This window comes from Euleptes europaea, chromosome 5 (assembly GCF_029931775.1).
Source record: "Euleptes europaea isolate rEulEur1 chromosome 5, rEulEur1.hap1, whole genome shotgun sequence".
Taxonomy (NCBI): Eukaryota; Metazoa; Chordata; class Lepidosauria; order Squamata; family Sphaerodactylidae; genus Euleptes; species Euleptes europaea.
The window spans coordinates 113,761,628-113,903,865 of record NC_079316.1 but is presented as its reverse complement, the minus strand read 5'-3'; the positions used below and the strand labels follow the sequence as shown (position 1 = coordinate 113,903,865).

The following is a 142,238-nucleotide window of genomic DNA, read 5'->3' as shown; positions in this document are numbered from 1 at the left end:
CATGACTCACTTTCCCCCGCAGCTCTAACAGCTGGTTTGCCTGCTTGTCTGTTCTTGTTCGAGCCAGAATGAGGCTGTTTCTGGGAAGCCCTCGATTCGGGAGTGTGGGAGCTTCCAGTGTGCAATGGAGCAGGACCAGCACATCCCCGCAGGTGTGCTTTTCTTTTTGCATAATAAAGAACATTTGGAAAGGAAGGTGTACCTCTTCTGGAGTGGTTGTGTGTGTTGGGGGGTTGGGAGAGAAAATGTTCTTCCATGTGGTATCAGGGCTGATCTGCAATCATTTTTGAGGTTTGCTTTTCCCATCTAGACTCCCATTTTTTTTTCTTGTACCTGTTCAGATCCAGGATGTTTATGGGGGCTCCTTGATTGTCTCCTTCGGTGATTATTTGGCCAGGGGGTGCAGACAATCTGGCGGTAATCCTGCATGCTGCTACTAGCGCTATTCATTTCATCAGGTAGATAGGAGAACATGAGAAGGGCCCTGCTGGATCAGACCTGTGTGGTCTAGCATCCTGGCTCACACAGTGGCCAACCAGTGGACCTGGAGGACCAAATGGGGGGTAGAGGCCAAGGCTTTCCCCTGATGTTTCATCCCCACACTGGTATTCTGTGCATTGGTAATGAGACAGGAATCCCAGGTCCCTATTCAATCCAGTTCTCTTACAAAGGGCGATTAGAAAGAGAGACTGCTGAATTACAACTAATAATGACACTCAAGACAGTGCATTCTCCGGGACTGAATAGAGACCTGGGATTCCTGTCTCATTACCAAGGCTGATTTCTCCACGCCTACCACACCTCTGCATATCACACCTGATCCAATCACGCCTACTGATGTAATTCACCTGGTATTGATATTTACATGCTATTACCATTGGCAAGAGTGTGAATTCACTCTTCTCCACATAAGGACAGATGGACTCACATTCTAGCTGTATCTCAAGAAGTGAACTGCAACTGACAAAAGTTCATACCCTTTAGAAAATAGGAATTCAGAGGGCAGAAGGTGATGCTTAACCCTTCCCCCCCCCCACCACCACTATTTTCCCATTTCAAAGTTTCTCACACATATTTTCCTCCGAAACACACAAGAGACTTTCCTGGACAATTTGAAACAACCATGGATGGCGGAGCAAAAGTTAGCTGCCCACCCGCTTCTGTTTGGGGGGGGGGAGGTGTCTAAATTCTCCTCTTCCAAAGCTATTTTTCCGTTTTAAAAATGTTGGGGGTCCCCTTAACGTGTGCTATGCCCTGCTAGGCAACAGGTGTCTTTCATGTGAATCTGCTTCTGTTTCTCTTCAAGCAGTCAAGTGTGCCCATCTAGTACAGGTGGGTGAGGAAATCTCTTAGTGATTTTTTTGGTGAGGTGTGTGTGTGGTGTCAAATGCCATCAAGTCACAGCCAACTTATGGTGGGGTTTTCAAGGCGAGATGAGCAGAGGTGATTTGCCATTGCCCCCTTCTGCATAGCAACCCTGGACTTCCTTGGAGGTCTCCCATCCAAACACTAACCAGGCCTGACCCCTGCTTAGCTTCCAAGATCTGATGAGATCAGGCTAGCCTGGGCCATCCAGGTCAGGGCATTAATTTGTTTGGGTTTTTTGCCATCAAGTCACATCTGACATGGCGACCCCGTATGGTTTTCAAGGCAAGATACAGTCAGAGGTGGTAGACCATTGCCTGCCTCCGCGTCACAACCCTGGTATTCCTTGCAAGTCTCCCATCCAAATACTAGGCAGGGTTGGGGCTGAGAGCGTGTGACTGGCCTAAGGTCACCCAGCAAGCTTCCATTACGTGAGCAGGGATTCGAACCTGGGTTGCCCAGATCCTACTTCGACACTAACCGCCACACCATGCCGACAGGACCAGGCTAGCCTGGGCCATCCAGGGTATACGTACAGGAATTTCACTTCCTTGCTTTAGGCTGCAATACACCCGCAAACAATAAGAAAGCAGACACCTCGCTGTTTTCATTAAGCATCTTACGTGTACTTTAATATACAGTTATGGTATGGATTATATAAATATATTTATGAAAACAACGTAAAAAAAAGAGGCAAGGCCATTTTATAAAACTATGCATATATAAAAGTTAATGTTTTATCCGCTGACATGGCTATGAGACTATTTTTTGCAAGTCAAATGCTGTGTTGTGACTCGGTGTGCCGTCTCAGCCACTTCCTCAAGGTAGCAAAGTGCCCGGGGTTGGTCTCGGAGGAGACCGAGACTCCAGATTGTGCCAAGGAAGCTGTCCAGGGAGGACTGCAGAAGCCCGACCTAATGCCGCAGAAGCCGCTCCCCAGCTCGCCACGACATTCAGAGAAGCTGGGTAGGCTGGAGGCCAGCTAGCAGCCAACCCCCAAGGGTAGGGTTGCCAACCTCCAGGTGGTGGCTGGATATCTCCCGCTATTACAACTGAGCTCCAGGCGACAGAGATCAGTTCCCCCTGGAGAAAATGGCTGCTTTGGCAATTGTTACTCTGTGGCATCATACTCCATTAAAGTCCATCCCCGACCCAAACCTCACCCTCCTCGGGCTTCGCCCCCAAAATCTCCAGGAATTTCCCAACCTGGAGCTGGTAACGCTATGCCCGGTTGAGAGGGAATCCAAAGTTGAGCCAATACCGAATTTGGAACGTGTCCTGGGCAAACTCCTGCTCAAAATATTGTTCCTATCTAGGAACGGAGCTGAAGAATATGTGCCGCTTGGCAGTAGGGTTGCCAGGTCCCCCCCGGCCACCGGCGGGGGTTGGGGGGTAGGGTTGTCCTATTCAGGTTAGGAAACTCCTGGAGATCTGGGGGTGGAGAAAGTATAATACCTCAGCGAGGTATAATGCCACAGAGTCCACCCTCCAAACCATCCATTTCCTCCAGGGGAACGGGTCTCCGTAGTCTGGAGATGAGCTGTAATTCCAGGGAATCCCCAGGTCCCACCTGGAGATTCCAGGGAATCCCCAGGTCCCACCTGGAGGCCGGTATCCCCACTTAGCAGGGGTAAGTAGACGGCTGCTCCAGCTCTCCTGGAACGTTCCAGGAGTTTCCTTGGTGCCGTCATCTGGGCAAGGCAGAAGAGCCAGGACTCACGCCCTGATCTAGAATGACCAGTGCCCCTCTATTCATGACGCCCTCAAGTCCCTGTGAGATCAGATCAGCCCTGACTAGACCCAGATCCTTAATCTGGAGATCTTTCTTTTTAATTTCAGATTTCAGTCAGAAATCTCTGCAGCGCAGAAGGGTTTTACTCAGAATTCTTTTCTGCAAATATTTTTAGCCTTTGGCAACTTCAGCTGAGAAAAAGAGGAGCAAAATTCCTGTTTGATACATCAAACTTTGATCCTTATAGGGGGTTTTTTTGTTTGTTTTTTGTATTCAGTGAATTACTGGGATTGCAAGCTGAGACTTCCCTTATAGCTTCAGAGGATGTCCTTTATGTCCTCTGTGATGTCACTCCTTGTCTGCAGTTTGGGGCTTCCCCCCACCCCCAAAAAAAGTTTTACTGTCCAGAACAAGCAACTTCCCTTCTCTAGTGCTTAAGCATTCACAGTGCCAGAAAACGTGAATAAAAGCAGCTCCTCTCATAAGAACATAAGGAAAGCCCTGCTGGATCAGACCCAGGCCCACCAAGTCCAGCAGTCTGCTCACACGGTGGCCAACCAGGTGCCTCCAGGAAGCCCCCAAGCAAGACAACTGCAGCAGCACCGTCCTGCCTGTGTTCCACCGCACCCAATATAATAGGCATGCTCCTCCGATCCTGGAGAGAATAGGCATGCATCATGACTAGTATCCATTTTTACTAGTAACCATGAATAGCCCTTTCCTCCATGAACATGTCCCCTCCCCTCTTAAAGCCTTCCAAATTGGCAGCCATCACCACATCCTGGGGCAGGGAGTTCCACAATTTAACTATGCGCAGTGTGAAGAAATACTTCCTTTCATCTGTTTTTAATTTCTCACCCTCCAGCTTCAGCAGATGACCCCCCAGTCTGGTATTAGGTATCTAGTATCTCCTGCAGCAGTGCTTGCCATCTCAGAACCTTGTCTTCCTACAGCTCTCTCTCACTTTCTCTTTCTCTCTCTCTCTCTCTCCCTCCCTTCATCTCTGCTCAGTGCAATTCGAAATTTTGATTCTACCACCGATACACCAACAAGTTTCTTCCCTTTATCATTATGTCTCAACCACCGTTATGTTACCGCTGCAGGATCAGAGCCGGTGTGAAGGGAGCACTGTATGAAAACTATTACTTTTGCTCTGAAGAAAAGGACATAAATTCAAGCCCTGAGAGATTAATGCGGGTAAGTTAACAATGCTGAGTTTGTACCCATGCATGCATGTATACACTCATGCGCACCTGTCCATTCAGGTGACACTTCATTCATCTGACACTGTGGCCTCTAGTTCACAAAAGCACAAGCCACAATAATCTTGCAGGTATTTCAGGCGTAAACAGGATCCTCGTCAGATTTTGCTATAGCGGCCTAACTCTGATCTGCTTCTGAGGCTGCTCGGCAGGTAACCTTCGTCAACCGACTCTGTGTCTTGACACATGCACTTTAAAGTCACCTCTCACAGGGTTCTCCGCATTTCTTTGCCTCCCTCTGCCAATTATAAGCAGAATCGTCCCTAACAGGATTTCACATCCCAATCTTCCAGAACTGAACATAATGCAGAGATACTAGGAAATGTTTTCTGGTTTGCAATTTCATCGCCAGCATTTTTTAGCAGATCGTAAAAGAAATATCCCATTTAAGTGAGCCACCACATAAGACCAGGTGGGGTCAAACTCGATTGTTCCGAGGGCCGGATATGGCATAAATGTCATTTGGTTGAGCCGGACCAGGCCTCGCCAGCCCAGCTCGAGGGGAGCGGGGGTGGCTGCCTCGGCTGGCGCCCGGGCCAGATGAGAGCCCTCAAGGGGCCAGATCCGGCCCGCAGGCGTTGCATTTGACACCCCTGGTGCAGACTATCTCCTCAGTTTGACAGATGAAAACAGTTTGACGTAAAGACTGCTTCTGAGCTGAGAAATCCTGTTTCTCTCCTTCCCTTTTCCACTCTAGACAAGAGGTGGTTTCGACGGGCTTCTTCCAGCCGGCCCAGCTCCTCGGTCCATAACATGTCGCTCAGGAGTCCTTGGAGGTTGAGGTCTTCAGCGGGGGGGGGGGGGGGGCTTGCTTTCCTTGCACTTGGGCAGTTGGCACGGACTGCTGCCATCCCAGAAGCAGCCAAAAGGGCAGGGTCAGGTGGTCAGTGTGGCCGGACAGGGGTTTTTTCTCCTCAGGCCCCCCAGGGGTGGTTCGTCTCCCTCCTGCCCTTCCGGTCAGAAAGGCCAAGGGCTTTCGTTCCTCGAGGCTGGTCCCAAAGCGATCATGGAGTTCCTCTCGGCTTTGCTCAGATCCAAAGTCGCAATGTCGGGCCTGAACATATGTTGGGGATGGAGGGGGGAGGAGAAGATGCCGTTAACATTTGGTGGCATTGAAAGCACGCCATGCGTTGAGCTCTGCGGATGCTGAATGGTGCCCGGCTACAACCTGGTATTGTCCACCCCGCCCTTAGACTAACATTCCCAAACAGGTGCTCCCAAATTATTTGTGTCAGCTCTACAGGCTTGAAGTTCATTATTTGAACTTTAAAACAATTTTTAGTTAGGCTCTCACAGCCAAAAGCAATAAAACACGACAGAAAGCAACATTAAATTGCAAGCGGGGGAAAAGCTCGTGGTTTTCCAGGGAATGATGGGAAAGGGCGGATTTATATAATTAGCTGGCTCAGCTCTGCCTTCTCGAATTAGGGCTGCCGGACCCTGCCGGGGCTCCTTGGGGTGGGAAATCCCTGCCCCCTGCCTAGGGATGCCAACCTCCAGGTGGGGCCTGGAGATCTCCCAGAATGACAACTGATACCCAGACTACAGAGACCAGTTCCCCTGGAGAGGTGGACTCTTACAGTGTCAAACCCCTCTGAGATCCCTTTGCTTCCCAAACCCCGTCATCACTAGGGTTGCCAACCTCCAGGTGGTGGCTGGAGATATCCCACTATTACATCTGATCTCCAGGCAACAGAGGTCAGTTCCCCTGGAGAAAATGGCTGCTTTGGAGGGTGGACTCTCTAGGGCATTATACCCTCCTCTCCCCAAGCCCTCCCCTCCTTGGCTCCACCCCCCAAAATCGCCAGGTATTTCCATCCTGGAGCTGGCAGTCCTAACCATCACCAAGCTCCATCCCCAAATCCCCAAAATTTCCCAACCCAGTCGGAAACACTCCCCACCTAAGGTTGCCAACCTCCAGGTGGTAGCTGGAGATCTCTCGCTATTACATCTGATCTCCAGGCGACAGAGGTCAGTTCACCTGGAGAAAATGGCTGCTTTGGAACGTGGACTCTATGGCACTATACCCCACTGAAGCCCCTCCCCAAACTCCACCTTCCTCAGGCTCCACCATCAAAATCTCCAGGTTTTTTCCCAACCTGGAGCTGGCAACCCTACCCCCATCCCTCCGCCACCACACCACTGCTCTGCTGGCCAGTAGGGAGTTTGCTGGTGGTAGGGAGAGACCTAGGCCTCCCCCACCACCAGTAAGCCCCCCACCACCACCAGTTAGAGTTGCCAAGTCCCCCCTGGCCACTAGTGGGAGATGGGGGGGTAGGGTTGCCAGCTCCAGGTAGGGAAACTCCTGGAGATTTGGGGATGGAGCCTGAGGAGGGGAGGGACCTCAGTGGGGTACAAATGCCACAGAGTCCACCCTCCAAAGCACTCATTTTCTCCAGGGGGGCTGATCTCTGCAGTCTGGAGATGAGCTGTAATTCTAGGGGATCCCCAGGTCCCACCTGGAGGTTGGCATTCCTACCACCAATTGCAACCATAATGCCCAGATCACACTCATCGGGGCGAGGGACACATAGCAAGAATCTGAACATGAAAGTGGGGGAGGAAACTCCAAATCTCAGCAAACGGTGGTATCTTCTGTATCTGTCCTCCCCAGCTGTTATTGCTGAGGGGGGCCTCTTTTGATCTCCTGGGGCCTGGCATTTCTTTCAGTTGTGCAAACAATAGCAGGAAGCCAGTCTGGGCTGGCCTAATTTTCTTTTCCAGCTGCAAAACGAATAATAATAATAATAAAAAACCCGGCAACTGCAGCTGGTGCTTCACTGAGTCACACAGGCAGATAGATAGATCTGGCTACTTATGTGCCCGTGGAACAGGGGAGCCATGGCGAGGGTGTGATTCATGGGCTGCTCACCCGATCGGAAACTGATGGGTACCTGCAGCCCTTTCCCGGAATCTACCCGGCACATTCCTCAGCTGAACAAACACAGTGAGGGGCTCACAGTAGTTAAAACCCCCCAACAAAATAAGCGGTTCTCCCACACCCCATCTCCAGAGCCAGAAATTGAAGAAGAGTTGGTTTTTATATGCCAACTTTTTCTACCACTTAAGGGAGAATCAAATTGGCTTACAATCACCTTCCCCTCCCCACAACAGACACCCTGTGAGGTAGGTGGGGCGGAGAGAGCTGTGACTAGCCCAAGGTCACCCGGCTGGCTTCATGCACAGGAGTGGGGAAACAAATCCAGTTCACCAGATTAGCCTCCGACATTCATGTGGAGGAGTGGGGAATCAAGCCTGGTTCTCCAGATCAGAGTCCACCGCTCCAAATCACCGCTCTTAACCACTACACCACGCTGGCTTGAGATTCTGCTCGGTACACAACAGTGCTGGAATAAGTTATCCTGTACTATAGCCTCGAGTCTTGCGGAGGGGAGGAGAGAAAATAAAGCCCTAGAGACCCATCTGTTAGTAACAGATCATCTTTGAACCACAAGCCACACACACACACACACACCCAAAACCAGGCTGCGTTAGCATCACATCTCTAATTATCACTATGGTTCTTATTTCTTTCTTTATTTCTTTATCTCTATTTTCTTTATTGCTGTCCCACCAATCACAGAATCACAGAGTTGGAAGGGATCACCAGGGTCATCTAGTCCAACCCCCTGCACAATGCAAGGAATTCACAACTACCTCCCCCCCACACACCCCCAGTGACCCCTACTCAGTGCCCAACAAAACCCTTCCAGGATCCCTGGCCAATCTGGCCTGGAAGAAAATTGTTTCTTGACCTCAAAGTGGCCATCGGCATTTCCCTGGGCATGTAAGAAAGGGCCACGAGACCCAAACACTGACTCAACCCTTCCTGCCCTCCCTCTCATGATCTGCCCAAGTTCACAGAATCAGCACTGCTGACAGATGGCTTGTCTGGTGGGCACACAAGGCCTTTTTGGTGGCAGCCCCACAATTATGGAACAGCCTCCCCAAGGGAGGTGTGCCTCCCCCCCCCCCTTGATCTTTTGGAAGCAGCTGAAGACAGTTTTATTTAGGGCTGCATCTGACTGATTTATTTTTTATTTATTGGCAGTCCTCATTAGAGATTAATTACCATTCCCCGGCAGTAGCTCAAATTAACTCTCAGAATCTAGAACGCTTACCTGTAGAGCTGAGGGCAGGATCTTTCCAAGGCCGCTGACGACAGACCCAGCCTGTTCTGGTTCCGTCCCCTGGTCCTCCGCACAAGGTCTTTCATTCTTCCCCAGGCATGACTCTCACCCTGCAGAACAGGCACAAAGATAGGGTTCTGGTGCGCCGAAATAAGCAGAACACATGAAGCCGCCTCATACTGAATCAAAGCCTCGGTCCTCGAGGTCAGTATTGTCTACTCGGACTGGCAGCCGCTCTCCAGGGTCTCAGGCAGAGGTCTTTCACATCACCTGGGAGCTTCTGCATGCCAAGCAGATGCTCTGCCGCTGAGCCACGGCTCCTCCCTTAAAGAAGGCATCCCACGCGCATGTGTTCTTCCCAGAGGTACTGCGCTTGCCTGAAAAGTAGCACTCTGCCCTTTCTCACGAAATGTTCAAGGCAGCCTCTTAGCAGCCAGTTTTCTTGAGACAAAGGAGCAATCTTGAGAAGGGAGCGTGACAAGCCCCTCTCAGCTCTGAGAGCCACTTCCAGAGAGCAGATGATTATGGGGAAACGCGACGTGGGAACACTATGCAGTAACTGGGCAAAATCTCAGCAGCAATGATTTTGCCCCTGGCTCAGCAGAAGGAGAACAGCACAAAAGACTGTATTTATGGAGCCTTCCTCTCTCAAAAGAACCGTGATAAAATGAAAGTCCAGTGGCACCTTAAAGATGGGTGGTGGGAAGTGGCGTCAAGTCACAGCTGACTTATGGGCGACCTCGAAGGGTTTTCAAGGCAAGAGACGTTTGGAGGTGGTTTGCCATTGCCGGCCTCTGCGTGGGTTGAGAGAGTTCTGAGAGAACTGTGACTGGCCCAAGGTCACCCAGCAGGCTTCGTATGGAGGAGTGGGGAATTGAACCTAGTTCTCCAGATTAGCCTCTGCCGCTCATGTGGAGGAGTGGGGGATCAAACCTGGTTCTCCAGATTATAGCCTGCCACTCTTAACCACCACCCCACACTGGCTCACCTTAAATACTAACCACATCTATTTCAGTAGGAGTTTTCTTGTGAGTCTTCCCCAGAAGGCTTTTGAAAGCTCATATTTAAATAAATGTGGTTAGTCTATGCCCATGCAGCACAGATGAGATCGAAACAATCAGCCACGTTCTCTTCTGCTGCATGCTTCATTGAGATATCCGAAGAGAGCTGATCCAACCACTCTTAAGAAAGTTACCTGGTCACACAGAGGAATTTTATGTTAAATATCTCCTCTCAGATAAAGACCCAAAAGTCACCAAACTTGCTGCAAAATTCTGTTTCATAGCAACAAGGATAAGACATGCTATGGTGAAAGCAACAAAAGGATGAATATTAATTTTGATTTTATATAAATATTAGATTTTTAAATAATAATTTAATGTAACTTAATTATATATATTATACTGTATTTTGATTTTATTTATTATATTTGCTTCTGAGATGCTATTTTTTATGCTGGTCCTTGACCGTAATAAAGTATAATAATAATAATGATAATTGGGGGGGGGACGTTCAGAGGGAGGGGCAAGGGTAACCAGAGGCAAGAGAGGGGGGCAACTGAGGAGCTCTTCTGTATGAATATATTTAACGCATAATTACTTACTGAGGCACTTCTGCTGATGTCCGAGCCCTAGACATGGCAAAAGGGGGGGAAAACAATTAATATTGGATAGAATGGATATCTGGGATCAGCCAACATTTATTATGCTACACAGGATGCATGCGTTCTTTATTGTTTGCATTTGTTTATTTTCTCCCCAGTTGGGATTCAAAGAGGCTTAGAACATCGTTCTCCCCTCCTCCATTTTCTCACAACAACCTGGTGAGGTAGGCTGGGCTGAGAGTTTGTGATGGCTCCAAGTTCACCCAGTGAGCATCCATGGTAGAAGTGGGGATTCGAACCTGGGTCTCCCGGGATACTAGTCCCACACACTATCCACTATGCCATGCTAGAGTTGCCAATCTCCAGGTACTACCTGGAGATCTCCTGCTATTACAACTGACCTCCAGCCGATTGAGATCAGTTCACCTGGAGAAAATGGCTGCTTTGGCAATTTGGCCAAAGATGACCGTGAGGCCTGCTTGTGTAAACACTGATGACCGGCACGCCAACGGCTCCCCTTTGGGTCCTCAGCCCTTTGGATTGTTGGGTGGTTTTATTTTGAGATATGTTAAATTATCATTCTGTACTTTATTTTTTCTGTGAAAATGTCTGGACATTTCTCGTTTTTATTTCGATGGAGTTATTGTTGTGACGGCTTAGTTACTGATATAATAAGGAGAAAATCTTGTAGAGACAATGAACTTGCCGTGCAGTTTCCGGGGGCTGAAGAAGCGGGTGAAGGGGGGCTGGCTTCCCTGGCAGTTCATGCTCAGTGTGTGTGTATCACTCACCCTCTTCATTGGTGGTTCCTTTGGGAGGTTAGCTGGACCGTCCGTGGCGGTACGACCTTCTCCACGCCCCTCCTCAATACTTCTCCTTCCACTTGGCGACTTTAAGCCCGTCATCATCTGGCTGTGCCTCAGATTCACGTACGTTTCTCCCCCTAAAAGTACAAGCTGAGAGTTAACAGTGAGAAGTAGACCCACGACATCCTCTTAGCCACGCCATCGACTGATACCTTTTGGGGTTACAAAGGATGTTTGGTTGAGGCTCCCACCCGGTGGAACGGCCTGGTGCCCACACTTTCATCATCTTGCAGAATGGAAGAAGAAGCAAAAGCAGCAGCAGCAGCAGAAGAGTTGGTTTTTATACCTTGATTTTCTCTACCTTTTTAAGGAGTCTCAAACCGGCTTACAATCTCCTTCCCTTCCTCTCCCCACAACAGACACCTTGTGATACCTCAAGGGGATGAGAGAGAACTGTGACTGGCCCAAGGCCACCCAGCAGGCTTCATGTGGAGGAGTGGGGAATCAAACCCGGTTCTCCAGAGCAGAGACCACCGCTCATGAGGAGGAGCAGGGAACCAAACCTGGTTCCCCAGATTAGAGTCTGCCGCTCATGTGGAGAAGTGGGGAATTGAACTACTGCTACTACTGCTACTGCTACTACTACTTCCTCCCCTCCCCAAACCCTCCCCTCCTTAGGCCTCATTCCCAAATCTCCAGGAATTTCCCAACCCAAAGTTGGCAACCTAGTTGGGAACCACTGTCCTAGGCAATGTAATCCCAGGGAAGGCAAAGAGATGAGCAGCCAGGCATTGGGGAGCCCGTCCTGGTTTCAGAGTGCAGACAGTCAGGGGAGGGAGAAATTAGGAATGAATGAATGAGATGGAAACAATATCAAACACAAACACCAATTTTTGTAAATAGAACAATTTCACACACCTTCCCTTTACATCAATCTGGTAAGAAATTAATCAAAACTCAGGTTCCCCACAGATTTTAACAGAGGGCTTTATCCCTCCCCCCAAAATATGCAGGCACGATTCTAAGTATATTTGCTCTGAAGAAAGTGTAATTCAATTAAGTGGAATTCATTCTCTTAGAATCATAGAGTTGGAAGGGACCACCAGGGTCATTTAGTCCAACCCCCTGGACAATGCAGGACATTCCCCACTAGCTCCCACACACACACACACACCAGCGACCCCTGCTCCATGCCCAGAAGATGGCAAAAAAAAACAACCCAAAACCCTCCAGGTTCGCTGGCCAATCTGGCCTGGAGGAAAATTGCTTCCTGACCCCAAAGTGGCAATCGGCATTTCTCTGGGCATGCAAGAAAGGCCCACGAGAGCCAAAGACTGGCACGACCCTTCCTGCCCTCCCTCTTGTGATCTGCATAGGTTCACAGCAATAGCATTGCTGATGTTTAAACGGCCATCTATTTTATTATTGCTACCTTGAACCAGCAAAGATTTCTCCAGCTATTCTGCACATGCTTAGAAAGGCTGTCATTTGTGTGAGTGCGCGCACGAAGGGAGATGATTAAAGGCTTATTTTGTAGCAAGTGTATATTTTAAATTAAGGCCACTGGGCCAAAAGGCAGAAATGCACCTTTACAGCTGCCTGGTTTTTCTCTGCTTCCTCCCATTTCTGGAATGCTCGAGAGGTCGGACGTGTTTCCGTTCTGCGCCAAAAGGCTGTGCGGTCGGCTCTTCCCAGCAAATAAATTCTTCACCTCCTGGTACGAGCCGAGCAAGATGCTGGCAGCGCTGCAGGAACAGTGCTGGAGGAAATACTCCTACATCAGAAGGAAGAGGAGAGATGCGGGCGTTTGTCCGGAGAAGAAACTGGCGCCGCGGGTTATCACAGACGAATTGCCAGCATTCCAGGGGAGAGATGGCCAGCTTCATCCCCAAGAACTGTCAGACCAAAATAAACGTGTCTAACATGATCAAGGAATCCAGGGGAAAGAAACTCCACCTCGAAACCTGATGCCTTTTAGGGAGGCCAGCCTCATGAGGCTGCAGATCTCCAGGAATTACAACAAATCTCCAGGCGACAGAGATCAGCTCCCCTGGAGAAAATGACGGCTTTGGAGGGTGGACTCCATGGCATTATACCCCGCTGAGGTCCTTCCCCTCTAGGGTTGCCAGCCTCCAGGTTGCGGCAGGAGATCTCCTGCTATTAACTGATCTCCAGGCAACAGTGATTAGTTCTCCTGGAGAAAATGGCTGCTTTGGAGGGTAGACTCTATGGCATTAAACTTCATTGAAGTCCCTCCCCAAACCCTGCCCTCCTCAGGCTCCACCCCCAAAATCTCCAGGTATTTGCTAACCCGGATCTGGCAACCCTATTCCCCTCCCCAAAACCTTGCCCTCACAATGCTTCACCCCCAAATCTCCAGGAATTTCCCAACTCGGAGTTGGCAACTCTAGGCCTTTTTCATCTCCCTCCACGTTTGCAATAGTATTGCTAGAACTAATGCATCCGGATGACATCATATCAAAAAAAGATTCTCAGGAACCTAAATTCTGCTCCAGATGTCACTTTCCATATGAAATCTTTTTATTAAATCTCTACAGCCCATAAAACACCTTTTCATCCATCTGAACATTTGAAAATTTGCACAAGCAGCCAAATGTTGATTTGTATATCCTCCCTGTTGATAAACTGAAAATGCAAGAATGTTTGTTCCCAAGTACCCAAGGAAGTAATCAGATTGTGAGAGATCCCCTCTCTCTGAGTTTACTTCTCCAAATCAAATGTTCAGACGTTGATAAAGAAACAAAGGATTTATTGAAGACATCAGGAGATGAGACAGGCACAGGTAGCAAGTTGCAAGTGAGGGGCTAATCGGGTTTACAGAATATATTGACTCCAGGGCACTGGGGCACTGGGGTTCACACTTATTGTTATGGGAAGTTACAAGCTTGGCATAATACAAAACATCAGACGAGTCCCAGGAAGTCTGGTGAAGCTATCACACTTCCAAGGCCGCATCGGCCTGAGGGAGTACTGACAGGAAGAACAGCGGGGGGGAAGATACTTGGGGCAATCAGGCCTGGCGCCTGAGACCAGAAGGTGTGAACTGCTTTTACGAGTTCACTGATAGCAGGTGATGGGAAGCAGAGACACATAAACAGAGACCCTCACATTCTGCCCCCCTTAAGGCCCCCCTCCGGGGTCCTCGAGAGGGCGAGGCTTATCGGGATAAGCGAGGTGGAATTCTCAGACTAAGCGAGGGGCCGCCATGTGGGGTGCGGCCACCCACTCGTCGTGAGCGGACCCAAGGTTTTTCCAACGAACAAAGTAAAACAGTTTCCCCTTCTTCCATTTGGAATCTAAAACCTTGGATATTTCCAGATGGGTATCCCCTCCTACCACAGTAGGAATCTCATGGTCGGGAGGGGGGTGGAACTGGGGAGCTGCCACATAAGGTTTGAGGAGACTTATATGAAAGACGGGATGGACTCCCTTGAGGGTCTTTGGGAGTTTCAGTTCCACGGTAACCTCATTGATCACTCTGGTAATGGGGAAAGGTCCCACATAACGGTCGCTCAGTTTTTTGCAGGGACGAAGAGAGCGGAGGTTTTTGGTGGATAGATACACTTGCTCCCCCACCTTTAGCTCCCATCCCGGAGACCGGTGTTTGTCTGCCTGTTCCTTGTACTTGCTTTTTGCCTTCTCAAGATTTTTGAGCAGCCATGGCCAGGTAGATTTAACTGCCTGAATCCACTCCTGAAGATCAGGGGTGGCTTGGAGCTCTGGCGTGACGGGGGCGGAACCGAAAGGACCGAATTCCGTCCCGTATATTACTTGGAAGGGACTAAAGCCGGTAGAGGAATGAGGCGCATTGTTGTACGCATATTCGGCGAATGGCAGCAGGTCGACCCAGTCGTCCTGGTGGAAATTTACATAACAACGCAAATAACATTCTACCACCGCGTTTACTCGTTCCGTTTGACCATCCGTCTGGGGGTGATAGGCGGAAGACAGACCCTGTTCCTCCACCCCCATGAGCTTTAGGAAGGCTCGCCAGAATTTGGCAACAAACTGGACCCCCCGGTCGGAGAGGACCTTCCTCGGGATCGAGTGTAGCCTGAGGACATGTGTAACGAATAGTTTAGCCAAGCCCTGGGCTGAAGGAAGACCTGCACATGGAACGAAATGGACCTGTTTGGAAAAAAGGTCCGTGATTACCCAGAGAACCGTTTTTCCCCGACTAGGAGGTAGGTCGGTGATAAAATCCATGGCTATGACTTCCCAGGGGCGGGAGGGGTTCTCCAGCGGTTTGAGAAGCCCTGGGGGTTTTCCCATCCGTTTCTTAGCTGTGGCGCAAGTGGGGCAGCTGCGCACATACAGCTCCACATCAGCTCTCATACCGGGCCACCAGAACTGCCTCCGTACCAGGTGAAGTGTTTTTATGAAACCAAAATGACCTGCCAACCTGGCACCATGTACAAGTCCCAATACCTCTTTGCGAAGGGAGGATGGGACATACAGTTTTCCCCCTTGCATCCACCAAGTGTTGGTTCGTTCCAGGCCAGTAGGGAGGAGATGGTGCTCCTCCTCCTGTAAGGAAGCGTCCCGGAGCCGCTGTTGGAAGGCTTCCGGGATACCTTTGAGTGTAGGGGGGGTCTCTGGTCGATGGGCTTGGGACCGGGTAGTGACGGCTAAGCTTGGGACCTCCCCACGCTGCTCGGGAGTGAACAGGGAGTCAACAGGGCGATCGAAATCGTTGCGATACTGGGGAAGTCGTGACAAAGCGTCGGCTAGGGCATTTTCCTTGCCCGGGACATGTTTGAGAGTGAACCGGAATTTAGCGAAAAATTGGGCCCACCGAATTTGTTTGGCGTTGAGCTTTCTAGCTCCCTTGAGAGCCTCAAGATTCTTGTGATCGGTACACACTTCAAACGGCAGTTCGGCACCTTCTAAGAAGTGTCTCCATATGGTGAGGGCATGTTTGACCGCCGCCGCCTCCTTCTCCCAAATAGCCCAGTTGATTTCGGACTGGGAAAACTTTTTGGAGAAGTAGGCGCATGGTCTCAACCGCCCCCCTTCATCCCTCTGCAATAGGGCCCCGCCCATGGCCACATCCGAGGCATCCACCTGCACCACGAATGGCTTGGTGCAATCTGGGTGAGCCAAAACGGGTTCGGATGAAAAAAGCTGTTTTAAACGTTCAAAAGCTTGCTGGCACTGGGGGGACCATTGCAAACGGGCTGAGGGTAGCGCGGCGCTGGCCCCCCTGTCCTTGGTACGTAACAGGGCAGTGAGGGGAAGCGCAACCTGGGCAAAGTTAGGAATGAAGTTCCGGTAAAAGTTGGCGAACCCCAAAAACTGCTGAAGCTGGCGGCGAGTAGTGGGGGGTTCCCAATCCCGCACCGCCTGGACCTTTGCGGGGTCCATTTCTAACCCTTGGTGGGAAATCACGTACCCAAGAAAAGTAATGGAAGGTTGGTGGAACTCACATTTGGACACCTTAGCATACAGTTTGTGCTCCCGCAACCGCTGGAGCACTTCTCGCACTAGGCGCACATGTTCTTCCATGGTTTCAGAGTAAATAAGGATGTCATCGAGAAATACCACCACCCCCCGAAACAGCAAATCATGCAAAACCTCATTAATTAATTGCATAAACACACTGGGAGCCCCCGAAAGTCCGAATGGCATGACTAGGTACTCAAACATTCCAAAACAGCTGGAAAAGGCTGTTTTGAATTCGTCTCCTTCTTTAATGCGAATGCGGTGGTATGCTTCCACTAAGTCCAGTTTGGTGAAGATTCGGCCCTCCTTTAATTGTACTAGAAGGTCGGGAATAAGAGGGAGAGGGTAAGCGTTAGACTGGGTAACGGCGTTTAGCCTACGAAAGTCAATACACAGTCTTAAATCTCCCGTCTTTTTCTTCACAAAGAAGGCCGGGGCCGAATAAGGAGCCTTGGAAGGGCGTATGAAACCTCTCGCCAAGTTGGCATCCAGATAGTCCCGTAACACCGCCTTTTCACTAGGGCTCATGGGGTAGACTTTCCCCTTAGACAGTTTGCCTTCCCCCACTATTTCGATGGCACAGTCCGTTTCTCTGTGGGGGGGTAACTCGTCACATTCCCTAACATCAAAGACGTCCGCAAACTGTGAGTATTCGGTGGGTAGTTGAGGAGGAACGGTGGCTGGGGGGGGAAACCCTACTACCGCGGCTGCCGGAGTCCGGACAACCCGTTCCTTATCATGTAACCCACAGGGGCTTTCGGGAAACGAGAGCACCCGTTTAACCCAGTCGATGGAAGGGTTGTGTCCCCGTAGCCAGTTCATCCCTAATACCACAGGGGTAACAATAGGGGCAATGGTAAAATACAAGCGTTCCCAATGTTCTCCCACGGACATAATCACGGCTGCAGTTCTGTGGGTCACCGGGCCCCGTTTAAAATCACTCCCGTCCATTTGGGAAAAGCGGAGGGGTCCCGGAAGCCGCTTGCGCCGGACCCCCAGTTTCTTGGCAGTTTCCTCGCTAATCATGGTGCGGGCACACCCCGAGTCAACCAAGGCGGGGAATTCTAAACTGGGACCCCCTTTCGGTAGGGATAGGTGAACACGCACATACACATTGTCCTCTTGGGCGCTTACCATCGGTGGAGCTCCTTGCACAACGACAGGGGCGGTCTGCTGCGGAGCCCCCTCTACAGCAGACCGACGGCGTTTTTTGCCGGCTGTTCCCACTCCTCCTCCTCGCTGGAAGAGGGGGAAGGAGTGGTGGCGGTTGGGGACCCGTCCGAATCAAAAGTAGTATTTGTAATCCGGGACCCCGTTGGGCCGGTAGAAGTGGAGGCCCCGTCCTGGGGGCGCACATGGAGAGCGGAGGGTGCGCCGGAGCGTCGGCCCGGTGGTCCGCTCCTGCGGCGGGGCTGGTCCTCGGCAGCCGCCTTCTGCGGTTCGGTCGGGGCTTGGCGTGGGGGGTTGGGACGGCCCGCACGAGAGGGGCATTGCGACGCAAAGTGTCCCTTACCTCCGCAGGTCAGGCAGACACCGGTCTCAAATCGCTTGCGGCGTTCAGCGGCTGAGGGAACCCCGCTGCCCCCCAGTCGGAAGTCTCGGCCCCGGTCGCTTCGGGGTCTTGGGTCTCGTCCGATGCGTTGTTTGGACAAGGTCAGGAGTTGTTTGCGATTCTCTATGTCGGCAGCGTGACGAACCCAACCTTCCACGTCCGGGGGGTTCCCTTGCATGAAGGCCCAATGTTGGAGGTCTGGGTTGAGGCCCTCCCTGAAACACTGTACCAAAGTGGCTTCACTCCAGTCTAGGATCCGGCTGGCCAGAGACTGGAACTCACTTGCATACTGCGCCACCGACTTGGTCCCTTGGCGCAGTTGCATCAGGGAGGCTTTAGCCCGCTCACCCAGAGTCGGGTCCTCAAAGCGGTTGCGGAGTGCTATCATAAACTCGTCCAGTGTTCGCAGTACCGGCGAGCGGAGTTCATACTGCAACACCATCCAGGCGGCCGCCTCCCCTTGCAGTAAGGAAGCCACGTACTGCACTCGGGACTCCTCGGAAGTGAAGGTTCGGCCCTGTTCTCGCATAAAAATGTCCACTTGGACCATGAAAAAGGTCAACTGGTCCCCTGAACCGTCATACGTGACTTTCAGGTCCCGACGGGACGGGAGGCTAGGAGGCGCGGGAGGGGCTGCCGGTGCTCCGTCCGGGGGGTTGCCGGCAGGCGGTTGCACTTTCAGCGCGTCCAGGGCCGCTGCCATCTCACCCATCACAAGCCGCATGGACTCCATCTGCTCCTGCATGGCTTGGCGATCCTCCTGCCACTGCCTGCGTTCCTCTTCCATCAGGGCCTCCTTGCGCGCCGGGTCCCCTTCAAGTCCCGTGCTGGGGAAGGCCAAACGGCGATCCTTCGCCGCGGTTCGGGAGAGAGACCAACCCTTGGGGGAGTCCAGCCAATTGTTAAAAAGTCCTCGGGGACGTCCGTCCCGGCCTTGGTCGGGGATGGGATCCCTAGGCTTCTTTGGCTTGGCACCCTCCTCCTTGGGGTCCGGTTTCTCCGGTACCACCGGTCCGTCCGGTGCGTCAGGGGTAGTAGGGGTGTTTTCCTCGTCGCCTGGCATTCTGTCCCAAAAGGTACAGCAGCAGTTCGAGAGGCAAAGACTTGCAACTTAATGTGAGAGATCCCCTCTCTCTGAGTTTACTTCTCCAAATCAAATGTTCAGACGTTGATAAAGAAACAAAGGATTTATTGAAGACATCAGGAGATGAGACAGGCACAGGTAGCAAGTTGCAAGTGAGGGGCTAATCGGGTTTACAGAATATATTGACTCCAGGGCACTGGGGCACTGGGGTTCACACTTATTGTTATGGGAAGTTACAAGCTTGGCATAATACAAAACATCAGACGAGTCCCAGGAAGTCTGGTGAAGCTATCACACTTCCAAGGCCGCATCGGCCTGAGGGAGTACTGACAGGAAGAACAGCGGGGGGGAAGATACTTGGGGCAATCAGGCCTGGCGCCTGAGACCAGAAGGTGTGAACTGCTTTTACGAGTTCACTGATAGGCAGGTGATGGGAAGCAGAGACACATAAACAGAGACCCTCACACAGATTATGGAATGACTCCTGAAAGGAACCCGATACATGTTTTTGTGTGGGCAGCTATTCCATCCCAATCTTGGGTGGAATAAACACAAAAAGAATATGAGAAAGAACTTTTCAACTTGGTAACACTATTACTCCTGCAGAAAACAAGAAAAGACAATGTCATCTTGAATTCTTATTGATGGGATGACAGATTTGAATGGTGGTGTTTTTATTTTTCAGTTTGCCCAAGCAATGTGGCATGAAGAAGAAGAGTTGGCTTTTATGTGCGGACTCTACCACTTAAGGAGGAATCAAACCGGCTTGCAATCAACTTCCCTTCCTCTCCCCACAAAAGACACCTTGTGAGGGAGGGTGGGGCTGAGAGAGTTCAGAGGGAGCTGTGGAGGAGTGGGGTGACCGACCCACTTCACCAGATTAGTGTCCGCCGCTCATGTGGAGGAGGAGTGGGGGTTCAACGGCACCTCGGGCTGTTTGTCCCAGCTTCCTCCAGTGTGGTTTTTATGCCCTAGCAGCCTGTCCCCTTAGTGTGATCATGAAAGGGAAATGTTCACCCCTATGAAAGAGCGGTGGGTGGGCTGTGAAATTATCATTTGGGCCTCGCTACTGTAAAAAAGGAAAGGGAAGCCAACAGAATGCAATGCTTACATGAAAATGTAAAACCTTTGCTATCTCCAGAAAAGCCACGGGGCGCTTTATATCTGTGAGAGTGTGTGATCTCATTCTGGAGCAATTCCCACAAGTTTATACATAAAAACATTTTTGTCTAAATGAGTGTGGCCGTGCACGTGCTCATAGCTGATTGCAAGGGGGGGGCAACATTGTGCTTTGGGGGCTTCTTAAAGCAAGCTCACTGTGTGGCAAACTCATTCCAAAAGCAGAGTGCCAACGATCGGAATTGCGCCCAGAAAAGTCCAAGACCAGATTTACACCAGGGATTTCCCTGTCTTTTTGCCACTTTCCTCCACCCCCTTTCCTAGTATAGTTATCTAAAGACTTGCTAAATTCTTGTCCACTGCCCCGGGTTTATCGAGGAAAGGGTCTTACAGGGATAATTGCATGCCTTTGGGCGAAAACGCATGGTCGCTTTAGCCTCCTTTATTCCCTGTTTCACCCAGGATTCAGCCAGGTTCGAACGCACGTTCAGCGAAAATGAATGCTTTGGATCCTGGCTGAATCCTGGCTGAAACAGGGAATAAAGGAGGCTAAAGCGACCATGTGTTTTCGCCCTTTATCTCCAATTCTGTAGGGGTAATTGTTGCAGTAAAGACAAGAAAGAAAGCCCTGTGCACCTGGAAGGAGAACAGATTTATTGTGGCAGAAACTGGCCACATGTGAAAAGAAATAATGGTAAACAGTCAATCCGAAAGGATATTAGATGCCAGCGTAACCGCCTTTTCGTCCCAGTGGCCGCGTTCCATGGTGAGGTTTCAGAGATTCTAATACCAATTTAATTAAACAATGCAAAGAACATTCCAGAATCCAAGAAAATGTCAAAACGGTTCATTAACAACTCGCATAAATTAGAGTCCTACAGAAGGGGAGAGTCCTACTCGCAACCCACCCTGCACAAGATGCAGGGCACTGAGTCCTTCTGGAAGCTCCAGTCCTTGGGTGGGATCCAAGATGCCCCAGTTGTCCTCTTTGGCAGATGGGAGCTCTTCCCATGAGGACCACAGAAATTGCCCTTTATTACTGCTTCGGTTCCCCTTTCCTACCAGGCAAAGAACTGCAGCAGCTCTTGACTAGGGTAGGGTTGCCAGCTCCGGGTTGGGAATTACCTGGAGATTTTAGGGGTGGAGCCTGAGGATGGCGGGGTTTGGAGAGGGGAAGGACCTCAGCAGGTAGAATGCCATAGAGTCCACCTTCCCAAGGGGCCGTTTTCTCCAGGCGAACTGATCCCTGTTGCCTGGAGATCAGTTGTAATAGCAGGAGATCTCCAGCCACTAGGGTTGCCAGGTCCCTCTTCACCACTGGTGGGAGGTTTTTGGGGCGGGGCCTGAGGAGGGTGGGATTTGGGGAGGGGAGGGACTTCAATGCCAAAGAGTCCAATGGCCAAAGCGGCCATTTTCTCCAGGGGAACTGATCTCTATTGGCTGGAGATCAGTTGTAATAGCGGGAGATCTCCAGCTAGTACCTAGAGGTTCTCAAGAAATGATACGTATGCTGAATAACAATAATTGCAAGTAATAACAGCACCAGCTCACAAAGTGATAGCAAATCCGAGCGTCCCCAGCTGGGGGCTAATTCTCACTAGGGAATATAGTATAAAATATAAAGTATGTATCTCTATACTCAAATAAACAATGCAAAGAAATTTAATAAACAAAGGTGGTTAATTCACTGAATCACAATGCCAGTATAACGATATAACACAAATAGGTTACTTCACCAAGTCCAATTTCTAAATGACCAAATTCATAGCACAGTTCAAGTCCAAAATCCAAGTTTCAAGTTCAGAGTCCAAGTTCCAATCAATTCATTCCATTAGAAAATATAATCCATTCATGGGTAAGTTTCCTTTCAGTCAAAAATTCCTTTCAATCAAAACGCCACCTCCGGATTTGTGTACGTTTCGCAGATATATGCTTCTTCAGTTGATTCCCACGGGTGCATAGACCTCTAAAAAATAAATATGTACACCAAATATCTAGACCATAACACCAGTATATCACACCATCCCATGTAAAAATACCATACATACCGAAGACCAGCTGACCATAAGACTCTTTCTCTCTGAGGGCTGGTAACTACAACTCTGTGAATCCGCATGAAGTATGCCTTCCCAGCTGTGGCTGATTAGCCATGTCGAACAGAAATCTAATGCTGAAGGGAACCCTTCAAAGAAAACTCGTCAGGTCGAATTCATTATTCAAGCCCATAGGGGCCAACGTTTTAAACATGTATATAAGTCTTGTTTCGTGCCTATGTAAAATCTTGGAAATATCCTCCATCTGATATCTACACGGTTCATACTGCCAAAGCGCAAAAAATAATAAATCTGAGTCAGACTGCCCCTTCTCCAGAAAATGGCTGGTGAGAGGCGCCTCCAGGGTCCTAGAGCGTATCCTTGCTTTATGCTCACCAATGCGTAATTTTAATTGGCGGCTTGTTGCACCAATGTACATCAAAAAACATGGGCAGACAATTGCGTACACCACATATTTGGACGCACAGTTGGTGAATTGTTTTAAAGTATATTTGAAATTGGATCCAGATGCACTCACTTCTTTGATCGGCAGGCTCTGCGGGCAAAACGCATTATGATTCAGTGAATTAACTACCTTTGTTTATTAAATTTCTTTGCACTGTTTATTTGAGTATAGAGATACATACTTTATATTTTATACTATATTCCCTAGTGGGAATTAGCCCCCAGGTGGGGACGCTCGGATTTGCTATCACTTTGTGAGCTGGTGCTGTTATTACTTGCAGTACCTAGAGGTTGGCAACCCTAGCTCAACCGGCTAATCAGTCTTACAGAGGGGGCTGGCTTAGGTCAGATTCCATTGACCATAAATATCTGGATGTTTAGGATTTCACCTTGTCTTCACTATTCAGTGGAGATTGGGTAGGGGTTAAGAACATAAGAAAGGCCCTGCTGGATCAGACCAAGGCCCATCAAGTCCGGCAGTCTGTTCACACAGTGGCCAACCAGGTGCCTCTAGGAAGCCACTAACAAGACGAGTGCAGCAGCACCATCCTGCCTGTGTTCCACCGCACCCAAAATAATAGGCATGCTCCTCTGATACTAGAGAGAATAGGTATGCAGCATGACTAATATCCATTCTAACTAACAGCCATGAATACCCCTCTCCTCCATGAATATGTCCACACCCCTCTTAAAGCCCTCCAAGCTGGCAGCCATCACCACATCCTGGGGCAGGGAGTTCTACAATTTAACCACATGTGTTGTGTGAAAAAATACTTCCTTTTATCTGTTTTGAATCTCTCACCCTCCAGCTTTAGCAGATGACCCCGTGTTCTAGTATTATGGGAGAGGGAGAAAAACTTCTCCCTGTCCACTCTCTACAAACCATGCATAATTTTATAGACCTCTATCATGTCTCCCCTTAGCCGCCTTCTTTCCAAGCTAAACAGCCCTAAGCGTCTTAATCGCTCCCCATAGGACAGTTGCTCTATGCCCCAATCATGTTGGTTGCTCTTTTCTACATCTTCTCAAGCTCTGTAATATCCTTTTTTAGGTATGGTGACCAGAACTGTACACAGTATTCCAAGTGTGGTCTCACCATAGGTTTGTACAAGGGCAGTATGATATCAGCAGTTTTATTCTCGATTCCTTGTCTAATTATGGCCAGCATGGAATTTGCCTTTTTTACAGCAGCCGCACACTGGGTTGACATCTTCATTGAGCTATCCACTACCACCCCAAGATCCCTTTCTTGGTCTTTTGCTGCCAGCACAGATCCCATCAGTGTATATGTGAAGTTGGGATTTTTTGTCCCAATATGCATCACTTTACACTTACTCACATTGAATCTCATTTGCCATTTTAATGCCCATTCTACCAGTATGCAGAGATCCTTCTGGAGCACTTCACAGTCCGATTTTGTTTTAACCACCCTAAATAATTGGGTGTCATCTGCCAACTTGGCTACTTCACTGTTTAACCCCAACTCCAGGTCATTGATGAACAGGTTGAAAAGCACCGGTCCCAACACAGATCCCTGAGGCACCCCACTGCTCACATTCCGCCATTGGGAGAACTGACCATTGATTCCTACTCTCTGCTTCCTATTTTTCAGCCAGCTCTCAATCCATAAGAGGACTTGTCCTCTTATCCCATGACGATGAAGTTTGCTTAGAAGTCTTTGGTGGGAGACTTTGTCAAAAGCTTTTTAGAAATCCAAATACACAATATCCACAGGCTCATTCCTGTCCACATGCTTATTGACACTTCCAAAAACTCTAAGAGGTTAGTGAGACAGGACCTACCCTTACAGAAGCCATGTTGGGTTTTGCCCAGCAGACCTTGCCCTTCTATATGCTTGACAATTCTATCTTTAATAATGCTTTCCACTAATTTACCCAGAACAGACGTTAAGCTAACTGGCCTGTAATTTCCTGGGTCCCCCCTGGAACCTTTTTTATAAATGGGTGTTACATTGGCCATTCTCCAGTCCTCTGGTACAGAGGCTGATCGAAGGGACGAATTACATATCTTGGTTAGAAGTTCAGCAATTTCCCATTTGAGTTCTTGAAGAACTCTAGGATGAATACCGTCTGGTCCCTGTGACTTGTTAGTTTGCAGTTTGTCTAGACGTTCTAGGACTTCCTGCCTTGTTACCACTATTTGCCTCGGTTCCTCATTTTCCCCTCTCCAAAATCTCTGTTCAGGAGAAGGAATCTGCCCTGTATCTTCAACAGTGAAGACAGATGAGAAGAATTCATTTAGTTTTTCAGCAATCGCTTTATCCTCCCTTACAGTTCCTTTACTCCCATTGTCATCCAATGGTCCAACAGCTTCCCTAGCTGGTTTCCTACTCCTAATATACTTAAAGAATTTCTTATTGTTTGTTTTGATGTGTTTAGCAATATGCCCCTCAAAATCTTTTTTTGCATCTCTAATTATCTGCTTGCATTTCCTTTGTGCAAGTTTGTGTTTGCTTCTGTTAGCCTCGTTTGGGCAAACTTTCCAGTCTCTGAAGGAAGACTTTTTTTCTCTAATTGCTTCCTTTACCTTACCCGTTAGCCATGGTGGTGACCTCTTGGACTTATTACTACCTTTCCTGACCTGCGGTATACAAGCTAGCTGAGCCTCTAGTAATGTGGACTTGAGTAACCCCCAAGCCTTTTCAAGAGATTTAACTCCTAACTGTTCCTTTCAACTTCCTCTTTACCAGTTTTCTCATTTTAGAGAAGTTCCCTCTTTTAAAGTCAAAGGTAATTGTGTGAAATATTGTCGAAGGCTTTCACGGTCAGAGTTCGTTGGTTCTTGTAGGTTATCCGGGCTGTGTAACCGTGGTCTTGGAATTTTCTTTCCTGACGTTTCGCCAGCAGCTATGGCAGGCATCTTCAGAGTAGTAACACTGAAGTAACACTGTTACTCCTCTGAAGATGCCTGCCACAGCTGCTGGCGAAACGTCAGGAAAGAAAATTCCAAGACCACAGTTACACAGCCCGGATAAGCTACAAGAACCAGTAATTGTGTGAGATTTCCCAGTCACTTTCCCACTTACATATAAATTAAATTTGATGACATTGTGATCACTATTGCCAACTGGCTCAGCTACATCCACATCCCGCACTAAATCACCGGCAGCACCACAGAGTATTAAATCCAGGATCACCTCCCCTCTGGTTGGGTCTATGACCAACTGTTCGAGGGCACAGTTATTTAGGATGTCTAAAATTTTTATCTCTTTGGCTTGACTGGAGCATACATTTATCCAATCAATATGAGGAAAGTTGAAGTCTCCCATTATTATTACTTCATTACCTTTACATGCTTCCCTAATTTCATTCTCCATCTCAAGATCACCTTGAGCCATTTGGTCAGGGGGCCGATAGAACATCCCCAGTACTAAATCTCTTGGGGCCCGGAATCGTCACCCATAAGGATTCTGTGGATGAGTCTGCCCTTTTTATGGTCTCTAGCTTATTAGACATTATGCCTTCCTTGATATACATAGCAACACCCCCTCCAATACGCCCTTCCCTGTCATTTCTATACAGTTTGTAACCAGGGATGACTGTATCCCACTGGTTCTCTCCCCTCCACCAGGTTTCTGTAATGCTCACTATATCTATGTTTTCCCTTAAAACCATGCACTCTAATTCCCCCATTTTTGCTTGGAGGCTTCTAGCATTAGCATAGAAACACCTCCACGCTGTTTCTCTCTTTCGACTTGCCTGGCATGTGCCTTTGGGCATCTTTAAGTGGCTATCCATCAATTTCCCCCATTCCTTTTCATGTCCAAGTAATTTCTATGTGGGCAATCTGAAGCAATTTTCCCTTTGTCCGTGTGCACTGAATTTGCCCGAACCGGATGCTTCTCAGCTCCTGTCGGCTTTCCCCCCAGGTTCAGTTTAAAAGCTGCTCTGCCACCTTTTTTATATTACGCCCAGCAGTCTGGTTCCATCCTGGTTCAAGTGGAGCCCATCCCTTTTGTATAGGCCCGGCTTGTCCCAAAATGTTGCCCAGTTCCTTACAAATCTAAAGCCCTCTTCCCTGCATCACCGTCTCATCCACGCATTGAGACTCACCAACTGTGCCTGCCTAGCTGGTCCTGCACGTGGAACAGGTAGCATTTCTGAGAAAGCTACCTTGGAGGTCCTGGCTTTAGTCTCCTGCCTAGCAACCTAAATTTGGATTCCAAACCTCCAGACTACATTTCCCCACGTCGTTGGTGCCAACATGCGCCACAACCACTGGCTCCTCCCCAGCACTCTCTACCAGACTACATGACAGGTAATGTCCGCAACCTTCGCACCAGGCAGGCAAGTCACCATGCGGTCCATGCACCCACCAGACACCCAGCTATTTACATTCCTAAGGATTGAATCCCCCACTACAAGAAGCCCCCCTCCCCTCTGAGGCATATCCTCGGTACGAGAGGATATCTGTTCATCCACCAAGGAAGAGGTCCCTTCTAAGGTACCACATTCCCCTACCTCAGTGAGATGGCCTCCTTCCCCAAGGGCTCCATCATCCGTGACTGGCAGGTTGCCGTCACCTTGGGACTGGGATGTGACTATTTCATCTCTGGAGTCCTTAGTCACCTCTCTCTCTGCCTGCTTCAGCTCCTCCAGTTGAGTTACCTTGGCCTCGAGGAAATGAACTTGCTTCCTGAGAGCCAGGAGCTCCCTGCACCAAGCGCACACCCACGACTTCTGTCCAGCAGGCAGATAATCATACATGTGACACTCCATGCAGTACACTGGATAGCCCCCGACCCCTCCACCAACATCTTGTTACAGGACTCCACCAACATCTTGTTACAGCCCATGATCTGAGGAATCTACTACAGCCTACATAAAGAGAAACAAGCTAAATTAGGCTGACTTTATTCCTTTGTTTGAAAGTCTGTGTGCTGTGAGCTTGTGTGCCCTTCCCCCTGTAATTTGTCCTTTTCCTGCCCCTTTTGGAATCCAGCCAGCTTCTCCCCCCCCCCACACACACACTTTTTTATTATAAACTTTCTTTTTATAAAGACATTCATTTTGATCCATTTCAGTGCAGTATATTTCTCTGGGAAACTTTATCTTAATGTCTTCTCCACATGCTAGATTACATAGATGCTACAGAGTTTTCCACAAGGTATTCTTTGGGGTTTATACCCTGTTATTTCTGTGTGTTTGTGTAAAGTGCTGTCAAGCCACGTCCGACTTACGATGACCCCCTCATGGGGTTTCCAAGGCAAGAGACATTCAGAGGTTGTTTGCCATTGCCTGCCTCTTGCGTAGTGACCCTGGACTTCCTTGGTGGTCTCCAATCCAAATACTAACCAAGGCTGACTCTGCTTAGTCTCCAAGATATGGTGAGATCAGGCTAGCCTGGGCCATCCAGGTCAGTGAATTGGTCTACTACTGTGCTAGAAGGAACCCTTCTTAGTGGGGTCAGTTGAGATGTCCTCAGGGGGAAACTCTGAGAGGTGGCAACCATTACCAGGTTCTTTCCAGGGGAACCCTTAGCCTAAGGGAGTTTCCCAGCAAGGAAAACCACTTTTCCCCTTTCTTTCCATCACAAGCTCCTACAGGAAATAGCCATGATCCCAGCTGAAAGGCAAATATACTACAATATACAGACAATATTGGGGTGGGCGGGAGGCAGAGATTCAGAGAGAGGGACAGGCAGGGAGGGGAGAATTACACAGTAAGGTGCATGGGGGGGTTATCCTTTGGTACCTCTTTAAGCTGGTTCATCTTCTGCTCCTTCTGCAAACCGCAGACTTGTTTCTGTAAGCGCATGTTGTGTTCTTGCAGCTGCCCAATTTTTTCGATGAGTTGGCAAATGTGCTCCAGATAACCCAAGCCTGAGCCGAGGGCCTTGGCGTTCCCTTGGTTCACCTGCAATGAAAAAGCCATCCGGCGGAAATTAGAGGGCAGGGTTGCCAACAGGAGCAGCCATTCTGGTTTTCCTGCTTTGTGTTAGCACTGAGAAGGGACCAGAGCAGGTTCACATGCCCCCGTTAAAGCTAGCACCGGAGAGGTGTCCCGTTTCAATAGACAGCCTCAACTATCTGTTGCAGAAGTTGTGTAGAGAAGTTGTACATAATGTCTGGATTTAAGCCTGACCCGGATGGCCCAGGCTAGCCTGATCTCATCAGATCTTGAAAGCTAAGTAAAGTCGGCCCAGGTTGGTACTTAGGTGGGAGACCACCAAGGAAGTCCAGGGTCGCTCCGCAGAGGCAGGCAATGGCAAACCACCCCTGTATGTCCTTTGCCCTGACCTGGATGGCCCAGGCTAGCATGATTTCATCGGATCTCAGAAGCTAAGTAGGGTCAGCCCTGGTTAGTGCTTGGACGGGAGACCACCAGGGTCTCTATGCAGAGGTGGGCAATAACAAACTGCCTCTGAATGTCTCTTGCCTTGAACATAATAACATAAGAAAGGCCATGTTGTATCAGACCAAGACCCATCAAGTCCAGCAGTCAGTTCACACAGTGGCCAAACAGGTGCCTCTAGGAAGCTCCCAAACAAGGCGACTGCGGCAGCATTATCCTGCCTGTGTCTCACAGCACCTAATATGATAGGCATGCTCCTCTGATCCTGGAGAGAGTAGGTATGCATCATGACTAGTATCCATCTTGACTAGTAACCATGGACAGCCCTCTCCTCCATGAACATGTCCACGCCCCTCTTCAAGCCTTCCAAGTTGGCAGCCATCACCACATCCTGGGGCAGGGAGTTCCACAATTTAACTTGTGGGATCACCATGAGGGGTCATCTTAAGTTGCCTGCAACTTGAGATCACTTTCCACCACCAATGTCTGAATTTAGTGCAGCTGATATAGCTAAGCCTATTGGTACACTTGCTAGCTAGGGAAGAGAAGTCAGCTAGACGCAGGGTTGCCAACCTCCAGGTGGAGGTTAGATTTCTCCCAGAATTGCAACTGATCTCCAGGTGACAGAGATCAGCTCCCCTGGAGAAAATTGATGCTTTGGAGGATGGGCTGGAGATCTCCAGGCGTCACCTGGAAGGTTGGCAACCTGCCCACACCCTTAGCAAGGCCCTTCTCACTGGCTGCCTTTGTCAAGTTGTCTGAGGGACCAAAACCGGTAGGAAAAAACTGTTTCCCCCCCCTTAAATGGCATTGCAATGTGAATGTAAAACTTTCAAAACAAAAGAAATCAGCTCTAAAGATCCTCTTGCCCCAGGACAAAAGCAGGAAGTTCACCCCTGTCTCCCTTCTCACCAGGGTTTGCATTTTTGGGGAAATGCCAACCGGTTGGCTCTTTCCTGTCTTTCTGCTGTGGGGGGGGGAGAGCACTTAACAAATTCAAAAGCTAAATAACACATGAGGATTTAAAGCAAAGCATAAAGACACACCAAGTTAAGATGGCATTTATAAAATCTTTTGTACAATTGAGATGCTTTTCTAATACAAATCTGGATCTCATATTTCTTAGTCAACCAGTCATGTATGTAATTCTTTCCCAATAAGCGGCTGAGGGAGACCGCCAACAAAAAGTTTAAGAGCATTTCTCACTCAAGTAGGAATTACACCTCTTTATGATATCTGTTTTCCAGGAGACAAACAGAGTTGCTGGACCAAATTTGAAAGGACAGACTACAGAACACATGATCTATGTTCTGTGACCAAACTAATTTAGTAATACTGTTACTTACAACAATCTGGGCTGGCTCTACATATTTTGCTATCTGTATTTATTTATTCATTTACGGCATTTATACCCCTCCTTTAGGGTTGCCAACCTCCAGGTGGTGATGCAAATAAAACAGTAGTAGGCAAAATTGAATGAGACAATAGGCAATGGATAGCAGGCAGCAAAACAGCCAAGGCTGTAACTATATTACAAAGAAATAAATGTACAAATGAAGCTAAGCAACAAGGGTTACAAAGCAAGGAAATAACAACGTCAAGAAAAAAATCAGCTGGAGTTGCTGATAATAAGTGCAAAAAAGTTCATGTAAGACATAGAGTCATATTTTAGTCAATATCAATGTCAATGTGTCTTCAGGCAACGGAGATACAGATGGTAACGCGGCTCCGGATGTATTCCAGCGTTTTCACTACAAAAGTAGCTTCATCAGCCAAAAGGCTTAATATTACTATTCCTAGGATTAAAGTGGAGCTCCCTAACAGGCTGCAAGATAGCCATTTTCTCCAGGGGAACTGATCTCTGTAGTCCAGAGACCAGTTGTGATTCCATGAGATCGTCAGGCCGCACCTGGAGGCTGGCAACCCTAAATGATGGGGTCTGAATGAAAGAACTCTTGGGGTTGCGAAAGCAATGACTCAGCCTGTGCCAGTGGCGAAATGAGCAAATTCTATGCCAGGGATTATTTGGAAAGGGGTTGGAATGGCAACAAAATGCGTCAGTATTCAAAATGCCTCTAAAACATGATCTTCCAGTCACCCCATCTCAAAAAAGGAAACTGTAAGCTGGAAAAGGTGCAGAAAAAAGGTCAAGTGACTAAAACAGTTTAGGAGAAGAGGCTAAGGAATTTGGAGCATATAGACAAGGTTGCCAACCTCCAGGTGGTGGCTGGAGATCTCCCGCTATTACATGTGATCTCCAGGCAACCGAGATCAGTTCACCTGGAGAAAATGGCCGCTTTGGCAATTGGACTCTATGGCATTGTGCCCCGTTGAGGTCCCTTCCCTCCCCAAACTCCGCCTTCCTCAGGCGCCACTTCGAAAATCTTTAGGTATTTCTCAATCAGGAGCTGGCAACTCTGCATACAGAGGTTTATAAAATGATGCACAGTGTGGAGAAAGCACTACCCAAGAACGGAATTTGCAAAAACCAACCAACCTGCCCTTTTGTTCAGAAGCACCTGATACGGCCACCTGGCCGAATGTAAGTTCCACCGTCCTCCGGCAGCTTCTGACCCTTGTGATTCCGCCCTCCCCCAAACCCGGAGATGAAGAGGCCCCCTATTCTTCCGCCTTCCGTTCCTTGAGTTGAAATTGTCCTTCCTTCCTGACTACTGTATTCCTTATCATGAGTCAGGCTGGTGTGTGATTTCGTTTTCTACATACCTGAGGCTAAATTTAATTGATGTCGAGGACAGAATGTTTCTCTTGTGTAATCAAACAAGTCCATTCCTAATCACTTTAAATATATTCTTCCAGGAATTCCTCTCCTTGTACTGAAAATGCCAAAGCTACACTCCTCTAGCCTCTTCACCTAAGGGTTGCCAACTCCAGGTTGGGAAATGTCTGTAGATTTGTGGGGGGGGGGTGTCTGTAGATTTGTGTGTGTGTGTGTGTGTGAACATTTTCTCCAGAGGAACAGAGTTGTGTAATTGGAGATGTTGTAATTCTGGGAGATCTCCAGGCCCTGCCTGGAATTTGGCAACCCTGCTTTCCCCCATAAGGTTTGGAATCATCTGTCTTATGATGGGGCCCAGTTGAAACAGAAGTATAGAAGTACTTGAAGTTGGTTATCGTATCCCCTCTCAGTCTTCTCCTCTCCAGGCTAAACATACCCAGCTCCTTCAACCTTTCCTCAAAGGACTTGGTCTCCTGACTTTGGTTGAAAGGATCTTGTGATCTTCTCCTCAGCCTTATGAAACTTTTTGATTTTCACAAATTCACATCTGCCCTCTGGATAGGTCAGTCTTGGTTGTTTGGGCTGCAGCTACCCAAAACGCAGAAGGCTTCTGCCCTCAGAATAGGATGGGATAGAGAAGAGTGCAAATGGAAGTGGCCTGTTTTGCTAAGACCAAAAAACAGGAAAGGCCAGGATTGTTCTGTGCATTTCACTATCTCATCCGGCAGGTTATCTCACACGGTCTCTCATTAACTGCTGTGATTGGGATGTTTCTTCAGCACATGATGCTGACCATGAAGGATTCAGTTGCAACGGCCGTTCTCCTCGTGTGTCAAGGGGGATCTCTGTTTGGCTGATACTGGGAGCCGGGACCAGCACAGCTCATGCCCACGTGAAGCTGCCTTATACTGAACCAGACCAGTGGTCCATCAAGGTCAGTATTGTCTACTCAGACTGGACTTACACATCACCTAGTACCTGATCCTTTTAACTGGAGATGCTGGGGATTGAACCTGGGACCTTCTGCATGCCAAGCAGAGGCTCTTCCACTGAGCCATGGCCTCTCCTGGTAGACTGGGATGCACCACCGACACAGATAGGGTTTGCCAGCTCTGGGTTGGGAAACAAGACCTGCCAATCCAGAAGTTCATTATACAATTCCTTAAGGGAAACCGTTCTTCCTCTGACCTGTCTACCTTTCATATGATGGGGGGGGGGGGGAATAAAGAAAATGCATTTCTGAACCATAGGCTGGGTTGCGGCCAGATCTTTTATGTCTCTGATGACATTTTTTCAAAATTTAGTGAACATGACTAATTGGTATCATATTTAACCCCAGCAGGGAAAAAAATCAAAAGAAAACATAGATTTCACTCTACCCCACAGATCAGACAGCATGTTCTATACTTGTGATATTTAACACCACATAAATTATGTAAGGTCTATGAAGGGCATGAACGCTGAAAACGTGGGAAGAAATCCACAGTTATCTCCATGTGTGGCAATCATGTTTAGTAGTATCCAGATTTTGGTCAAGAGTTTTAAATGAAAGAATGAACAACAGGTATACTGTTACCTAAAAAAACTAAAATAGTGTTGCCAGGATACTTGCAGAAAGCTGTTTCCATCCTTAGATATCAAATGACTGCTGATATGTCAAGTGCCATGAATATGATAACAGTTAAAAATTGGCAGGTCTCTAAGGATCTTTCGTTCATGGAATGGACTTAAAAGGTCCGGCAAACGGTAAAAATGGATACATTAACTGCATGTGTCCATTTCAAAGTAAGGAGGTGATTAAAACCAATGTTTGTTTAAACTTGGAACACTTTCATCAAAGTTTGGAAAAGAACAATCGGTTGGCAGATGAATAAAACTGTTTCCCTCTGTTCAAAACAAAACCTGGTATCATATTCCATCCCAGCAGAAAAAGTCAAAAGACAAACAGATTTCACTCTAAACAAGAGAGATCTCACTGCAGCACTGAGGATTCTCCTCTTCCTGTTTTGGAGACTGGTCCAACCAATATTCAGGCTCTTAAAATTACTTTAACAATTCTGCTCGAATTACCAATAGGTAGCAAACAGGACCACACTAAAGCATATATAAATTTTGCATTCTTTACCATCTCCAATTTATTTGTTATTTTAAAACAAATTCATGAAGGGTGAATGCCTTCTTTCACACGTGAACACACATGAAGCTGCCTTCCACTGAATCAGGCCCTTGGTCCATCAAAGTCAATATTGTCTACACAGGCTGGCAGCCGCTCTCCAGGGTCTCAGGCAGGGGTCTTTCACATCACCTACTTGCCTGGTCCCTTTAACTGGAGATGCCGGGGATTGAACTTGGGACCTTCTGCATGCCAAGGAACACCAGCAGAGAAACGAAACCTAGGGCAGCAACCATTTTCAGACACACAAAGTTAAGTAAGGCAGCTTCTGCACAGAGTTGATTTCGGTGTAGCTCTCTCTGCTGGTCTGAATGAAGACGCATTAATGGTGGCACTGGATTGTCCCCTCAACAATTTCCCCTCCAGTTACCCTGCCTCAGCCCCCCACAGCCACCATTTCCCCACCCCTCCCCCTGAGGATTTTTTTTAACAAAAATAGGAATTATTACATCACTATAACATTATAACAGTTTGTTATAACATTATAACAAAAGTCTACTACCTTTCATTTTTTTAAACTAAGTCTCTATCCCTTTGTTTTGTGAAGTTATATGGGGAAATGTGTGGTCTGCACTTTTCCCCTTATAACTCTGCAATGAAAAGGGTTAGAGGCTTTTTAAAAAACAAAATGAAAGCTGAGAACGAATAGATCATGGCAACAGATTATTACCGTAAATGTTATAGTGATGTACTGTTTTCCAAAGCGCCAAAATAGCCCTCAGGGGTGTGTGTGTGTGTGCGCATGTGTAGGGGGTGGCTACAAAGACGGGGTATGAAGCAAGGACCTGCAAAGCTGTGTTGCTTCAAACAGCATCCACAGAATATACCAGGTTAGATTTGGGAAAGACAAGCAAAATGGAGGAAAGGAAGGAGAACAGAGGCAGGTGCCATATAGATGCCTCCCAAAACAACACTCTTGTAAGAAAGAGCTGTGGGGGGGGGGGGTGGAATCCCATGCAAGGAATCCCAGTCCCCATTCTGAGGGCTTACCTCGCTCAGCCTGCAGCATTCATCCATGTACTCGTCCAAGCTGTCACTTGTGGGATATTTTCTTAGGGGATGATCTTCTAGTGGCACCTCTTGAAGGCAGTCCGAGCTGTCTTTGCTGTGGACCCCAGCAGGCCTTTTCTCTCCCACTGGAGCGATGGAGAGAGGCCCTGCGTTGGCCCCTTCTCTGGGCTGGTCCCCCAAACATTCTCCCTGGATGCCGTCCAAAGACCGGTCAGGATTTCTCCCCACTAAACAATCAGTGACGTTCTCCAGGGAAGCTGGTCTCGCACCCACTTCCCCTCCGTAGAGCTCCGCCGGGTTCTTGCCATCTGAAACGCACAAGCAGGCATCCACGGCATCTTTGCACGTCCTCATGTCCAGGTGAGCGGCCTCCGGAGAGGAAGAAGCGCTCAGAACTCCGGAGTCACAGGAAGAGTCTCTGCTGTGGAGCACAAAACTCTTCTCAGAGCCGGTGGGGGTCGACAGAGAGTTGGGTCCGCTTGGCAACTCCACGCCAGAATCCTCCGATTCAAACTTGGCGAACCTTGGGAGATGGCACTTGGGTTCCACGGGGTCGAGATCAGGGAAGGTGGCACCATGCGCTGTTTCCACTGGAGTGTCCCTTCCAACAGCTACGCTTGCTTTGGGAGATCCAGGATCCTCTAATGAGTCCGTGGTGAGAGGAGGGACTTGGCCAAGTCTTTCCCCTTGGACCATTTCACTGGACAGGATCTTCAGGTTTGTCAGAACGACCTTTCCGTCCGATGGCAGGGTCTTCTTGACAGCTGCTAGGGATGGGGGTGGGGGAAAGGAGGAGGATTACAGAGAAAAGCAAGGGTTGGTTTCCAGCACATTTGGCAGCGTAGCATTGCTGTGCCGCACATTCAGCTCTGAGCTATCTTGTGATAATGTGGTTTGGGGCTTTTGGACTGTCTTTGGGTTCAGTAAGAAACCCTGCTCAGAACTCCCACCTATGTAAATCCTCAGAAAGCAACTATATTTATTTGGCATGTACTTAGAATCAGCCTCCTCTCTTGGCAGCCTAGAGAAATGCAGAAGGGAAACAGGCCTGGCTAATGAATGAAAAGTTCCTCTGGGGTGTTTAATCACTTCAGAACACAGATGGTGGGGGGGGAATCACAAAACTGAATGCTCTTCCTACGTCCTGAAAGGCCTTTTATGCACAGGTTGTTTGCGTTGGATATGCTGCTCTCTCGATGCACAGTATTTGCCGTCAAATTCTCAAATCACTAAGCACGGGGGCTTTTTGCCCCAAATAAATTCCAGGAGTACCTTGTGATCAGTTATGCACCCCCCACGAAAATGCACAGTGTATGAAATAATGGGGGAGTGGTCACTACACGACTTGCCACCCCCTTTTGGGGGGGTTGGTTCATGCATGGGCTCTAGCGATAGATCACTAGATAGCAAATGAAAAAAGGCACCTACTTTGGCACATGCAAGAGTCCTTCCCCCCCGCCCCCTGCAAATATTGCTTTCTAATTGGCTGTAATGTTTCTTTTTAACAAGTCATCATTCCCACGGTGGGATTCTCTCACATCAGGGACAGGGCTGCCAGGTTCCATGTGGAGCACAGAGTTCTCCCAGGACTGCAACTGATCTCCAGGCAACAGTGATCAGTTCCCTGGGAGATAAAGGCTGCTTTGGAGGGTGGACTCTATGGTATTATCCCCCACTGAGGTCCCAACCCTCCCCAAACCCCACTGACCTTAAACCTAGGAGCTGACCTTAAAGCTAGATGTGCCATCGGAGGACATGACATCATGTCCCTGTTGAGTTCCCTCCTCTTCCCCTCACTCTGCCCTTTCCAATGTTTGAGAGCCAGCATGGAGTAGTGGTTAAGACTGGTGGACTCTGATCTGCAGAACCGGGTTTGATTCCCCACTCCTCCATATGAGCGGCGGACTCTAATCTGGAGAACCGGGCTTGATTCCCCACTCCTCCACATGAACAGTGGACTCTAATCTGGTGAACCAGGTTCAATTCCCCTCTCCTCCATATGAGTGGCAGACTCTAATCTGGAGAACCAGGTTTCATTCCCCACTTTTCCACATGAAGCTTGCTGGGTGACCTTGGGCTAGTCACAGTTCGCGCCGAACTCTCTCAGCCCCACCTACCTCAAGGTGCCTGTTGTGGGGAGAGGAAGGGAAGGCGACTGTAACCTGGTTTGATTCTCCTTAAAAGGTAGAGAAAGTCAGCATATCAAAAACAACCCTCCTCCTTTCCGGGCATTGCCCCCAAATAGCCAGGAATGTCCCAAGCCACAGTTGGCAGCCCTGCCGCACTCTTGGGGGAAGGTGAGACACGACTGCATGAGAACAATCTAGGTTGGATGTCAACTCGATGCAGTCTCTGAATGCTGACGGAGAGATGTAGTCAGACAGCAGACTATGAGCCGGCTAAAGGTGAGGCGTATCAGGGCATATTGGTAAATAAAGAAATTGTTCCAAAATATCGTGAGTCTCCAGCGCTTCCTCGCCGAAAGGAAACTGACCCAGGTCGCAGCGTCCGTGGGAATTCCCTTTGACCAGGGAAGCGGGAAGTGCGTCACAACCAGATTATTAGAAGGAGACAAATATATCTTCTGATGGGATTTTTTTTACCACAATGGTTTGGAGAGGGTTGCCAGTTCTGGGTTGGGAAATATCTGGAGGTTTTGGGGGCGGAGCTTGAGGAGGGTGGGGTTTGGGGATGGGAGGGGCTTCAATGCCATAGAGTCCAATTGCCAAAGTGGCCATTTTCTCCAGGGGAACTGATCACTGTCACCTGGAGATCAGTTGTAATAGCAGGAGATCTCCAGCCACCACCTGGAGGTTGGCACCTCCTAGGTTTGAAGCATCAATGTCCTTAGAGGTGCCAGTTTCGTGTTGCCAGCCTCCAGGTGGGGCCTAAAGCTCTCCCAGAATGACACACCTGCTCTCCAGATTACAGAGATAATTTCTGGAGAAAATGGCTGCTTTGCAAGGTGGTCTCTATGGCATTATACCCCAGTGAGATCCCCCTCCCCAAACTCTGCTCTCCCCAGTCTCCACTCTCCAAATCCCCAGGTATTTTCCTACCTGGAGCTGACAACCCTAGCTGCAATAAATATTTGGAAGAATTTATCTACAACAATAAAGCTTTGCCCCGTGGAATAAAATACAGCAAAGTCATAAAAAGCATGTTATGCTCCCAAACACATTTGTGTGTTGCTGTCAGAATTTGCTGGCAACTCAGATATTCAGATAACCGATAGAGCTTTTTAGGCACAGCTTCAGCCAGCGTTAATTTTAAAACCGAAACCCCCTCACTAGGGTTTCCAGGTGTATCCCCCATGCCGCCGGCGGGGGCTCTGCTGGGGCAGGGTGGGAAGTATCTTTCTTGGTTGGTACTGATAGGTACACTTTGTATAGGGTTGCCAGCCTCCAGGGACTAGCTGGAGATCTCCTGCTATTACAACTGATCTCCAGCTGATAGCGATCAGTTCCCCTGGAGAAAATGGCCGCTTTGGCCATTGGACTCTATGGCATTGAAGCCCCTCCCCTCCCCAAATTCCACCCTCCTCAGGCTCCGCCCCCAAAATCTCCAGGTATTTTCCAAGCTGGAGCTGGCAACCCTAACATAAGGACACAAGGACATCAGAAAAGGCCCTGCTGGATCCGGCCGAGGCCCGTCAAGTCCAGCAGTCCGTTCACACAGCGGCCAGCCAGGGGCCTCCAGGAAGCTCCAAGCAAGATGACTGCAGCAGCACCATCCTGCCTTCGTGCTTGAGGGACTTTTTCTCTCATACTCACTCTTACATGCAAACACAGCGTTTTCCCATCACCTTGGTGCTTAAGCTGAATTGTGTCACTCTGGAAGGAAACAACAGCCCCTTCCTTCCTAGGATACCCCCGCCCCCCCCACTGATGCTGGAAGCAGAGTTTGCTCACTCCGCAGTTCACAGGGCCAGGAAGGGTGAGCGCGGATTTGCAGATGCCTTCCCCCTACACTCCACCCCCAGAAACAAGCGCTGGGCAGATGCGCCAGCTAATATTGCTTGGGAAGGTCACAGGAGACGCATCCAGACACCAGACAAGACACCTGGCGTCCGGCTGCATTCTCGCCTTTTCCCACCTCACTCTTTCCTGTCTTGTCTCACAAACCGTGAAAGGGGGGGGAGGAATCAAAGCACTCGCTGGCTACAACCAAGAGGCGAATCTCCAGAGCTTTTGTAAAAGTCGTGCGCGTTCCAAAACAGAAAAGGAAGTGACAAACATTTACTAAACTTGGGGAATGCAAGAGCCAAAGGAAATCCAAAGGGTAAGCAGGTATTGAGGGTGACTAAATTCTTCTCTCTCCGCCATCTCTATAGGAACTGTTAACTGTGCTCCCTGTCAGCAAAAAAAGGGTTCCTAGAAGTGTTTGGAAAACACACTTTTTCCACCGGCAGGTGGAAAAAGTGTGTTTTCCAAACACTTCTAGGAACCCTTTTTTTGCTGACAGGGAGCACAGTCTTAGCTAGGGAGAAACCCACCCCCCCAGAATTACAACCGATCTCCAGATTACAGAGATCGGTTCCCCTGGAGAAAATAGCTGCTTTGGAGAATGGACCGTAGGGCATTATACATTGAGGTCCCTCCCCTCCCAAAACCCCGCCCTCCCCAGGCTTCACCCCCAAATCTCCAGGAATTTCCCAACCCGGAGAAGGCAACCCTATTGCAGCAAGACTGAAGTGGATTTCAAAATCCCCAGGCCCACCCCAAAATCTCCAGGAATTTCCCAGCCCAGAACTGGTGCTTCTGAGGTGCCTTCACTGCAAGATAGATGGGCTTTACTATGATAAGGAGACTAGCGGTCCTGTTCTTTTTCACTGACAGAGGGTTGGGTTTTTTTATCGCATTACAAGGAGCACAGACGTGAACTTGGTATCCTATGGAAGCAACGGTTGCTCTCTCAGCCTTCCCCTGTTAAAACACCGCTGCAAAATATTTGTTTTTAATGGAATGTTCTTGCTGCCTTTGCCAGATTCCTGGCTTGCAAATCATAAAATATTCATCAATAGGATTGTCAGCTCCGGGTTAGGAAATACATGGGGATGGGGCCTGAGGAGGGCAGGGTTTAGGGAAGGGAGGGACTTCAATACCATACAGTTCAATTGCTAAACAGCCTCAAGTAATAACACTCTGGAGTATATTTCTGGCCCATCTGTTAAGTATTGGCCACATACAGATGAGTGCACACATGTGCACACACAGTCTTAGCTAGGGCTGCCAGGTCTCTCTTCGCCGCCGGCGGGAGGTTTTTGAGGTGGAGCCCGAGGAGGGCGGGGTTTGGAGAGAGGAGGGATTTCAATGGCATAGAGTCCAATTGCCAAAGCGGTCATTTTCTCCAGGGGAACTGGTCTCTATCGGCTGGAGATCAATTGTAATAGCGGGAGATCGCCAGCCACCACTTGGAGGTTAGCAACCCTAGTTAAAAGGAATGTTTGGACCTGGGGAAAAAGCTGGACTGTAAGTCCAGCAAGTCTCCAGAGGAGGGCATTCTAAAGGTGAGAAGCCACCACTGAAAAGGCCGTCTCGATCTGTCTCCTGACTCACCCCTGCAGGCGGGGGCGCAGAGAGCAGGGCTTGAGCACCAGATCTTAACTGCCGGGCTGGACAGTACGGAAGGAGAGTCGGGGGCTCCCAGGCCTGCTCCTGGCACTGGTGGGAGCTTGCACGGGTGGGATATCAGGAAGTGGAGCGCTGCGCGATGTGGCAACATCACTTCTGGATGAAGACCCTCAAGTTAAGTCATTGCATTGAGCAATGCTCTAGGAATTTCCCCAGTCTCTTTGATAAATATCATGGAGATTGGAAGGATTACTAAAGAGTTGCTCAACATGGTGATGTCATCCCCCCCATTTCCCCACCCACTGGTCCATTGAGCACCGGCACTGAACACCAGCCATAGAATCCAATGGCCAAAGCGGCCATTTTCTCCAGGGGAACTGGCCTCTATTGGCTGGAGATCAGTTGTAATAGCAGGAGAACTCCAGCCACAACCTGGAGGTTGGCGATCCTACTCATGGATGGAGAGGTATGTTTCAAACAGCCCAGGAGCCAGAAGAGCCAAGCAAGAGGTCACTTGGCTGGGTTTGCTCCATGATGCCCATGGCCCTCTGAGGAAGCACTGTTGGGCTGCCAACTTCCAGGTGGGATCTGGAGATCTCCCACCATTACAACTGATCTCCAAACTACAGAGATCAGTTCCCCTGGAGGAAACGGCTGCTTTGGAAGGTGGACTGAATGGCATTACACCCTGCTGTGGTCTCTCCTGCTCCCCAAACCCTGTCCTCCCCAGGCTCCATCCCCAAATCTCCAGGAATTTCCCAGCCTGGAGTTGGCAACCATAGGCAGCAGCCCACCTGCCCCTTTCCCAAAAAACTGAAGGGCCCGTCTGTCCCTGGGTGTTGCTGTTGTTTGGCAGAAGAGGTCCTGCTACCAGAATGAAACCCCCGGAGTTAGTTACGGGTCCCTGCGCTGAGAATAAGCTTGTTGATCATGGAAGCTGTCAAGAGCTCCCCGTTCCTTTCTCCTTTTCTTGTTTAACTGGTTTCCTCCCTTGACTTGTCAAGAATTCCTTTGTCTGAAATGGGAACAGTGCGATAATTAAAGGATGCTGCTTCTTTCGTTTGCTCAAGAAACTATCAGGCATATTTTATGTTTCAGACAGCTGTGAAAGCCCATGCCCTGACCCGGATGGCCCAGGAGAGCCCGATCTTGGAAACTAAACTGGGTCAGGCCTCGGAAGGGAGACCACCAAGGAAGACCCTGCAGAGGAAGGCCATGGCAAACCACCTCTGCTTAATCACATGCCTTGAAAGCCCCTTGCTGAGGATGGCACAAGTCGGCTGTGACTTGACGGCACTTTACACACACACACACACACACTCACACACACATGAAAGCCAGCGTGGTGTAGTGGTTAAGAGCGGCGGTTTGGAGTGGTAGACTCTAATCTGGAAAACCGGGTTTGATTCCCCACTCCTCCACATGAGCGGCGGACGCTAATCTGGGGAACCAGGTTGCTTTCCCCACTCCTCCACATGAAACCAGCTGGGTGACCTTGGGCTAGTCACACTCTCTCAGCCTCACCTACCTCACAGGGTGTCTGTTGTGGGGAGGGGAAGGGAAGGTGATTGTAAGCAAGTTTGATTCTTCCTTAAGTGGTAGAGAAAGTTGGCATATAAAAACCATGACCTGGCATATAAAAACTATGCCCTGACCTAGATGGCCCAGGCTAGCCTGACCTTGTCAGACCTCAGAAGCTAAGCAGGGTTAGTCCTGGTTAGTACTTGGATGAGAGACCACTGAGCAAGACCAGGGTTGCTGTGCAGAGGCAGGCCATGGCAAAACCACTTCTGCTCAGCTCTTGCCTTGGAAACCCCCCCAAAAAGGGGTCGCCATAAGTCCGCCATAACTCGAGGGCACTTTCTACCACCTGCCCTGACCGGGATGGCTCAGGCCAGCCTTACCTCGTCAAATCTCAGAAGCTAACCAGGGTCAGGCTTGGTTATGTCTTGGATGGGAGACCACCAAGGAAGTCCAGGGTCTCAACACAGAGGCAGGCAATGACAAACCACCTCTGTTCAATCTCTTGCCTTGAAAACTCCATAAGTTGGCTGCAACTTGCCAACACTTTCCACTGCCACCACCATGAAAGCTAGGGTTGCCAGCTCCGGGCTGGGAATAACCTGGAGATTTTGGGGGTGGAACCTGAAGAGGGCGGGGTTTGGGGATAGGAAGGACTTCAATAGGGTATAATGCCATAGAGTCCACCTTCCAAGGTGGCCATTTTCTCCAGGTGGTCTCATCTCTGTCATCTGGTTCAGAATACGCGCCAAACTTGTTTCGGCGCCCGTAGTCGAACATTTCCTCCATCAGCACCATAGTGAGCTCTACTACTTTGTTATCTGGCGGGTCAATAGAAAGTGCTTTGACAAATGTAATAATGAAAGAATATTAAGACAGAAGGAGGCTTTTTTCATTCATCTTCTGAACACTATGGCTCCTAACTGGTTAAATTTGGATAATGATTTGACATGTTTTTTATGATTTTTATAAAAGCATTAACAATGTGATAATTGCTCTGCATCTTTAAGATTCCAGTGGGCTAAAGGATAGCTTTGAGCATAATGGTGCTCTGCCCCTTTAACACTCCAGCGTGCTGGTTAGCATTGGGAGCAATGACACACACCTGGGTTTTCATTATTTAGTCTGATTGACTTTTCAACCTTGTATGCTGCATTATGTGATGTACTTTGCTGACATCTTTTTGTAACCTGATTTATGCTTACCCTATGTGGGATGGTATCAAGTTTGTGTATGACAGCACACTTTTTGGAAGCAATATTTGTAAGTATATAATCTTGTATTTTTGTTATTGTGAATAGCTTTAATCTTTAATAGTATAATTGAATGTACATTTTAACTAATAGGAAGGACTGAAGAAGGATTCCATATTATTGTGAACAGCAATTGAACCATATTGCAATATAATATAACCATATTGCAATATAACTTAGCTCACCAATTAGTGACCAGGGCTTCTATGGGTCGCTGGTCACTAATTGGTGAGCTATGTTATATTGCAATATGGTTCAATTGCTGTTTGTGTACCTTGTATGTTTATAAGATATTATTATTGGGTTATTACATAATTTTTTATTTAGGTCTGTGTACCATATATAAAATAGAAGTTACGACTGAAGAAGCTATCGCAAAACAATTACGAGATCCGGAAGTATCGTTTTGGTTTTCTATATTATTTTGGAGTTTTGGTGGAGCAACCGTTTGCAGAATCTTTGTTTTCTACACCTTGATTACTTTGAAGCTACGGTGGAGCAACCGTTTGTGGAGTCTCTGTTCTCTACACTTTTGAAGCAGCGGTGGAGTAACCGTGTGTGCAACATATTTGAATTTCATTTGAGGTTTCCCTGGAACGACGGTGGATTCCCGCTAATTGACTCAGACGGGTATTACCGCCATTAGGAACTTACCTGATTCAGACCATTTTGGTGTTGAAACTTATATTTTGACTAAGGTATAAGGACTTGAGCCTTGTTCTCATATTTGCGTTATTTGTTTTAGGCTATGTTCAGTGTATGTTTTTTGCCTTTTTGATTTATGTTGAATATCACTAAATTAGCTTCTACTTACTATTATATTGAGCTGCGTGCTGTTTGTTCTCTCAACTAACGTTATTCAGCATAGGTAACCTCCAGGTGGTGTCTGGAGACCTGGCAACCCTAGCCTCCCCCCGCCGGGAGATCTACACCTGGTTATGGCCCCCGAATGATGTTATAAATGTGCAAATGGCCCTTGGCAGGAAAAAGGTTCCCCACCCCTGCTGTACATCATGATCTCTGTTCGGGAACTCCCCAGCTCTAATATTACCCCGTCTTGGATAACTTCCCAGCTAAGCTTCATTGCTTGGCGGACTTCTTCACATGATGCTACCTAGAGAAGTCAGGAAACTGGATCCACTCTGTGTCCTAACGTTATCCACGCTATTGTCGCCCCACCAAGATATGCAGCCAAGTGGGGGCATAAAGCTGCTTCTTTCCTAGGTCAACTAAATAGAGGGCAATGTAGGATTACCAGGCCCCTCTTCGCCACCGGCAGGAGGTTTTTTGGGAGGAGCCTGAGGAGGGTGGGGTTGGAGGAGGGGCTTCAAAGTCCATAGAGTCCAATAACAAAAGCGGCTATTTTCTTCAGGGGAACTGATCAGCTGGAGATCAGTTACAATAGCTGGAGATCTCCAGCTAGTACCTGGAGGTTGGCAATCGTAGAGGAATGACATCTTCTGACCTCGCCTCCAAGGGATTTATCTCTTAATACTCAGAGGCCTTAATCATGATTATGTCAACAGACTCTTGTGCAAACCAGGGAGAGGAATAGCAACAGAAGGCTTTCCACAGCCCCCTTTCCAGGCAGTAGAGTTGGGTGGCTACGTGCCAGCAGGCACTGCTGAGGAAAACACCCAGAGATACAAGGCGAAGGCCATCTGAGGCAGGGAATCTCAGAGTCCAGGCACAGCTTCCAGGTTTCCTCTTCCACTTTGGCTGTCCCCTTTTCAATCACTAGGGTTGCCAGCTCCAGGATGGGAAATACCTGGAGATTTTGGGGACAGAGCCTGAGGAGAGCGAGGTTTGGAGAGGGGAGGGACTTCAATGCCATAGAGTCCAATTGCCAAAGTGGCCATTTCTTCCAGGTGAACTGATCTCTGTCGCCTGGAGATCAGTTGTAATAGCTGGAGATCTCCAGCTACCACCTGGAGGTTGGCAACCCTATGCAGTCGCCTTGTGTGTGGGCTTCCTAGAGGCACCTGGTTGGCCACTGTGTGAACGGACTGCTGGACTTGATGGACCTTGGTCTGATCCAGCAGGGCCTTTCTTATGTCCTTCTGTTAGCATTGCCAGCTCCGGGCTGGGAAATACCTGGAGATTTGGGGGGTGGGGCCTGAGGAGGGTGGGGTTTGGAGAGGGGAGGGACTTCAATGCCATAGAGTCCAATTGCCAAGGCAGCCATTTTCTCCAGGGGAACCGATCTCTATCAGCTGGAATTCTCCCGCTATTACAATTGATCTCCAGGCGACAGAGATCAGATCCCCTGGAAGAAAATCACCACTGGCAATTGGACTCTATGCCATTGAAGCCCCTTGGAGGTTGGCAACCCTATCAATCACAGCATGGCCCATCCCATAATAGTTGTTAGATTAAATGCTGGAGCCTAATTTGATTGACAGAGGGCTCTGTGCTCCTCTAGAATCAGCCCTCCCTTCAAGTGACAGTTGCTTGTAACTAACTGACGCTGCCAACTGTCATTCACTCTCTGCCTCACACTCTGTCAAGATGTCACACTAATTCAGTTAAGATGAGATGAATGTTATAGAAACCTCTAAAGAAAAATGTTGTTCATCTTAAAGGACTTTATAAACAGTTTTCTTCAATTTTAATACGTGTGCTGTTCCTATTCCTCCACATTTATAGTACTGGAATGTTTTGAACTCTGCTGCTTAAAACAGGTGGAATATCCTGCACCGTAGTGAGTGGTGGGATATTGCCCCACAGAAGGGACTGGATTAATTTCCATTCCCCCCCCCCCACAATAGTTCAACATGAAGACACTACACCACAGACACTACCGAGGGTTGCCAACCTACAGGGGAAGGGGTTAGCGATCTCCAAGGATTACACATGATCTCCACGCAACAGGAACCAGTTCCGGTGACCCAGAGGAGTGGGGGGGGGCACTCGTTTCCCATTTCCTTTTCCCTACCTTTATGCCGGCTTTTTTTGGGGGAATGTGCAATTTGTTCTCCCCCCTCGTCTTCTCAGAACAGGTAGCCTCTCCCTTGCCATAGGAACAGCCTTTTCACCTCCGAGAGCGAGCGAGAGAGCCTATTTTAAACAAACGATGACATCTGTATTTTCCACCATCTCCAAGAAAACAGTCATTTCCTTTCTGAAACAATGGCCGTTTCCCCCTTTCTCCAGTGACCTCTGCCTTGTGTGCTGTGAGAAAAGAGAACCGGGCTGCTTGGCTGTCCCAAAAGCAGTCTTGACTAGCAAAGGAGCCGGCTTCCGGCTAGTTGCAAACCCATCCCAAACGTGTGACGCGCACACACACACGTCGTATTTCATTTTATTTTATTGCTTGCTTGCTTCATTTACACCCCGCCTTTCTCCCCAACAGAGACCCAAAACGGTCTTCATCGTGGTTGCCAACCTCCAGTAGTAGCTGGATATCTCCTGCTATTACGACTGATCTCCAGCCGATAGAGATCAGATCACCTGGAGAAAAATGGTCACTTTGGCAATTGAAGACTATGGCATTGAAGTCCCTCCCATCCCCAAACCTCGCCCTCCTTATGCTCCATCCCCAAAATCTCCCGCCGGTGTCAAAGAGGGACCTGGCAAACCTACTGGGAACCCTAACTGTGATACCCCTAAACAAACACTGCCTTTCCTTTGGCCTACGTCAACGGGCCGGATAACACATTGTATGCGCAGTGCTAGGCAAATCCTGTCGACCTGTTGTCCTCTCAAGCACACCTTTGCGCTCCTTGCATCAAGTCCACCCCCCTTGGGCAGGAGATCAGCTGAGTTTGCTGGGTCAACACTTGCCACACACCCGGCAGACCTGGGCGGGTTCCCCCCTTGATAAGGGAAAGCCTTGCTTTGCAGGCAGACACATCTCAGGCCCCTCCTGAAGGCCAGGCTGGCCTCTGGCCTCATCCCCAGGGAGGGGCGCCGACTCCAGGCTGGGAAACTCCTGGAAATCCTGGGTGGGGGGGAGCTTGGGAAGGGCAGGGGGTGGGGAGGGACCTCAGTGGGTTGTTATAATGCCATAGGACCCACCATTTTCTCCAGAGGGACTGATCTCCGTAGTCTGGTTGTAGTTGTAATTCTGGGATAACTCCAGGTCCCACACTAGGGTTGCCAGGTCCCTCTTCGCCACCAGCGGGAGGTTTTTAGGGCGGGGCCTGAGGGCGGGGTTTGGGGATTCCATAGAGTCCAGTTGCCAAGGCCGCCATTTTCTCCAGGTGAACTGATCTCTATCGGCTGGAGATTAGTTGTAATAGCAGGAGATCTCCAGCTATTACCTGGAGGTTGGCAATCCCACCCCACATGGAGGTTGGCAACCTTATAAGTGCAGCTTCATTACTAGGGTTGCCAGCTCTGGGTTGGAAAATACTGGGAGATTTTGGGGGTGGAGCCTGGGGACGGCAGGGTTTGGGGAGGGACTTAGGGTTGCCAACCTCCAGGTGGTTACAATACAAAATAGGCACCTCCGTGCCAATACCAATGGTTAGAAAATCTGCAACGGAGTCTCCAGTACAAAAGTAGCAAAAAATTCTTATTGGTGCTCACACATGTGACATCAACAATACAAGAGTGAAAGATACATATAAGAACAATCAAAGTTATATACAGTATGTACAATCTAAGTAAGGTACAGTCTCAATGCACCAATTGCCATGTTCTTTCAAGTAAATGTTGTATTTTCTTCAAAAAGTCCAATAGTAGGTACTTTTTTGGAAAAGTGTGCTTTTGGGATAGTACCTACTATTGGACTTTTTGAAGAAAATACAACATTTACTTGAAAGAACATGGCAATTGGTGCATTGAGACTGCACCTTACTTAGATTGTACATACTGTAAATAACTTTGATTGTTCTTATATGTATCTTTCACTCTTGTATTGTTGATGTTACATGTGTAAGCACCAATAAGAATTTTTTGCTACTTTTGTACTGGAGACTCCGTTGCAGATTTTCTAACCTCCAGGTGGTGGCTGGAGATCTCCTGCTATTACAACTGAACTCCAACCGATAAAGATCAGTTCACCTAGTGAAAATGGCCGCTTTGGCAACTGGACTCTAGCATTGAAGTCCCTCCCCCCTCCAGACCCCGCCCTCCTCAGGCTCCCCCCAAAATCTCCAGGTATTTTCAGACTCAGAGCTGGCAACCCTAGAGGGACTTCAATGCCATAGAGTCCAATGACCAAAGTGGCCATTTTCCCCAGGGGAACCGATCTCTATAGGCTGGAGATCAGTTGTAATAGCAGGAGATCTCCAGCCACCACCTGGAGGTTGGCAACCCTATTCATGACCCAGTGCCCACTCCTAGGGCCAGTTCTGACTCGGTCCCAGCTAGCAACGGCCTGGGAGGTGACTGGGTTGTCATGGGAAGAAATCTGCAGCCAGGGAGAGGAAACAGGCAACACAATCAAATTACATTGGTCCACCCCCCACTACCCCCCAGTTACTTCTGTGGTTTTCTTTTTTCCTGTTTCTTTTCCTCATTAATGAAAACAGACTGGAACCGAGTCAACCACCAATGGTGGGAATAAAAATAAGCCTGGGCAGTTGATTGCAGCCATTATTTTTAATTACAAACTGCCAAGCTGGAAATCTAAATCAATCACTTTCCAGAGTCCAGCTTTTATTACACAATGGAATTGCTCTAATGCAGACAGATTGAAATCTGCTGGCTAAGGTCAAGGAAATGTGTGTGAGGAGGGGAATGCCACAGCGTAACCTGTACGGCCCAGGATCAACAGACCGTAAGGACCGCCTTCTCCCATCCTGCCCACTGCAGTCATTCTCAGAGGCTCTGCCTCGGTTGCCTCCTCTATCTGAAGCTAGCTGGGTGGTGACCCAAGAAAGGGCCTTCTCTGTCGTGACACCAAAACTCCAGAACTCCCTCCCCAGGGAGATTCATCCATCTCCTTCTATCTGTGACTTTCGCCATCAGGTGGAGGGGCCTTAAGTACCTTTTTAAAAAATCACAGTGGTGGAACATCAGTGAACGACCACACAACAAGAGGCATCAAAACGAACTGGGAACCGACTTCAGCCTCTTGCAGAATGCCCTGATGTAAAGATCACAAACACCAGTCTTTAAGGTGCTACTGGACTCTTGCCCTTTTCTACTACCAGAGACAGGTGGATCATTTAAATGACATGCAAGACGGGCTTGTTTCAGTCTCCCATCCTGCCATCTGCATCTCTAAAGAAAGAACCAGGAAACAAACCCCTGCAGCTATGCATGGAGGGAGAGGTGGAACTCACTCTTCCATAGCAACTGGGCGTGGAGAAAGCACACAGCAGCATTTGGGGATCTGGCAAGCTTACCCACATTTCCCAAGTGGTAAACCATGCTTTGAAATTATTATTATTATTATTATTAGTAGTAGTAGTAGTAATAGTAATAGTAATAGTAATAATAAATAATTTCATTTATAGCCCCCTTTTCACACTGAGAATAGGTGGATTACAAAATATGAAAAGCCATTCAATCAGACAGCAAAGACCTCTGACAAACAATGAAGTAGCAGAAGGATTGGAGAAACTGGAAAGACAATACAACCCAAAAACGAATGCAGGGGTTAGTTCAAATGTCTGACCAGGATCCTGGAGAACCAGGTTTGAATCCTCAAAATCAGGGATGAATCACAAAAATAATGAATGCACATTCATTCCAAACTCATCAAGGCAGGATCCCGGGTACTTTAGCTGGCATGCTTTATCAGGTCATCCACAGGGAAAGCATTGGATAGCAAGCTTTTGAGCTGAGTTCTGTGCAAATCTCCCTGATTTTGCAGCAGGCTGCTAAACAGAGTTACACCCTTCGTAGCTCATCACCTTCACTGGATTAGAAAGGCATTTCTGTTTAGGATTGCACCGTTAGCCCAATAAAAGATCTTATTGACACTGCAGTGGGTTTCTGTGCAAAATAAGACCCATAGACAGCATTCAAAACAATAGAAGAAGAGTTGGTTTTTATACCCCACTTTTTCTCTACCTTAAGGAGTCTAAAAGCGGCTTACAATTGCCTTCCCTTCCCCTCCCCACAACAGACACCTTGTGAGGTAGGTGGGGCTGAGTGTGTTGAGAGGGAACTGTGACAGGCCCAAGGACACCCAGCAGGCTGCGTGTAGAGGAGCGGGGAACCAAACCCAGTTCTCCAGAGCAGAGTCTGTCATTCTTAACCACTACACCAAGCTGGCTCTCAATAAAGCTGTTCCTTCTGTTTTTCTATGGGGCTTTTGCATTTAGAAGACAACTCTTCAGAACAGGGCAATCTCTTAAACTAGTAATTTCCAAATTGTGTGCAAGATATGACCGAACTGCTGCACCATAAGAAATATGCTAAATAAGTGCCCGCCCTCAGAGGAGGTGGCCTGCAGCATCTCTGTATGATTCATGTATGCGTTTTTCATTCTCGTAATCTGCCTCCACTGAGGACAGCCATTCACTTCCCATGCAGAGACCCAACATAACAATCCACTATTGGAGAAACTGCCCATTGCATCTCTGCCCGAGTCAGTGCTCTGAGCGTCTTTCCAATGGGACCATCCAGAAGAGAGACTGTACCAAGAACAGGTAATTTATACACTCGAAAAGGAAATATTTTATGTTATAAAAGTGATGTGTGCCTCTCATTCAGGCCAAACGAGTTCCTCGATTGTGAGAAGCCCAGGAAACACTGCCTTCACCCCCATATCTAGCTAACACTCACCCTGTTCACAAGTTAAAGTGAACACATGTACAATCCATGTACAGTGAACACGTAATTTTTCTTTATTCACTTGTCGAGTAATTCTCATGTTACGTTCAACACATATAGAGCTGCATGTGTGACTGGAACTGCATGTTTACTCTGGTTTCATTAGTAAAGCGACTGCATGTTGGCTCTTTCTCACAAACAGGTGTACACACGTGCATGCCGGTTGTGCGTGCATTCACTGTGACACGTGAACAGAGCGTCTGCCTTGTCCAGAAGGACATGGGAAAGGATGGCTGCGTATTGCAACGGATTAGAATCTCAACAGAGGAACTGCTAGTCTTGCTAAAGTCCTGCGAATGCCAACTGGGGAAAGTTCGGAGTACATTTGAAGAAAAAGGGAGAATAACAGGTGTTAGTAAATTAACAGTGGACTTGAAAAGCCCAAAGATACCTTACGCATTGACCTCCCATCTCTGCTCCAGCCCACCCGCCCCCCAAATCCCTAGCCAAAAATTCCTGGTGGATCCCCCAGAATGGCAAGTCATCCTTACAGAGCTTCCAGAGACCCCGGCCCTTTACCTTTCCTCCATGGTGTGCTGATGGCAAAGGATCGGTGCCAGTTGAACATCCTAGATGGGTTAAACATCTGGCCGAAGGAAGGGCAGGCCCTTGGGTCGGAGCGGTTCAACGGCATGGAGGGATGCCGATGCGCTGGAGGCCCCTGCTCTCCAAGGGCGTCATTCTGGGTTCCCCTTTCCCGAGAGGTCAGCGGGGCCTGGCTTGCCCATCCCGGTCCGTCACCTTCAGCCCCCCAAACGGGGCAGAGCCGGGCTGCTTCTTTTCCACCCCTGGGTCCTGCAAACTCTTGCTCCAGCAGCAGCCGGCGGGGCTCTCTTTCGGGAGGCTGCGGAATAGCGAGTGGGCCTGAAGCCAGCTGTGACTTAAAAAGGGAGCAGCCCTCTGGAATGCATCTCCCGTGGCTGATAAGCCCAGAGGACTGGAGGGGCTGGAACTACCTTAGCTGTCAAAGAGCCCTCCGGAGAAAAGAAAATGCCAAGAATCTTGCATCACAGGCCCTTTTTTCCCTCCACCCCCCCCCTCCTTGTTGTTTTCCAGGCACAGTTCGGTTTACAAGTGGGAGGAAATGGGACGGAATGCGGTTTTATCTCTCCTGCCCTCTTGGAAAAGAATATGATTGATCTCCGCCTTCACTTTATAATCCTACTGAGCCTGTCAAGGGGCAGGGGAGGTTCGCTCTGTTCCCAAGACACAACTCTGTAACTAGGCTCGCCAACCTCCAGGTGGTGGCTGGAGATCTCCCGCTATTCCAACTAATAACCAGGTGACAGATCAGTTCCCCTGGAAAAAACGGCCGCTTTGGAAGATGGACTCCATGGCATTAGACCCAATTGAAGTCCCTCCCCAAACCCCGCCCTTCTCAAGCTCTATCACCAAAAATCTCCAGGTATTTCCCAACCTGGAGCTGGCAACCCTATCTATAACATTTATGTATACTAGGGGACTGGAGTTCTCCCATAATTACAATTAGGGTTGCCAGCTCCAGATTGGGAAATACCTGGAGAATCTGGGGGTGGTACCTGAGGAGCGTGAGGTTTGGGGAGGAGAGGGGCTTCAGTGCCATAGAGTCCACCTTTCAAAGAGGCCATTTTCTCCAGGTGAACTGATCTCTGTTGCCTGGAGATCATAGCAGGAGATCTCCACCCACCCCCTGGAAGTGCTGATTTGCGTTTGCCTGCCTTTGCGTTGTGACTCTGGACTTCCTCGGTGGTCTCCCATCCAAGTACTAACCAGGGCCGACCCTGCTTAGCTTCCAAGATCTGATGAGATCAGGCAAGCCTGGGCCACCCAGGTTAGTGATCTCCAGACGACAGAGATCAGTCCCCCGGGAGACAACGGCAGCTTCAGAGGGCAATCTCTATGCCATGGTATACCATTGATTTTAGGAGAAACCCCTCTCCAAATTCTTCCACCACAGGCTCCTCCTTCAAATCTCCAGGAATTTCCCGGGCCAGAGTTGTCAACTAGGGTTGCCAGCTCCAGGTTGGGAAATACCAGGAGATTTGGGGGGGTGGAGCCTGAAGAGGGCGGGGTTTGGGAAGCGGGGACTTCAATGGGGTATAATGCCATAGAGTCTGCCTTTCAAAGTGGCCATTTCCTCTGGGTGAACTAATCTCTATCTCCTGGAGATCAGGTGTAATAGTGGGAGATCTCCAGCCACCACCTGGAGGTTGGCAACCCTATTGGCAACCCTAAGGTATCCATTTATATTTCCACCCCACCATATGGGATTTTTTGGAGGGAGGGGCCCTTCTGGGCAGCTTACAACAAAAATCAATAATATGTACAATTGCAGCAGTATAATTCTACATATGAGCATAGGTGGATCAAACTTTCCCTCCCCCATTTGAGCCCAAAGAGCAGGAAGGAAATGCCTGCAGGCTCCCTGTCCATCGTATTCGCTTTCCTTTACATCTGCTGAGAAAAGGAGGAAACAGACCCAGAGAACTCATAGGTGGAGGGTGGGGGATGCCTGGGAGAATAAGAATCCCCTGATGTGGTGGGCCCCCTGGACTTGAGAATTCTTTCAAGAGCCCAGCTTCTGGATTTCTAATTTTTTAAAGCCCCCCACCCCCCATCCCCAAAAGTCTTTTTTTCCAATCTCATTTTCACTGCAAACACAATGACTGGAAATTACAACATAACAGGAAAAATGGAGGGGGGATATTCAGTGCCAAACGTTTGCGGGGGGAGGAAAACTTCTGGGTTCTTGTTGCTTTAGATTTACAGCCAGGAAAGGGGGGGGGGACATTTTCTTTGGACACTGTTTTGGACTTTGTATTGTACTGTACCCATTTTAAAGATGGAAAACTGAGACGGAGAGAAAGTTATGCGCAGTCCTTCAGTGAGTCCAAAAGTTTAAATCTGTATTATTTGTGGGATCCAACTAGGGTTGCCAGCTCTGGGTTGGGAAATACCTGGAGATTTTTGGGGTGGAGCCTGAGGGGGCGGGGTTTGGGGAGGGGAGGGACTTCAATGCCATACAGTCCAATTGCCGAAGTGGCCCTTTTCTCCAGGGGAACTGGTCTCTATCAGCTGGAGGTCAGTTGTAATCCCAGGAAATCTCCATCTAGTATCTGGAGGTTGGCAACCTTAGGTCCAACATTCTTCTCATTGTACTACATCAGTTTCCTGACAGCAGATTCCAGAGTTAGCAGCTGGTATCTAACTGGAAATGCCATTTTATTCACTCCTGACATTGCCGCAAAGAACTTGGAATCCCCAGCTGAGGCTGAACACAAATGCAGAAAACACGGGCAAAATGCGCGGGAAGAGCAAGGTGGCCTCCGCCGGTCGGAAAATGCAACAATCAAAACAAAGCCCCATTAGTCGGCGGGTTGACCGCGAGGAAACAGCCAGGCATAAATGGCCTTAAACAGTTTGAAAGGTCTGCATTTTCAGGCGGTTGTGTGCTTGACCCCTGGGGGGTCCTTCAACTTTAATCTGTCCTTGACCACCCACTACCCTATGGCCTCTTTCCTCACAACCTGGACATTGTCCGTTCCATTTAACGTTTCCTGAAGTGAACGTCTCAAATGAAAACGCTGGCACCATTTGGGACTCTCGACATGGGAAGGGCTATTCCCTAGCTGCAGAGCTCCTGTATGACGACTGGGCTTTGCACCAGGCCTTAAGGGGTTGTTTGTCTTCAGGATCATTAATTGGGAAGAAGAGCCGGAGGAGGGAGGTTGTTCAGGCTATCTCAGGTTTCCTGCTGTTGACATAGGCTGTCTGGAGATAAGTCCTGGGTGTACTGTATTCCCCGGTAAGGAAAAACGCCTCCTCGGAAAACAAGCCAGACTCCACATTCTGCACAGAATCCATTTTGCTTAAGGATTAGGAACAACCTGGAGCAGGCCTATTATAGTACCGTAGGTGCTGTGGAACTGTCAGGAGCGGGCCATGAGGATGGTATGCGGTAGTGCGATTGTGCTGCTTCTAGGTGCTATTTTGCTATTCTGTCCAAGGCCAGTCTGTGCCCCGTGTTTAGTCTTCATAGATTCCCATACTGTGGGAATCGCCAAGTACTCCTTCCTGCCTCTGGGAGGGGGGGTTTGCCTGGGTAACCGGTTTTCTCCTTTTGCTCTTCCATATATGCTGTGTGCCTTGCCTTTGACCCTTACTAGTGTCCTTTTGAATATGGCTTCTGAAACCTGTCGATTCTACCCAAAAAACTGCTTTTGTGGATTGGTTGTCTGCTGAAGTCTGTTTAAGGGGGCCGCAGGACTAGAGCTTACAGGAACACAGGCAGGATGGTGCTGCTGCAGTCGTCTTGCTTGTGGGCTTGCTAGAGGCACCTGGTTGGCCCCTGTGTGAACAGACTGCTGGACTTGGTGGGCCTGGGTCTGATCCAGCAGGGCTTTCCTTATATTCTTAACTCCTGTCTGACAGGCCATGGGGAGGGGGCAATCCTTAGGGTCACCAACCTCCAGCTACTAGCTGGAGATCTACTGTTATTACAATTGATCTTTAGCTGATAGAGATCAGTTTACCTGGAGAAAATGGCCACTTTGGCAGTTGGACTCTACGGCATTGAAGTCCCTCCCCTCCCCAAACCCCGCTCTCCTCAGGCTCCGCCCAAAAAGGAGTAGGAGTTTGTTTTTATATCCCACTTTTCTCTGCCTTTAAGGAGTCTCAAAACAGCTGACAATCGCCTTCCTCTCCCCACAACAGACACCTTGTGAGGCAGGTAGGGCTGAGAGAGCTCGGAGAGAACTGTGACCGGCCCAAGGTCACCCATCTGGCTTCATGTGGAGGAGTGGGGAATCGAAACCAGTTCTCCAGATTAAAGTCTGCCGCTCTTATCCACTACGCCACGCTGGCTTATGCTTTCCAGGCGTCCTCCTCCCTTTCTCATGAGTCTTTTCTCCCCCAAAGCCCAGCCGGACCAGATATGTCACATTCCTCCCTCTAAATTATGAGGAAGGGGTTTCATATTTTTCTTTCACATACCAGACACGGGATTGAGTGTGCTTTTGTACGGAGAGGTGTCTGACGGTCCTACATGTCACTCATGAGAAGACTTAAAGTGATGGGCTGGAATTCCCACCCACCCCCACACACACACACTGGCCTTGGAGACTGGGTGGGAACGCAGATTGCAACTCTCGTCCTGTGTGGTCTATGCTTGATATAGCGGCTACTTCCAGGTGGGCCAATGCAGACCCTAGTGAAGGTATCTGATCACTCCAGCAAACAGTCATTCATGGGTGACGCTCGCTGCCAGTCAGAAGACATTTCGGCCCTTGGCCTGCAGAGCAAATGCTTTCAGTCGATCTTGAGATGTTCAGATCGCCTAGTTTCGTTCTGTTAATGGACGATAAGTCGGCAAAACACAGGCACCACCATGAAAGAGCGCTATGTAGGTCCTGCCCTTGAAGGCAGTTCAGAAGCGGCAGGGAACTCAGCAGCTCAATTTTTAATTGGCGTTGACCATGCTCATCTAATATAGCAATCTCCTCTGACTGCTCAGTTCACGATGGGCAGCTGTGTTAGCCTGTCTGTAGCAATAGAAAAGAGCAAAAGTCCAGTAGCACCTTAAAGACTAACAAAATTTCTGGCAGGAGATGAGCTTTTGTGAGTCCCAGCTCACTTCTTCAGGTGAGCTGAGACTCACCCCCATGCTAATATGTCTGTGTGTAAAGCTCTCTGGGGAAATCATTCCCGGTTTTGAAGCAGGTTGTCATCAACATGCTGTTGACACCTCGTTCTGTATTTCTTTATCCATATCACCAGGTGATGCTGAACAGGTATTGAGCCTCAGCCTGACTGGTACGGTTAAGCGGCTACGGGTAAACAAGTGGAAACTGAATCCTGGCAAGATAGCGGGGAAAGCCAAAGTCCCGAAGGACGTTGTGCGCCCTACATTTGACAGGGTTCAGCTGATCCTTGCTGACTCAAGATCCCAGCATGGTGTAGTGGTTAAGAGCAGTGGTTAGGTGTGGCGGACTGGGTTCGATTCCCCACTCCACATGAGCGGCGGACTCTAATCCGGAGAACCAGGTTAGATTCCCCACTCCTCCACATTAGGCCAGTTGGGTGACCTTGAGCTAGTCACTGTTCTCTCCGAACTCTCTCAGCCCCACCTACCTCACAAGGTGCCTGTGTGGGGAGGGGGAGGGAAGGAGATTGTAAACCGGTTTGATTCTTCCTTAAGAGGTAGAGAAAGTCGGCATATAAAAACCAATAGTTGTTCTTCTTCTTCTTCTCTCAGAACTATTGCTGGAGAAGCAAATTAATGCACCTCTAACACTTCTTACCATCTTCATTTCAGTTGAGAAGAAATCCTCCTACATTGACTTGGCTGATACCAGACCCATGCATTTATAACACAGTGACCTTGAACCTAGACTACTGTAATGGAGTCAACATGGGCCTACCCATGAGGTCACCTCAGAAACTGCAGTTGGTACAGAATGCCACAGGTTGGTCACTACCGGGATCTAAGCAAAGAATACATACCATCATAGCCATTCTGCAGACCTACATTGCTATTTTGAACTGCCCACTCTAGAAATAGGCCAGAATATCCCCGAAGGGGCTGCGTAATTGGGCTAATGGCTATCTGAAAAGACACCAAAGGATCCCAACGGCTGTTCTCTGTCATTCAAGTATGTCATTGTTCATCTTAATACATTCCTAAGCCACCCAATATCACATCTACAAAAAAAGGAGTCTCAAATACTGTGTATTACAGTGCTCTCTAGTGGAAACAGTTCAAAACAGTTTTATTCACAGACTGTAAGCTCTAGTCCCGTGATAATCCCATAAACAGACATCAGCAGACAAGCAGTCCAAAGAGAGTTGATTTATTGGAAAATCCACAGGTTCACAGAAGCTAAGAGTCAAATGGACACTAGTGAAAACTATGGGAACGGTACAGGGCATATATGGAAGAGCAAAGGGCAAATTGGGGGGGATCTGGATGCCATGGCAACCCCCCTCCCAGGAGCTAGGAGTCTTCCCACGGTGAGTAGTCTAAATACACTGTTTACGGGATACAGAACTGGCCAAGGCCAGCACCTGGAGAAACCACAACATTCCTTCTCAGACCAAAACTGACATTCTGCCTCCCCCCAAAGCCCCCCCCCCATTTCCCGGGACCTGGTTTGTGAGGATAGGCAGCATGGAATTCACGGACCAGGCGAGGGGCGGAAACATGGCGAGAACGCACCCACTCATCCTGAGCAGAACTGAAGTGTTTCCAGCGAACCAGATATTGGAGGGAACCATGGTGGATACACAAGTCTAGGATTTTTGCGACTTCAAAATGCTCCCCCCCCCCACCATTGTAGGCGCTGCAGGCGGTGGTTCAGGATGCCATTCCGGGGAGGGAACATGCGGTTTCAATAGACTGACATGAAACACGGGATGAATTCTCCTCAGAGATTTGGGGAGCGAGAGTTCTACAGTCACCGGGTTGACGATCCGGGAAATGGGGAATGGACCCACATACTTGGCACTGAGTTTGCCGCACGGGCGGGTTGCTCATAGATTCTTGGTGGACAAATAAACCAAATCCCCCATCCCGTACTCTTTACCCGGCGAACGGTGTTTGTCAGCTTGAGCCTTATATTTACGTTTGGCTCGTTCCAGATTTTTTATCAGCCACGGCCAGGTTGTCTGAATCGTGTGCACCCAGTCAGCCACATCGCCACCTCCCTCCTCCCCTGAAATATCAATATGGCCGATGGGGCCAAACTCTTGTCCATACACAGCTCGGAAAGGGCTAAATCCAGTGGACTGGTGCACAGCATTATTGTAAGCATATTCAGCAAAGGGCAACAGTCCTACCCAATCATCTTGGTGGTAATTAACATAACAGCGCAAGTAGCACTCTAACACAGCATTCACCCGTTCCTTTTGGCTGTCTGTTTGGGGATGGAAAGCGCTTGACAGTCCTTGTTCTACAACCAATTTTAGGAAAGCTCTTCAGAACTTAGCCACATATGTGCTCCCACGGTTGCTCACTATCTTGCATGGAAAACTGTGCAATCGGAAGACATGTGACACAAAGAGGCGGGCCAATTTTGGGGCGGAAGGGATACCTGCGCAAGGTACAAGATGCACCTGTTTCGAGAACAGATCTGTGATTACCCAAAGTACAGTTTTTCCCTCACTGAGGGGTATATCAGTCATAAAATCCATTGTGATTACCTCCCAGGGTCTAGTGGGGGTTTACACTACCCAGATGTCACTGAATGGACAAAGTAGCAGAATATGCAACCGTGGCGAAGTTGACACCATTAGTGCAATAACAGATAAATCTAGAGGCCCCTGGTTGGCCCACTGTATGAACAGACTGCTGGACTTTATGGGTCTGGGTCTGATCCAGCAGGGTTTTTTCTTATGCTCTTATGAAAACCCACTCTGCACATGCTCAAAGGGACTCTTCTGGGAAGAAAACCCACTCTACACATGCTCAAGGGCACTCTTCTGGAAGGTTAAATGGTGGAACTCCCTGCCCCAGGATGTGGTGATGGCTGCCAACTTGGAAGGCTTGAAGAGGGGAGTGGGCATGTTCATGGAGGAGAGGGCTATCCATGGCTACTAGTCCAAATGGATACTAGTCATGCTGCATACCTATTCTCTCCAGGATTAGAGGAGCATGCCTATTGTTGTGGAACACAGGCAGGATGGTGCTGCTGCACTCGTCTTGCTGGTGGGCTTCCTAGAGGCACCTGGTCGGCCACTGTGAGCACAGACTGCTGGACCTTGGTCTGATCCAGCAGGGCTTTTCTTAGGTTCTTGTGTTCTTTTGTAATCTCTGTAAAATATGTTTAATTACATAATTGTTACCCTGACCTGGATGGCCCCGGCTAGCCTGATCTCGTCAGATCTCCGAAGCTAAGCAGGGTCAGCCCTGGTTAGTATTTGGATGGGGGACCACCAAGGAATACCAGGGTTGCTGTGCAGAGGAAGGCACTGGCAAACCACCTCTGTTCAAAATATTGTCGAAGGCTTTCACGGTCAGAGTTCATTGGTTCTTGTGGGTTAACGTCAGGAAAGAAAATTCCAAGACCACGGTTACACCTCTGTTCGTCTCTTGCCGTGAAAACCCCATAAGGGGTTGCCATAAGTAGGCTGTGACTTGAAGGCACTTTACACACACACACACACACACACACACACACACACACACACACACACACACATAATTGTTAATCAGAAGAAGAGATAGAATGTAGGAATCAAAGCAATATGTAAATATAATTAGAAACAAGAAAGCGGCAAGTCAAAGGAAGTCATCCATGGACTGTAATCAGAGTAAGTCCCAAAACAATGTAACAGTTTGTACGCGTGTGTTTCTTTGCTTTGTCTGAAAAACAATGAAATTAAAAAACAACAACCCAGTAATAATTAATGCTGCAGGATGGGTAGGAAAGGGCGACTCTGCCCAAGCCTCCGGGGCCCTGATCCAGACCCCCACCGCCCTCCAGAGGGCGCTCGCTCGCTCGCTGGCTCCGCCGCTGCCCGGACCCCGCATGGCGGGGCGGGGCCAGGGGCTCGCCCCGCCTCCTCCAGGGGCCCGGCCAATGGCGCCTCCCGCTCCGCTCCCGCCCTCCGGCCCGGCCGGCGTCCCCGCGGGAAATTCCCGCCTCTCTGGTTGGCCGGGCGCTCTCGCGGCCCCGCCCCCCAGCCGCCTCCTCTCGCGAGGCGGGCGAAGCGCGCGGATTTCGCGCGGCGGCGGCGGCGGAGACGCGGGAGGCGGCCTGGGTCGCTCACGTCGGGGCCATGAGGGTCGAGGAGGGCGGCGGAGGCGGCAGCAGCGACTCCCCCAGCGGGAGCGACGCAGGTGAGGGAGGCAGAAGCGCCTGCGGGGGCGGGGGCGGGGGTGGGGTTTCTTTGCAGAAGAGAGCCCCGGGGCATGTGCAGAGTGTCCCCCCTCAAAAAAAAAGAGTGGTCTGAGGTATGCACAGAGTGGGTTTTCTTTGCGGAAAAGTTCCCTTGAACACGTGCAGAGTGGGTTTTCCTTGCAGAAGAGCGCCCCCGGGCACGTGCAGAGTGCTCAGCCTCTGGCATGCGCGGCCTGAGGGCCAGCTCCCCTTCCTCACCCCTCTGGCAGTTTTTGTAGAATCCAGACTTTTCCCCCAATGCTGCTTTGGTCCGCTGTTAAATAAGAAGGAAGCGCACGGGGGAGGGGGCGAGGGGAGGGGGCGAGGGGAGGGGAGGGGGCTTGGAGGGGCCGGAGCAGAAATGGGAAAAAAAAACCCTCCTTCCTTCAGTTCAATATGAAGCCGAGGAGGGGAGAGGGTTGCTGCTGCCGCCGCCACCAGCTCAGGGTCCTGTCGGGCTCCCCCCGGCCTCTGCAGGGCCTTCCATGGCGTGGCACCCTGAATCCTCTCCCGTCGTGTTTCGATTCCAGGGCTGCTGGCAGCGGAGAGGAGCGAAGGAGGGATGGAAGCCTCGGTGATCACGGCAGCCATGCAGCAGGAGGAGCAGCAGCTGGAGGCCGCAGGGATGGAGCAGGAGCGGCAGATGATGGAGAAGGTGGGTGCCCCCCCCCTCCGGTGCCCTTTTTTGGGGTCTGTGCCAGGAACCACAACACAGTGCTCAATGCTTTTCCCCTCCAAGGAGGCACGCAGTAATAAAATCAGGCAAGAAACACGCCAGGTCCACGTACTGGAAGGCACAGAATTGGTGTTTCCAGAGAGGTAGCCAGGTGTTTTTTGGCCGTCTTCTGGGCATGGAGTAGGGGTCACTGAGAAAAGTAGTTGTGAATTTCCTGCATTGTGCAGGGGGTCAGACTAGACCCCGGTGGTCCCTTCCAGCTCTGTGATGCTATGAAAACGGAAGTCCAGCAGGACCTTTATCAATAATCAACGTGCCAGTGGTGAGGAAACATCTCTCCTGGCTTTTCAGTCAAAGGTTTTTGGAAGGACGCTGATTTGTTCAATGTTTCTCTGAAGGGGCTCATTGTTTTCATTTTGCAATCTAACGATTCCACTACGATGGCAGCGTCCTCTTTTCGTTACGTCAGTTGTGTGGTGACTGTATGCACACAAATTGTGAAGGAGCAGCTAGCTGGATCTTCATACATTAAATACTTTGTGAAATCTCAGTTTACATTCATTAGTTGAAGAAGAGTTGATTTTTATACCTTGCTTTTCTCTACCTTTAAGGAGTCTCAAAGTGGCTCACAATCACCTTCCCCTCCCCACAATAGACACTTTATGAGGTGGGTGAGGCTGAGAGAACTGAATCGTCCAAGGTCACCCAGCTGGCTTCATGCGGACGAGTGGGGTATCGAACCTGGTTCTCCAGCTTACAGTCTGCCACTCTTAACCACTATACCATGCTGGCAGATAAATGACAGAAATATAGTTTGTGTCTTCTAACAGAACACAGAAATAATAAAAATATTTTTAGTGGGCAAGAGTTTTAGCTATAATTTTCATAAAGATACTGTAGAATTCCGTGAATTTATAATTTTAAAATGTTTCTTTCTTCAAAAGTTATTTGATACTGGAAGTGTGGATTATTATATGGATTTTATTTTGCTGGTCTTGGACTGTATTAAATAAATTTATTTATTTAGTGGGCAAGAGTATTTACGTTTTATCAATAGGTATGATATTTAAATCCCATCTGGTGAGTACTTGGGAAAGAACGGGAGAATTCAAGAGTCTTCGTAACCATGAGTAGAGTACGAAGTATCACAAGCTAAGCCTGGATTGGAGAGTGAGATTTTCCTACCTAACCTTTCCAACAGCTGTCCACTAAGCTCCTGAAATTCAGGCAGCAGAATTGGTAAAAATCCCCCCCACCCCATGAATGTTGAGGGGCTTAAATTTACATTATATCTTTGCTGGGAAGTTAACTAATTCCAGTGGCTGCAACATCACTTTTCCAGGAGTGTATGGCGGGGATGTCCAGAGGTGTTTTGCCACTGCCTGCCTCTGTGTAGCAACCCTGGACTTCCTTGGTGGTCTCCCCTCCAAGCACAAACCAGGGCACGACCCTGCTTTAGCTTCTGAGATCCAGCATCATCAGGCTAGCCTGGGCCATCTCTGCAGGGGTGTATGCACTGTTGAAACTGAAAGGCGGCTGTTTTCTTGCTTCGCTCCCCAGGCTCGCATGTCGTGGGACAGAGACTCGAGTGAAATGCGCTTTAAGAGGCTTCAGCACTTGCTGGAGAAAAGCAACATCTACTCAAAGTTCTTGCTAACCAAAATGGAGCAGCAGCAGCTAGAGGTACGTGTGCGCTGCCAAAGGTTCAGAAGTTAGACTACATCTGTATGTCTCAGGTTGTGTTCACACACGGATGCTCCAGAGCAGGGGTGTCAAACATAAGGCCTGCGGGCTGGATCCGGCCCCTTGAGAGCTCTTATTCTGCTCGCGATGCAGGCACCCCCAAATCTCAATCGGCTGGCGAGGCATGGCCCAACCAAGAGATATTTGTGTCGTATCCGGCCCTCGTAACAGTTGAGTTCGGCACCTGGGCTCCAGAGCTTCATTGCCAAAGAAAACCTGGATGAAGCTTGACACAATTTTAATCTGGTGTGAGTTCTAGCATTTTGACTGCTTCTCTTTCAATTCATAGCATGCCTTTCTGATGAGTTCACCAGAGTTACACGCTCCCGCAAATTGTGGTACTTTAATGACCTGAAAAGAACCAGCTCTCCTTGCAGTTTACAAAGAGTGTTCCCTATCGGTTTTTCTTTGTATGATCACGCAAGATGCTGGTTGCAGTCAGTCATACTCCTTGATATCATTCTTTTTATCAGTTTTTGGCTGATTTGCTAGACTAAGATCATCTATTACTAATTTACTGGTGGTCCCCGGCCAGCCTCGACTAGGGTCAGGCTTTTTCAGCCCTGGCCCCAGCCTGGTGGTACAGTCTTTCTGAGGAGACCCGGTCCCTGTGGAACCTTATGAAATTCCGCAGGGCCTGTAAAACAATTGTTCCACCAGGCATTTGGTTGAGGCCAGCTACGGTTGTACTATAGATGCTGGCCTCCCTATCCTTTCTGCCACTGCTGAACAACTACCTGCGGGCCATACTGTGGCCGTATCCTGCAATTCCATTTGCTGTTAGGAATTAGAATTTGTGATTTTAATCCATTTAGGGTTGTTTTAATGTATTGTTTTATCTGATTTTATTGTGTTGTATATTTTGTGGGTTATGTGAACCGCTCTGAGCCTGGCTTGCTGGGGTAGAGCGGGTTATAAGTTTGGCTAAATAAAATAAATAAAGGAGCCCCGTGGCGCAGAGTGTTAAGCTGCAGAACTGCAGTCAAAAGCTCTGCTCGCTACCTGAGTTCGATCCCAAGGTAGCCGGCTCAAGGTTGATTCAGTCTTCCATCCTTCTGAGGTCAGTAAAATGAGTACCCAGCTTGCTGGGGGTAAAGGGGAGATGACTGGGGAAGGCACTGGCAAACCACCCCGTAAACAAAGTTGGGATGTGATGTCACCCCATGGGTCAGGAATGATCTGGTGCTTGCACAGGGGACCTTTACCTATAAATAAATAAAATTTACAGGCTCAATTTTGCTTTTTAAAGTCCCAAACAGAGTACCTTGCAGTGCCTCCATATAGCTCCTCTGTCTCACTGCCTGCTGGGGAGGCCCTGGTTGGTATTTCTTGTGAGTAGGCCCTTTTAATTTATTCTCCCAACATTGTAGAATTGCCTTTAGAAACTCTTCTTTCTATTTAGCGCCAGGCTTTTGGTAGTGAAGTTTTAAGCTTCTTTCTGGAACTTTAAATATGTTGACAATTTAGGGTGATTTTAGTTGATAGTTATATTTTTATGTGCTCGAAACTGCTTTGGGTATTTAAAAACTGACATAGAAGCTTGGTAAGTCAAGTTGGAAATGAGCAGAGGGCATTTGGTTTTGAATGTTGCATAGTTTTACTGGTTAGAAGGATTTCCTCCCTCATGTTGTAAGTAGCAACGTCGTATTGAAAGAGGTGTTTTTAAAAAAATCTAGTTTGGAAATCAGCTCACACGAAGTTTAGTGGCAGCATGGACTTTTAAGTATGAAAGTTTTTGGATACACAGCATAACTAACTGATGAGACATAACCTACGTGATGCTTCTGGCAATGGCATGATTGCGAGGGAATTATGCTGTCTGCGGAATTATGTCAGAGAAGGGTGATGAGGTAGGAGGAACTAGAATTAGAGCAGGGGTCCTCAAACTTTTTAAACAGGGGGTCAGTTCACTGTCCCTCAAACACTGTTGGTGGCCGGACTGTTTCGGGGGAGGAGGCGGCGGCGCGAGGGGGCTCTCCGGAAAAGCATCCTCCTTACAAGCCCGGTCATTCCCCCTGTAGTGGTTAAGAGTGGTGGTTGGGAGCGGGGACTCTAGAGAACCGGGTTTGATTTCCCACTCCTCCACGTGAGAAGCGAAGGCTAATCTGGTGAACCTGGTTGGTTTCCCCACCCCTACTCACGAAGCAGCTGGCTGACCTTGGGCAAGTTACAGCTCTGTTAGCGCTCTCTCAGCCCCACCTGCCTCACAGGGAGTCTGTTGTGGGAGGGTATGGGAAGGGGATTGTAAGGCAATTTGAGTCTCCCTTTAGTGGTAGAGAAAGTTGGCATGTAAAAACCAAGGCCATTTATTCATGGAAGGGTTTGCCTTGGATTTGCCGCTCTCCAGATGCACATTTTCCCCATCCGAATTCTCCAAACTCTCCCCTGGGGTGGTGGTGGGGGGATTTACTTTTGAGTTCTGAGAATTCGGATGGGGAAAATGTGCATCTGGAGAGCGGCAAATCCAAGGCAAAACCTCCTGTGCATAAATGGCCACAAGTCTTTTTCTTCTCCCTGGAGATATGCCCAGCCCCCCCAAGGGGCCCCTACAATTACCTCCAGGCCACAAGGATACCCCCAGGAGGAGAGAGAGGCCTGAGCCGTGAGAACGCTGCCAACTGTGGCCAAAATAGGAATGCCAGGACAGGAAGGGGGCGACTGGGCGGCGTGCGAGGCAGCAAGACGCCTCACGCACCCAGGAAAGGAGGTTTTGGGCCTGGGAGGGAGAGGGGGAAGGGGGCGACCGGGCGGCACGCGAAGCAGCAAGATGCCTTGTGTGCCCAGGAAAGGGGTTTTGGGCTGGAGAGGGAGCAGGGAAGGGGGCGACTGGGGCAGGAGGGAGGCTTCCAGTTGTGCGTACACAGCCAGGAAGCCCTGAAAAGCTCTGGGGAGGGGGGCAAGGGGGGACTGGCTTCCTTGGTCCCCGGGCCGGACAAAAGCCCTCCGGGGGCCGGATCCGGCCCTCGGGCCTTAGTTTGAGGACCCCTGAATTAGAGTGTGGCAGAAAAGCGGACTGGAGCAGACACTGAAGCTGTCTGGTAGTCTCTGGCCCCAGAACCATCCGGCTGTCTTCAACCAGGGCTTTCTTGGCTCTGGCCCCAGCCTGGTGAGACCCCTGCCCTGCTGGACTTGGCTCAGTTCCGCTGGGTGTGTAAGACATTCTGCCAGGCATACGGTTGAGGTCAGCAACAGTTATGTGGATTAGCTGGCCTCCCACCCCTTCTTTCCCCCTTCCTCTTTGTTTCCTTCCCTTTCCCATGCTTGAACATGTGAAGCTGCCTTATACTGAATCAGACCCTTGGTCCATCCAAGTCAGTATTGTCTACTCTGATCGGCAGCCGCTCTCCAGGATCTCAGGCAGAGGTCTTTCACATCACCTCCTTGCCTAATCCCTTTAACTGGAGATGCCAGGGATTGAATCTGGGACCTTCTGCATGCCAAGCAGAGGCTCTGCCACTGAGCCATGGCCCCTCCCGTGTGGCTTGGCTCAGTGACTCAAGTCTTCTGGAGCTATTGAACACATGAACGCATGAAGCTGCCTTATACTGAATCAGACTCTTGGTCCATCCAAGTGAGTATTGTCTACTCTGACCGGCAGCCGCTCTCCAGGGTCTCAGGCTGAGGTCTTTCACATCACCTACTTGCCTAGTCCCTTTAACTGGAGATGTCGGGGATTGAACCTGGGACCTTCTGCGTTCCAAGCAGATGCTCTACCACTGAGCCACAGCTTAGTTCTCTCCATCCCCCATTGCCCTTGGTCTTCGAGCCTGTAGTCCTCTTCATGGTTTTTGGCCTCCTGAGTGCCATTGTTAAGCCCATCTCCTTATGGAGGATGGTTGGTTATAGGAGCTGTTATGGAATGGAGGTGTGCCATCTGTGTGTTTTAGGAGTGTTTCGTTTTAGTGTTCCTATATGTATGTTTCAGTGTTGATACGCATTGTTTGCTGTGTTTGCTATGTTGGAAGCTGCTCAGGGGAGGGCGGGGTATAAATCTAATAAATAAATACATCTGTTGGTTGCTTCATTTGGGCATAACTCAATCACAACCCCTGTGTTCAGTTGGTAAAAGAAGAGTTGATTTCTATACCCCAATTTTCTCTACCTTTAAGGAGTCTCAAAGCGGCTTACGATCTCCTTCCCCTCCCCACAACAAACACCTTGTGTGGTCAGTGGGGCTGAGAGAGTTCAGAGAGAACTGTGACTAGCCCAAGATCACCCAGCAGGCTGCATGTGGAGGAGTGGGGAAACCAACCCGGTTCTCTAGATTAGAGTCCACTGCTCTTAACCACTACCCAATCCGGGGTGTCGCTTCAGCAACGACCCAGCAATGTTTGCAAGCATTCCTATGTCGTTCCTGAAAATTCCCACCTCACACCAAACATGATCGTCTGCACAAGAACAGATGAAGCATGGAAGGCACCAATTATCATGCAGTGATTAACGAGCCTTGCATGATGTAGTGGTTAAGAGCAGTGGAATCTAATCTGGAGAACGGGGATTGATCCCCCTCTCCTCCACATGAAGCCAGCTGGGTGACCTTGCGCTAGTCACAGCTCTCTTAAAGCTCTCTCAGCCCCACCTGCCCCACAGGGTGTCTGTTGTGTGTGGGGGGTGGGTGGGAAGGGAAGGTGATTGTAAACCGGTTGAATTCTCCTTTAAAAAGTAGAGAAAATCGGCATATAAAAACCAGCTCTTCTTCATATGGAGCTGCGAGCGCTGGTGGACCTCTAGGGTTTCTGGTCCTTGCAGATAGCTGTGCCACCAGAGGGCTTTCTTTGGGTTTCATTAAAAATAAAATCAGTGACAGTTAAATCATGACCTTTTCCAAAGAAACAGTTGTCAAACTAATAAGGCTGTTACCGTACTAGGTATTCCCATAGATGTATTAAGAGTTTGGAAATGTTATAAAAAATACTGTTCGCACTTTGTTTGGCCCCTTTAGCTGTGAAGACTTCTTCCAACCATTTTTTAGCCATGGCATCCAAAAACACTTTTAAAGCGATGTTTTTTATAACATTTCCAAACTCTTGATACATCGCTGGGAATACCTAGTGCGGTAACAGCCTTAATACAACCTGTATACATGTACAGGTGTTAGGTTTATGGTACATTACTGTGTTAGCATATCCTTGTTTCATTTTCTACTTGTATTTCTAACCCTCCATTTTATAATTTGCAGTGCCTCGAATGCTCTAGAAGTTGGTGGAATAGGTTCTTAACTTGTGAATTGGCTTCAGAACTAGATACTAAAGGCACATCTGAACATCTGGCAAAAAAAAGTTGAAAATCTAATAATCGTTAAAGTTCCTGAGTGCTCTGTCAAACTGGTTCTGCACCCAGTCCGCATGTGCGTTTTTCTTTCTCCGTGTTTTAAATCGTTAACTTATTAGTACCAGAGGGATGTTACCATTTTCTTCTTCTTTTTTTAGGAACAGCGGAAAAAAGAAAAACTAGAAAAAAAAGAAATGTTAAAAACCACCAAGGTAAATGATTTTATATTAGATAAATGTAGAATGACGAACCCTCTTCTGTAAACTGGTACAATAAGGTTGTCGTGGAGTCATCCAAATGGTCACTGAGGCAGATTCTTGCTGAAAACGTTTTTCCCGCAGTGGTCATCTTCCTGTTGTTATTGTTGCTAAATTTGCACTTGTCACAGGGCAATCTGGGTTTTTTTTGGGGGGGGGGTTTAGATGGTTTACCTTTCACACCAGATGCAGAAAAGAAATTTCAGGTCCATGTTTAGCATTGCTCAAGAACAGCACAAAGTGACAATTTTTTAAAAACTGCTTTTGAATAGCCCAGCACTTGAATCCTTTGGTAATGCTAATTACTGGAAGATACTGAGTTATCTCCCCTGAGAAGACCAGTTGGCCTCTTAATGCTTTGGGGGAGGGGAAAGAGCATTTGAGGAATTTTTCAAATGCTAATTGAGAGAGCAGAGAAAAACCCTTTCCAACTGTGAAATGCTAATGACTTCTCTGCCACTTCTCAATTTTGTTGGTGTTAGCACTGACACCAAGGCAGAGGTGAAAATGCAGAGGGGTGTGCGTTTGATTCAAACACAAGGTGTACCGAACCTTCCCTTCCAGAAAAATATAAATAAAAACAAAGTATAGTTCCAGTTTTATTCTCTGCTCCCTTATAACAAGCTTTAAAAATAATTTATGGCAAGAATCTTAAAATCAGTTCCTGAAGAATATAAAAAGTCTGAGAATAATAGTTCACACTAGTGATTTCAAGTATCAGTTCTATATGTACAAAGCTAATTTCTCTCACTCTAAATATCTGCCTTATAGAATGAAAAACTTTCTGGTGAAAAAGAAAGCAAACTCGGTAAGTCTTTTAAAAAATCCTAACGTTTGATTGGTTTTGCTTATCCTTCTACATTCATCTGCTGAAATCTGCATAATATTTTGTTACAGGTGCAAAAAAGAGAGCCAGAGAAGATGAAACATACAATATCTCGGATGTCATGTCTAAAGAGGTAAATCTTAGTTGCGTTTCCTCCGAAGGCAGGCTAGAAATGAGATCCAGAAGATGCTTTCAAAGGCGGTGAGAAGAGGAAACGAAGATCCAGATGGGTTATCCGGCACGACACAGAAAAGCGAACCTGGGGTTGGCAAGATGATACATGGGGAAGGCTAAGAAGAAAGTCTTAGAAGATCACAGGCACGCCCCATCGTTAGTGAAAGGTTACCATGGGCTCCAACCCACAGTATTTACAGCGGTTTCATGATATCCTTACGCGGTGTAATGTCTTTTATGCATGGCTGTTTCCCTCGCCGTCACCCCTCTGAAGACTTCGGGTCTTTGGATTAAGCCTGCCAGGTTGCCTCTCTTTCCCCCTTCGCTTCCTCACATTTTGTCCGCGTTTTCAGAGACCTGTTTTACCGTATCTCATATTTGAAAACCCGGGGAAAACGAGGCAACCTTTGATGGTCGGAAACTGCATGCATAATCAAAACAGAGCCCTGAAGTTGTTGAAGGGGTGACCGCGAGGGAAACAGCCATTCATAAAAGGCCAATGTCTTTAAATATGTGTTCCCTTCTGTTTTGTGCTGGGTAGTCTTTTAATATCTTTAAATTTAAATGCTGTGAAATTCTAAGTTTCTTTACACAGACTGTCTATAACTTCTACCACGTGGTGTTTTTGTGTTTTGTGTTTTTGCTAGGAAATCTTGTCTGCTGCCAAAAAAAGCAAAGCCGAAGAGAATCAGGTATATCGATTTAATTTAAATCTAATTGATCGGTGGGGGGGGGCTAGCGTCTATATTTTATCAGATTACTCAGCAGTTGTGGTTTTTGAATGCAAACAAAGTTTGTCGTGCAGAACCTGCTTCTGAACATTGCTTTTAACCATTGTGAAGACTGGTTATGCCTTTTTTTAAAAGCCTTCATGAATACGGTATTTGGTAGTGTTCCTGCATGTAATAATATGCACTTCCGGACACACGTGACTAAAATGTGCTTGTATACCAACTGTTCACTGACGTTTTGCTTGTCTGCTCAATGGAAGTTAAGTTCTGGAGGTGAATAGAAGTGAATTGTCACGGTGGTAGCCATTTTAGCCTGTTGCGGTGATAACAGCAGAGGGCGATGTAGCACCTGAAACACTGCATTTTGAACATAGAGAACTATTTTATAATTTTGCACTGTTTGAATGCAGGAGCGATTGCATTTGGGACACGGTCTTCATTGGTTTTGAAGTATTCTGTTTTCCTGTGCTGTTCAGGCATTGGTATGTTAAGTGGTGAGAGATAATTATGTAAAAGAGTAATCTCCACTTGGATTCTGGCTTTCGTTTGTTTCATTTCTTGGGCGGAAGCATGGTTAGAAAAGGAAACTGTACAATGCAGCTTGTTTTCCTGCTCTGTGTGCAGGTATTGGTATGTTAAGGGGCGAGAGAGAATTATGTAAAAGAGTAATCTCCACTTGGATTCTGGCTTTCGTTTGTTGCATTTCTTGGGTGGGAAGGTGGTTAAAAAAGTAAACCGTATGATGCAGTGAATCTCATTACATTTGAGAAGCATTCAGTAATGACATTTGAGTATTATAAAATAACTGCCTGTATAGTAAAATAGTAATGAGGAATGCATGCATTTACTTGTATTCCAAGTAAAGAAAAGAGGGGACCGTACCAAAACAAAGCAAAGAAACTATTGGTGCAAGGGAAATAATAGTTTAACAATTCCCTTACCCCAACGTGTTTTGCGAATCTAATAAATAAAAATTAACACAAAGTATTAATATAGGTATATATTAAACAATATTTTAAAACTTGTAAAAAAAATTACACATAGGACAATTCATAGAGCATGAACAGAGCGCAACATCTAAATACATCTTAATATAGAGAACATTAGCACAATATGAACAACACCGTATTCTGTATATATTTACAAAGAATCCCTTCTTTATTTCCCTTGTACCAATTGTTTCTTAGCTTTCGTATTCTTCGCTTTCGTTTCTTCGCTTTTGTATTCCTAGTGACCTAAGTTTTGAATGAAGACTTAAGGTTTTTTTTTAATGAACTGTCTTCACTTTGTCAGGCTTTTGACTAAAGCAGAATACGTCGGTGATAGCAAAAAATATAATAGCGCAGAGTGTGGATGGAAAACTTGTTGTCTGTAAACTTTCTCCTGTAGAATAAAAGCTCATCTCTGAAACTGTGTGCAGAAGAATTCCTAAATAATGGGGACTCAAACAGCATTATTAAGAACAGGCTGTCCCAAGCGGTGCGCCACAGCGCCAAACACTTCATTGACCCAGTGCGGACGTTTAACGGCCAGCCGGTACCTTTCCAGCAGCCCAAGCTCTTCTCTGGAGGGATAATGCGGTGGTACCAAGTGGAAGGCATGGAGTGGCTGAGGGTATGACTTTACTCTAAAAAATTTGTGTGGCATCAGAGTAAGTGTAGTGGTTAAGAGTGGTGGTTTGGAGCAGTGGACTGTGATCTGGAGAACCGGGTTTGATTCCCCACTCCTCCACATGAGCAGCAGCTAATCTGGAGAACCGGGTTGGTTTTTCCACCCCTACACATGAGCTTTAATCTGGAGAACAAGGTTCGATTCCCCACTCTTCCACGAGTGGCAGACTCTAATCTGGAGAACCGGGTTGGTTTCCCCACTCCTCCACATGAAGCCTACTGAGTGACCTTGGGCTAGTCACAGTTCTCTTAGAGCTCTCTCGGCCTCACCTACCTCACAGGGTGTCGTTTGAGGGGAGGGGAAGGTGATTGTAAGCTGGTTTGATTCTCTTAAGTGGTAGAGAAAGTCGGCATATAAAAACCAACTCTTCTTGTTAAAGAGGTCCATGTAGCCATTTGGCTCACTCGTTAGTAATCTGCTCTATAATCGGTTGGCTCCTGTTGACGCAAAGTAATCTAGCTACCTCCATGCTGAACCATTCCTGATAGAGACTGCGTTCAGTAGAACACTTTGACCTGCTGTTCAGATCGAGCCAAATCGGGGTTCAGAGAGCTGAGGGTTGGTTTGGGATAAAGTCTGATTGGCTGGCTCATGATGACAGCATTTATTTCTCGCCATTAGACATGGCTTCAGCATTGGGCAGATAGAAAATGTAGAAGTTGGAAATCCTGGTAGACCTGTATGCATTAGTACCCATTAGTATGCATTAGAAAGCTAGTGTGCTGTAGTGGTTAGGAGCGGCAGACTCTAATCTGGAGAACCAGGTTCGATTCCCCACTCCTCCACATGCAGCCTACTGGGCTAGTGGCAATTCTTTCCAAACTCTCTCAGCCCCACCTGCCTCACCAGGTGTCTGTTGTGGGGGGCGGGGGGGGGGGGAAGGGAAGCTGATTGTAAGCCGGTTTGATTCTCCCTTAAGTGGTAGAGAAAGTCGGCATATAAAAACCAACTTTTCTTCTTCTACCCTACCCATGGCGCCACTCTTAAGCAGTGAGTGGTATCCCCTCGTGGGCTCCCACAGCTGCTGGCTGCATCCCAGTCAGTCACTGTTTGTGTAAAAGGGGCTAGGCAGATTATAAATGTTAAGCTCTTCCAATAACCTGTTAATGTTTTTTTCCCTCTTTTGAGCAGATGCTGTGGGAGAATGGCATCAACGGGATTTTGGCTGATGAAATGGGTTTAGGAAAGACGATCCAGTGTATTGCCACTATAGCCTTGATGGTGGAGAGGGGAGTCACCGGGCCGTTCCTGGTGTGTGGGCCTCTGTCTACGCTCCCTAACTGGATGTCAGAATTCAAAAGATTCGCCCCTAAGGTAAAAATGTGTTTTATACAAAACAATAAACTACCTTATTTCTTTATTTATAGCGTTTATTAGGCTCCTTTCTCTCTAGCAGAACTCAAGGAGGCCTTACAACGTGATTATGATAAAATGCACATTCCCTTGTTCTCTCCTTAACCTTTGTGCAGTGGAGAAAGTCAAGGGGGGACTTTAACGTGGAGTTAAATCCCTGCCCCAGGATGTGGTGATGGCTGCCAATTTGGAAGGCTTGAAGTGGGGAGTAGACTTGTTCATGGAGGAGACGGCTATCCATGGCTACTAGTCAAAATGAATACTAGTCATGATGCTTACCTATTCTCTCCAGCATCAGAGCAGCAGGACTATTATTATCTTAGGTGCTGTGGAACAAAGGCAGGACAATGCTGCAGCCGTCTTGCTTGTGGGATTCCTGGAGGCACCTGGTTGGCCACTGTGGGAACAACAGACTGCTAGACTTGATGGGCCTTCCTGGTCTGATCCATGTTCTTATGTTCAGGAGAAACGGTCCCATAGATACTGTTTGAGTCCTTCCGGTGGGTTGCTGTGCTCACAGGGGTGGACGGCAGAATAGGTTCCCAGCCATTTGTATTTTATTTATTTATTCAAATTTATAACCCACTGAGTGTCTGTTGATTGGTTAGCTGGAGTTGAGTCCAGTAGCACCTTCGAGACCCACAAAGTTTGGGAGTAGTGGGTTATGAGCTTGCGAGAGTCACAGCTCCCTTCGTCAGATCTTGCTGGTCTCAGGGGAGCAGGGCGCTGCTGGACTCGAATCTGCCTGTTCTACTGCAGACTAACACAGCTACCGTCTGAAACCATCTTCATCTTAATTAATTAGCTGCTGTGACTCCTGCATCTCGGGAGCATGTCCCGGGACTTGAGACCTGGAAAAGCTGCCTCAAACCCACTGCGCATCTGAAGTCGATGTAGCAAATTGTGGCTTACAAGCTTTGTTTAAAACATCGGTTCACACCCCAAGTTGTGAATACGCCTGAATACTTAGACTATAATAAAGGGCTGGGTTTGGGGCCTACATTATACTGTAAATAATTGTTTTACGTTTTTTTGAAAGGTTCCGATAATGCTGTACCACGGCACCCAGCAAGAACGTCGTGCGCGGCTTCATAAAATCCGAAAAAGACACGATTCTCTGAATGTCCATCCCGTGGTCATCACTTCTTTTGAAATAGCCATGAGAGACAGACATTCTCTTCAGGTGTGTGAGAAATGGTGGTTTAATCAATACAGTCCAGTGGGATCCCTAATGGGATTCCAGATGGTGCGTGTCAAAATATTTTGTGCTGTGGCAGGCGTCGTGTGTGGATGCACCCTTAACACTAGGTTCATTGTCGCCTTGGATACATACATTTCAGTAGTGCGTTGATTCAATTTATCAGGGTTTATGGTAAACTTTGCTAGATTTCTCCAGGCCATATTTAGAGATATGAATATTAAAAAAGGTCATTAATATTTCTTGTGAATTTTAAAGATACAGTGTTATCTGTGTTACTTTAATGTTTTTTTATTGTACTTTAACAATGCACTCTGCTTATGCTCTGAGAATAGTCTTAGGTAAAATCAAAATAGGGTTTTTAGGTAAAGTAGTGTTTGGGTAAATTAAAAATAGCGTTTTTATGCATTCTGATAATGCACTTGATTTATACTTGAGTATTAGTTCTATCTTATTTTATAGACAGGTTTTAAATTTATATAGACAGACACGTTAACATTTTATATTACAGTATATACTCGCATATAAGCCGAGTTTTTCAGCCCAAAAAAAGGGCTGAAAAAGCCGGCCTCGGCTTATACACGGGTCAATACGGTAGAGGGGGGAGGGGGGAGGAGGGAACTTACCGCCATCACCGCCGCCGGGCCCGCGCACCTTTCCAGCGGCCTTCCTGGGCCGGCTGGAGGCCCCTCCAGGCCACGCCGCCCAGGTGCCTTCCTGGGCCGGCTGGAGGCCCCTGCCTGCCGCGCCGCCAACTCGCCCAGGCGCCTTCCTCCGGCCGGCAGCGGCCTGGAGGGGCCTCCTGCCGGTCCAGGAAGGCCGCGCAGCCGCCGCCGATTCGCCACCTCTCCCGGTGAGTAGGGGGTTCAGGGGCTCTTCCCCCTCCCCCCCTTGGATGGCACTGGGGTCGGGGTGGGTCGGGAGGGCCTGGGAGGCCAGCGGGAGGGCGACCTGGGGCAGGGGCGAGACCATCCCTGCGCTCTAAAATGGCGGCCTCCATTTTAGAGCGCAGCATTGCCAGTAAAGGGAATTTCTTATTGACCCTCAGCTTATACGTGGGTCAATAAGAAATTCCCTTTTCTGGTCTCAAATTTGGGGGGTCTGCTTATACTCGGGTCGGCTTATACCCGAGTATATACGGTATGTTTTATTCATCAGATCCCCCAAAGAAGCGTATGCAAAACGCATAGGGACAATTTAACTATTAATTTTTCCCTTGCACCAATTGCTGCTTTTTATCTCAAATTTGTATTTAAAGCCAAGTAAAGTAGTGGTAGTAGAGAGCCAGCGTGGTGTAGTGGTTAAGAGCAGTGGACTCTAATCTAGAGAACTGGGTTTGATTCCCCACTCCTCCACATGAAGCCTGCTGGGTGACCTTGGGCCAGGCACAGTTCTCTCTGAGCTCTGTCAGCCCATGCGGAGGCAGGCAAGGGCAAGACCACTACCCAACCTCTCTCTGTGAAAACCATAAGTCAGCTGTGACTTGATGGCACTTTCCACCACCAAAGTAGTGGTGGTGGAAAGTAGAGGTAGTCACTATCTCTTGTTGGCAGAGAGTCCCATATGTTAATTTCATTTTGCTTGATTAAGTAGTTTCTTTTATCTTTTTGCTTTGCTGACTTAGGTCCCAAGTTACTAGACCTTGAGGAGGAATACCTCTCTTGAGAGTTCTTGGAGGGGTGTGTACAGTTTAACCACTGGCTTTTATATGTAGTTCTAGAAACGAAACCATTTCCTTTGTGACTTTTTAAAAACTTTTTTCTACTTTCTGGTCACCTGGAAAGTGTGAGGTATCCCTCTCATCTTAGTCATTTAGATCCAGGCAGCCGTTTCTCCACTTTCCCTTTTTTACTTTGGGAAATGTGTTCAGTTCAGACTTCTTTGCAGAGCGTAAAAAGGTAAAGGTAAAGGTCCCCTGTGCAAGCACCGGGTCATTCCTGACCCATGGGGTGACGTCACATCCCGACGTTTCCAAGGCAGACTTTGTTTGCGGGGTGGTTTGCCAGTGCCTTCCCCAGTCATCTTCCCTTTACCCCCAGCGAGCTGGGTACTCATTTCACCGACCTCGGAAGGATGGAAGGCTGAGTCAACCTTGAGCCGGCTACCTGAAACCAACTTCTGTCGGGATCGAACTCAGGTCGTGAGCAGAGCTTTTGACTGCAGTACTGCAGCTTAACACTCTGCGCCACGGGGCTCTTACTTGCAGAGCGTAATAACCACTATAAACCAGAATGGAAGTAAAAAGAAGCATGTTTTTGTTTCTGCCTTAACCCCCTTAAAATAACCCAACGGTTCTTTTCTCCAGAATTTCTACTGGAAGTACTTGATAGTGGACGAGGGACACAGGATTAAGAATATGAACTGTCGTCTCGTCAAGGAATTGAAGCAGTTCAGGACGGACAACAAGCTCCTGTTAACTGGCACGCCCTTGCAAAACAATCTGTCCGAACTTTGGTCCCTGCTGAACTTCCTGCTGCCTGACGTCTTTGACGACTTGAGGAGGCGAGTAGCCATCTGCTGTTTCATGCTGGGGGCCCCTCAGACATCACAGATAATTAAGACATTACAGTTATATAAATATATACAACAAACACTGACCAGAGTTCTTTTTGCTGAACCTTTCCACAGCAATTGAGAGCCAGTGTGGTGTAGTGGTTAAGAGCGGTGATTTGGAGCGGTGGGCTCCGATCTGGAGAATCGGGTTTGATTCCCCACTCCTCCACATGAGCAGCGGACGCTGATCTGGTGAACTGGATTTGTTTCCCTGGTCCTACACATGAAGCCAGCTGGGTGACTTTGGGCTAGTCACACTCTCAGCCCCACCTACCTCACAGGGTGTCTGTTGTGGGGAGGGGAAGGCAATCGTAAGCTGGTTTGATTCTTAAGTGGTAGAGAAAGTCGGCATATAAAAACCAACTATTCTTCTTTTATTGAGTGGAGAACGACGCAACATTTCTTAATATAGAGATTAGCTGAGCAAAGTCAGAAGTCCCAGTACAGAATTTAACCCTTCTATGAGTTACATTTACTGTAAAATTATGTTTTTATAGATCCCCCTAATGAAACGTAAGCAGTGAAACATGTAGGGGGGTGGGGGGCTGTACATGACAATAAATCTGTCACTAGTCACCTGGCATATTTTTTCCTTTTATGGTTTGCTGACACATTGCTCTGTTTTTCTTCTCTTTTGAATAACCTGTGGCAGCCATTTTGTGGCTACACTCACCATGCTGTGTAGGATTCTGAAGGTGCCCACGGGCTGGAAAAGAGTGGAGACCCCCTGCCCTAGCAAATGCCAACAGTCTCATTTACATGACCTGGAATTCCTGAGCTGCCTTTCCACCAGATAAGACCCCCCCAGCCGATTATGATTTTTTGCCCATGATTTGCACTATACATACCTAGATTTTAAGTGTTGAATGCAGTGCCTTCCGAATCTTGACTTGCAAAAGCAAACTTCTAGAGCTTATCATCCACGAGTAGAGTAGATTAGATAAAGCAAATATATACCAATTTGGATACAGTAGGCTGGAGAACCCTGCTTTCCACAGAATTTTTTTAAAAACGTGGAAAACATGCATCTTACCCGACAAATTTGTATACAGTAGGCTGGAGAACTCTGCTTTCCACAGCAGAATGTTTTAAAATGTGGAGAAGGAGGAGGAAGAAGAGTTGTTTTTTATACCCCGATTTTCACTACCTTTAAGGAGTCTCAAATACGCTTAACAATCGCCTTCCTCTCTCTACAACAGACACCTTGTGAGGCAGGTGGGGTTGAGAGAGTTCAGAGAGAAATACGCATCTTATCCATTTTTGTTTAAAAAAAATCTACGACTGTGTTTTCCTTCTAGCTTTGAGTCCTGGTTTGACATTACCAGTATTTCTGAAGCTGCTGAAGATATTGTGGCCAAAGAAAGAGAGCAGAATATCTTGCACATGCTGCACCAGGTATTGGCTTTCATAGAGTAGACAAAAATACATTCATATTTGCTCTTGTTTTTGTCTGGAATTCCACTTTTCCCCCCACCTCTGTTTACAACATAGTGGGCTAAAATAAGTATGCCCACCCTTGTATATCTACACCCGTATGCGTTCCCATGCACTTCGGTGTACAGCCCCCTCTTAATGTTCATCCGTAGGTGTGTGAAAGGTGTATATAAATAATTGGGCCAGTAATAAAAAGTTGATACATATCTATCAAACGGGTTCTGTGTCCCGTATCAGACTAGGATCTGGGAAACTCAGGTCCCGATCCCTGCTCTGCCACAGAAGACAACTGGATGATAACCTTGGGCTGCTTGGATGCGTTATGTACTTATTTTTAATCTTTAAACTCCAGATTTTGACCCCTTTCTTACTGAGGAGGCTGAAATTGGACGTCGCTTTAGAGGTTCCTCCTAAGCGCGAAGTCGTCGTCTATGCACCTCTTGTGAAGAAACAAGAAACATTCTACACTGCCATTGTCAACAAGACGATTCGGAAGTTGCTGGGGGATGACCAGGTATTTGCCGTGGCACCTTTTTTGCTGCAGGGTCTGAGAAGCTGTAAGCAGATTAGGTTCTTCCCTGTGAAACTGATACTGGGGGCCGGTTTGGTCTGTGGAGCAGATGCTCTACCACTAAGCTATGACCCCTCCCGGACTTTATAGAAGTTAGTAGAAACGTAGTGGTCAGTTCAACTCACCTTCCTTGAAAAACAACGTGCCCTGTTTGTGATTTCTTTCTTTCCACTGGAATCTGGGAAACGGCAGCTGTAGCAGCTACTTTTCTTTTATACAGGAACCAGTGGTTGAATCGAACTCTGCAGGCAGACCAAAGCGCCGAAGTCGGAACCTGGTAAACTATTGTGAACTTGGTAAAAACGATTTCCCTGACAAACTGGAAGTATTGATCAGCGAAAGGCAAGAGGAAGTTGAAAAAGAGAGGTGCTTATCCTTAATGGGGCTTCATTCGTTGTACAGAGTGTCTTGTCACCCAATCTGGTAGCATTTAGAAATAACTGAAGTCTTTGAGACAGTTTTGATAGCGTGGTGTAGTGGTTAAGAGTGGTGGACTCTAATCTGGAAAACCGGGTTTGCTTCCCCCTCTCCTCCACATGAGCGACGGACTCCAGTCTGGTGAACCGGGTTGGTTTCCCCTTTCCTCCACATGAAGCCAGCTGGGTGACTTTGGGCTAGTCACAGTTCTCCGAATTTTCTCAACCCCACCTTCCTCACAAGGTGCCTGTTGTGGGGAGAGAAAGGGAAGGCAATGGGTAAGCCGTTTGAGTCTCCTTAAAAAGGTAGAAAAAATCGGGGTATAAAAACCAACTCTTCTTTTAAAACATGATTTTGTACAGATGAGATAACAGTGTGTCAACGATCAAATTAAGTGTGTCTTGAAGAGTTGGGCTCACTTACTCTTTACAAACGTCCCTGTAATTAGAGCAGAGATATCACACACCCAAAGCTGCCTTCTGAATCAGGCCCTCGGCCCATCAAAGTCAGTATTGTCTACTCAGACCAACAGCGGCTCTCTGGGGTCTCCGGCTGAGGTCTTTCCCATCACCTACTGCTTGGCCCTTTTTACTGGAGATGCCGGGGACTGAGCCTGGGACCTTCTGCACTCCAAGCAGATGCTCTACCACTGAGCCATGGCCCCTCTCCAATTTTGTATATCAGCTGGTTTTGATCTGTGTTTGAGTCATGCTCATGGTGTCGTGTTTGCAAACTTTTTGCAAGGCCCGTGATAGAAATGAACATGCCTTCGAATTCAGAAATCAACCTGAAGCTGCAGAACATTATGATGTTGTTGAGGAAATGCTGCAACCACCCGTACCTCATTGAATATCCTCTGGACCCTGCCACGCAGCAGTTTCAGGTAAGGGATTAATAAGAAGCTTGCTAATGTTCTTGGTCTGTTGTTTTGTTTGGAAGGGTGTGTGTTGCATTTTTCACGGTGAGCTGACTGATTCGCAGAGAGCAGCTGGTGACCCTGACTCGGTGTGTCTGTCTCTCTTTATTTGCAATGGAGAGTGCGCAGTTGTGTTTCGTATGCGTTTATCCCTAAAACATCTGTTCTCCTTAAAGATTTATTTATTAGTGTAAAATGTTTCATTGTGTAGATATTCCATGAAGATCACTAACTCAGGGCTGGGGGGTGGGATAGCTGCTTGCGTTCATTTGCCCTCCCTGGACAGGGTTAAGGCCCACAGTGCGCATCCATTTCTGCCCCCCGTGGTCACAGCTCATTAGGGTTAAAGCCCTGCATGACCTGGAAAAGGGTATCTGAAGAGCTGTCTTCTCCCGTATGTGTCTGCCTGGGAATCAGGATCACAGGGAGAGGCCCGCCTGACTGTCCCCTCAATGAAGCTCACTACAGCGCTTCTAAAGGACCTAAATCTTTTTTCAGGTTCAGAGAAGCTGCTCTTTCTCCTCTTAGGCACTGATCCAGTGAACCATTAAAACATCATTAGATGTTATGAGCAGTATATGATATAATAATAATAGTTAAACAGTCATCATTCTATTAATCTTAAATCATAAGGATTCAGCATAATAGTTAATACTTATGAAACACAATGTTGAAGTTAAGCAATATTATAAAATGAATTGCAAAATATAATCAACAAAACCACTTGTAATAACAATTGTTATATAATTCTGAAAGTATTCCCCAAATTTAAAAAATTAGAATTTTGATTCCATATATTCCGAAAATCTTGCTGGTCTCTGAGGTGCAACTGGGCTCTGATTTAGCTGCTCACCTTCAGACCACCTTCAGACGTCCCTGTCCCTTTGAAACTGACCTGATTGTGTTTTTTTTACATCAAGGTCGATGAGAATCTGGTGAAAAATTCGGGCAAGTTCCTGCTCCTGGATCGCATGCTGCCAGAACTAAAGAAGCGGGGGCACAAGGTATATATTTTTCCATTTTTGTGTCAAGACATTATTCAGAAACCTGGTGTGAAAGGTAATTAGCTGTCTTTTCTTCCGCAGGTGTTGGTATTCTCGCAGATGACCAAAATGCTGGACATCCTGATGGACTACTGCTATCTGAGGGACTACCAGTTCAGCCGCCTGGATGGAACTATGTCCTATGCAGAGAGGGAAGAAAATGTAGGTGACTCCATCCCTCAAAAGGCCCTGGCCGCTTCTCTCAGTGGCTCCGACACTCCTTTCTACATCGCAGCAAATAATTTTGACAGTGATGCAGAAAAACAGAAGGGCTTGCAGCATAGGGACACCAGCGTGGTTTGGAGCAGTAGAGAACCGGGTTTGATTCCCCACTCCTCCACATGAGCGGCAGAGGCTAATCTGGTGAACTGGAATTGCTTCCCCGCTCCTACCCATGAAGCCAGCTGGGTGACCTTGGGCTAGTCACAGCTCTCAGCCTCACCTACCTCACAGGGTGTCTGTTGTGGGGAGGAGAAAGGAAAGGTGATTGTAAGCCAGTTTGATTCTTCCTTAAGTGGTAGAGAAAGTCAGCATATAAAAACCAACTCTTCTTCTTCTTCTTCTCCCTGTTCAAAATATAGAAGTTGGATGGCTGTGGGTTAGAGTTGGGTGGTGGAGAGGGAGACCTCACTGTCAGAGTAACAAATTAATGGGGGTAGAACTCCCAGGCCCTAACAGGCCAGGCCAGCCTCGTTGGGACTCGGAAGCTAAGCAGGGTCAACCACGGTGAGTGTTTGGAGGTGAGACCTCCAAGGACTACCAGGGTCGTGACGTGGAGGCAGGCAATGGCAAACCACCTCTGAACATCTCTTGCCTTGAAAAACCCCATGCAGAGGTCGCCACGAGTCGGTTGTGACTTTTCGGCACACTTTATCTTACCTCAGAACTTCGATACTCTCCCACAACTAGTGAGGAAGAAAACTGAAAGTCAAAGCGTATTGGCTTGATGGATTGAAAATGGGAGAGTGCCGTTCTGGCCTCGTAGCTAAAGGAGGCTTGACCCCTCTGTGAATTCTGCGTGTTTCGAAAGACAAGCTGACTGTATTTCCCGTTACATATTGTTGGCGGTTTATTTGGAGGAGCGCGTCCTTCTTTCCTTAAAGTTGCTCTTTGTGTCTTTTGTAGATGCGTAACTTCAACACAGATCCAGAAGTTTTTCTCTTCCTGCTGAGCACACGAGCCGGAGGTCTTGGTATTAATTTGACGGCTGCTGACACCGTCATCATTTATGACAGTGACTGGGTATGTTTTACTTGCCCGCAGACTTAAAGGGCTATGTGCAGAGTTTTCATGCACACAGGGAACTGTGGAGACCCCTCCTTGTGGCAGTGACCCAACATCCATCCCTGAAACTTGCACCATTTATTCTTCTGGTGCCACACAGTGAAGAGCCAACTGCCTGAACAGAACGTTACAGCCATATTTCCCCCTCTGTAGAATTGTATCGAGGCCTGCCGTGAAATGCCTGCCTGCCTCTGTTCACACAGGCCAGGATGAGCAGCTGGCAGAAATAATGGGAGCTTCAGGAGCTGATGTTCCTAAAACCCAAAGTCCGGTTAAAACATTCTGTTTCTTACCCTGCTCTGTCCGAAAGGACAGGTTTCTGGCAGCTGATGCTCCTTTTTTTGTGTGTAGTAGTTATTTTAATGTTGATCATTTGTTTTCTGGTTGTTACTTGCTCTAGATTATAATTTGACAGGGGAAAGTTGGGCTTTCCAGCGTGGTGTAGTGGTTAGGAGCGGTGGACTCTAATCTGGAGAACCGGGTTCGATTCCCCACTCCTCCACATGAAGCCTGCTGAGTGACCTTGAGCTGGTCACAGCTCTCTCTGAACTCCCTCAGCCCCACCTACCTCACAAGGTGTCTGTTGTGGGAAGAGAAAGGCAAGGCGATTGTAAGCCGGTTTGAGACTCGTTAAAAGTAGAGAAAAAACAACTCTGCATCTTATAAATATTTCTAAATAAATATTTTATATAAATAAATACATTACAGCACTCAAAAGCAGGCACAATCGGGCCTAATCTTGAATCAGCCCTCCTGGGGAATGCACAGCGTAGAATAACCATCACCCATTTAGAGAGAGGGAGTGGGAAGAAGTCGCACTGAGTCTTTTCCGTAAGACTTTGGATCTGTTATCAGCTGCGCTGGTCTTCTCCAATGGTTTGGGCTGCTTTGTGCTTCCCGGGAGGAGTCTTTGCAGATGGGGGAACTCCCTCCCAGAGAATCTGGCAGTGCCTGAAAAGCCGGCAAAAGTTAGCCGCAGTACAGAGGATGACTTAACTTCTGAGCCCCTTTTGCGTTCCTTTCTCTGCCTTAGAATCCCCAGTCGGACATTCAGGCCCAGGACCGTTGCCACAGGATCGGCCAGACCAAGCCGGTGGTCGTGTACCGCTTTGTAACCGCCAACACCATTGACCAGAAGATTGTGGAGAGAGCTGCCGCCAAGAGGAAGTTAGAGAAACTGGTCATCCACAAAAGTTAGTGAATGCATCAGCCTCCAAATGGTTTATTTTGCTTCCGGTCAGAGCCTTTTGCCCTTTTCGGGGCTTCCAGAGGTTCTGCACGCTGATCAGCCTAATCGGATCTCTGTGTGACCTGGCCAGATGTGCTTGCTGCATTGCTGGTGGCCCCAACATCTGCCGGGGAGCAGGTGAAGGGGAGAGAAGAGCATGGAGAACTCCCGGGAGGGAGGGAGCTGCTGAGGAAGCAGCATTCCCCAGAGAGGGGAAATGATTGGGGGGGTGGGGTGGAGGTGGGGGTGTAGAGTGAGACTTATTCCCTCGCAACACTTGGAGAGATTTTGACTGAAAATTCCCCAGAAGCTCTGCTTCTGAAAGAACCAAATCAGGTTTCAGCCTTTTGTCTATTGTTTTTAGAGATTATCAAATAAGCCCAAAGATCCCAATATCTTACCAATCATTATGGGGTAGTAGTAAAGAGTGGTGGTTTAGAGCAGTGGACTCTGATCTGGAGAACCAGGTTTGATTCCCCACTCCTCCACATAAGTGACGGATGCTAATCTGGTGAACTGGGTTTGTTTCCCCACTTCTCCACATGAAGCCAGCTGGGTGACCTTGGGCTAGTCACAGTTCTCTCCGAGCTCTTTCAGCCCCACCTACCTCACAGGGTGTCTGTTGTGGGGAGGGGAAGGGAAGGAGATTGTAAGCCGGTTTGATTCTTCCTTAAGTGGTAGAGAAAGTCGGCATATAAAAACCAACTCGTTTTCTTAGTCATCTTCTTCTACCACCTCTGCATCCTGAGATTCAATTCAAAGAAAACTGATTTGCTTTTCACAACCATCTGCTCATTCTCTGAAGTTGATTCTGACAATCATGTGACTGCTTCTAAGTGTCTGTTTAGCTATTGTTATAAGTGATAACAGCACAGACGCAAATGTTTACTCAACAAATACTTATGAGCTCATTCTGAGATAGGAAGGCGGAGGGCCATAGCCATCTCATGGAAAATACTTTCCCAGGCCTTGTTTCTGTAAAACAAAGGGTGACATAACCAGCAGATGTCTAATCTCCTGTATTGGGGATGAGATCATTTCTACTGTGACAGGGGCAGGAAAGAGAAGGCAACACAGCTGATCATGCCTTCTGAATGCTCTGGGTGCAGGTCGTGGTGGAGGTCCAGGTTGGACTGAGCCCCTGAGCAGACCCCTGCACAGATCTGAACCGCCTGATGTTGAGCGCTGGAAAGGATCTCTTCTCTGTCTTCTCTGCATACCTTAAAGCTCTTGGTCACTGGCTTGTCATGAGCCATAGGAATTTGGGGGGGGGCGTGCGTAAATTTTTCCGCAGGATCGAAGTTTCTGCTGACTTGTTTCTTGGCTTCTAAGGAAGGGAAAGAAAACAGTTCTTCATAGGAGGTGATAATGTAGTAAACGGTTCTCTTGGCGACAACCTGAAAGAATCTCAACACGCAAGATCACGTGACTCCAGTGCATCTGTCTGAGGCTTCCTTGCGTCAGGCTTGACACGGGGAGCCCTGGTGGTCCTTGACTGGTTTTTGATCATGGGGGGAGGCACTGAGAGAAGAGACAACCTGAGTCAAGCCTATTATCTTAGATGCTGTGGAATGCAGGCAGGACAATGCTGCTGCAGTCGTCTTGTTTGTGGGCTTCCTAGAGGCACCTGGTTGGCCACTGTAGGAACAGACTTCTGGACTTGATGGGCCTTGGTCTGATCCAGCAGGGCCTTTTCTTAATGTCCTTATGAGCATGCCTGTTATATTGTGTGCTGTGGAAGACAGGTAGGATAATGTGGCTGCAGGCATCTTGTTTGTGGGCTTCCAGGATGCACCTGGTTGGCCACTGTGTGAACAGGCTGCTAGACTTGATGGGCCTGGATCTGATCCAGCAGGGCTTTCCTTGTGTTATGTTAAGGAAGGTGTTAAAGAATCTAATGTGATGGTGCCAAACCTGTGGTTGAGCCGGCAATTTTTCAGTGGTCCCATCAATACTGAGCTGACGTACAATGAGGCGTGGTGATCCCTCTTCTCTGTCTTCCAGATCAGTTTAAAGGAGGCAGATTTGGAGTGAACAAGAGCTGCTTAGATCCCAAGGAACTGATGGAGTTGTTGCAGTCCAGAGACTTTGACAGGTCAGTTCCCCTCATACATCAGAGCTGAGCTTGAAGAAGAGCATGCTTGTTTAATAAGAGTGTGGCTACTTTGCACAGAAAACATACTTGGGGCTGGGGAGCAACCAGAAAATAATTCTGACGACAGACTTTCTTGTTTGTACTTTAAATGTGTGCCCTCCGTGCTATCAGGGAAGTTAAAGGATCCAGAGAAAAAGTAATATCTGACAAAGATCTAGAACTACTGCTGGATAGAAGTGATCTTCTTGGTAAGTGCAGATTATATTTCCTATTAGCGCTGAATTGCTGTCCAGGAGCCCATTCGAAATGTAGAACTCCATGTGTAAAAGGAGCTATTAGAGCTTAACACCCTTACTGTCCCCAAGGAAAGATGCCACTGGGGGGGGGGGTTTGAGTTTTTGAATATCTTCATTGGGGCAAGGAGGTTTAAGCCTTGTTAAAATTAATTTGGTAACAACCTGGTAAGAAAGCCCTCCTGCATCTCTTCAAAGTGTTTAACATCTGGGTAGAGTATCCATTTTTATTTATTAGGTTTCATTGTTTATTCTTAGCAAACTGTAGCGACGCCTTTTGTGATACCAATCAATCAAGTTTTATTTCTATACAGTATCAGCTCTGAATAAAAATCAAAGTTAGGTTGAAATAATAAAATAATAAAAGTTGATGATTCTGGGAGGGATGATTTGAAGAAGAGGAGGAAAGATCTTCTATGGGGAAAGGTTTTCAGTTAGCCGTTTACGAATGCCACTAGACAGGAGGCAAAATTTGAATGGTTATCTCCTGAGAGGAGTCTGCTAGGAGAAGGGAAACTTTACAATATCGGTGTGCTGCTAGACCCTGAGGAAATCCCTTTTTTTCCATTCTCTTCCAGTGCTTCTTTCTCATTTCCCTGCCACCTTGAGGGTAGTTTTGGGGCATTTTGTTTGCCAAGAGAGGAATAAATGGAGCTCTGCATTTGTGGTGACTGTTCTCTCTTATGGCTAGTTTCTGTAAACACTGTATTCCACCATCAGAGTCCTTTACATGAACACAGGAAGCTGCCTTCTACTGAATCAGACCCTCAGCCCATCAAAGTCAGTATTGTCTACTCAGACTGGCAGCAGCTGTCCAGGGTCTCAGGCAGAGAGTTTTCATGTCGCCTACTTGCCCGGTCCCTTTAACTGGAGATGCCGGGGATTGAACCTGGGACCTTCTGCATGCGAAGCAGGTGCTCTACCACTGAGCCACAGCCCCTTTAGACCTGGTACATAACTTCCCAACCATTCTAGGGAGGGGAAATAGAAAACTAGAGGTTAAAATGACTCACAGAATCTGCCTTCAGTCTTTTAGCAAACCTGCTGAACGTGGCTCTTTCGTTTGATGGCCGTTGTGAATGTGGCTCTCCATGAGCCATGCACTAAGTACCACTGCTTTAGATCTCTATTATTTTCCCCTTCTAGATCAAATGGAAAAGTCTGCACCACTCAGACAGGAAACGGGAGTTTTCAAGGTGTTGGAAACCATGGAAGATGGCAGCACGGAAAGTGTACTTTGAACTAGGAGCACCTGGCCTTCAGGGAACAACCTGCCCTCTCCTCACCTGAACTTAAAAATACTGTAAATGGACGCCTTTCGGCTTTCAAAACCTTGGTTCCAATTCTAGTAATCTCAAGTGATGGCAGAAGACTGGCAAAGAGTAATGTTGCCCAACTGGGCTATGCGATTTAGTGGCTTTTTGGGGAATTCCTTGTTGATAAATAACTGACAGATCTTTTTCTGGCTGTTGTAGCACCTGTTACACTGCTCACTATGTACAGTTTTCTGTAGAAGTCCTGCTAGGAAACCTTTGGCTTTTTAAACAATGTTCTTATTCTTTTGGCAGTTTTATGCAGAAGGGTGTTCCGTGCGCTTGTTTACAATTTAGTGCTTGGTAACTTTGAGCAATTTATTTGCATGGGATGGAAGTGTGTGTTTTAGTTAAGAACAGGAGAAGCTACTGGCACTCCTGCCTGCCTCTTCCTCCCACAACAAGGATGGGTCTTGACTGTGTTGACTGCTTGACGTCCGTTTTGGTTCAAAGCAATAAAGATGACTTCTATATAATGACTAACAGAGGCAACGTCCTTTTTCTCAAAGTCCTTGTAGCAAGACTTTGATGTGCAAAGAAGAGTCGGGTTTTACATGCCGACTTTCTCTACCTTTTAAGGAGAATCAAACCGGCTTACAACTGCCTTGTGAGGTAGGTGGGGCTGAGAGAGAACTGTGATTACCCCAACGTCACCCAGCAGGCTTCATGTGGAGGAGTGGGGAATCGAACCCAGTTCACCAGATTAGAATCTACTGCTCATGTGGAGGAGTGGGGAATCAAACCTGGTTCTCCAAGTTAGAGTCCACCACTACACCATGCTGGCAAGAAATTTGCCTAAAGCTTTATACACAAGTCTTCCAACACTGTCAGAGCTATTCCATTTCAGTGAGACAGGATCTGCATGGCACGCTACAGCATTCTCTAACGTTGTCTGTACTGGGGTGGTCAGAAGCCGAACTCAGATTCCAGATGCCAGCAGGAAATCTAAAATTGAATGTTGCTACATGCTGGCGAGGTGTGTGTGTGGTGGAACCACCTGCTTGAATGGTCCTACTGGGATACAAAAAGAAAGGAGCGTGAAGGCATTATGTTCACTACAATTTCCCATAGACTGCCACAGCCACTAAAGGCAACCAAGCTAGAGACACCCCCCAGCCACCCTTTGGCCACAATTAAAACATCAGTGGACAGACCAGGTTTTGAAAATTGATCTTGTGTACATAGACACTTAAAAGATGGGGGATAAGTGAAATCTGAGGGGGTGGGGGAACAAGAAAATAAATCCATAAAACTAATTGTGCCATGCGAAAGACACATACAAAAATATTGCTGCATCTGCGGTGTGTATTCTAAGAGAAATCCTTCATCTAACCTTCAGACAAGCAATCCCTCTAACCCACAGAATGAGAGAAGAGTCGGTTTTTATGTGCCGACTTCCTCTACCTTTTACAGTCTCAAAGCAGCTTACAATTGCCTTCCCCTCCCCACAACAGACACCCTGTGAGGTAGGTGGGGCTGAGAGAGTTCGGAGAGAGCTGTGACTAGCCCAAGGTCACCCAGCTGGCTTCGTGCGGAGGAGTGGGGAATCGAACCCAGTTCTCCAGATTAGAGGCTTCTGCTCTTAACCACTACACCACGCTGGCATCACGCTTTCTGCAATTTCCCATAGACTGCCACAGCTACTAAAGTCAGCCAAGCCAGAGACCCTCCACCCCGCTTTTTTATTCTGCCACAGTAAAATAGCAGTGGACAGACCAGGTGTTGATAGTTGCTTGTGTGTACATTGATACTTTAAAAGATGGTGGATAAGTGAAATCTTGAAGGGGGGGGGGAGAAAATAAACCCATAAAACTAGTTGTACCATGTGAATGACTGCTCTGCCACATGCAACACATTTTTTGCGTCTGGTGTGTGTTTTCTCCGAGACATAAACTCATATGCTCTCTTCCCCTGAAGAGCTTGAAATCCTTCACCTAGGCTTCAGATGAGGGATCCCTTCAACCCCCAGAACGAAAGAGCCACTCACACAAACAAAATAGCCTGCACCGGTTGGGATCAACCACTTTATTGAACCAGAAAGGGAAGGCAGGGTGTTGTGGGTTTGGCTCTACGGACTGATGGTATTCAGCAATTGGCACAGAGGCAGTGAGAACCGTGACAAAAAAGGAAGGCGTTCGGTTAAATCGTGTCTTGTTTCTCTTTAAAAAACAAACAAACAGCTGTTTACTGTATCACAGTGGTGTCTGGCAGCAGCCACCAAAAAGGACCGCCGCAGAGGCCTCGCCGAGTATTTTTTGTGACTTGGAAGAATTCAGAGGTGGAAGACAGTGGTGCTTTGGGAGGGCACGTCAGAGGCGAACCACCCGTTTCACTGTGGAAATACAGTGACCACATCATATCCCTCAGGTGGGGTGACCCGTTCCCGGGCGTGCTTCTCGCAGTAGATGCGGTCCTCCACAAAGAAGTGCCCTTTCTGCTTGAGGTTGGTTCCACAGTCGCTGCACACATAGCATTCAGGGTGGCGATGTTTGTCTCGGAGCTTCACAAACACACCTCTGGGGAGAGAACAGGACCAGAACCAAAGGTGAGGAGGGACAGGAAATCAACAGAGTAATAAGGGGAAATCTTATAGAAGAATATAAATCCCAACTGAATGAAAAAAATTGGTGTTTCTGTCTTTGCTCTTTCTACCCGGGGAAGACTTCTGTTCGACTGGACTATTTAAGAATCTGCCAAATGATGATAACTGCAGATGTGGCTCTCTACCAGCTGTGGAATGAGCGCCTGTGGGCTAAAGGCTTAAAGAAAGCTAGCAGACACCGTGGCTTTGAAAGAACCCGAGGGAAAATGGACTTGCTGAATGTCTCCTTTACGGAAAGCTTCCTTTGGTCACGCAGTAAGAAAACAAGAGGAAGGCTGTGAGGGGGGATCATTCTAGGACTTCCACAGCTGTGCCAGGTTACCTGGGACTTGTTATAGGTAATAAGGTGTGATTGGATTAGGTTGTGAGGTTCTCCAGCCAACCTCGGCAATCCCAAGAAGTCACTCGCTCAGACAGGCAGGTCTAAAGCAGGTAAGTTTATTCAGGAGCAGCAGGTACAGCATAAGCAATCCACAGGTTCAAAGCTGCTAATGACCACCCATTCTACACAGCATAACTTTAAGCACAAAGCAACCCCAGGTGCAAGATCAAGCAGGCCTGGGAATTGGGAGATAACAGTGCCCGGTGGGAAGCAGGGAGTGAGCAAGCCATAATACTGAAGTTGCCTGCTTGCGACTCAAGGTCAGAGTGGGGGCGGGGGGAGAGGCAGAGAGCGGGGATAGTTTGTACAGCTCAGGGAAACAAAACCGAAAGATGCTCTTGAGCAGAAATGGGCCTAACTCATGTCAAGAGCCTGCCTGGACCGCATGACTCCTGACTTAGGTGTGAGATGCAAAGCGGCAGTAGGCTTGGAGAAATTAGCACTGTAATGAGACAGAAATCCCAGATCTCTATTCAATCCAGGAGAATACATTGTCTTGAGCTTCATTATTAGTTGCAATTCAGCAGTCACTCTTTCTGATCTCCCTTTGAAATCCCTTTTTTGGAGAACTGCTACTCTTAAATCAGTAACTGAAGGTCCTGGCCAGTCCCTGCAACAAAGATTAACAGCGCATTCCTGAGCCGTGCTGGCAGCCAGGACAAAAGGCCTTTGGAGGTAGGCGAAGGCCGGCGCAAGGGCCCACAGTGCTGGCGTCTAGGCAGCGTATGCCAGCGTTTGTGGCCCCAGTGCAGGCGTGCAGGCCCGGCCACTGGCAAAGGCTGTGGCAGCGTCCAGGGAGGCGTTCCTGGGGCATCCTGGCGCCGCTGGGGAGCGGGGCCGCTGTTACGGCTTGGGAACGCCCCCTTTTTTCCGGCTGAGATATGCCACTTTTTAGGTGGCATATCTCCCGTGCAACCCTATGTGCAACAAAATATATGGGCTCCCGTGCAACCCTATCCCGTGCAACGCCGCTGCGTTTCCTCCTAAGCCCAGCGCAGGCATGCCTCTTAGGAATGTGCTGTTTAGACTTAAATCTGACATCAGAAACCACAACGTTCAGAAACCAGTGGGGGAATTTAACCTGGAAGTTGCTGATTGAAGAGTAGCGGTTCTCTTACAAAGGGATTTCAAAGGGAAATTATCACACCTAATGCTCTTTCCTACTTCCTCACAGGGTTGTGAGAATAAAATGCAGGCGAGAGAGTTGGGATGTAAATTAAGTCAATTAAGTGAAAGAGGTCTCCACCTCACAAAAAGCTGTTTCTTAATATGGACCGTTTTCTGTACTATTCCCCTCGGTATGCGTGCCGATACTCACACGATGCCAGAACCGCACTTATCGCAAATGGGCAGCTTCTGAGCATTTCCGATTGACGCTGCTACTTTGGTGGTCGGCGCTTTGACACTTCTAAATCCAGACGGCTTCTCGGGATCTCCTGCAAACATTTAAACACAGCGCGCTATCGATCAGAAGAGGAAGCCACGGTTTACGAGCAGGAAGACTTCCCTGCCTGTGGTTTTGCTGAAGGACGGGGAAGGCAATTGTGCCCGAGAGCAGAAATGCTTCGTCAGGGCTGATATTGTCCTGTCCGGATCCAAAGTGCAAACGTTTGGCTCTAATTTTTGCTGGTGACTGATTTGGAGCATTTTTTAAAAAAGGGACACACACAATTTCACGGCAAACACCACCTTTTCCATTTGACAAGAGGCTGGCGTATTTTGTAATTGGGGTTGTTAAATATCCCACCCTGTTAAAAGAATTACTCTTGTGGTCCACCACAAAATCGCTGGAAGATGTATCCATTTTTAAAAAGTCCAGCATAAAAGAAAATTAAGCAGCAGTTCATGATAATAAAACATACCATCGAAGTAGTTGTGAAAACTTGTACAAGTAACCCAGTTGCATTAAAATCTAACCTCCCCGCCCCCCCAAAAAAACTGCCAGGAAACAGCATTTAAGGTAAGAGAAAAGTAGGGGGGGTAAGGGGGGAATTAGCAGGGTGGCTTGGGGGAAAAATTATACCTAGTGCCTTTTTTTTACTAAGTTGACTAATGATTGTGGGAAGGGAATTCTAGAGTCAAGATGCCCCCACAGTGAAGGTGGAGTCTATGGGGTACCATCTACTTTCCCTCTGAAGTTTGGGGTGCAGACAGCAGGTTCTCTGTAGGTTTCTTCTGACAGGCGAAGGTAGTATGAGAACAGACAGTCCTTTTAGAGGTAAGTCCAGCATTCTGGATTGTGCTGGGAAACCCAATTACTAACCAATGCTGTTTGTTTAAAACTGCTGAACTGTGTTATTTTTAGCCAGAAATGGGGTAACTTTCATTTCTGAATGATTTATGGATCAGAGAAATACAAAAACAAAATACATGGGCTGTCATATAGAGGTTGGTCTGGAGTCATTTTCTGTTGGCCCAGAACCAACGGGTTGAAAAATCAAAAGCGTTTCCGGCTAAACATTAGGAAGAGCTTCCTGACAGAGTGGTTCCTTAGTGGAACAGGTTTGGAGGTTTTTAAGCAGAGGCTAGATGGCCATCTGTCAGCAACACTGATTCTCTGAACTTGGGCAGATCATGAGAGGGAGGGCAGGAAGGGTTGCGTCAGTGCTCAGCTCTCGTGGCTTTTTCATGCATCCCTAGGGAAATGCCAAGTGCCACTTTGGGGTCAGGAAGCAATTTTCCTCCAGGCCAGATTGGCCAGGCATCCTGGAGGGGTTTTTTTTGGCCATCTTCTGGGCATGGAGTATGGGTCACTGGGGGTGTGGGGTGGGGAGACAGTTGTGAATTTCCTGCATTGTGCAGGGGGTTGGAATAGATGGCCTTGGTGGTCCCTTCCGACTTATTCTAACCCACCCCACCCCCACGTTTAAGCATTCCTGGAGAGAATGGCCTTAGGGTACTGCTTTTATCCTGGGGCAGGGGGAAGGAATGAATTCAACCTTTCAAAAAAGGTAATTCTAGGCCAACGGATTATGGAGAAATGTTGCTAAAATATCAGGATCCAAAAACAATCTCCAGTAGGAGCCTGACTTTTTGTAACTAGGATCACCTCCACATTTCATTCCACACATACTTTTGCCTGGCCTTTTCCTCTACCCCAGTCCTTATTTCAGACTAAAGAACCAGAAGGCTTATGCAAATATACGTTTTATTCTGAAAACAGAATTTAGCCTTGCTACGAGCAGCGCATTGTCCGGTATCCCCACCTCCCACAGCAGGGGAACACCACAGGGCCAAATCAGACGACCCGCCACCCCCAATTCAGGACAACCGCCCTCCACAACAGGAGGACCCTCCCACAAAGAACGTTTCACCAGCTGCAATGGAACAATTATCAATCAATGGAGCTTGGAGGCCCCCCTCTCCCTCCCCCACATTCAGCCTTGCCCCTCTTAACAAAGGACAGGAGGACGCTAGTCCCTAGGCTGAAGTTCTGGAACACTCTGAGCTTACCTGTGCAGACCCCAAACATCGTCAATCCAGGTGAACTGAAACATCTGGAATTCAACTTTCACATCTCTCCCAGCTGGCTCCCGCCAAAGAAATTTGTCTGCGCATCTCCAAGATGGAAGAGATGGGGAAGTCGTTCTTGGAGAGTGTGGGGCGGAGAAATGGAGGCTAAAGGGCTACATTGGATGGCGGCCCGCCTGAAGCTAGCTGAGGAACCCCAAAGGAGGAGAGGGAATTGAGCACGAGGTTCATCCAGGTCAAAGGCTGTTTGCTTTTGGTCACTTCCCTCAGATAGAAAAGATCAAGAGTCCAGTCGCACCCTAAAGACTAACAAAATTTCTGGCAGGGGGAATGAGCTTTCTTGAGTCACAGCTCGCTTCTACAGGTATCTGAAAAAGTGAGCTGTGACTCACGAAAGCTCATACCTTGCCAGAAATTGTGTTAGTCTTTAAGGTGCAACTGGACTCTGGCTCTTTTCTACCACTACAGACAGACTACTGGCTGGCTTATCTGCGGCCAGAGTCAGGTTACAGCGTCTCTAAGCACAAGTGAAGTAGAAACAGCCCGAGGTCAATTAGGAACCAGAGAAGTTGCAAGAGCTGGTTATCAGTCCAAGGTCAGGTAAGTTCAGGAGTAAACCACCACAGTGGCACTAGGTTCCACGTTTGGAGAACAAGTTGCAGCAACGCCTTGAAGCTCCTTTCCGGGAACCACGTAGGAACCATTCTGCCAACCATCTTCATCTGAGCTTCACCCACGTAGCTTATATCTGGCAGCCAATCTCGCGCTGCGACAACGTCCATGCATCTCCGTGCGCAGTCTTCTGCGGTGGCCTTCCACGGGGACTGGTGGCCCTGGAGAGCTGGGGCCAGGGGTTTCTGCCTCTGGTGGGGGAGGTGCCTCTGGGCTGCCTAGTAGCCGTACCGCCAAGGGTTCCTGGGTCTGGTCCTCCTGCTGGCCCTCTGCTGACACCCAGGGTCCCTCCTCCTCCTCCGAGGAGTCCTCACTGTCATGGATCGCAGGCTGGGCCATGGCACTAACACAGCCACCCGTCGTGATCCTACTCCCTCCGATATTAATTCAAGTGGGGCAGCCGTATTAATCTGCTGCGGCAAAAAGCAAATGTCTTCTGACACCTTAACAACTGAATTTTTTTTACTCCAGCATAAGTGGGGTTGCCAACTTCCTTGGTGATTACAATTAAAATTACAGCACTGTGGCCAACAATTAATGATACAATAGCACTGAGTAGTACTGAATGCCAGCCTTTAATAATAAAATGTACAATGACTATAACTTCCTCTGTGATGGCTGGAGGTTTCCCGCTATTACAACTGATTTCCAGGTGATAGAAATCAGTTCCCCTGCAGAAAATGGCCGCTTTGGCCATTGGACTCTATGGCATTGTGGTCCCTCCCCTCCCCAGGCTCCACCCCCAAAATCTCCAGGTATTTCCCAACCCAGAGCTGGCAACCCTAACTCGATGGCACTAAAGTCCCTCCCCTCTCCAAACCCCACCCCCCTCAGGCTCCACCCCCAAAATTTCCAGGTATTTCCCTCTTCAGGTGTTTGCTAGAATATATTTTCACTAGTCTTCATAGGGCCACAAGACTCCTGGTTATTGTTCCTTTAGATACGGTCCCAGTTAAGGGTTTATTCCTCACTGGTTTCATTTCCTAAAGCAACTCCCTCCCCCGGTTTTTTTTACCTTGTTCTCCCGTTTCTAAAATTTCTTGTAAAACCAGGAACGAGGTGGATTGTCGAGGCGGCTCGTTGGACTCTTGATTTTCCTGCAACATCTTGTAAACTTCAGAATCCTTGTCAATTACTAAATTGCTGGAAGGCTGAGGAAGTTGGTCCAAACTAGGGGGGGGATTAAAGCAAACACTGTTAAAATTTACGACTGTACCACAAAACAACCACCACCCTTTTTTATTCACGTCAGAAAACACATACAGGTGCAACCTAAACTGCTGGGGACGCAGAGACCGTGTTCACCCGAACGGATCTGAAGTGAGATTTCAAACTATGATCGAATGCGGCATCACTTGATAATTCCAAGATGAATGTGCAAAAACGCTGTGGAAAAAAAGCATCTGTGCTGGAGCTGGCATGCATGTTCCAGGCGTGGTGGATGCCGTGAGAGCCCGTCCGCGTACGTAGGTTACCCCCCCCCGGCAAACATGCATGTGTGAACGAGGCTTAAGAAGGAGTTCAAATGTTCTGTTTTGCCTCTAGTGCAGCTGGACGTCTCAATTACTCACTTTCTTATGCAAAAAGTGAGAGAATTAGGAATACCCTGGCTGACATTCTTGGCATCTGTATCTTGAGCCGCCAATCCATGCTATCCTGACTCTTCAAAAGTGACTGTAAGGAACCATGAGGATCGGTCTTTGTTAAGAGTCCCTCACCCCCAGTACGGTGTAGTGGTTAGAGCAGAGATGTTGAACTCAATTGTTCCGAGGGCCAGATATGACATAGATGCCCCTTGGTCGGGCCGGGCCAGCCCAGATAGGGAATGGGGTGGTGGAGGCTGCCTTGTCTGGCTCACAGGCCGGATAAGAGCTCTCAAGGGGCTGGATATGTTTGACACCCCTGGAATAGGGTGTTGGACTAGGATTGGGGAAACCCAGCTTCAAATCCCTGCTTGCCACTACCCCCGTTAGACCTGTCATTCTCTCTCAACCTGGCCTACCTCACAGGGTTGTTGTGAGGATAAATTGCAGGAGGGGAGAACCATGTATGCCAATCTCAGCTCCCTGGACTAAGTGCTGGATAAAAATGCATTAAATAAATAACATAACACACTGATGCACCAGCTGCCTCCTCTTCTGGTCAAAAATTATTTTTTCCACAGAGGCTCCCAGAAACATCCAAACTTGACTACTGTAATGCTTCATATATATGGGGCTGATTTATTTGGGAAATCCGGCTGTTCCAAACAAACGCCCACCATATTTGCCAACTTGGGCAGGCGCTAGATCTTCCCTGTCTTCCAGTGGTTTAAAGCCCTAAACAACTCTGGGATCAGAATACCTTTCAAAAACACTTAACTTGGGGTTTTTAATTCAATAAGACCTGTACACAGGAAGATGCTTTCTCTTCCATAAGCTGCTGTTATTACTACTGGTTCAAATTTAAAATAAAGAAACCTTTTTCTGGGTGCCTCCAATTAGGCAGGAAAAGAAGAGTTGGTTTTTATATGCCGACTTTCTCTACCACTTAAGGAAGGATCAAACCGGCTTACGATCACCTTCCCTTCCCCTCCCCACAACAGACACCCTGTGAGGAAGGTGGGGCTGAGAGAGTTCGGAGAGAACAATGACTAGCCCAAGGTCACCCAACTGGCCTCATGTGTAGGAGTGGGGAATCAACCCAGTTCACCAGATTAGCTACCGCCATTCATGTGGAGGACTGGGGAATTGAACCCGGTTCTCCAGATCAAAGCCCACCGCTCCAAACCACCGCTCTTAACCACCTGGAAGCAACCGGAGAGGGGGCCGTTGCAGCCATAATGCCCTGATCGACTCCATGTTGGTGGAACGGATCTTCCTGTTTGTGTAAACAAGGCGGTGACTGATCAGCCCGGACACCTGAGTGTCACATCATGCACGATGGACAGAGAAAAGAAGCGCAGAAAAGGGTTCCAAGAGCGGGCGTTGCAAACATCAAGGGCCAGGTCCAAAGTAACGTTTTTTGCTGGACTGCCTCCCCCTTCCCTTACACGTTCGAGCGTTCGTTCATGGTTCTCCCAATGAACCCTAATTTTATTTTTTATCAATTATGCTTCAATTTAAACCACCACAGAGCATCTGCATGTCTCAGCGTTTCCCCGATGATCTTGCAGTAGACAATAAGGTCATGCCAGGAACACAGACATGGAAGGCATTAAATCCATCCCCTAAAATCGAAAAGGGAGAGTCCAGCAGACTGACAATGCAAAGAGAACCTTCGACTGGCGGAAACGAAAAACGTTACTTCAGAGGTGACCCAAGCGTCAGTCTGCAGTGAGGCACCTGTCCCCAAAAAGCCTACGATTCCTTGCCACAAACGAGCGCAGGACGGTGAGAAAACGGGAAACAGCGGAGTGGAAGCCATTCACAGGCCTCAGGCCCAGGGTTCAGGCCAAGTTACCTGGGGAGGGTGGGACTAACGGCAGAGATCTGCCCCTGCAAAGAGTCCAGGATGTTCCTCTGCGAATAGAGCTGCAAAGGAGAGTTAAACTGTACGTGCCGCACTTTGAGTCCCGGGACGTCGACTTCCACGGGGCTGTTGGGGCAGATCTGGGCGACCTCCTTCAGCCGCTCCAAGCTCACCCTGGCTGGGCTCGGGATGGACGAGGTGCTGTGCCTCCTTTGCAAACGGGAACGGGAGGAGGAGGACGGCTGGAGAGGGTTATAGACCGTGGCAAGGGGGGCCTTGAATCCACCGGTGGGGGACAACGGACTGGTCAGGAGGAGCGAACGGAAAAGGCATGGAAGGGTCAGTGGTGGTTTGCAGTGGAGTCAGAGGAATAAAAGAAGGAAGGAAGAAATGAATGAAGGAATACATTTCAGCACTACCGAGGAAATAGGCCGGAAGGTTTCTGGGGTCCAGACTAGATAGAAAGGGGGTAGGGAAGGAATCTACCGTACATGTATCGATAGGTGATGACCTTCTGTTGCTTTTAGGGATTTTTCTCCCAGCCTAACAATGAGGCTCGTTGAAAGAAGAAGAGTTGGTTTTTATATGCCGATTTTCTCTACCTTTTAAGGAGACTCAGACCGGCTTACAATCTCCTTCCCTTCTTTCCCTCCACCACGGACACCTTGTGAGGTAGGTTTGGCTGAGAGAGTTCCGAGTGTGACTAGCCCAAGGTCACCCAGCAGGCATCAGGTGGAGGAGTGGGGAAACCGACCCGGCTCATGTGGATGAGTGGAGAATCGAACCCAGTTCTCCAGATTAGAGTCCACTGCTCCTAACCACTGCACCACGCTGGCTCTCAGAAAAGGGTTGAAGGCAATCTTGGAAAGTGATGTTTGGGGCTTGGGAGGAGGGGAAGAGGCGGGATTCAGCTCCCCTTGTCTACACGTTGCTGTTATTCTTAAATAGTCATGAATCTGCCTTAATCCCCTTTTAAAGTTGTCTATGCTTCTCCTTCCCACCACTCCACAACTCGATTTAGATGTGGTGGGCACGTGTATAAATATCTCTCTCGTGACCGACTGCCCCAGATTTATACAGAAATAAAGACGCTGTACCCACGGGCCAGCTGGCAGAAAGCCTGTGGGCTCCATCCCTCGAGCTCTCAGAATGTACAAAGGGGGTGGGGGAAGGCAGACAGAATGGACTTGTGATGTGGGGGTCTCCTTCCTCGGGAGGGAGCAGGGTGGCTGATTTCACCAAGCTTGCCGGTTCTTCAGCACACAATGAGCTCCAAAGGAACCCTTCTGTCAGAGGGCCTGGACCGGGGTGTGTGGGCTGCAATGTGCCAGAGAAGGGACGGGTCACCCAACAGGCAGACTTGGGTGTCTGTCTGCACACCGCAAAATGCTAAGTGGAAACAACGGCCAGGTCAGTATAGGTGACCTCAACACTGATTGGGAACAAATGCAAAGTTCTGCTGGTGAATCCCGTTAGTAAAATATATAGGAACTACTATCAAGTAGCCCTTTCCAACGGAAGAGGTTTGGAGGGGTTTTTTTAAATGTAAAAGCCATGTGCCCAGAGTACAAATGCCAACATTCTGTGTATTTCTTTATTTTGCCAGAAAACTGTCAGGGTTGGAAAAGTGCCAGTTTGCCTGGTTGGGTTAGTCGGTCTTGACCATCCAAGTTTCTGACACAAAAAAAAATATAGATATTCCAAATCCCCAAACCTCTCTGTGAAGAGGAGGAGAACATGCCCTCTCTGAGAGACGGACACCCACGAGATCCCGTAATAAAAGTAAGAGGCACCTGAGCGAGACTTTTAGCGGCTGATACCCCATGCTGAACGCACGTTGGAAGGGCACAGGCTGCTGGCGAGCAAAGAAAGGGACAATCGTTAGTTTAATTTTGTCTTCTCCGAGAGCCGCGCCTGGTCTCACAGGCACCCACTAGCTGTGTAACCAACCTGAAAGAAAAAAAGGGGTTTTCCAGATAAACGGCAACCGGCTCACGTTCACATTGATTAGGCTTCACAATGTTCACCCTCGTAACGGCGGAATTGGGCTCAGGAAGCGCAATGTGGGGAGCGACTTACTTCTTGGCGGGTTCTTGGTTACTTGAGGATGACTTCGCCTCCACGGCATCATTGAAGGTTTGTATGTTTTCGGATGAGTACAGACCTGCTGGGCTGTTGTACTGAGACGTGATGACTTTGGGCGCGGTGCTGGAAGCAGTGGCAGCAGTGAAAGGCATGGCGCTCCGGTTATGTGCGCTTCCTATCTGCCTTATTTCCTGCATGCAAGGGAGCAGAGGGAATCAATCACAAGCATCTGACGTGCAGGGGGTATAGCAGCAGGCAACCGGCTAAGGGACATGCCAAAAACAAGACCTGGAGGGGCAGGGAAGCGCAGGCAGAGGGACAAAATGAAGCCATTTTTAATAGGTTCAGGGATAAATTAAGGATGATCGCTCAGAAGGGTCCCAGGTTCAATCCCTGGCATCTCCAGTTAAAGGGACTAGGAAAGTAGGTGATGTGAAAGACCTCTGCCTGAGACCCTGGAGAGCCGCTGCCGGTCTGATTCAGTATAAGGCAGCTTCATGTGTTCAAACCCAGGACGTGCCCCTTTTGAACTAAGATGCAACTCACTTGCCCATCTCAGTATGGAGTTAAATTCTTTAACCACCCCTTGCCCTCCTCCCCAGGTACATTCGTGCAGGTTTCCTCTGCCCGTGCTAGAACAACATTCCTGCTCTGTACAAGTCAGCACAAAACTCTTGAAGATGGAGCAAACCTAAGAAGCAACCATTCAGCACAAGCAGGCAGGCAGCCGCAAACCACGGCTGGAGGGACAGAATGTTCTCAGGGGGGATTCTCTCACCTATCCTGTCCATTAAGGGAGGGGTACATCTCCAAAGATTTTGTCACAATTAAGTGACAGCCACGAAGAATGCTTCCCAGTGAAAGCCAGGTAAATGCTTAGGGCTGTTTAGCTTGGAAAGAAGGCGGTTAAGGGGAGACATGATAGAGGTCTATAAAATTATGCATGGTATAGAGAGAGTGGACAGGGAGAAGCTTTTTCTCTCTCTCTCTCTCTCATAATACCAGAATGCAGGGTCATCTGCTGAAGCTGGAGGGTGAGAGATTCAAAATAGATAAACGGAAGTATTTCTTCACACACCGAATGGTTAAATTGTGGAACTCCCTGCCCCAGGATGTGGTGATGCTGCCGACTTGGAAGGCTTAAAGAGGGGAGGGGACATGTTCGTGGCGGAGAGGGCTATCCATGGCTACTGGTCAAAATGTTTACTAGTCATGATGCATGCCTATTCTCTCCAGGATCAGAGGAGCATGCCACTGTGTGAACAGACTGCTGGACATGATGGGCCTCGATCAGCAGGGCTTATGTTCTTATGGGTATGGGGGGGTCATGATGCAAACCTATTCTCTCCAGGATCAGAGGAGCATGCCTATTGTATTAGGTGCTGTGAGACACAGGCAGGATAAATGCTGCTGCAGCCGTCTTGTTTGTGGGCTTCCTGGATGCACCTGGTTGGCCCCTGTGTGAACAGACTGCTGGACTTGATGGACCTGGGTCTGATCCAGCAGGGCCTTTCTGATGTTCTTAAATGGAAACAGAACCGAACTACTCAAATAAATTGGTTTTAGTAACCAATTTAGCAACAAGGTGGGGAATTCTTTAAACAAACCAAAAACAAAACAGAAATGGTTAATGTGTGGGCATTCTTACTGGAACGACAGCCCGATCAGTCACATTAAAAATGATCTCCCTCCAATTCCATCTGAAAAAAAAGGTGCTTAAAAAAAAAAAAATATTGAAATCTGAGTGGGAAAGTCATGTGTTTCAAGTCCAAGTAGCTTCTTGTGTCCTCCCTCAGTATCCTCAGCATTCCCATGCAATCAAACTGAAAGAAGACACGAAGTCAAGAAATGAACGGGTAGTAATTTGGGTTTATTAATAACGCTAAAGAGGGTAGTTATGACGCTAAAGATGGTAATTATCAAGTAGTTGGATTTAAACATGTGAGATTTTTATTCATTTTTATTTGATTGTTTTTCTATATTCTATATATTTTTTTGTATTTATGTTTTTGTATTTGGTGTGGGCTTTTTCTTTATCTTTTCTGTACCTTTTTGTATTGATTACTATATTATAAATTTTAAAAAAATGTAAAAAAAGAAAAGAAAGAAACGAAGTCAAGCCAGCGAAGTTCGCCCTGTGCCCCGTCGTGGAGACCGTTCCGCCGCATACCTCTTGGTCTCAGAAGCCCTGCCAGAAGCGCACCCGCCTTATCAAAGGTCAAACCGCACACCCAGTTTCTACAGCCCTCTATTCTCACACTTCCATGGGAACAGATATACAAAACAGCAACAAGTTAGCTCATCCCTGGAGAATGCGGCATGCCGGCTTTCGGGGGAAAGGAAAGGTTCGGGAAAAGCCAACGCAGCCGTGACGTCAGCCTGGGAAGTGAATCTGTGGCCGGGAGGAAGGAAAGAAACTCTCCGCCGTTCTGCTCCCTGACTCAGACACTCCCGAATTCAGGTTTGCTAACCGGGAGGAGACAAATAAGCGCCGACACGGCCCAGCAGAATGCAGGAGAGCGCTCACCTTAATGCGACATCATGCTCTCCTGTCGGAACTGATAAAAGGCAAATATAAAAAGACCCCCTTGCAGGAACGCATGTGCATCTGCCAGGGTGGTAGTGCAGAGACAACAGAACATGTGATATTTGATTGCAGGATTTACAATCAAATTCGGCAAGAATTGATACTACCCACTAGCCATTCAACTAGTCAAAGATCCATCCAATTAATGAAAATGCTTTCAGACAGGAATAAGGAGATAACTTATAAAGTCACCAAATACGCAAGGTTAGGCATTAAGCATAGAAGCACTTGGTCTAATTCTGATAAGGGAAGTGCAATATATCACTAAATATGTGTGTGTGTGTGTGTGAGAGAGAGAGAGAGAGAGAGAGAGAAGTGCCATCAAGTCGCTACCGACTCATGGCGACCCTATGAATGGAAGTCCTCCAAAATGTCCTATCTTTGACAGCCTTGCTCAGATCTTGCAAACTGAAGGCTGTGGCTTCCTTTATTGAGTCCATCCATCTCTTGTTGGGTCTTCCTCTTTTCCTGCTGCCCTCAACTTTTCCTAGCATGACTGTCTTTTCCAGTGACTCTTGTCGTCTCATGACGTGACCAAAGTACGACAGTCTCAGTTTAGTCATTTTAGCCTCCAGGGTCAGTTCAGGCTTGATTTGATCTATAACCCACTGATTCGTTTTTCTGGCAGTCCACGGTATCCGTTAACTCTCTCCTCCAACACCACATTTCAAATGGGTAATATTAAGTAAATATTTAACTATATTGTAAACATTTTATCCTAAATAGTGTTTTATGTACAGATGTATTTTATAGTTTATCCTTTTTAATCATGTTAATTCTTTTGAAATATTGCCAGTAGAAGAGCTGTTGAAAAACAGGGCCGCCTATCTACTGCAACCGAGGCAACTGTATAAAGCAGGGGTGGGGAACGTCAGGCCCTGGGGCCGTTTAAGGCCCGCGAAATCATTTGATCTGGCTCTTTGTGGGTCCTGGCAGATCTCTAGCTCAGAAGGATCTAAGACTGGCGATCCGCCCCCTCCCACAGACAGGAATAGCCTCTATTCAAGGCGGATGTGAGTTTGTTTTGCTGAGAAAAGGAACCTTTTTCCCCCTTGCAGGAAAGTCATTAGCTATGGAGCTGCTAGGACCGCCCAAGGAACTGTGTTAACCCTTTCCCACCTGGGCCATGGAGAAACGTATTCCTTCTGTATTACAAGAGGGCTTGGGGGCGGAAGTGGCGACAATGGAGGGATTAAAGGGGGCAGGGGGGGGGTTCTTAGCCAGTGTGTCCTCATTTCACCCCTGCAGGCAGAGGTAGCAGGAGCCGGCTGTAGAATCCGGCCCCGGCCATGCGGAGCGGGAGCAACTCCGGAATGTGGCTGGACGACTACGCCCGGCTGGTGCAACAGACCATCCTGTGCCACCAGGAGGGCGAGTGCACTATCGGTTGGATGCCTGCCTGCTTGCCCACACCGAGGGGGGTCATCTGGGGCAGCTGCCTGCTCGGAGCTTGGTCGGCTAATTTTTAAGTTGATAATTTTGTATGGCCCGCGAATGATGTTATAAATATCCAAATGGCCCTTGGTGGAAAAAAGGTTCCCCACCCCTGGTCTAAAGGGAGACCCTACGGCACCAGGCGGCATCAGCACAGCAAGGGCACCCTGGAAATGCCACACCCCACAGCGTGAGCGGGTCCAACTGCACAGCCGCATGCAAAGCGCAGCTCAAGGATGGTCATACAGACGGGCCACATGCTTCGAGCTGATGCGCAGCTCAGCGAAGGATTCTGGCCAGGGCAGCATCAGACAGCGTCTCGGCAGCATCGCCGTCAACTTATGCTGCTGGTCGCTGTGGTAAACGCGTGACACAGCCCTTGACAACGGCAAAGCTTTGCACGTGCTCTATGTGGGGCTGCCCTTGAAAATAACCTGGAAACGACAACCGGTCCAGAACACAGCGGTCCGATTATTGTCAGGGTTTAGCCACCAGGAACATACGTTGCGTATTTTGAAACAGCTACTTTGGCTGCCAGTCGGTTTCGGGGCCCAATTCAAGGTGATGCTTACGACCTTTAAAGCCCTTCACGGCCTGCTGGGACCCACATACTTGAAGGGCCGTCTCCTCCCCTATGTCCCTGTGCACCAACTAAGGTCATCAGGCAGCCGTCTGGGGGCTATCCCTCCACTTAGAAGTGCCTGCCTGCCCTCAACCTTCTCCATCGTGGCTCCAGCTCTGTGGAAGCCCCCACCACACACACCCGGCCTTGGAGAGCTTCAGGAGGCGCTGCAAGGCTGGCGTTCGAGGGGGTTTGAACGGCAGGCGTCTTTTAAGGAGGGAGGGATTCGAGGTTGACTATTTTATTTTCGGTTTTAACTGAAAACGTTTCTACCTGTTATTGTAAGATGCCACGAACCAAGAAGAAAGGCAAGAGATAAATGTTTTCAAAAATTAATTGTCTGCACCAATACAAGATACCACTTCACCCCTTCTCTCTGTTCATCTTCCGGAGACTAAAACCTAACCTTGAAGAAAAAGTAACAGCCTAACCTTGAAAAAGAGCCATGAATCCAAAATGCCAGAGAATGGATTTCTTTCTCCCAGCCCTCCTTCGCATCCTTTTGGGTGCCAAAGTCACAAAGGAAATTGTTTGGATTGTTAACCCAAATCCTACCTTTACTTTCCAGGATCTCAGGATTGAATCTTTCCCAGAATTCTAGATACCTCCCAAGAAGAAGCAGAAGAAGAAGAGTTGGTTTTTATATGCTGACTTTCTCCTCCACTTAAGGAAGAATCAAACCGTCTTACACTCCCCTTCCCTTCCCCTCCCCACAACAGACACCCTGTGAGGTAGGTGGGGCTGAGAGAGTTCATAGAGAACTGTGACTGGCTCAAGGTCACCAAGCTAGCTTCATGTGGAGGAGTGGGGAAACCAACCCGGTTCACCAGATTTGTCTAACCCTTCTACAAAAGTCATTCAAGCTGGCAGAGGCCTCCCCACCCCACCCCCTCTTGACGGCCTCGGACTCCTCCAGTTAAATTACGTGTTGGGTGTGAGGGAGAACATCCTCTCTCCAGGCCTTGGCCTGCCACTCTGTGAGTATGTGAGACACAACGGCGGGGAGCCCCTTTAGGTACAGGGATCTTTTCCACAGAGAAAACTAGCAAATCCAACTCGACACTTTTGCCCTTATCAGCCAGAGGATGCTTTCACACGTGCCGAATAATGCACTGTCAATCCACTTTCCAGTGCACTGTTGCAGCTGGATTTTACTGTGTGAAGCAGAAAAATCCACTTGCAAACACTCATTAAAGTGGATTGAAAGTGGATTGAAAGTGCATTATTCGGCATGTGTGAATGCGCCCTGAGACTCATCCTAACGCCAGTTGTAACGCTGGGCTCCCATTTCGGCAGGTCTGGGTACCAAATCGCCAACTACAGGGGCCAGATCTTAACCACAGAGATGCCTCCCCTGCCTCCAACCTCCTTCTAAAAAGCCATTCCAATCCCCAAAATACATACCCCTTGTATCAGCAGCTGGGGGATCAGGCCTAAAATATCTCCAGCAAAGTAAGTAAAACAGTCTACCATGCTAAGAAATTATCTAAAATTTCCCTATCAAGATAGCTTTAAAGCACATTTCAATAATTTCTGTCCTCTGTATAGAGGGCACACACACAACATGAAAATCAAGCATGAGCATGTACTGAACTGAACGTCCTTCAGCTGTAGGAGAAATGCAAACAGCTGAGCCAACACTCCGAAAATTCTCAGTCATTTCCTTCCTCTGAGGGCAGGAGAGCCGAAACAAAAAGAAATGACCCTGGACCTTAGATTCCCGCCTCCCCAACGTGCCTCACTGTGAAGTTCATTTTCCAAAAGGCCTATCTGGTTCCCCCATTCTTGGGCAGCAGACAGCTAAACTACTGAGCAGAAAGGTTGGACGGCTAATCCGTCCGGGCTCCTGGCACGCCAACTGTTTCCCCATCCATACAAGTGGCATTTGAGCTGATTCACACAGCAAAGTATAACATTCCCTAGGGAAAGAGCCCCCAACATGATGCCAGGGGGCGGGGGCATGGCACCCACCAAGTGTTTTTAGAAAGTGGGAGGGGCCAGGCAGGGCCTTTGCCCAGCAAGGGTTCCAACTGGCCATTGGAGATGCGATTGGCAGTGCAGATTTTTTAAAACATTGCTTTGACAGCAGCTGCCACCACAGCACAAGGATCTACGCTGTTACTGAAGTTAAGCTGTGGCAATCATTTTTTTGTGTGGCTGGCTCCGCCTCCTGTGGCAGCCATTTTGTGGCTGCGCCCACCATGCCGCGTCAGAATTCCAGAGGTGCCCACAGGCTGAAAAAGGTTGGGGACCAATGCTGATTCTATGGCCGTAGGCAGTTCATGAGAGGGAGGGCATCTTGGGCATCTTCTGGGCAAGGAGTAGGGGTCACTGGGGCGTGTGGGGGCAGGTAGCTGTGAATTTCCTGCATTGTGCAGGGGGTTGGACTAGATGACCCTGGTGGTCACTTCCAACTCTATGATTCTATCCTATGACCCCTGCCTAGGGGACCAGTTCATACCTACCAGGCGGAGAAGTGGCGGGGGGGCACTGTTCGTGCGTCCCTAAGGGGTTCTCTGAGGCAGACGCCGCTCGGATCTCCAGCAGAATGCCCTAAGTTTAGCTACCCTATCAGCCGGGCCAAAATATCCCCATGGGAAGTTGCTCAACAGGAGATAGGGGCCGGTCTTCCGGCAAGAGCAAACCCACAGCCATCCCTGCGCCTTAAGACACAGAGCCTGAGAAGGAGTGAAAAGTGTTTGTAATTCCCTTGTAATGTGTTTGTGATTCACAGAGCCAGTGTGGTGTAGTGGTTAAGAGCGGTGGTTTGGAGCGGTGGACTCTGATCTGGAGAACAAGGTTCGATTCCCCACTCCTCCACATGAGTGGTGGAGGCTAATCTGGTGAACCGCGTTGGTTTCCCCACTCCTCCACATGAAGCCAGCTGGATGACCTTGGGCTAGTCACAGCTCTCTTAGAGCTCTCTCAGCCCCCCTACCTCACAGGGTGTCTGTTTGGGGAGGGGAAGGGAAGGTGATTGTAAGCTGGTTTGATTCTCCCTAAAAGATAAAGTTGGCATATAAAAACCAACTCTTCTTCTTCTATAGTAGAAGTTTGATTCTGCCTTAAGAGGTAGAGAAAGTCAGCATATAAAAACCAACTTCTTCTCTTCTTTGATCTGCCTTCCCCTTTGAGCTAGTACAGGCCCGTCAGAACATAAAATGAAAAGGACAGGAATCTACTTCAGATTCACCAGCTAATGAATGGAACGGTTGCTGCCGGATCAGTTCCTTCTGCTGCGTCGGCAGCAACATAAGAATCTAGCGAATCCCCACTTAACTTGATCCCCCGTTTATATCGGGCGCGGCACATGTTGCCCCAGAATTCTTCTATAAGCAACCACAGGGAGCCGTTCCAAAAGAGGAATTTCTGCTGCCTGCAGACTGTACCGGGCAAAAGTTAGCAAGAACAAGAAGAGCGTAATTCTTGCTACTTACCTGTTGCTGGGACGCCAAGTTCATCTTGTACGGATTGGTTTTCCCTTCTTCCGTAACCAGGGGAGACCAGATTTTCGATTCAGTTCTGCAAAATGGAATATCTGGTGGTGAAATTCTACTATTCTTCAAATTAGCTCTCACACGTTAACAGGCTTAATAAACCTAATACTTGCTCTCTGAGAATTCTGTGAATGGAAGGACAGCGTGCAGAATCCAGTTTTTAGCTTTTGGGTTTGTCAAGGGCGATCCCCGCATATTGTTGCCCATTCATATCCAGGGTTGGCTCCAGGATAACGTTTCCCTGGGTGCACCCAGTTTCAATCCCCAGCACCTCCAGTAAGAAAGGATGAAGTAGTAGGTGATGTGGAACACTGAGACTTGGGAGAGCAAAGGTTCCCAGGTTCAATCCCTGGCATCTTCAGGTAAAAGAACCAAGTACTAGGTGATGTGAAAGATCTCCACCTGATTCCCTGGAGAGCAGCTGCCAGTCTGAGTAGACAAGACTGGCATTGACAGACCAATGGCAGCTTCATGTGTTTAATATGCAGTTTAAGCAGCAAATCTATGGCTGCATCTCCTAGAGATGGGTTGTGTGTGTGTGTGTGTGTGTGTTAATCCCCACCACCACAATTTTCAAGATCAAAACTGCCCTCCCCCATCTCATCTGCTACTCACCCCGCAATAGGAAGAAAGAAAAAAAACCAGGTACAGGTTGAGTATCCCTTACCGTGGTCCGTATTTCGGATCTTTCCATATATTGGAATATTTTGGAATTTTTGCATATACGTAATGAAATGTCTCGGGGATGGGACCCAAATTCATTTGTTTTATATACACTTTATACACATAGCCTGAATGTAATTTTAAACAATATTTTTTAATAATTTTGTGTCCATTGAACCATCAGAAAGCAAAGGTGTCCCTGTCTCGTCAGAATACCTGTATCAGCTGTTAAACAAGAGCAACAACAAACAAACTAACAAGACAAACTTTCAGTCTCCACCTACGATGCAGGGTGCGCTGCATTTTATTTTTTTAGGTGAGAGGAAACATTGGCTGTTACCGCACTAGGTATTCCCAGCAATGTATTAAGAGTTTGGAAATGTTATAAAAAATACTGTTCGCACTTTCTATGTATTCTCACCGATGTATTAAGAGTTTGAAATAGTTATAAAAAATACTGTTCGCACTTTGTTTGGCCCCTTTAGCTGTGAAGATGTCTTCCAACAATTTTTTAACCGTGGCATCCAAAAACCCTTTTAAAGCGATGTTTTTTATAACATTTCCAAACTCTTGATACATTGCTGGGAATACCTAGTGCGGTAACAGCCATTGAAAGCAGGCTGCACAGATCTGCCTGCATGCTGGCTCAAAGGGTCTGGTTTTTGGATCAGTCTGGATATTGAATGTCTGGATAAGGGATACTCTACCTATACTTGTATTTCACTAAAAAAAGAAGTCAGAAGATCCTATAGCGCATCTCCACCGAAATGGGTTTTCACCGAAGCACCTCAAAACGATGCCTGAAACGGCTAGCACACGTTAGTCAGGATGCCGCATGCTGAGTTGGAAGGGGATGGTTTGGCCCAGAGACTGGGCTTCCAGCTTTGAGAATGTAAGAAAGGCCTGGATCAGACCCAGGCCCATCCAGTCCAGCAGTCTGTTCACACAGTGGCCAACCAGGTGCCTCCAGGAAGCCCACAAGCAAGACGGCTGCAGCAGCATTGCCCTGCCTGTCTTCCAAAGCACCTAACAGAATAGGCCTGCTCCTCTGATCCAGGAGAGAATAGGTTTGCATCATGGCTAATATCCATTTTTACTAGTAGCCATGGATAGCCCTCTCCTCCATGAACATGTGCACTCCCCTCTTGGCCACTCCTAGCTCTGAGACTGGCCAAGGGGGAAAGCTGCTTGGCCTGCCTTATGTCGAGTATTTTTCCCTGCTTTCTTCCTGGTCAAACTTGGCAGCCGGGTCCCAAGAGCACAGCGGCCAGAATGTCGAACGAAAGACGCCCTCTGCTTCGGAGGGAAGCAGCTCTCTGGAATATCCCCAGTTCCAGACAGCTGTGACACACACAGCCATCAATAACAATTGTGGGCCGAAGGCCAGCTGGTCTGATCGCATGTCCATATATAGACAGAGAAAGAGACCCGGCATGTCAGGCCGGCTGCGACAGCACAGATTTTTCCCAGGGCTCACGGGAATTCTCGGGAAAGGGATGGGGACGGAGTGAGTCAAGAGAATTCGAGGCATTCCCAGATGACCTAAACAAAGGGCCTCTGGCTCTGAACCCGTTCGGCATATGCCCCTACCCACTGGCTTCCCTTGGCACGACTCAGAAACGGAATATTTCTTGATCACTTCTCTCACAAATAACGCCTGGCCGTATTGTCTGCTTTTATCTTGCATCTTTCCAAGGCGAGGAGTTGTGTGTGTGTGTGTGTGTGTTTTAAACTTCCATTTGACTCTGTGCCGCTGGCAGTTCAATTAAGTGAAAGCACAGAGGAGCCCGTTTCTTGGCAGAGGCTCGGCTTCTGCACAATATCTCGGAAACTCTCCAGGTGCCACGGGAATCGGCCGCCTTCATTCCAGAGCCTTGCAAGGTCAGTTAGGAAAAGCAGCCTGCGTGGATGCAAGGTTTCTGGCTGCTATTTCAATGACAATGAAGAATCTGCAAAGGGCACGCCACCGCGGCCCCTCCCGGCTCCAACTGCTGTGGGGTGCCTCCCGGCTACAGATTCGTCCAACTGCTCTTGTGCAATAGCTGCTTCTCTCCGGCATAACAAGGGAAGCGGAGAGAAGTGTCTGGACTGTGAAGCCGACCCTCTGGCCTTCTCGGGCAGGCGACAATCTCCATGGGGGGTGGGGGAGGAAATAAAGCCTGAGCTAGAAGCTGCCTTAAAGGGGAGGGGGGCTTTTCAAGGGGAAAACAAGGAAGCTGCATCTATTAACTGAACAAACATGGTGGTGGGAGCTTCTGCCCATGGGGGTGGGGGCAGGGGTTTGGCTTGGGCCTCAAGTTCAAAGAAGGCCTCCAATGCAGACATTTGTTAATTTTTTGGCATCTGATGAGTGGTTTTTTTTGTGTGTGTATTCCTTATTTGATCAAAATGCAACATACTAGCACAATTTATTATGGCTAGTGGGCTAAAAAAGAAAGCAGAGGCTTTCTTACACCCCACCCCGAGATAACTATACTCCACAACAGCCTCTATTGTGAATGGAAGGAGAACCAACACAGAGAGCAATCCCATGCAGGTCTACTCAGAATCTGACTCATGTTGATTCAACGGGCATTACTCCCAGGAAAGTGATCTGACGATTCTGCTGGGAAGGAAACCCAGTGGGCCACTGGTCAGAGCATCTCTCTAGCACTAAAATTGTCCTTCTCTACAACCTAGTTCTTTGGGCTCCCACAGAACAAAGAGAGATCGCTCATCTGGTTCGGTCCATTAAAAGAAAAAAAGACTGTAGGCTTGTGCAGCCTCAATGTGCCTCAGCAGCACCATGCAGGGAAGGTACAGGAGGTCGGTAACCCTTCAAGCTCCACCCAGCTCCACTATTCAGAACTGAGCTCCCTGTCTTGTCATTAGCATTTCAACCCAAATGTTTTGTGTTTTTAAAGAACATCTTTTCCCAGGTGGGGATTTACATGACTGAATACTCTTCAATTTTTAAAAAAAAAAAATCCCTGCACAGGGAAAACTAGGTGTCAGGGAGCAGGAGTCTAACCTAACTTTCTCTCCCGCAAGTTAGTTTTCTATGTGCAGGATTATTTTCCCCCCCGGGAAAGAACATTCAGTTATGTGAGCTACCCCTGCTGTCAGAAGCAATACAGCTAAGATGGGGGTCTATCACTTCTAGAATTAGGCCTAAATGTCTGCCCTAGGGTTGCCAACCTCCAGGTGGTGGCTGGAGATCTGGGATTACAGCTGATCTCCAAGTGACAGAGATCGGTTCCCCTGGAGAAAATGGCCACTTTGGAAGGTGGACTCTATGGCATTGTACCCTACTGAGGTCCCCTCCCCATCCCAAGCCCCGCCGTCAGGCTCCACCTCTAAAATCTCCAGGTATTTCCCAGTCCAGAGCTGGCAACCCTAGCCCTCGTGCTGAGGTCTGGCGTCATCTTCCAGATGTCACCGAGCAAATGCAACCAGCAAAGCTTTTTCGGAAAGCCGGCCCTTCGCCCTGAACAAGAAGGAATCTCCTCCACTTGACCAAACACCAGCATATCCAGAGGTGTCTCTCAACCCACCACACCCTCCAGAACCTGCACAACATGGCAAAGGGCAGTATCCTGCAAGGCAATTTGCCTGTCAAATACTGTCAGTTGACTGCCTGTTATTTTACTGGTCAAATACTGTCAAATAGTCTACAAAGCTAAAATTGCCAGGTTGATGGTGACAGGGATGGCATCGTTCTTGCTAGGAAGAGCAAGAGGGAAGGCGCCCAGCCCCCTGCCTGCAGCCAGGAGGGGCAAATCTCTCAGCAAAGCAAAGCTCCTCCCAAGAGCCATAACTGTGGGCAGCTCCAAACAGACTTTGGGCATTGACTGGGGCCTATAAAGGTATGGAGAGGTATGGAGAGGGTGGACGGGGAGAAGCTTTTCTCCCTCTCTCATAATACCAGAACGCGGGGTCATCCGCTGAAGCTGGAGGGTGAGAGATTCAAATCAGACTAAAGGAAGTCTTTCTTCACACAACGCATAGTGAAATTGTGGAACTCCCTGCCCCATCTTGGAAGGCTTTAAGTGGGGAGTGGACATGTTCATGGAGGACGGGGCTATCCATGGCTACTAGTCAAAATGAATACTAGTCACTGATGCATACCTATTCTCTCCGGGATCAGAGCAGCATGGCTATTCTATTAGGTGTTGTGGAGCACAGGCAGGATGGTGCTGCTGCCGTCGTCTTGTTTGGGGGCTTCCTGGAGGCACCTGGTTGGCCACGGTGTGAACAAACTGGTGGACCTGATGGGCCTCGGTCTGTTCCAGCTTTTCTTAGGTTCTCATGACCTTAACATCCTGATCCAAAATATTTTGGAGCTGCTGCCTTTATTCAAGGCTAGAGCACGAAACAATACATTGGCAAAATAAAAAACAATAGAAAATCCTGCCCACATGGGAGCCATCCTGGTTTTGCTGCAACCTTTCCCAAAACATTCCCGCAAACCAGACTTGGGGAAGGCCTCAGGAAAGCCAGGGGAAACCCAGGAGGTACCCAGAACCACCATGACCCTGTGCGGGGGAAGCAGGAAAACAACTCATTTCCTAACAGCATCCATGCCGGGACCAGCAATGCTGAAAAGAGGGAAGGGTGACAGCTCAGGCGTGCTTGGGCAAATCTTTTCAAACGCAAAACCGGAAGGTTGCGGCTTGTGGGAAGCATCCAGAAGCGGGAAGTGGATCTAACACAATCAATTACACTTAGAGTTGCCAGCTCTGGGTTGGGAAATGCCTGGAGGTCTTGGGGATTGACCCTGGGAAGGGTGGTGTTTGGAGGGGATAGGGAAAATGCCACGAAATCCGCCTTCCAAAGCACCATTTTCTCCAGGGGTACTGAAACCTGTAACCTGGAGACCAGGTGTGATGCCAGATTTCCAGCCACCACCTGGAGACCAGCAAACCTAACTGTCCTGGATTTCCTAGAGCCTCTACTCTACACGAAGAGTTGGGGGCAGTTAGAAATTTGATGTGATGGAAAGTATGAACTTGTAAGATGCAAGTTTTTTTTGTCTAAGATGAAACTGTAGACTAATTAAGATTATTTGTTTTGTATAATGTCTAGAACACCACCAATAAGATATTAGAAATGAGTGATAGTCAAAGTATTTTAAAATAATTAACCCAGTGGGTTGGAAATAATTAAATATAGAAACGGCAGGAGAAAGAGGATTATAAATTTAACATGCTGTCTCTTCAACAAATATAAAATGTGAAGTTGTGACCTGGATTTATCAAAGATCGCACAGATGGTGGCGGTGAGATATTTAGTCAAGCATGCGCATGTAACTGTATGTACATTAGCAATTTTAGTATGCTGGGTTGATTGTATGTATGGTAGAAACCTCAGTTTGGCTTATTATATCTAGTTGTCTTCCCCATTTTTGTAGTCTTTTTGGTATTTTACATACTTTTTTGTAATTTTTTTGGCTTCTATCACTATGTATAAAAATAAAAAATATAAGTAATAAAAAAAAGACTTGGGGGCACACATTTTGAACTGATGAGCCAAGACCTGTGGATACCACCGAGTCCTTCTCTTTGCTTCTCTTTGTCCCTTGAAATGCACATGTGCAAAGGAACAAGGAAAAAAACAGGGGCAAGCGTTGGGTTGCCAATCTCCAAGGGGTGGCTGGAGATCTCCCGCTATTACAACTGATCTCCATGCGACAGAGTTCTGGTCCCCTGGAGAAAATGGCCACTTTGGAAGGCGGACTCTATGGCATTATACCCCTCTGGAGCCCCTCCCTCCAAAACTCCGCCCTCCTTAGGCTCCACCCCCAAAATCTCCAGGTATTTCTCCACCCAGAGCTGGCAACCCTAAGCAAGTGGCAAGCCAGTACACCTGCCTGCCTGCGGAAGTCTCCTCGTGCAACCCCAGACGTGATTCGAATCAGGGACGCTGGCCAAGATGTGGTGCGGCTGGCCCGCCCTACTCCGAGGATGCCCGGAAGAAAAAGCAGCGGGTGCTAACATGCCCTGACCGAAGATGGAAAAATGTGGTTTCCATGAACGTTTAGGGATTAACACCAAAAAAAACTTTCAACAAATTAAAAAAACAAACAAACTTGGCTGTTCGGGGAGTGGGGGAAGCTGCTGAAATAGTAAACGGATTCGGAGACATTTATTTGAGTTGTTAAACCTGAAAACTGCTGAGGGTTTTTTTTGGGTGTGTGTGTGATATTTTAATTATTTATGAAGTCACATGAACACATGAAGCTGCCTTCTACTGAATCAGACCCTCAGTCCATCAAGGTCAGTCTTGTCTACTCAGATCAATAGCGGCTCTCCAGGGTCTCAGGCAGAAAAGGGTCTTTCCCATCACCTACCTGCCTAGTCCCTTTAACTGGAGATGCCACAGGGGACTGAACCACTGAGCCACAGTCTTACCTTTATTTTCATAAGTTGTATAAGGAAGTATAATTACTGTATTGTTTTGTATTTTTAGTTTACATTGTTAGCCACTCTTTGGACGAGCAAGATATCATTTTTGGCTACTAAATGTTTCATGCTGTTTCTATCTGGCTGGGTTTTTTAAATATTAATTTTAACGACACCAATGCAGTTTTGACAACTTTATCTTTTTTTATGGTAGGAGCTGCCTCAAGCAAGTGTCTGGAGAGGCGGCATAGAATTTTCTAAATAAATAAAACAGGATATAAATGTTCTAAACCAATCTATCCTCAGTTATTGGAAGGACCTAAATGAATCAGAATACAATCAAATGCACTGATGTAGACAGTTTGTGTTCTCCATGATCCAGACAGGAGCCATTTTTTAAAAAAGTATTCGGTGTTTGGAGAAACGCAAGACTCTTCACTTTTTCATTCTTGCCTATTAAGAACTCTGCATATCCAGGAACCTTAGGGTTGCCAACCTCCAGGGGCTAGCTGGCGATCTCCTGCTATTACTACTTATCTCCAGCCGATAGAGATCAGTTCCCCTGGAAAAAAATGGCCACTTTGGCAATTGGACTCTAAGGCATTGAAGTCCATCCCCTCCCCAAACCCCATCCTCCTCAGGCTCCGCCCCCAAAATCTCCAGGTAATTCCCAACCTGGAGCAGGCAACCCTAAGGAACCTGTATACTCACAGGTATACTCTGAAAACGATCCACTAACTATTTATCAATTATTCTGTAACTCAACACCTTCACAAAAAGCACCACCATCGATTTAAAGCAAACAACTCCTACAAACGTTAAAAGCCTCCTATGGCGACATTTCCATGCGACAACAACCGAAGTCTGCTGACTGGGAAAGGGGAGGGTCTCCCCAGCTGCTACTCCGGAGGCCCTGCGTAAAATGCACACGTGCGGACTGCCATGGAGAGACGGTGTCTCATCGCAGAGAGGAAAAAGACACAGATCTCTCCCAGCCTTGCCTGTGCATGTTTTGGCATTGTTTGTCAAAAGGTCTGCAAACCTGTTTTCTATTCTGTATGTGTTTCCCATTTGTGTCCCTCCCCCCATGCTTATTTTCCCCCTGGAAAGAAGAAAAGTTGGACATTCGGGCCAAGTTCTTCTCCCCCGCAGCAATACATCTTTCCAAACCACACACGGGGCATGCATGCCCTGGTATTACGGCATGTTCTCTAATGACTGGGGAAGGCACTGGCAAACCACCCCATAAACAAAGTCTGCCTAGTAAACGTCGGGATGTGACGTCACCCCATGGGTCAGGAATGACCCGGTGCTTGCACAGGGGACTACCTTTACCTTTTTAGTACGGGGAATTGTCCATCCCTACAAAACCACACGGTTGTGGTGTCACCCATTTCAGGATCCACAGTTTTCAGTGTGGAATGTGGAAGGATTGCTGTTAGTACTGCTAGGATCTGGGTAAAACTGAGTTCGAATCCCCGCTCTGCCAGGGAAGCTTGCTGGGTGACCTTGGACCAGTCACACCCTCTCAGCCCTGACCTACCTCACAGGATTGTTGTGAGGATAAAATGGAGGGGAGAATGAGGTAGGCTGCTTTGAGTCCCCACCAGGGAGAAAAGTAGGATGTAAATAAAGCAAATAAAAATATATAAATGACACCACAAGGCCCTGTGCTGGGAGTCTCTGGGGCTGAGGAACTGGGGAAACGGCACTCCAATTTGATGCCTATTGCCATTACAGACTGTAGGGTACAATACAGCCAGGTGATTCACTTCTGTACTGACCTCTGGGTTAAGACTACAGAGCTCACAGCACCAGGCCCTAAGAGCCTCCCATTTCTCCAGCCAAAGGGATCGCCAGCAACAATCCAACACACCATTTTCATAGAGTCATAGAGATGGAAGGGACCTCCAGAGTCATCTAGTCCAACCCCCTGCACAACACAGGGAATTCACAACTACCTCCCCACCACATCCCCAGTGACCCCTACTCCATGCCCAGAAGATGGCCAAGATGCCCTCCCAGTGGATTTCAGTGCACATCTAAGGTCTCTACTGTTGGATTATCAGGGACAAACTTCCCATGTGACAGACTGACCACGAGCATCTCTCAGCCAAGCTTCTTTTAGGATGCAGAAGAAACCCCGAGATATCAAGGCTGCGTCACAACGTCAGGTGGTCTTGCAATAAGCACGCAACGTCCCACAATTTTCACCGTAAGCTTGGAACAGTTCGGCAAAGACCACCTTCCTAAAAAGTGCGTTTATGAAGAGGGTTTTCAACAAGAAGAGGCCAAGAGGAACCGCCAAGGCTAGCTGAACTCCAGCATTCCTCCAGCCAAGGAGCCAATTTTACCTGCTCACTGTAAGCACCATCTCCTCCACGCAGCCCTTGATTTTGTTTTGGGCCTCAAGGTGAGTCATGCCCTCCGTGCTCTCCCCATCAATGGACATTATGATGTCTCCGATGCACAGATTGGCCATAGCCGCTTTGCTGCCCGGGGTCACCTGGAAGGGAGGAGAAAGAGGCATGAAAATGCAACCCACCCACTTCGGCAGGGCAGGGCCTCCACCCACATGCCACGTCACAGTTTCTCCTTTGAGCTGGGGCATCATAGAAGCATAGAGTCGGAAGGGACCACCAGGGTCATCTAGTCCAACCCCCTGCACAATGCAGGGAAATCACAACTACCTCCCCTCACCACATCCCCAGTGACCCCTACCCCATGCCCAGAAGATGGCAACAAAAACCCTCCAATCTGGCCTGGAGGAAAATCGCTTCCTGACCCCGAAAGTGACAACTGGCATTTCCCTGGGCATGCAAGAAAGGGCCAGAGAGCCAAACACTGACACAATCCTTCCTGCCCTCCCTCTCGTGATCTGCCTAAGTTCACAGAACCAGCATTGCTGACAGATGGCCATCTAGCCTCTTGTTTTTATTTGGGATTTATCCCAAATTGGGTTTGAACACATGAAGCAGCCTTATACTGAATCAGACCCTCAGTCCATCAAAGTCAGTATAGTCTACTCAGACCGGCAGCAGCTCTCCAGGGTCTCAGGCAGAGGTCTTTCACATCACCTACCTGCCTAGTCCCTTTAACTGGAGATGCCGGGGATTGATCCTGGGACCTTCTCAATGCCAAGTAGATGTTCTACCACTAAATCACTTAACTTGATTTATAGCCCACCTTTCTCAATGAGACTCAGGGTGGATTTTTTAAAACTGCCAAATCGTAGCTGACTTGTGGTGATCCCGTTCAGAGGTGGTTTGCTATTGCCTGCCTCCATGTCACTACCATGGGCTTCCTTGGTGGTCTCCCATCCAAGTACTAACCAGGGCCGACCCTGCTTAGCATCCAAGATCTGATGAGGTTGGGCTAGCCTGGGCCATCCAGGTCAAGGCAAGAGACATACAGAGGTGGTTTACCATTGCCTCTACATAGCAACCCCATCCTCCTTTGGTGGTCTCCCATCCAAGTACTAACTAGGGCCAAACCTGCTTATCTTCTGAGATCTGACCATCAGGCTAGCCTGGGCCATCCAGGTCAAGGCAAGAGACATACCGAGGTGGTTTGCCATTTCCTGCCTCTGCATAGCAACCCTGGACTTCTTTGGTGGTCTCCCATCCAAATACTAACCAGGGCCGACCCTGCTTATCTTCTGAGATCTGACGAGATCGGGCTAGCCTGGGCCATCCCAGTCAAAGCCAAGATAGATTACAAAACATGACAAGCCAGTCAATCCGACAGCAAATAAACAATGCAACAGGGTGAGGATTTCAGAAACTGGAAACACAATGCTAACAAAGACAACATCGGGGTTAGAGTGCCCGTCTAAGACCTGGGAGGAGAACCAGGTTCAAATCCCCCCCAAATCAGGGATGAATTACAAAAGTAATGACTCCCCATTAATTAATTCCAAAATTGGGCAGGCAGGATCCAGAACACAGCTTTTATCAGATCAGCTGCGGGGCATGATCCTGCATGGACGCTCTTGTTTAGTATGGGCTGTGTGAGGAGAAATCCCTATGGGGCTGCAGCCATAGGGAGACGGGCAATTCAGCTCCCCTGCCCCAGAGAAACAGCATCTCGCCGCCTCTCCGTCTCACACTCCTCCACGGAGACTTCAGACTCCAGATTCTTTTCCACAAGGCTCTTTGCCTAAACCACAGCCCACCCTCCTACTCTTCTTTACAAGCCACACCTGCTTTCTGCAGGTACCTCCAGCTACATTGTGTGCCCCTCCAGACAAGGCGAAGCCCCCCCCCCCCTTCAGGGCCAACAAGTTTCCTCCTCCTCTTCTTCTTTTGTCCAGGGCCATTTCTCTCTCAACAGCTCACTCAACCCAGCCCCGGGCTGCATTTCACAAGCCGCACCCTCTGTTTCCTCTGGCAAACAGCAAAGCATTCCAGTTAAGCCTCCAGGTGAAAAACCCGTCCCTGCGTCTCTCTCCTTTCAGCTCCACAGCAGGCCTGACTGCAAATTTGAATTTTTTTCTGCTACATGCTGGAGGGGGGGAATGCCATGCCGCCGTCGTTCGGAACATCAGTTTTCACATTTTCTAACTTGTTCTAGCTGCACCAACTGTCCTGGGGGTTCTCCCAGATAATTAAAAGGTGCCCCCCCTTGCCTATTTGTGTATATTTTGGTCAGGGAAATGCAGACACGTCGGCCACTGCCCGTGGTCTAGCAGTAGCTGAGCTGAAACAATAAGGATGTTAGACAGTCCAGCAATTAAACACACAGGCTGCCCTAAAACCATCCACAAGAAAACCTCTCTTCTCTCTCTTGTTCACCTGCTTTCTATAGAGCCTAGTTAATTTCAGGTAGAATTAGAAGAAGAAGAGTTGGTTTTTATACCCCAATTTACTCTACCTTTTTAAGGAGACTCAGACTGGCTTACAATCTCCTTCCCTTCCTCTTCCCACAACTTTGTGAGGTAGGTGGGGCTGAGAACGTTTGGAGACAGCTGTGACTAGCCCAAGGTCATCCAGCAGGCTTCATGCAGAGGAGTGGGGGATCGAACCCGGCTCTCCAGATTAGAGTCCGCCACTCTTAATTAACCACTACGCCACACTGGCTCAGCTGTTCTTGCTGTCCACAGTTTTCCTCACACTTGTTCTGGGGGCAAATAAAACAGACCTGCAATCCTGGAATTCTTCGCTCCATCGGTCCCACTTCACCAGAGGCGTGGGATTGCCAAGTGGATTTTTCTCCTGCCACGCCATCTGTTTAGAAACAGTGTGCGCTTCTGAGTTCTGCAGGAACTTTAAACTGGGCAAAACTAGGCAGCCAATAACATTTTGAGTCCCATTCATTGGCAGCCATTCCTCCTTGACCACAGGAACGGCTTCCTCTCTAATGATACCGCTGCCAACTTAGCAGGGATCCTCCAATGACCTTTTGACGCTTCGATCTTTGTGTGCTTCTGCTGCATTGCTCTTCTACCCCCCAGCCAGGCCCGCCAAGGGTCATCATCGTCCCCCCAACAAGTGTGCTATTCTACCCCCCCGTGGCAGCTTACCCAACTTCCTGGGCCCCAGAATTGAGTACCCCCCTCCTCTGCTCTTGGAGGCACTGCTATCTGCTGAGACCTGCATCATACCTGGGGTTCTGCACCGCCCTCTATGTGGCAGCAATTTGCCGTTACAATCCTGCAGCAACCCCAGCAAAGAAGAAGAAGAGTTGGTTTTTATATGCCGACTTTCTCTACCTCTTAAGGGAGACTCAAACCGGCTTACAATCACCTTCCCTTCCCCTCCCCACAGCAGACACCCTGTGAGGTAGGTGGGTCTGAGAGAGCTCTAAGAGAGCTGTGACTAGCCCAAGGTCACCTAGCTGGCTTCATGTGTAGGAGTGGGGAAACCAACCCACTTCTCCAGATTAAACTCTGCTGCTCATGTGGAGGAGTGGGGGAATCAAACCTGGAATAAACCCGGTTCTCCAGATCAGAGTCCACTGCTCCAAGCCAACGCTCTTAACCACTACACCACGCTGGCAAAGGGGATGGGAAGCAGCTGACACGTCTCCGATCGGTCACCCCAAAGCTGGCCAAGGAAGCCTTCCTCCTCCTCCCCTTCCCATTCAGAGGCGGTCATGGACGAGAATATTCTGGTCAATTTCAACCGTTTCTGTGACATCCTGATCCATTTTTAAAAAGAGCCACTTCTTGGAGCCATATGGAGCCATTCCCTGTTTAATACAAGAAGCTGCCTTATCCTGAATCAGACCCTCGGTCCATCAAGGTCAGTATTGTCTACTCTGACTACCAGCAGCTCTCCAGGGTCCCAGGCTGAGGTCTTTCATCTGGAGATGCCGGGGATTGAACCTGGGACCTCCTGCATGCAAGGCAGATGCTCTGCCACTGAGTCACGGCCCCTCCCTCCTGTTGCCCAACTAGGAGGTTGAAGCTCATGCTTCTTCAACTCTTGAACCCTGTTCGAAGCCCTATTGGCATGGGATTATGGGGGGGGTGGAGCTTGATGCGGCCATGTCGCTTCTGGGGGAAGAACTAGAATCAACGTCACCATGTTGAGCAATGGATTGACTCAATAAAGGAAGCCACAGCCTTCAATTTGCAAGATTTAAGCAAGGCTGCCAAAGATAGGACATTTTGGAGGACTTTCATTCATAGGGTCGCCATGAGTCGGAAGCGACTTTACGGCACTTAACACACACACACACACATGTTGAGCAATGCTCTAGGAATTTTGCAAATCTCCACAACCCTTTACCTAGAGATTCAAAAAATTTCTAGAGCCTCATTTAACTTGCTGTTCTTCCCCCAGACATGACATCACATAAACACATGAAACTGCCTTATACTGAATCAGACCCTTGGTCCATCAAAGTCAGTCTTGTCTACTCAAACCGGCAGCGGCTCTCCAGGGTCTCAGGTGGAGGTCTTTCACATCACCTCCTTGCCTGGTTCCTTTAACTGGAGATGCTGGGGATTGAACTGGGGACCTTCTGCATGCCAAGCAGAGAGACTACCACGGGGCCACAGCACCTCCCCTAAAACGTGAAATGAAATAGATGCTGGAAAATGAACATATGAACGCATCATGCTGCCGAATGCTGACACACACACCCTTGGTCCATCAAAGTCCATATTATCTACTCAGACCGGCAGCGGCTCTCCAGGGTCTCAGGGCAGAGGTCTTTCACACCACCTACTTGCCTAGTCCCTTTAACTGGAGATGCTGGGGATTGAACCTGGGACCTTCTGCACGCCAAGCAAAGGCTCTTCCACTGAGCCACGGCCCCTCCTTTCTGTTGCTCAACTAGGCGGTTGAAAATGCACAAAAACAAATGAAAGAATTTGCTCACGCTTCTTCACCTCTTGGAGCAACCCTGTTCGAAGTCCTATTGGTGTGTGTGTAAAGTTCCATCAAGTCACAGCTGACTTATGGCGATCCCTTATAAGGTTTTCAAGGCAACAGACTGAACAGAGGTGGTTTGCCATTGCCTGCCTCTGTGTAGCGACCTTAGACTTCCTCGGTGGTCTCCCATCCAAGTACTAACCAGGTCCGAACAGCCCTACTTATTCTCTGTTTTCTTTTAATTGATCACTCGTGGTACTATCAGTTAGTCAAAATTTATTTAGATACAAAATCAGCTCCAGAAGATGAACAAAAAAAACATTAAAATAAAGTAAAATAAAAACAGACTCAAATAATGTGGCAAATATAAGACCATAAACATAAATTGGGAGGGAGACAAAAGAATAAAGCCCCCTCCCCCACTCGTTGTACTATATGACTCGTCATACGCCAGCAGAACCGAAAATAATGTTCGGGGGGGGGGGGAGAAAATTTCCAAGCATGCCGGCAAAACACACGAATAAAAAAACAGAGCCTGGCCTTCCCCACACCCCTTAGATTAACTCAGCATTTCCTGATCGGGCTTCCTCTTCGCCATCATGGTAGTTCAAGAACAACAGGGAAAGGGACCAGGCGGGACAACAGCATTTTTGGCCGGTCCTCTCTGGACGGGCTCACACTGAGATTCAGCTCGATATTTCTGCAACCTGCTCTGGAAACAGGTGGGAGGACGATGCCCAAAACCCTGACCCGCAACAATATGGCACTGCCAGGGTCTGGATTTGCTACGAAAGCCACCTGAATGGCACACGCGCCAAGGACTAGAGCGGAAGCAACCTCAGTCCGCAGGCCCTGCGTTTTGCCTGCAGAAATTCCCGAGCTATAAGGACTCTCGGGTATAAGTTCTGGTGTAGTGGGTAAAGTGCCAGCCTAGGATCTGGGAGACCCAGGTTCGAACCCCCACTCTGCCATGGGTGCTTGCTGAGTAACCTTGGGCCAGTCATGCAGCCTAACCTACTTCACAGGGTCGTTGTGAGGATAAAATGGGAGAGGAGAATGAGGTAAACTGCTTTGGGTCACCACCATGGAGATAGGTGAGGGGCCGTGGCTCAGTGGTAGAGCATCTGCTTGGCATGCAGAAGGTCCCAGGTCCAATCCCAGACCTCTCCAGTTAAAGGGATGAGGCAAATAGGTGATGTGAAAGAGCTCTGCCTGAGACCCTGGAGAGCTGCTGCCAGTCTGAGTAGACAATACTGACTTTGATCAGTCTGATTCAGTATAAGGCAGCTTCATGTGTTCATGTGGGATATAAATAAATTAAATAAAGAGACCTGTTATATCTTGAATTTAAAAATGCGGGCAAAATACAGGGAAACGCAGGGGGAGAGCGAGGTGACCTCTGACGGCTGGAAATGGCATGCATAATCAGCACAAAGACCCAAAGTTGTCAGAGGGGTGACAGCGAGTGAAACAGCCGTGCATAAAAGGCCTACGAGAAATTAAGACACCAGGATGGATTAATCTGTGCAAAAGAAACTTAGACCAGACTTAAAACACAAAGAAGATGGATCTGGACCGATGATCTGACCAGGTTTTCTATTCACAAATCACGTTTGCTGAACAAAGGCTGCATCCTAATCAGCTGCTGTAATGGTGATGATCGTTTGAAATCAACTAGTTAGCGTTTGGACCAGCTAGGAGTACATTTCCAAAGGGCTAGTTACACGCTGCGTTTCCTTGTTTGCGTTACAGAACTCTTTATGGCTCTCTCTGTAAATATGGAAAGGTTTCTGAGCAAGGCTGCAGCCAGAATTTTCCTTCCCAAACTTGGTAAGCAAAACATGGTTTCTACATGGCGGCCAACCTTAAAGGATTAGTAGGGTCCCAATACATGAAGAGACGGCTGACCTTAGGATGGTGGAGGGCATGAAAATCACGCAAGTGAGCTCAAGAGGTGACCTACTGAGAATATTGGCTCCTGAATCTCAGCATTTGTGAGGACAAGGGCCAGGCGGAAGCCCCATAATAACACCACGTGCTTGGTCTCAAAATCAGAGTTCTTCCCCGGGGTTCTTTCGTTTCCACACAAAAAAGAAGATTTTAAACCACTGATCAAAAAGTCACTTATGGCAAACAGAATTCCATTAGAGTGGGACACAGCATCCAAGAAGGATCTAAGGAAAGCAAATGGGAAGAGGACTAAAAGGGGAAAAAAACCAACAACAAGCAATTCAGGGTAAATATTTTAAGAAAACTTGAAGTCAGAAACTCAAGAAAGATCAAGTAAAAACTGATCTAAGAAAATAATTCAAGACATACATGCATACACAGTGGAGGGGAGTGGGAGTCCAGTAGCACCTTGGAGACTGGCAAAATTTCTGGCAAATAAATAAATAAATTAAAAAGTCACTTATTAAGTTTAAGAAACCCATTGCTTTGAACCTGTGCATTTGCATTACTTTTAGGTTTCTTTTTTAAACCAGTTTATTTACAAAGAGACACTTTGTATCATTGAAATGTTTTAAAAATACAATTTTGAAAGTGTGATTGTTATTTTTTTTTTTACCTTTGGCCTTGAAACAAATAAAGCAGAATTTTGGCCAAAGTAAAATTGGGACATAAAAAAAGCCAATACCTTGTAATTTCCTCACAAAATGGTTGTAAACTGCTCTAAGCTCAACCTAGTTGGGAAGAGCGGCCTCAAAATCCAATACAATAAAGAAAATGAAGAAATACAGTTATCGAAGGTGGGCAAATCCAGCCATCTCAGTTTTAGTTTCGCCCATGCAATTCCCAAGTTTTTTTTTTAATCCCTCTTTAGTCCTTGACTTTTCTACACTTGTTTTATGTTCCTGAAAAGGTTGGATTTGATTCCTCCCCAAATTTGCAAACAGGCCATTCCACATCTGGTAACCCTAGCATTGCTCTCAGATAACATGATAGAAAAGTTTGGGTTTCTTTCTTCCATGCTCATTTGTCAACACCTTTCTGAAATCTAGAGTGTTTGTGTCACCTTAAGGACTAATAGGTTTATTCTGGCAGAAGTCCACAAAAAGGTTGCCGCAACAGGGTAGCATGGTAACTCTGCGGCATTGTGCAGGAAGAGGAGTATTTAGCTGCCGTTCAGGTAACAGCGCACTGACATGCAACCATGCGGAATGTAACTCAAACTACCGTAACACACCTGGTATATAAGCAGCACATGGACTAGAAAGCGTTTGCACAAGTTAGAATATCCCCAAGAGATGCGGAAGATGAGCCCATTGTGGGGTATGTGTCAAACAAATTAAATGGAAACCCAAACTAAAACAAGAAGAGTTGGTTTTTATACCCCTATTTTCTCTACCTTTTCAGGAGAATCAAATCAGCTTACAATCGCCTTCCCTCCCCTCCCCACCACAAACACCTGGTGAGGCAGGTGGGGCCGAGAGAGCTCGGAGAGAACTGTGACTAGCCCAAGGTCACCCAGCAGGCTTTGTGTGGAGGAGTGGGGAATCAAACCCGGTTCTCCAGATTAGAGTCCGCCGCTCATGTAGAGGAGTGGGGAATTGAACCTGTAGCTTAGAGTCCGCTGCTCTTAACCACTACACCATGCTGGCTCTCAAAAATCTACCATGGGGGGGGGGGTGAAGATAGTGGGGACAATCAGTGGTTAGACTAGGACTGTGGGGGCCTGGGTTTGAATTCCCGCTCAGACAAAAAACTCACAGAGCTGCCAAATCCAGACTGGGAAATTCCATGAAGGTGGGGCCCGGGGAGAGCAGGTTTTAGGGAGGAGAGCGTCTGATGCCACGGAGTCCCCCCCTATCCAAAGTTGCCAATTTCCTCCAGGGAAAAGGATCTCTGTCGCCTGGAGATCAGCTGCAATTCCAGGAGTCCTCCAGGCCCCATGTGGAAACTGGCAACCCGAGACCGGGGCTGGTCTCTTGAGCTCTGCCTCACCTAGGAGGTATGCAGGACCTCCCAGTTTCAGGAAGGGATCCGCCCCAAAGCTCCTGCCCCCCAGTATCTGGCTGTTCTCTGAAGTTCTGGATTCGAATCTGACCCCGTACAGGATCCTGCAGCTGCCAGATACGGTCTGGCTGCATTTCAAGGAGGGGGGGGGGAAATTGCTCTAAAGTCCTTCCCGAGAAGCTGGACTTTGGCACCTGGAGCGCAACCGCTTTGCGAATTTATTTCCTTTATTTCTGTTCTTGATGCTGGTGGGCAGGCAGGTGAAGAGCAGGGCCAATTCAATAAGCTCGGCAATACAGAAGGGAACCAAACATCCCCACATGCAAAAAGCCTCGAATCCACCTCGGGAAGGGAGGACCGTGAAAAAGCCACCGGTAAAAGCTTGTGCCCCGGCCGGGGCTCCCTTTGCAACGGGGGCCAGCCCAAAACTTGGCAACCCTCCCTTGCTTGAGCGCAGCTCCCCCCACCCCACCCCCGAGGGCGGACCGGGACCCGCGGAGCCCCGGCCAGAGCACCCCTTGGGACAACCCACGGAAGACAAAAAGGCCCCCGGGTCTTTGCAACCACAAAGAGGGTCAGGAAAAAGGATCCCTGGACACCCCCCCCCCCAAGCCCAAGGCGGGCATTTGCAGCTGGGGAGGGGGGGTCGAGAGCAAGGCAGCGCCCCCCCCTCCTGGCGTCCTGGGCTGGGCTTCTGGCCCCCCGGGGGTGTGTGCAGGGGGGGCGCCCCTTGCTGCCGGGGGGCGGGGCGGGGGTCTCCCGGCGGCTTACCCTGGAGACGGTGAGGGGCTGCTCGAAGTCCTTGCCGCCCACCAGGCGGAAGCCCCAGGGGCCCGGCCCGCCCAGCGCCAGCCGCTGACCGCCGCTCATCCCGCCGCGCCAGCTGCACCGATGCGCTGCGCTGCGCTGCGCGGCTGGGCTGGGCTGGGCTGGCCGGCCGGGAAGCTCCGCCTTAGGCCGGGGGGGGAGGCTGCCCGCCGCGCCCCTGCGCGCTCTCCCGTCCGGCTCCAGGCGCGCACGCGCCTGGAGCCGGACGGGAGAGCGCGCAGGGGCGCGGCGGGCAGCCCCCCCCCCCCGGCCTTTCTCGCGCCCCGGGAAGGCTGGAGTTGGGGTTGAACAGGGAAGTAGCCAAGTTGGCAGATGACACCCAACTCTTTAGGGCGATTAAAACAAAACCGGACTGTGAAGTGCTCCAGAAGGATCTCTGCGTCCTGGAGGAATGGGCATTAAAGCGGCAAATGGGATTCAACGTGAGCAAGGGGAAAGGGATGCCGATTGGGGCGAAAAATCCCAACTTCACGTATCCACTGATGGGATCCGTGCTGGCAGCGGCAGACCAAGAAAGGGATCTTGGGGTGGTAGTGGATAGCTCAATGAAGATGTCGACCTAGTGTGCGGCTGCTGTAAAAAGGCAAATTCCATGCTGGCCATAATTAGACGAGGAATACAGAATAAAACTGCTGATATCATCCTGCCCTTGTACAAATCCATGGTGAGACCACACTTGGAATACTGTGTACAGTTCTGGTCAGCACACCTCAAAAAGGATTTTTACAGAGCTTGAGAAGGGGCAGAAAAGGGCAACCAAAATGATAGGGGACTAGAGCAACTGTCCCGTGGGGAGCGGTTAAGACGCTTAGGGCTGTTTAGCTTGGAAAGAAGGCGGCTGAGGGGAGACATGACAGAGGTCTATAAAATTATGCATGGTTTGGAGAGAGGGGACAGGGAGACGTTTTTCTCCCTCTCCCATTATACCAGAATATGGGGTCATCTGCTAAAGCTGGAGGGGGAGAGATTCAAAACAGATAAAAGGAAGTATTTTTTTCACACAACTCATAGTTAAATGGTGGAACTCCCTGCCCCAGGATGTGGTGATGGCTGCCAGCTTGGAGGGCTTTAAGAGGGGAGTGGACATATTCATGGAGGAGAGGGGTATACACAGCTATTATTTAGCATAGATACTAGTCATGCTGTATATCTATTCTCTCTAGTATCAGAGGAGCATGCCTGTTATTTTTGGGTGCAGTGGAACACAGGCAGGATAAATGCTGCTGCAGTCGTCTTGTTTGTGGGCTTCCTTGAGGCGCCTGGTTGGCCACTGTGTGAACAGACTGCTGGACTTGATGGACCTTGGTCTGATCCAGCAGGGCCTTTCTTATGTTCTTAGGAGGAAGAGGAGCTGGTTTTTATACCCCAATTGTCTCTACTTTTAAGGAGTCTCAAACCAGCTTACAGTCTCCTTCCCTTCCCCTTCCCACAACAGACACCATGTGAGGTAGGTGGGGCCAAAAGAGTTCGGAGAGAACCGTGACTAGCCCAAGGTCACCCAGCTGGCCTCATGTGGAGGAGTGGGGAAACACACGAAGCTGCCTTCTACTGAATCAGCCCTCTGGTCCATCAAAGTCAGTATTGTCTGTTCAGACTGGCAGCGGCTCTCCAGGGTCTCAGGCAGGGGCCTTTCACATCACCTACCTGCCTAGTCCCTTTAACTGGAGATGACGGGGATTGAACCTGGGGCCTTCTGCAAGCCAAGCAGAGGCTCTATCACTGAGCCACAGCCCCTCCCAACCCAGTTCTCCAGATTAGAGTCTGCTGCTCATGTAGAGGAGTGGGGAATCCAACCTGGTTCTCCAGATTAGAGTCCGCTGCTCCAAACCACCGCTGCTAATCACTGCAGCATGCTGACAAGTGGGTGCGCGCATCCTTGTGCCACTCAGACATGCTCTGCATGTCCTATGTTGGGAGGTGGCCTCAATTATCGCATTTGGTTAATGCAGCACGGAGGGCTGGACTCCGGACAAGGTGGTCCGAGATGCCTGAGTCCTCACAGGGGGGGGGCGGCTGACCGCTCTTCCCTGGGCTGCCCCGGGGACCTGCGTGCTCAATAATGAGCCCCATCTGGATCTAATTGTTGGGATTTTATTGTTGGTAATTTACAGGGGTATTTATTCTACGCTTTTGTGCTTGTGTTGTGCTTTAACTGGATGTCAGCCACTCTGAGCCTGGCTTCGGATGGGATAAAGAGCAGGATCAATCAATAAAGTGGCGTGGCCACACCTTGCCAGGCACATGGAAGGAGGGGAGCTGAGAGTAGGGTTGCCAGCCTCCCGGTGGCACCTGGAGATCTCCCAGAATTACAACTGATCTCCAGACAACAGAGGTCAGTTCCCCTGGAGAAGACGGCTGCTTTGGAGGCTGAGGTCCCTCCCTTCCCCAAACCTCGCCCTCCTCAGGCTTCACCACCCAAATCTCCAGAAATTTCCCCACCCACAGTTGGCAACCTTAGAGGCCTTCCAACAGCTGAGCTGGGCCAGGTCTTGCCGCACCGGGAAGGACTGCAGAAGCTACTTGGTGGTGGGGAAAGGAGGTGTCTGGATCTGTCCCTGCCGCTCAGACAGCCTCAAAAACCTCTCTGGGATTCAAAGCTGATGGAGAATAGCACCTGGGCTTCAGGGAAGGGACATTTGAGGCCCGGAAGGCTCCCACCCCAGGCCCGAGCTCCTCCACCCAGTTCCGCCCCCCCGGACTCACATTGCATGTTGCTGGGAGTCAGCCCTATGCTGAGTAGACCTGTGGAGGACTCCTCTCTTGCCTCCAGACCATCACAGGGACTAGTAGGGTTGCCAACCCCAAGGCGATAGCTAGAGATCTCCTGCCATTATGACTGATCTCCAGATGACAGAGGTCAGTTCACCACTTTGGAAGGTGGACTCTATGGCACTATACCCCACTGAAGTCCCTCCCCTCCCCAAACCCCGCCCTCCTCAGGCTCCACCCCCAAAATCTCCAGGTATTTCCCAACCCCGGAGCTGGCAACCCTAGAAGCTAGGCACACTCTCTCTTTTTAAAGGCCCTGGAGGTTTCCTGCTGACCAACCCTCAGTAAGAGTTTGGGTGACCTTCAAGCAACTTTTGGGAGGCCAGGTCAGGAATCCCACCTCCACCAGGCCCCTCTGCGGCCCTGCAATTTGGCATCTCTCCCGGGCCCCCAAATGTGCCAGTCAGGCCTCGCTCCTCTCTCAGCCCCCGAGAATGGTGAACCATGATGCACCTCTTGCCAGGGACTCCGCAGCCAGGCTGACAAATTACCTTTGAAGGCCTGCCAAGACGGCTGTGGGCACATCCCAAGAAGGCCCGAAGGCGGCTTTGCAGAGTCGAGCCTGACTGTTTCCTCCTTCCCGAGTTCCCTGAACCGCCCCGTCAGCTCTCCAGAGGTCCTGGCTCTCTGGGGCAAGGCGCAAGCAAACAGCGAACGCCCGCTGAGCAAACAGTGTTAGCCATCTGAACAAACACTGCCACACAGAGGTATGGAGAGGTCCTCTGCTCAAAGCTGGTATGGCAGAGTGTTGGGCCAGGATCCTGGGAGGGACCACCAGGGTCATCTAGTCCAACCCCCTGCACAATGCAGGAAATTCACAACTACCTCCCCCCCACACACACCCAGTGACCCCAACTCTGTGCCCAAAAGATGGCCAAGATGCCCTCCCTCTCATCATCTGCCTGTTCACAGAATCAGCATTGCTGACAGATGGCCATCCAGCCTCTGCTTAAATACCTCCAGGGAAGGAGAGCTCACCACCTCCCGATAGGGTTGCCAAGTCCCGCTTTGCTACCGGCGGGAGGTTTTTGGCCTGAGGAGGGTGGGGTTTGGGGAGGGACTTCAATGCCATAGAGTCCAATTGTTGGATGTAAATATACACTTTCTTCTGTGACCAGATTTATTATCACAAAGTAGAGACGACGCCAGGTTTAAGAAGCAAAGGGAGAAAAAAGCTTTTTTTATTTTGCCAGGCAAAAGAGGAAGACATTTCAGCCCTTTTTGGGTTCAAAAGTGAAAGTCTCCTAACAGACTCCGCCTAGTTTTCATATTTATACTTTTCCAGAGTTCTTTGTTCTAAGAGGATTTGAATATCTCCTCCTCTCAAATCCACCCTAACTCTGATCTCATTTTGTGGTCACATGGATATGATCTCATCTGTTATTTGGTGATATCCTGTACCAGATACGAAAGATCACCTGCTTTGTTCAGTTTAAGTTAGACAGGACTATTTTCTACTGACTTATATAAATAACCACAGCTTACAAATATAATAGAAAAATAACATTTTTCCAATATGCTAGAATTAAATTAATTAAAATCTTACACATCCCACAGTCCCCCCTCATGATCAAAATCAAAATTATTTTGAATCTTGATCATTCTATTATATTAACTTGCAATTTTAAAACAATAATGTAGACACAATGTTTCCCTAGCCACTTTTTCTTAACCCAAAGGACCAAATAATACATCAAAATGGCTTTTTAAAAGAGTCTCAAACATCTACTCTTGTTTTTTAGCTAACAATTGTGCTTTGGTTTCCAAGTTTTCAATCATAAGTCTTGTTGATTTCTGAATAAAAAATTAAGTTCGCCTGCAGGTTCGACCAACCACTTCGAGCCTCTTGCACTTGAGCTCTCTTTCCAGTTGCAGTGGCTTTGGCTGCCACGACGTCATCTACTGCCCTTCTGATTTCGGCCTCACACGGTGGTAGCACTTTCTTGCATCTGGATTAATGGACCCAGCCTTCCTTTCCATTTACCTTCACTGCGACATCTGTGGTGAAAAGAATTTGGAACGGACCCGTCTACCTGAGCTGGAGAGTAGTATGCTTTTAAGATTTTACAAACACCCAGTCTCCTATTAAAAAAAGAATGGACAACAGAGTTTAGGGGGAGAGGTTGTACAACACAAGCCAGTTTTTGGGTTTCCTTCAAAGCTGCACTTAAAGTTTTTATATAGTTTTTCATATATCTGTTTCCAACCTCTTTATTGGGTGTTCCCTGATTTTAAAAATGCTAAAAGAGACATTCATACAGAGCCTCAAAGGGCAACAACTTGTGTGGTCCCCGGGCTAATATACGGATGCGTGTCAGTGTGATAGGCAATACATCTGACCATTTTAAATTAGTTTTTACACAAATTTTAATTAACATTTCTTTTTAGGGTCTGATTCATTTTTTTTACTGTCCCTGGTAACTGGGATCGCCAAGCCATGTAAAAACTATATTTTATTTTCATTTTTTTTAAACTGTTCTATAACTTCCCTAACAAATAACCCCCTCTGTTTACATATACCCTTTGATATGTTACATGCTTTTGCTATGTGTTTTGTTTTCTGATAGATGCCCTTTCCATTGTATGACTGCAAGAATATTTCTGTTAACCCTGTTCCCCAGATGACTATTCTAGTGTAATTGTGTGAGGATGTGTGTGATGTGTACCCTTAGGCTTTTTTCTACCACCCCCCTCTTGTTTCTGTAGTCCCCACTTTTGCCATCCAGTTCCTTTTCTTCTTCAGTGCAGGGCCCTGTAGGTGGTAGTGTAAAAACTGGGGTTAAAGTCATTACTATATCACAGGATGTTGATTTTGCTGTAGTCACTTTTGCCATTTCATCAGCTCTGCAATTTCCTTTGGCCTCCTTGGTATGTCCAGTTTGATGTTATTGTCACCTGTAACTAAATATTGTCCAAAACCTGTAAAATCAATTTTTTTCATGCTTTACAGCTTCCCACTAGCTGTCAGGACTCTTTGTGTTTTTCAGATGTATTTATATGCTTGTACAACTCCAAAAGCATCTTTGCTGTCAGTATAAATGTTCACAGTTTTACCTGCTGCTTTAAGTAAGGCCTGGTTCAATGCATATAATTCGGCTGCTTGTGCTGAAAATGACGCTGGTAATGGCTTTGCTTTAAGCACTTTGCACTCAGTCACCAGGCTGTATCCACTCTGCCTTTTTCCACTCACCACTCGAGAAGATCCATTAATCCAAATTTTGAGATCTGCGTTGTGGATAGGCTCATTTACCCGTGCCATGGTGCACATATCTACAGTCTGTAGACAGTCAGTTGTTACAGGCAGCAGACTAGCAGGATTTTTGTAAGTCATTTGGCTCCTTTCCGTTGTAACAAAATAGTCACTGCATGAGGGCAAAACACTCTGATTGGATGTTCAATAGTCAATTCCTTTGCTTCCTTTACAGCCAGGGCAGTTGCAGCTACTGCCCTCAAGCATGGAGGCCACTCTTGTGCCACTGGATCCAGCTGTTTTGATAAATAAGCTACAGGTCTTTCAGTTAGCCCACAAGTTTGTGTAAGGACCCCCGCCATGCAACCCTCTTTTTTTGCAGGTCAGGGATACCCAGAGCTGGTGCTGTCATCAAAGCTTGCTTCAGCTCTTTTTACTTATGTGCATTTTCAGGTTCCCACTACAATACTTCTGGTTCCTCATCATGGCATATTTTTATAAAGTCTCTGGTTAGTTTACTATATTCTTTTATCCACTCACGACAAAATTTCAATATTCCCAAGAAGGACCTTAGCTGTTTCTTAGTTTGAGGGAGTGGCATGCGATAAATAGTCTTCCCTGTGTTATTTTGTGTCCCAAATAAATTACTTCCCTTTGGGCTACTTGGAGTTTTTCTTTTTTGAGACCTTATATTCTTTCTGTCCTAAGAAATTCAGCAATGAGATCGCTCCCTTTAACACCAGCTTCTCTGTTTTTGCAGAGATTATCTGGATTTTTTCACCTCAGGAGAAACAGGTCCTTAGAGTTGGCATCCAGTGGAATGCTAAAAAGGCATTTTTCAAATTTGTCACACTAAACCATACATGGTGTCCTGATGGGGTGTACAGGAAAGTGTGAGGATTTGACACCATTGGATGCCCATGTTGAACAATCTCATTAATTTCCTTTAAATCTTGAACTAATTTCCATCCTTTTCTCTTTTCTTTTCTACCTGGCTTTGGCAATGCCAGAATAGGGTTGTTGTTTCCCATTTGTCAGCAACTGCTGTACTACTGGTAATTTTAACTGGCATTTACGCTCCCAGTTAAAGGTTACCTGTATGGGTGAAATGTTCAACTGGCCTGCATTGTCATCTTGCACTTACAGCATTTGTTTACAAATAATATATATATACCTTTTTTTATTATTATTAATGATGCCACTTTTATGTTATAACAACATAAAAACAGAAAAACATAAAATAAAAAGACACTGTCCTTCAGTGTTACTCCTCTGAAGATGCCGGCCACAGCCGCTGGCGAAACGTCAGGAAAGAAAATTCCAAGACCACGGTTACACCGCCCAGATAACCTATGAGAACCAATGAACTTTGACCGTGAAAGCCTTTAATAATACCTTGGCTTTAATTTGACTGTGTTTTAAAACACTTAATATATTAACATGATTTTTCCGTCCCTGGAGAAAACAGGCACCTAGCATTACCAATATCCATTTCATTGAATAACCATAACTATCCTCTCTCTTTATAAACCCTTCTGCTTTCCTCTTTTAAAGTCTTTCCCAACCATACATAACACCTTTCTTTAGCCTTTTTAAGCCACAACACTTGCCTTTTTACAACACACCTAAAACATGCTTTAACTTTCTTATAACTTACTTATTCCCTTATATTAATACACATTGCCTTTCCACCTTGTAAGCATTTTCAGTTTTTTTTTTTTTATAAAGTTTTATACAGTTCACAAGACTTTGCTTTTTAAATTCCAAACACTTTGACTTGGCCCTCCTCCTGCGTTCAGCAAGAGGGCTGGTTCAGTCAGAGTTAACTTAAAATTCCATTTTTTTTTAAAACTTTGTTTCACATTTTAAATTTCAGAGAAAGAAAGGATCTTCTGTTAACAAAACAGTATTTCTGCCTTGATTTACGACCAGTCTGAGAGAGAGAAGAAGAACAGGAACACTTTGAAGCGGAGAAAGGAGGGGCATGGGGGATTTTTTTTCTTCCAGTCTCTTCCTCAGAAAGAAGACAACCAGATTACTTTTCTCCCAGCAAAGAACAGATTTTTAACAGAAAACAACAACAACACACACAACAAAACCAGACTACTCAAACAATTTGATTTCCTTTCGGCAACACAGTTTGAAGGGAGGAGGGAAATTCCTTTTGGCTGACGCCGTCCAGTATCCCAGGCTGGCCCCATAAAAAAATAAACACGTTAACATTTGTCAAATAATTACATAACCCTTTATAAAATACTTTACAGAAAGAGAGGACATATAAGAGAGGACAAATCACGCTGGACAAGACAAAAGACAAAGCTACGTTCCCTTTTCTAGGCATTTACCTCTTCCAGTGCCCTGGAGGCAACTGGAAAAATTCCGGATCAGCACAGGATTCCACAATCCCTGCTCTTGCTTTTCACACTGACAATAAAATACCATTGGCTGAACCCTCTGTTACAGCCCCCGTTACCATTCCAACTCAGTGGCGTCCCACTGAGCCCCTTATCCATGGTGGCGTTGCTTCTGCCTTTTCCTCTTAGAAGGGCTTACCTCTAAGATCTGCCCCACCATTAAGGTCCCGTAATTCCTTTCCGCGGTTCCTTACCTCCAGCCCGTTGCTTTTCCTGGGTCGGTTTAAAAGTGGGACTCTGCAATTGCACTCACCCCCAGATGCTGTGTCTGCCAAGCTTGAGGACCAGCGAAATTGCCGGGTGCACCTGTCCTACAAAACTTCGACACCCGTCATCTGTGAGCAGTTGACAACCAGATGTCCCATCTGGGGTGCCATAAATCTGTTGGATGTAAATATACACTTTCTTCTGTGACCAGATTTATTATCACAAAGTAGAGACGACGCCAGGTTTAAGAAGCAAAGGGAGAAAAAAGCTTTTTTTATTTTGCCAGGCAAAAGAGGAAGACATTTCAGCCCTTTTTGGGTTCAAAAGTGAAAGTCTCCTAACAGACTCCGCCTAGTTTTCATATTTATACTTTTCCAGAGTTCTTTGTTCTAAGAGGATTTGAATATCTCCTCCTCTCAAATCCACCCTAACTCTGATCTCATTTTGTGGTCACATGGATATGATCTCATCTGTTATTTGGTGATATCCTGTACCAGATACGAAAGATCACCTGCTTTGTTCAGTTTAAGTTAGACAGGACTATTTTCTACTGACTTATATAAATAACCACAGCTTACAAATATAATAGAAAAATAACATTTTTCCAATATGCTAGAATTAAATTAATTAAAATCTTACACATCCCACACAATTGCCAAAGCAGCCATTTTCTCCAGGTGAACAGATATCTATAAGCTGGAGAGCAGTTGTAATAGCGGGAGATCTCAAACCGCCACCTGTTCCAGTGAGGAACCACTGTAACTGTTCTTCCTAATGTCTAGACGGAAACGCTTTTGATTTAATTTCCACCCGTTGGTTCTGGTCCGACCTTCTGGGGCAACAGAAAACAACTCTGCACCATCCTCTATATGACAGCCCTTCAAGTACTTGAAGATGGTTATCATATTCCCCCACCCCCAGTTCTTAAAACATATTTGTGCAGAAGAAAGGCATGCCCTCAGGAGTAACTTCAAAAGAAGCACACGTTTGCTTATGTTTGTATGAACACAGACTTCTCTGGAGCAGCGCACATCAGGTACTGAGCCCGCCGTGACCTTCCCAGGGCCTTGGGAGTCCTAATTCTGGGCATGGCTCACGACCAAGAGACACAGCCCGATACGGAGGCTCGAATATCTCTGCTCCATCTTCATCGAAGAAGCTAGCAAATCAGTGACATCGGCCAAGTGTGGGTCTTGCCTTTTAGCTGGGGTTCATTTTCTCTGGGGGTCCTGATTCATCTGCCTTGTCGACTCTGTGGCCTCTGCTTAAATTCAGGAAGGGATTGAAACCGTTACAGACATTGGCCATTGATGCCCGGGAGGTTTTGCCTTGGATTTGCCGCTCTCTAGAAGCACATTTTCCCCATCCTAATTCTCAAGACTCAAAAATAAGCCGCCATGCAGAGTTCTGAGAATTTGGATGGGGGAAACGTGCATCTAGAGAGTGGCAAATCCAAGGCAAAACCTCCCCTGCATCAATGGCCATTGTAATCGGAAGCCTCGTTCCACTCCCTCCCTGGCCAGGTCTGACCCGTGGCACGTGGTCCCTGCTTTCTGTTTCCTGTTCCCACACATCACTGGCTGGTTTGATTTTGGCCACCAAAAGGGGGAGGTTGGCTGCCCCTCTTTTTCAGCCAAGGGCTGCTTCTGACCTTCTGTTACCCGAATTGGTCGTCAAGGAAGGTCTGACGTGTGAAGAGAGTCCTCTGCGTGTGGAGAAGTCCAGCACGTGTTCCGGGTACGACCATCCAATCTAGCGTATACACAGGTCTCAGTTCAACACAATATCCTGTCTTATGTTGTTTTTATTTTTTATGTTGTTTTTAATCTGTTGTGACCAGCTTCAGCTGAGAGAGAGGTGGGATATAAGCTAGATTAGATAGATAGATAGATAGATAGATAGATAGATAGATAGATAGATAGATAGATAGATAGATAGATAGATAGATGGATGGATGGATGGATGGATGGATGGATGGATGGATGGATGGATGGAAAGGGCTGGAAGGAAGGAAGATACTTAATGAAGAAGAAGACGAAGAGTTGGTTTTTATATGCTGACTTTCTCTACCATTTAAGGAAGAATCAAACTGGCTTACAATCACCTTCCCATCCCCACAACAGACAGCCTGTGAGATAGGTGAGGCTGAGAGAGCTCTAAGAGAGCTGTGACTAGCTCAAGGTCACCCAGCTGGCTTCATGTGGAGGAGTGGGGAATCAAACCCAGTTCTCCAGATTAGAGTCCGCCACTCCTAACCATCGCTCCTAACCACTACACCAATTAATAAACTTTATTGCCACACTAGAGGTACAGAGCTAGAAAGCGAAATGTCCAATAAGCATTGAGGGGGAGGGGCCGTGGCTCAGTGGCAGAGCATCTGCTTGCCATGCAGAAGGTCCCGCGTTCAATCCCCGGCATCTCCAGTCTAAAAAAGTGGCTGCCAGTTTGAGTAGACGATATTGACCTTGATGGTCTGATACGGGAGAAGACAGCTTCTCGTGTCCCAATAAGAGAATTCTGCCATGTACGATCCCAATAAAACCTGTCACCTGTCCTGAGGAGAGCGGGGCAATATCAGAATCCAGGCCACCGTTGGCTTGGAGGACTAAACTGGGACTGCTCTAGGACAGCTCAAACTTCCTGTCAAGAAGAGAGAGCTGTAAGATGTGCTAAAGGTGCCAGATAGGGTTGCCAACTCCGGGTTGGCAAATTCCAGAGGTTTGGAGGTACAGCCTGGGGTGGGCGGGTTTTGGGGAGGGGAGGGACCTCAGTGGGGTTTGATGCCACAGAGCCCCACCCTCCAAAGCGGCCATTTTCTCCAGGGGAACTGATCTCTCTCAGCTGGAAATCAGTTGTAATTCTAGGAGATCTCTAGCTATCACGTGGAGGTTATGCAACAAAAATAAAACAGCACTAAATTAAACCTCTCAACTTGTATAGCTTCAGTTACAATGTGAAATAACGTACAATACAAAACCGAAGAAATAAGTCCATACAAATCCTCTGCCTCCATAAACCTGAAAGGCTTGCACCTTCGGTTTTGAATTGTTGTAAGAGGGGGCCTATTTATGTGTATAGTATGTTTATAGTTTGCACGTTGTACATTATTGCACATTGTAATTGAAGTTATACAATACAAGTTGAGAGGTTTAATTTAGTGCTGTTTTATTTTTGTTGCATAGCCTATACACAGCACTGGTGAATTATCTGTTTGAATCACCTGGAGGTTGGCAACCCGACTAGTCCCTGTGTTGGTCTGGAGGCAAGAGAGGAGTCCTCCACAGGTCTACTCAGAACTCAGAATACTCCTAGCAACGCACACTAGAGGGCAGCAGAGGGAAGGGATGGGAGGGAAATGAGGCAGCAGCAGCAGCAGCAGCAACAGGATCCGGCCGCTAGGTGGGAGTAGAGCGATGGATGGTCAGCGCTCTATCTGGAGTCCCCAGGAAAGCTACATTTGTCCAGGGTTCTAAACTGGCCGGTGCCATAAAAGCCCTTCAATCTACACCACTGGTTCCCAACCAGGGGTCCATGGACCCCCAGGGGTCCACGAGAACTAAATTAAGGTCCACGAAACAAAGTTATAACCCCATAATAAATTAATATTTTCAATTAAAAGTTCTCTATTATAAAAATATATATTCAAATATTATTCTAAGTTTAATGTTTAACTAACAGTTATGATTAAAGTTTATTTTCAAATTCTCAGAATTTTTATTTTGAACCTTGGGGTCCCTGCACCGAACAAAAAAGTCCTAGTGGTCCCTGGTCAAAAAAAGGTTGGGAACCACTGATCTACACCAAAGGGGAGGAACAGGCACTCCAGCAGCAGGAAGCGGGGCCAGGACAAGGAAGAAATTGCATGAATAGCTGTTCTTTGGAAATGTGGTTAAAGTAAAGCATAAGCGGTTAAAGCATAAAGCAAAATCTATGAAGACCCAAGTCTAACTGTCTTTGTTTGGAGTGGGTGACTAGTGGGGTTGCCAGATCCTCAACAAGGATCGCGGCCGCGTGCGGCCACAAGCAACTCAATCCCCTCACTTCCTATTTACTTCTGCGTGTGCGATCCCTGCCCCCCAAATCTCCTGCCGGAGGAGAGAAGGGACCTGGCAATCCCAGTGACCAGCAGGAGATGGAGTAGAGTGGGGGGGCATGGGGTGGGTGGCAGCAATAGTGTGACATCTCTAGTGGGAAGACCCAGGTGTGATGCCAGTCCTCTCTAGGAATCACCAAAAATGCTATGGTTTTACCACAGAGTTTTCAGTGATTCCTACGGTGGCATGACGTCACTTCTGGGTTTTCCTGGAAGTGACTCTACACTGTTGCTGATGGCTGCCCCCTCCTTAACAGTAGAGAAAAGTGGGGTATAAAATCTTCTATAAGGTCTCTGCCACTACTTTTCCAAATCCCACCTTCTCCAGGCAGCCAGTTTGCCCTCTCCTCACGGGAAGGCTCATTTCCTCTTCTTCCCAAACAAGAACAACGTGTCCACATTTTGGAACTTCCTGTATCTACAACTGAAGGTTAACAAGGAAACTTGGCTGAGAAAACAGTGCCCTGTTGGATGTGAGCTCTCCGGCTTGCTCTGTCCACCTTCCAGCAGCTACTTTTCCCTGTTAGACGCCCGGCATGCCAGGCTGTTCTGTATTCCCTGACACCCCGCTTTGCTGAGCTATAGCAGGAGCAGGATTGCTGGAGGAAAGTGGTTTGGCTTTTGTACTGGTGACTCCCAGGGCCTTTAAAGGTAAAAACGCTGGCTCTGTGACCTTTGATGGGGCTCTCTCCTCCTTCCTGCTCAAGTACCGTGGCGTTCTCTGATGAAGTAACACCATTCCTCTTCCCAGTCCTCCGCACTCCCAGATTCTGCCGGGGCCGGCATGGGAGGAATGTGTTCGCTTGGCACCGTGCGCAAGTTGGGACAAACGATAAAGCCCCAAAGTGGTGAAAACCACCGGCTGGTCATTTTGTGTTACAGAGAGCAAAAGCTAGACTTTGCATGTACTTGATATATGTGTCTCATGCACATAAGGTTGCCAGCCTCCAGGTGGTAGCAACTCAAAGCAAAAGCACCAGTAAATATTGTGCAAACAAGATAATAACAACAAAGTATTGCTCTTAGAAAATATATATTCAGAATAGTTCTAATAAGCACAACCCAAATTGAGCAAAACACCACAATAATATACAAGACGGTCTTACAAAGACCCAATGTGAAAGCACAAAATGTTACAAATAAATAAATCTCAGGCACAGTTGCTCAGTTCTATGAGTCCATAAAGGGCAAATGCAATAATTTAGGCAATAATTTAGGCTGCAAAGACCGGACATAGTGCGATGGAAATCCGGTATAATTCCATTTCATGCGATATTTTCTCAAGCTTCATAAGTCCTTCATTGCATCATTTCATGAAGGGATATACCTTCCTTATACGCATGGACGGCAAAGTAAGACGTCTTACTTTGCCGTCCATGCGTATAAGGAAGGTATATCCCTTCATGAAATGATGCAATGAAGGACTTATGAAGCTTGAGAAAATATCGCATGAAATGGAATTATACCGGATTTCCATCGCACTATGTCCGGTCTTTGCTGCCTAAATTATTGCCTAAATTATTGCATTTGCACTTTATGGACTCATAGAACTGAGCAACTGTGCCTGAGATTTATTTATTTGTAACATTTTGTGCTTTCACATTGGGTCTTTGTAAGACCGTCTTGTATATTATTGTGGTGTTTTGCTCAATTTGGGTTGTGCTTATTAGAACTATTCTGAATATATATTTTCTAAGAGCAATACTTTGTTGTTATTATCTTGTTTGCACAATATTTACTGGTGCTTTTGCTTTGAGTTGCTACAACTTCCAATTAGCACTTGTAGCCGTT

At 48.0% G+C, this 142,238-nt stretch overlaps 2 protein-coding genes and 1 non-coding gene across 3 annotated transcripts; 1 reads left to right on the top strand and 2 right to left on the bottom strand.

Moving 5' to 3' along the window:
* The first annotated feature begins 61,343 nt into the window (after window positions 1–61,343).
* HELLS (helicase, lymphoid specific) lies at window positions 61,344–87,756 on the top strand. Its single transcript, XM_056850552.1, has 21 exons — window positions 61,344–61,436; window positions 63,018–63,140; window positions 68,630–68,683; window positions 69,525–69,540; window positions 69,626–69,687; window positions 70,376–70,420; window positions 71,849–72,073; window positions 73,262–73,444; window positions 74,523–74,666; window positions 76,987–77,183; window positions 78,533–78,629; window positions 79,021–79,182; window positions 79,460–79,605; window positions 80,401–80,539; window positions 81,493–81,576; window positions 81,658–81,777; window positions 82,741–82,857; window positions 83,933–84,092; window positions 86,132–86,222; window positions 86,394–86,470; window positions 87,662–87,756. Exons 1-21 carry the CDS (start codon window positions 61,344–61,346, stop codon window positions 87,754–87,756), a joined length of 2,430 nt encoding a protein of 809 aa, XP_056706530.1.
* TRNAA-CGC (transfer RNA alanine (anticodon CGC)) lies at window positions 87,384–87,455 on the bottom strand. The gene has a single exon. It is a non-coding gene; the product is annotated as a tRNA-Ala (tRNA).
* Window positions 87,757–90,144: 2,388 nt separating the features above from the next.
* Window positions 90,145–127,816, bottom strand: PDLIM1 (PDZ and LIM domain 1). The gene is made up of 7 exons (XM_056849681.1): window positions 127,718–127,816; window positions 118,028–118,179; window positions 108,571–108,655; window positions 100,485–100,681; window positions 95,971–96,125; window positions 92,131–92,248; window positions 90,145–90,344 (listed from the first exon to the last, which is right to left on the bottom strand). Exons 1-7 carry the CDS (start codon window positions 127,814–127,816, stop codon window positions 90,158–90,160), a joined length of 993 nt encoding a protein of 330 aa, XP_056705659.1. The 3' UTR covers window positions 90,145–90,157.
* Between the last annotated feature and the right edge of the window lie 14,422 nt (window positions 127,817–142,238).

Bases quoted from the DNA above. Each gene is read 5' to 3' on its own strand.
- HELLS (XM_056850552.1), top strand. From the start codon at position 61,344: ATGGAAGCCTCGGTGATCACGGCAGCCATGCAGCAGGAGGAGCAGCAG. The intron at 81,778-82,740 runs GTAGGTGACTCC...TGTCTTTTGTAG, and splicing joins ATGCAGAGAGGGAAGAAAAT to ATGCGTAACTTCAACACAGA. The intron at 86,471-87,661 runs GTAAGTGCAGAT...TTCCCCTTCTAG, and splicing joins GGATAGAAGTGATCTTCTTG to ATCAAATGGAAAAGTCTGCA.
- PDLIM1 (XM_056849681.1), bottom strand. From the start codon at position 127,816: ATGAGCGGCGGTCAGCGGCTGGCGCTGGGCGGGCCGGGCCCCTGGGGC. The intron at 108,656-118,027 runs GTAAAATTGGCT...TCCATTTTGCAG, and splicing joins ATGGTGCTTACAGTGAGCAG to AACTGAATCGAAAATCTGGT. The intron at 92,249-95,970 runs GTAAAAAAAACC...AAATGTTTGCAG, and splicing joins TTTAGAAACGGGAGAACAAG to GAGATCCCGAGAAGCCGTCT.